The sequence below is a fragment of the Culex quinquefasciatus genome, chromosome 3, assembly GCF_015732765.1.
Source record: "Culex quinquefasciatus strain JHB chromosome 3, VPISU_Cqui_1.0_pri_paternal, whole genome shotgun sequence".
Taxonomy (NCBI): Eukaryota; Metazoa; Arthropoda; class Insecta; order Diptera; family Culicidae; genus Culex; species Culex quinquefasciatus.
The window spans coordinates 43,871,781-43,992,893 of NC_051863.1; the positions used below are offsets into that span (position 1 = coordinate 43,871,781).

The 121,113-nt window shown below is 36.6% G+C and overlaps 2 protein-coding genes across 10 annotated transcripts; both read right to left on the minus strand.

The window, feature by feature from the left end:
* Window positions 1-48,321: 48,321 nt before the first annotated feature.
* LOC6039128 (latrophilin Cirl) lies at window positions 48,322-109,130 on the minus strand. Of its 8 annotated transcripts, none has more exons than XM_038258837.1 (4): window positions 108,418-109,130; window positions 107,782-107,965; window positions 98,483-99,474; window positions 48,322-52,278 (listed from the first exon to the last, which is right to left on the minus strand). In XM_038258837.1, exon 4 carries the CDS (start codon window positions 52,158-52,160, stop codon window positions 48,894-48,896), a length of 3,267 nt encoding a protein of 1,088 aa, XP_038114765.1. In that variant the 5' UTR covers window positions 52,161-52,278; window positions 98,483-99,474; window positions 107,782-107,965; window positions 108,418-109,130; the 3' UTR covers window positions 48,322-48,893. The 8 variants fall into 8 exon arrangements, with proteins under 8 accessions (XP_038114765.1, XP_038114764.1, XP_038114761.1 ...); XM_038258836.1 differs by having other exon boundaries at window positions 107,782-107,972; XM_038258833.1 differs by having other exon boundaries at window positions 107,782-108,094.
* A 2,889-nt stretch (window positions 109,131-112,019) lies between these two features.
* LOC6039130 (conserved oligomeric Golgi complex subunit 3) lies at window positions 112,020-117,289 on the minus strand. 2 transcript variants are annotated; one of them, XM_038258840.1, is made up of 3 exons: window positions 116,973-117,289; window positions 115,953-116,911; window positions 112,020-113,593 (listed from the first exon to the last, which is right to left on the minus strand). In XM_038258840.1, exons 1-3 carry the CDS (start codon window positions 117,153-117,155, stop codon window positions 112,072-112,074), a joined length of 2,664 nt encoding a protein of 887 aa, XP_038114768.1. In that variant the 5' UTR covers window positions 117,156-117,289; the 3' UTR covers window positions 112,020-112,071. The 2 variants fall into 2 exon arrangements, with proteins under 2 accessions (XP_038114768.1, XP_038114767.1); XM_038258839.1 differs by having other exon boundaries at window positions 115,953-116,914; window positions 116,973-117,288.
* Window positions 117,290-121,113: the final 3,824 nt, after the last annotated feature.

The window sequence follows — 121,113 nt, forward strand, 5'->3', positions numbered from 1 at the left end:
AACATGCTTTTTGCTTTGTGAAAACCAATACCTGAATGCAACTTAGCCACTGCCACCGTCCCCCTAGGACCAGCTGAATTATTAAATTTTATGTTCGCACAAAAATTGGTTGGTTATCCAACTATTGGTTAATACATGATGTCCCACTCCCACTCCTCCTGCCTCGATGATTGTGGTTCGCTCCACCTGAGGTCAGCCAGGTGTGTTGTCCGTCCTTTTTGGGGAGGGGGCGGCGGCGGTTTTCCTCTTTCATCCTTTTGTGTCCCGATTTCAGCAAAACCATCAGGCAGTAGAAAGCTTTCCAAGCTTTTTTGGAGAGGGGGTTGGGGGACGGGGTTGAACCAAAAAGGGACAGAATAAGGTACGGAAGTGCCTGGGGGTTGTGTGTGTGTGTGTGTTTGCCCATGTATACTTAATGAGTGACACATTCTAATGTGATCGGTGAGGAGAAGTGACACAAGTCGTGCTGGTTTTCGGGCAAATTTGGGATTGATGATGGGGGTTTTGGGTTTGAGGGATACATAAGGGGTTTTTAGAGAAATTTAGTTTCGAGTTGAGATCCGTGCTTTGACTTTTCCGGGATTTTCAACCCAATTTAGTGAATAAACTTTGATAATTAAGGTTGAAGTGGTGTGATTCTGTGATTTATTTGATGAGGCGCTGGGATCTTGTAATCTACTTTAAAGTTGAAATTGAATCTTTTCTGGACAATTTTCGCACGTATGTTTACGTTAACCGCAGTGCTAAAAAAACATTCAATTTACGCTAAATTTACAAATCTCCGACGAATGATAACATTATTTTAAATATCTTCAAGTTTAAATTATAGATATAAACTCATTGTCGCAACCATAAGCTATTCTAATAGCTACTTCTGGACTTGTTCTAAAACTTTCAGCAAGATTGGTTGAAGCAGACATGATATATGATAATAAATAAGCTTGCTGAAAAAACGTTATAAAATGCAACGTGTTCTGCAGCAAATCCACTGTTGCAGATGTTGAAATATATTTTTCCTGTGGGTGTAGCAATATTGAGATCTGAAAACCTTATAAAAGAAATAAGTAATGAATTTATTTTGTTAAAAATGTTATGGGGTAATCATGCTATTTTGACTGAATGTATTCTCTATGGGTAATTCTCCGCCAACTCACACAGCAGTTGCCCCGACCCCTCTTCGATTTGCGTGAAACTTTGTCCTAAGGGGTAACTTTTGTCCCTGATCACGAATCCGAGGTCCGTTTTTTGATATCTCGTGACGGAGGGCGGTACGACCCCTTCAATTTTGCACATGCGAAAAAGAGGTGTTTTTCAATAATTTGCAGCCTGAAACGGTGATGAGATAGAAATTTGGTGTCAAAGGGACTTTTATGTAAAATTAGACGCCCGATTTGATGGCGTAATCAGAATTCCGAAAAAACGTATTTTTCATCGAAAAAAACACTAAAAAAGTTTTAAAAATTCTCCCATTTTCCGTTACTCGACTGTAAAAATTTTGGAACATGTCATTTTATGGGAAATTTAATGTACTTTTCGAATCTACATTGTCCCAGAAGGGTCATTTTTCATTTAGAACAAAATTTTCATTTTAAAATTTCGTGTTTTTTCTAACTTTGCAGGGTTATTTTTTAGAGTGTAACAATGTTCTACAAAGTTGTAGAGCAGACAATTACAAAAATTTTGATATACATACATAAGGGGTTTGCTTATAAACATAACAAGTTATCACGATTTTACGAAAAAAAGTTTTAAAAAAGTTGGTCGTCATCGATCATGGCCGTTCATGGTCACCCGCGACAGACACGGACGACGAAACAAAGAGAAACGCAAAAGTAACTTTTTCAAAACTTTTTTCGTAAAATCGCGATAACTTGTGATGTTTATAAGCAAACCCCTTATGTCTATATATCAAAATTTTTGTAATTGTCTGCTCTACAACTTTGCAGAACATTGTTACACTCTAAAAATAACCCTGCAAAGTTAGAAAAACACGAAATTTTAAAATGAAAAATTTTGTTCTAAATGAAAAATGACCCTTCTGGGACAATGTAGATTCGAAAAGTACATTAAATTTCCCATAAAATGACATGTTCCAAAATTTTTACAGTCGAGTAACGGAAAATGGGAGAATTTTAAAACTTTTTATTGTTTTTCGATGAAAATACGTTTTTCGGAATTCTGAGTACGTCATCAAATCGGGCGTCTAATTTTACATAAAAGTCCCTTTGATGCCAAATTTCTATCTCATCACCGTTTCAGGCTGCAAATTATTGAAAAACACCTCTTTTTCGCATGTGCAAAATTGGAAGGTCGTACCGCCCTCCGTCACGAGATATCAAAAAACGGACCTCGGATTCGTGATCAGGGACAAAAGTTACCCCTTAGGACAAAGTTTCACGCAAATCGAAGAGGGGTCGGGGCAACTTTTTCCGATTTCGTGTGAGTTGGTAGAGAATTACCCCTATATGAATGTGAGGAAAATACCAACCACATAAAGGTGGATTAAGTAACGATTTTATATACATCACACATTGGAAAAAATTACAAAACACAAATAAATGTAATAAAATTATAATGTTTCATACCAAAACCAAGCAGAACGAAATGACTTTCTCATATAATTTTGAAAATCATTCATGTTGATCGCAAATATGTTACTTTCAAACACTTTGATTGTGGGATGTTTTGAATAACATTCTGATTTATGAAATGATGAACATTTTTTCAATAAAAATTCCAAAATTTAGAAACTTCAAAGCTTCCTCATTGAAAATTACCACGTTTTCAAATTCAAAATAAATACTCTCAAATTCAAAAACTCAAAAATCAAAATTTAATTTAATAAATATGCTCATATTCCAACATTCCTATACAATTAAATTAAAAAATTTCAAAGCTTTAAAATTAAAACTCAGATTTAAAAAAAATCCGAGCTCTTCAATCCTAGAATAACATTACCAAATTTAGAAACTCTCTAATTTTAGATTCAAAAAATTTTTTTTCCAAAATTTCGAAAATTAAAAACCCTTTATTTGTAACTCGAAAAAAATCCAAAATATTCAAATAAAAAAAAAGATACCGTAAACCGGGGTGACATTGATATAATTTCAATTATAATTTAAATCAAAATGTCTTTAGATTACTATTTTTAAGACATGTAGGGTAGGCCACACAAGATGCATGCACTATTTTTGATAAAAAAAAATGTCAATAGTGTTTAAAAATAGTTGCATTGAAAATTCTTATTTTGAATTCTGGGGTGACTTTGATAATCATAGTTATTCTTGTAAAAATCAGATTTAATGTGTCCAAATTTTATTTTTACGTCAATTGTACCATCGCTAAGGTGTCCGATACAGCTTTTAAGATGAAAAAAATCAATGTTTATAAATAGTTAACTAAGTTTATAAGCTTTTCAATGAAATACATATAAATTTTAGGTAAAATTGTTAAAAAGTCAGAATTTTGCCTGAAAATCATTAAAACTAGTTTTGTTTATAAAATAATCGAAGTATATTACACTTTAAACTGAAATCGAAGCAAGAATCAAAAGTTTTCGAATTTTATATGACATTTGTTCTACTGATAATGCCTATAAATTGAGAGATTTTTTTAAATTATGTTTCAAAAACACATAAAACCATTTATTTACAAACTTATTTTACCTTCTCCTAGTGGAAAATTGTCCAAAGAATCCGAAAATGCATTCCATTTTTCGATTCGAAATCATGTTCATTGAGAAATTAATGACACTTTCAGAATATTAGAATAATGCTATTTATCATCATTTTCTTAATTATAGTTAACTCACTTTTGGAACTTTTCAAAATTTTATGAAAACTTCTTCTAAGAGTACTTTGAACACTTCTCTACCACGGTTAGAATTATTCCATACCATTCCGCACGTATTTAATTTGTACTCTTCATTTTGCGGAAAAATCTCAAACCTATCATAGTCACCCCGTTTTATGGTACTGAGTTTTCATATCCTAAAATCTCAAACAATTCTGAAACAAGATTTCAAATTCCCAAAATTATTAAATTACCAAAATCTCAAAATTCAAAAAATCTAAACTCTTAAATTCTAAACTTTCAAATTTAAAAATTTTTTGATGATTCCAAAATTAAAAAAACACAAAATTTGCCAGTTTTACACATATTTGGGACCATCAAAAACCACGAGGACACTTTATGGCCTGAGATTTTCAAAAAATGTCCAAGCTCCATACAAAAAAAAGTTTTTAATATAGACAACTGCCACGAGAGGAAGGTGGGAGTGAGATTTCCAAAAAAGTGTCCACGTAACATTTCATATAAAAGATTTTTCAAATCCCAAAGTCCGAAGAGTCCTAAAACCAAACTTCGCGAAACTTCAACGTTTGATACATTTTTTCATGAACTTGCCACTTCCTAATGTTTCAAATTCAAGTAATGCAAAGCTCCAAAATTTCAACACAAAATAAAAAAAAATCTTAATTTGTCATTATCTCATCTTATTATCAGTAACTTTTTACATGCTTTTTTAAATTTCAAAACCAGAAAAATCCCAATATCAAAAATCGCGAGACTTTAGAATTTAAGGGGTTACATACATGTAAATTGACAAAAATGTCGGAGGTTGGTTTGAGTACAATCTTAAACTTTTTTTAAATCTGTTTTCAGGACTTAAAAATATACATTTTCAACTATTAACAAAATAAATTTGAAGACATTTGGATGTACCATTGCCGTGATATAGCTATTTCAAGTTAGCAGTTTCAAAAAACGGGTACAACGATTTTTCAACACTGCCTTGACCCGGTCCCGTGTGCATGACCAAGGCCGATTTTCAGAAAGTTTATTTTTAAAAGAGATAAAAATATTTTTAATGTTTTTCATATAAAAAATCGAAAGTTTTTGATTTTTGTATTTTTTGAAATGCAAAATTTCAAAATCGGGCTTCGTTATGCACACGGGATATGTCTTTCAAGTTTTTACCCCAAATTTCAGCCAATTTGGTCTATTCCATCTCGAGATATCGTGCCACCCGTAAATCAACTCGGTATTCAGAGAAAAACGTGCGCAAGGTTTGACAGTTCGCTTTGCGCATGGCACAAAATTCAGCTTGAATCGTCTGTAACTTACTTTAATCATAAAATTTCTTCATGAAACTTTCAGGAGTGATTGAAAATCATCATTTAAGTTGATGTAATAAATTCTCTGTATTATGAAATTTTGTGATTTTCTACATGTATGTAACCCCTTAAACAAAATTAAAAAGATACCTCACAGACATCCAAATTCAAAAAATTTAAAGCTGATAAATTTCAACTCATATAAAAAATAGTGAGCTCCCATAATAGAATTTGAGAGCTTTGTATTTTTAAAATTTCACAGAAAAAAAATCATGGTAATATTACATCTGGGAAGGGGTACATCTTTTATGTCAGAAAAAAGGTGTAATTTTACCTCTGGAAATGTGTAATTTTACCACTTTTCTGGTGTAATGTCAATTTTTCAGTCTAAATTGAGGTAAAATTACATCATAAAAGAGGTAATATTCAACCTTCCAAAATTACAGCTTCCAAATTTATATGGGTCATTCCTTCCCAAGTGACCACGCGTCCAACATCGACCTTCACCAATTCTGCTCATATTTGGCATGGGGGTTGTTTTTACCCCAAAAACAAAGAATCCAAAGTTTGGTGACATTTGGTCCACCCCCGCGCCCATGGCACCCCCCTCTTTTTCTGAGATTTTTGAAAAACCTCATTTTTAAAATGCATTTTGCTAAGAGAAAAATTTACAAAACGTGAACTTTTGGGTATGCATATTTGAAGATTTTTTGACGTAGAATCGAATGGCGTACTCAAAATTTACGTACAGTGTTGCCAGATATGAAAATTTTGCGCTTTAAGTTTTAAAATGCTTTTTTAACCCTTTGGACGAGCACTTACGGGAAAACTGACAATTGCATTCGATTGCTGAGAGTTTTTTACATTAAATTCAATCAAAACCTCAGGGTAAAATGAATATTTCTTGAGATATCACATTTTTAAGTTGGAAAGCTCTGTATTGCATAGCAAATGTTTTACTTAATCATCAATTTTCAACAGTACATTGCGTGAGGGCATAGTAGGCCTTGAAATTTGAATTATCTTTTTTTCCATTTCTTAACGGAAGCAAGTGACTGCATAAAATTGAATTTATGTATGTATGTATGTATTGTATGCATGTATGTATTTTTGTATGTATGTATTGTAAGTATGCATTTGAACCCCCGTCTTGGCAGGACTTGGCGTGGTTCACGGATATAAGAAAATGACAAAATGTTTGATTTCGAGCGCTTCAACAGGAATTTTCTAGTTTTATGGCCCCAGAAGCTAGCCTGATAATATGAGTCCAATGTTTAGTGGGTCCAGTTTTGACCTGAAGTTACAATGGAACTTTAATTAATTTACTATGGGGAATTTTCACTTTTAACATCTTCTTCGACAAAGTTTCCCAAAATGCTATCAAATTTTCTTATTGTCAAAATTCTCAAATATTTTTATCCGGGGAACAACTTTGTAGAACATCGAAATGCGCTAGGAATTGATCCCGAAAATATATAGGTTAATTTTTTGAGCATGTTTTTAAATTTTACCAAAAAAAAATCAAAAAATCCTTCTAGTAAAAATTGGACCCACCAACCCTAACCAAATAAGCTCATATTATCAGGCTAGCTTCTGGGGCAATAAAACTAGAAAATTCCTGTTGAAGCGCTCGAAATTAAACATTTTGTCATTTTCTTATATCCGTGAACCACGCCAAGTCCTGCAAAGACGGGGGTTCAAATGCATACATACAATACTTACATACATAAATACATACATGCATACAATACATACATATATAAATTCAATTTTGGGACATTCACTTGCTTCACATTTTGTCATTTTCTTATATCCGTGAACCACGCCAAGTCCTGCAAAGACGGGGGTTCAAATGCATACATACAATACTTACATACATAAATACATACATGCATACAATACATACATATATAAATTCAATTTTGGGACATTCACTTGCTTCCGTTAAGAAATTGAAAAAAAAATATTCAAATTTCAAGGCCTACTATGCTCTTACGCAATGTACTGTTGAAAATTGATGGTTGAGTAAAACATTTGCTGTGCAATACAGAGCTTTCCAACTTAAAATGTGATATCTCAAGAAATATTCATTTTACCCTGAAGTTTTGATTGAATTTAATGTAAAAAACTCTCAGCAATCGAATGCAATTGTCAGTTTTCCCGTAAGTGCTCGTCCAAAGGGTTAAAAAAGCATTTTAAAACTTAAAACGCAAAATTTTCATATCTGGCAACACTGTACGTAAATTTTGAGTACGCCATTCGATTTTACGTCAAAAAATCTTCAAATGTGCATACCCAAAAGTTCACGTTTTGTAAACTTTTCTCTTAGCAAAATGCATTTTAAAAATGAGGTTTTTCAAAAATCTCAGAAAAAGAGGGGGGTGCCATGGGCGTGGGGGTGGACCAAATGTCACCAAACATTGGATTCTTTGTTTTTGGGGCAAAAACAACCCCCATGCCAAATATGAGCAGAATTGGTGAAGGTCGATGTTGGACGCGTGGTCACTTGGGAAGGAATGACCCATATTATTTTTTTCTGTGTTGAGTTGAAATTTATCGGCTTAGAAATTTTCGATTTTGGAAATGCCAAGATCACAGTGTTTCTCTATTTCCAATTCGACGTTCCAAAATTTTTAAGGACTCATGTTTTAAAATCAAAATTGTAAATCACCAAATCTTCATAACCTCCACAATCCAGAGGTTGCCGGTTCGAATCCCGGGGCGGACGCAAAAAATTCTAAGTGTAAATATAGGTATTCGGTGCCCTCTCCCCGTGCCCATACCTTCACACTTAGGAGACCCGGGAGGCGGAGTCTTGTCGCAAAAAGAACGATACACGCCTGTGGATCCGTTGACGAAACCGCAAGGTTTAAGAGGGCCACATTATAAGGTGTTACGTCGATTCCGTTTTTTTTTTTTTCATAACCTCCGGCTCATAAATTTCAAAAAACCAAAATTTCAAAACTCAAATTTCCTTTAAATTCCAACATTTAAATAACAAAAAATAGATTCAATAACTTCCAAATTTTAGCATTCCAAAACCATTCATTAAAAAACAGGTTTCTAAAATTCCTGCAAACTTCTCCTCAAATTCAAAAATACTAAAATTGAAAAAAAAACATGAAAATTCCAATTTCAAAAATTCTTAATTCCTCAATTTTACTCATAGTCGCATTCACATTCGCATGGAGATGGTGATCTTAGCGGGTTGCAGACTAGATTTCGTCATGTGTGATGGTTATCCTGGGCCTGGGAAACCGTAGGCTCTTTTCCGAATTCTATTGTGGATCTTGATAAAACTGATCGTATGACCAAATTTGATCAGATTTAAACAACAGGGCTGCGTGAGTGTCGCGGGGAATTGGTAGTTGTGGTGTGTAGAGGTCTAAGATTCAACCTTTGGCATGATCATTTCAAGATCCAAAACTGAAAACCCCTATATTTCTTTAAATCTAACATTTCAAAAAAAGGATTCTGAGATTCCATAACTACAAAATTCAAACATTTCAAAACCATTCAGCTCATGAATTTCACATTCCAAAACCTTCAATTCCCATATTATAAAATTACTAAACTTACAATTACAAAAATGTCTAAACTCTCAAAATCTTAAAGGTCCAATAAACAAAAGTAACAATTGAGTGTACTCAATGATTACATTTCTGGACTTTTTTTTTGAAAAGGTAAAAAAAACCGTGTTTTTTAAAACCGCTTTGAGTCAGGGGTATTAAAAACACCCAAAAAGCAAAAAAAATAAATTTGGTTTTTTGGACCTTTTAAAAACAAACTCCAGATTTGTTTATTAGTCCAGACATAAACCAAGAAATAAATTTTATGTTTTCACTGAAACAAGTACTAAGTGGCCAATTTGAAAGGTTATCTAGTACTGATTCAACAACATTTTGACCCAGTAGACTATTATTATGGAAATTATGTTGGTTTGTCACAAATTTGCAATGTATCGATAATGATTTCTGTAGAATTTCACTTTCCAGAGCTCAAATGAGTGCAATAATGAATTTTAAGAATTGATTAAAGGCAGATTTCATTTTATTTAAAAAAAGAAAAGAAAAAAATGTAACAACGATCAAAACAACAAGTGTGGATTATCTCTCTTGTTAATATCGAGTCACATTTCGATTACCAACATGACTCAAGTTGTTCCGAATCGATCCATCCGTAAACCAGAAGCCCCTTCAAAACTTCAATTGGCACTGTGACACACTCAATAACCCTGCTCCAGCTCGGCCTGTCACAATATCAATAATGTCAATCGACCGGAAATTAAAAAAAAAAAACAACATGTCCGAAAAAATCCACTTCTCTTAACATTTTATTCTCTCTTTTTCTGGCTTATTGTTGCTGGTCCAACGATAATCCGGCAAGGATTTCGGTACCGCACCGTCGAAAAAGTGCGTTCCACTTGAGTAGGGACGCCGAGGCACAACATAATCCCGGCCTGACCCTAGCAAGCCACTGTCCTGCAGTGCAGCCAGATCTACTTCCGGAAGTTATTGTCACACGCTGCAGCGGGTCTCGAGGACCATTACCGGCGCGCGCGGCTTAACCGGAAATGCTCCCTTTGGCTTCGGCTGTACCAGGAACTTCAGTGTCATCCTCGAGCCCGTAAACCTCCCAAATTGGACCAATTTTGCTGGATTTTTCCTGAACATCGACAATGTCGTGCCACCGTGGCACAAGTACTATTTTTACAATACACAAAAATGTGTACACATCGACGTGCGTCAAGCAAGCACGACATCGGCGTCGTGTGGCCACTTTGCATGCCAGTCAGTGGCGGCATTCCAACAGTTAGCCAGGATCGAAAAACATCATGTCCTTTTGGCACACTGTCTGTTGGGAGGGACACGGACTCGTTTTTGGCACTTTTCGGGGTCTCGTTTGCATTTCCTTAGCCTCAAGGAGCGAAGCCCGGGCTCGTCGAGTCCAAGAACATGGAACACGACAGTTATTCGGGCAGAGGAAATGTTTTCGGACAAAGCCCCCCAGCAGCAGCAGCTCCGAACATGAACAGACCAGGATTCGTCTGTTGTGGCACAGATAAAATTTGTTCCTTGCTTCCGTTTAGGGCTGGAGGAGGAATAGAGGGTTGGGGGGAGTTTGAATGGAAAGATCACCGTTAGTTGACGATAGATTGGAAAAAAATATCTTCAAACAATTTTATTTATCGAAAGTTCTGTTTAGTTTCATAATTATTGATAATTCGTCGCTAACATTTCAATTTAAAAAAAAAAGATAACTCGTTTTGAATTTTGCTCAGAAAACTAACTATTTCGTTAATGGAAATACAATGTCCCATCTCAGAGGGTCCCGGAGTACCAAACCTTCTTAGCATGGTGCTCTAGGGTGTAATATCAAAATCGATTTTCCAGCACAGCAATTTTTCAGTTCCTTTTGGGGTCCGAAACAACTCCCCAAAGTTTGGGACCGATTGGTTTAGTCCTCACTTTGCGCAAAGCGATTCAATTTTCCATATAAATTTGTATGGAGAAAACCATTTTTTTGGATATTGATATTTATCAAATCCACGTTTCATGCTATATCAAAACCGGACTCATATTCGGATGCTCTAAAATGTGCTCTATAACATAGCCGAAGAGAGTATGGTGTTAACTTGATCCTTTAAGAAGATATAGCGTCCTCAAAACTCGTCTAAAACGTGATTTTCGAGCAAAAAACACGTTTTAGACGAGTTTTGAACACGCTGTATCTTTTTTTAAGAGCAAGTTAGCACCATACTCTCTTCGGGAAAGTTGTAGAGCACCTTCTAGAGCATCCGAATATGAATCCGGTTTGAGTACAGCGTGAAACGTGGATTTTATAAATATCAAAATCCAAAAAAATGGTTTTTCCCATACAAATTTATATGGAAAATTGAATCGCTTTGCGCAAAGCGAGGACTAAACCAATCGTTCCCAAACTTTGGGGAGTGGTTAAGGACCCTAAAAGGAACTAAAAAATTGCTGTGCTCGCTAAATTTGGACAACTTTATTTTTTTCCATACAACCATATTACACCCTAATGGTGCTCCCAACGAATACAACCAAAAAACTCGGAGCGTATGGTGGTGTGTCCCCACGCTTCTTCCTCACCTGTCGACTCAGAATTGTGTTGTTGTTCGAACACTCAGTGCTCAAACTCAACCCAATTACGAGTCATCTCTGCGATACGGTTTTACGCAGTAGGCCTGGCCGCTTTAACGCTTGTGATGTTTCAATGCATTCCGATGCAATGGCGCACTACAAATGTTAATAAATGACAAGAAGAGTGCTAAACGTCATCTAACCTAAGGCACTCTCCAGGATCCCTTCGAAAGATTGGCTGCGCTAGGGTCTGATTAGATTAGATTAGATTAGAAAACTAACTGTTTCGTTAAGACTGGAGTGCTAAAATCTGATAGTAGTTCTATATATGTTCTTCATACGAAAGATTACAAAAAGAGTTCAGAAATCACCGTAATTCTTAAAAAACAGTACATGGTCAAAAATAGGAATATTTTCCCTAACTTTATTTGTTTTTCGATAAAAGATTATTGTTCATCTGCTAATGAAATGAGATATTTCAAACTTTCATTTGCTGCTAACCCCGAGTAGGCCGCGGGTAATCGGATCCCCTTCCACTTACATTTACACACAAGATCCTCTGTAATTACTCTTAGCTTTAAGTAAAATGTAATTACAAAAGCCGGCTCGGTCCTAACCAGGTCCCAGTATCGAAAAGGACCTAATAAAAAAAAATTATTAAAAAAACATTCATGTGCAACAAAAAGTTTCCTTGATATTTCTTAAGAACGTGGTCCTTTTCTTTGATATTTTGCAAAATTTGATTGAAGCTTTTTCTATTTTTTTTTAATGTTGAGTTTTTGCCTTCCTCACCTTACTGAGGAAAGGCTATAAAATCACTCGAAAAATGAACTTATTGATTTGACCTCGTAGACCCACCTTCACGTATACATATCGACTCAGAATCATGTTCTGAGCAAATGTCTGTGTGGAAGTGTGTAGGTGGGTGGACAAAAAAAATGTCACTCGATTATCTCAGGACTGGATGAACGGATTTTGACCGCATTAGTCTCATTCGATCCGTCTTGGAGTCCCATAGGTCTATATTGAAAATCAGCAAGTTTAGTTAAGAGCGAGTCCACGAACAGGGCATACCCCTTTGTATGGGACGTCGTTTGGACCTCACCAATCTGCTTGAAATTTTCAGGGGTTGTTTGTACATATAAAACTAGCATCTGGCCAAAATATGAGCACTCTAGGTCAACGGGAAGTGGGGCAAATCGGGACACAAAGTTTGAAGGTTCAAAAACGTCAAAAATCGTAAAAAGGCTGTAACTTGGGCAAAATTCAATTTAATTTAAAAATTCCAAATGCGTCTGAAAGAGCTTAAAAAATGCAACAAAATGCAGGATAGAGCACCCCAATTGGTTAAATCTAAAGGGAGTTATTGACATTTTAGTGAAAAAATAGCATAATTTTCAAACTTAAATAAAAAAGTGTTCCATCCACATATCAACTCGGTTCGACCTGCATCTTGTAGGGGACATCTGGGACTACCATCTGAGACTGAGAACGCTTTGGGTAAGGTTGTTTAACATATTAAATAGACACTTTTACTTTTAGTGAATTTTTTTATTGTAAATTTTTGCTCGGGGGACCCCTTAGATCCCATTTTCTGATGATAATTTTATCATATTCGTGTTCCTGAGACAATTTCACAATAGAAACATGCATAAAAATGTTTATTTTCATCCATTTTAACCCTTTGAAAAATGAAAGTTAAAAAAAATTAGATGCTGCTTTTTTTCTGGTGTCATCTAGTATCCTTGGAAACGAACTTGAATTTCAATAAATGTGAATCGAAGATTTTTTTTTAACTTTAATTTTTTAAAGGGTTAAAATGGATGGAAATAAACATTTTTATGCATGTTTCTATTGTGAAATTGTCTCAGAAACACGAATATGATAAAATTATCATCAGAAAATGGGATCTAAGGGGTCCCCCGAGCAAAAATTTACAACCAAAAAATTCACTAAAAGTAAAAGTGTCTATTTAATATGTTAAACAACCTTACCCAAAGCGTTCTCAGTCTCAGATGGTAGTCCCAGATGTCCCCTATAAGCTGCAGGTCGAACCAAGTTGATATCTGGATGGAACACTTTTTTATTTGAGTTTGAAAATTATGCTATTTTTTCACTAAAATGTCAATAACTCCCTTTAGATTTAACCAATTGGGGTGCTCTATCCTGCATTTTGTTGCATTTTTTAAGTCCTTTCAGATGCATTTTGAATTTTTAAATTGAATTGAATTTTGCCCAAGTTACAGCCTTTTTAAGATTTTTGACGTTTTTGAACCTTCAAACTTTGTGTCCCGATTTGCCCCACTTCCCGTTGACCTAGAGTGCTCATATTTTGGCCAGATGCTAGTTTTATATGTACAAACAACCCCTGAAAATTTCATGCAGATTGGTGAGGTCGATGCGAGATGGGTATGCTTTGCTCGTGGACTCGCTCTTAAGTACTTCAAAAGTTATGCTAAAAAAGCGATTTTGACATATGTCCGGAAGATTGTAAAAAGGGTGGTTTTGTAAGAAAACCTATCATGTTGTACATACAAAGGTATTAAAAAGACCTTTCCAATGAGCCCAAAACATTGAAGATCTGACAACTCTATCAAAAGTTATTAGCGCTTAAGTATTTTTTATGCACTTTTTGGAGGCCGGATCTCAGATATTTCAATAAAAATGATGTCCGGATTCATCATGCGACATGTCGCTAGTTAGATAGTCGAAAGAACTTTCAAATGAGCTTAAATCATCAAGGATCTGACAACCCTATCAAAAGTTATTAGCACTTAAGTGTTATTTATACACTTTTTGGAGGCCGGATTTCAGATATTGTGATAGAAATATTGTCTTAATCTTTGAGGGGGAGCCCACGTTTTTTTCCTTCAAAATGTTTGTGAAGATAGCCTAAGATGTTACAAAAAGACTCACGAAAAATTTCTTTCTGGCAATTTAAATATTTTTACCGGGGCTCGTCCGATTTCCCATAAGATTGTCTTTGACCACTTTTCGAAATAACTAGTTTTTGGATGATTTAAGCTGGATAGTATGAAGTAACCTGGATAGTAAATCCAGGTTAGGCGTCATCCATAAAGTATGTCACGCAAAAATCGGGCAAAATTAACCCCCCCTCCCCCCTATGTCACATTTTGTCACACAAGCTTGAACCCCCCCACAAAAAGTACGTCACATTTTGCCAGACCCCCCCCCCCCCTAGTTTCGATGGGATTTTTTATAGTTTTTATATCTTTAAACTCTCATAATTTTGGTATTTTTGCCAATTTTAATATGAAAAAAATATGAAAAAAAATTGTCTAATTATTCATGTTTATTAGATTTATAAGACCTGGTATAACATTCAAGTATAAACAAATCTTGAAAACTGTTTTTCACAGCTTTGTATCTAATAAGTTCAAACCATTTATAGCAGTTTTCTTATGAACACCCTGCTTTCAAAGCATTTATTTTTATCAAGCAAGAATTTGCAAAATATTGAAGTTCCAGCTGAAAAAAAATGTGACTATATAATAAATAATAATGTGATACCGTCATCAGGGGTGACATTGGGTCTGGGGGTGAGTTTGGGTCATACAAAAATGCAGAAATTTGTATGACCCAATCTCACCCCCCTGACCCAATGTCACCCCTGATGACGATACTTCTAAATAATAGTAAGCAAACAATTTTAGAAACGAGCATTTAATTTGTGTACATTTCGAATTAATATTATGCAATCATAAAAAAAACAACCTAGCGTGACGTCACAGTCTCGCAAACCCCCCCTCCCCCCTTGGTCACATCTTGTCACACCTACGGAAGCCCCCCCCCCCTCCCCCCTAAGAGCGTACGTACTTTATGGATAACGCCTTACTACAATCCACTGAACTACACTGAAAAAAATATTCTGTTTTCAGTTATGAGTAATGCAATCAGATTATATCTGTGAGCCCATACTTCCAACTGAAATGTGGTCAAAGACAATCTTATGGGAAATTGGACGAGCTTTCCGGTAAAAATATTTACGAGACTGAAAAATCAAGTCTGCCCTATAGAAATTGTCCAAAACCATCAAAAAACCATTTTTTCAGCATTTTTATTTTTAAAAACCGCTGTTACTTAGGACAGTGATCAATATGGAGACTTTTATGTAAAATTGTCTGGAGAATCGATTCCCGTATTCAGTTTTTGAAAATTTTGACGTTTAGACCACTTTTCAAAAAAACAGTTTCAGTAAATATTTTTTGTATTTTTTTAGGTGAGTTGCTCCATCCTGCATTTTTCATGAGTCTTTTTGTTACATCTTAGGCTATCTTCACAAACATTATGAAGGAAAAAAATCGTAGGCTCCCCCTCACATTTGACTTTTAAACTTAAAAATCAGAAAATCTCATAAAAATGGCGTGTTTTTTTTTCATTCAGTGCCTTTTTTCGGAAAGCCCGTCAAATTTCCTACAAGTTTGTCTTTGACCACTTTCTGATACGATGCAACGGCTTCGAGATACAGAAATATTTAAATTACGAATTACAAAAATATTTAAAACTCTCACGCCCTTCTCAAATGTCATTATCGAGTGAAACTGGATCTATATACATGTCATGTCTACAAAGTTTCATTGAAATCGGAGAGGGTCGAGAAAAAAAGTACCTAAAAAATTCCTGTTTTGGCTGGAATTGCTCTAATATGAAATTTTGTGATTTTTTACATGTAGTAACCCCTTAAGGAAATACTCGTACAAAGTGCAACTTTGTCATCCCAGCCTCCAGCAGTTACAAAGTTCTCTTTTACAACTTTCAATCTTTTACAACTTTCATCACAAAGTTGCCCGAAAAATCTCGTTACACCAGCGCACACACTTGATGCAACAAACTTAACGTCAACCACAAGTCATTATGCAGCCTTTTAATGCTGGATACACTCTTTTTTGCAGCATGTACCCCATTTGGACGGTACGTCCAACACCAAATTTCCATGTGTAGAATGTGTGTCAATGGTGCCCCCGCAATTTTGCTTGCGGGAAGAAGGGGGGTGGGGGCGGGTAGTAGCAGTTATTATAGTAGAACAGAACTCGACAAGGCTCCGGGCATCCCCAAAAGTGTTCATCCGTGCCATGTTTGGAGCAGCAACAACAAGAGCAAGTTCTAGATTTGACATAGGTCCAAGAAGTGGAAGAAGATGAAAAGGCTATCACAACACCATGGAACACGCAAAACGAGAATGGGGGAGAGGGAGTGGTACAAATTTCCATTATTATTAGTTAAATCATGTGTATGAATGTCATGTTCCAATAAATGCAACTTTGCTTAAGAGGGGCTCAGCTCGGGTTTGCTGCTGCTGCTGCTGCAGGTGTCCGTCCCCTTCACTTGTTGTCGTCCTTGCAAGAGCTAGGAGTTGGCCGGAGGGGTGAACTCTCCTCAGGCTATAGCCTAAGAGCTACCTTTAATACCACCCCCTTCCTTTTTGTCTCTCTCTCTCGCGTGCTACCACGTGGGTGATGTTCTAATATCTCGTGAAAACACGTACCAAGGTTGAGTTGAAGGGAGTTATTATTGGTGTAAGGATGAAGTTTTTTTTTGCGTTCACCCTCTTCTCTAATGTGTTGCCAGCCATGAAACCTTCTCCGGTTTGCACTGTTAAAAATAATGAGAGAAAAATACTCTTAATTTCAATTGAGAGGAATCCCTCTCAAATTCTGAGTATGTAAAAACCAATCTACTTGATGAATGCTCATAACTACACTTGAATGTGTTAATTTTTCGCAAACTTTGCTTAGAATGAACCTGAGAGACAAATCCTCACAATCACAATCGTTAGTTTTACTCACGATTTACGAGCAGTTTCTCTCAGTTCAAGGATGCAAACTTTAATAGCTAAACAATTAACATTTGAACCTTGCAGTTTAACAATATCTTAGAGTGCAAGTACTTTTTTACATTTTTTATTTTATGTTTTTCATTTCAGCAAAATTATGGCTCATTTTTGCTGTGATGCAAGAACTCACTCAACGGGAGAGGGATGCGTTGGTTGTACATTATCGAGAGTCCTTTCTTCCTCCATCGCGGCAGGAGAGGGGGGGTCTGCTGTGGCCACCATCGCATTATGGTGCTTCACGCGACGTGGCCACTTTTGCAGCGGAGGGTGGATTTAACGCGCTGCTGGGTCACGGCGGGAAGGGGGTGCGGTTGAGATTGCTCTTTATTATGAAACGTCGTTCCGAGCGCGTAGGAGCAGCGTTAACAATGGGCACGTGCGTGAACTCAGGTCGGAGGAGTTTTTTTTTAAAGGTGAAAGGTATTTTTTTAACCCTCCTAAACGCAACATCACGGTTCTAGAAAATATAAAAAAAAAAATTTGCCAAACATCCTTTTTTTGTGTTGGATATTGAACCAAGTGGTCATAATAAGTGTGAGAATCAATTTATTCCTTGACTGCTTGTAAAAAAAAAAACATATAACTTCAAGAAAAACTATAATTTTTCTAAATTTATAAGCTGTTTATCAATGCGTAAAAATATCAAAAAATAATCATTAGTATTTTTGTTAAGATCGGGATCGGGATTTTTTCATACATTTCGAATGTTATAAAAAGATTTTTTGAAAACACTCAAAATTTTCACAAAACTACGTATTTTCGAAAAAAAATACTCAAAATTTTAGTTTTTACGATATGGGTATCTAACGATCAGGATTTTTACGTACATTTCGAAAGCAATAACAACATTTTTTGAAAATACTCAACATTTTCACAAAACTACGTGTTTCTGAAAAAATACTCAGAATTTCAGTTTTAACAATATGGGTAACAAACGATTTTTCATGCATGCATTGTGAAATTTTTAGTATTTTCAGAAAAAAAAATTTATTACATTCGAAATGTATGAAAAAATCCTGATCGTTTGATAGCCATATTGTAAAAACTGAAATTTAGAGTATTTTTTCGAAAATTCGTAGTTTAGTGAAAATTTTGAGTATTTTCAAAACAAATTGTTATCAGATTCGAAATTTATGAAAAAAAAATCCTGATCGTTTGGTACCCATATTGTAAAAACTGAAATTTTGAGTATTTTTTTTTTCGAAAAAACGTAGTTTTGTGAAAATTTTGCGTGTTTTGAAAATATGTTGATATTACATTCGAAATGTATTGTAAAAACTGAAATTTTTTTGTTTTTTCGAAAATACGTAGTTTTGTGAAAATTTTGAGTGTTTTTAAAAAAATGTTTTTACATTCGAAATGTATGAAAAAATCAAATCATTTGATATCCATATTGCAATAACAATAATTTTGAGTATTTTTTCGAGAAACATTGCATTTTCAAAATACAGGAAATTACATGATTTACGTTAAAGCCAATGTCTCCCATATAGCCAAAATCCCATAAGCTCTGTGCTTCAGTTAAGCACTGGGCCGTGCTTAACCGAGGCAGCTGTACGAATCAAAACCGGGGCAGTGCCAAACCGAGGCGTGCAAAACCGGGGCATGACTGTACTCAATTTTGATCTTGGCGAGAAGGGGTACCTTATTTTCGAATAATGTAACAACAATTTTTGTTTAAAATCTTACCAAAATTATAATAGTTTGTTGTTGTTGCCCAACAAATAAACAAGATTTATTCTTAGTCTTGAATGCTTCGGCAATTAATTTTTTTTTTTAAAAAAACCTTGAAATGAAAATTTCAGGCGATCTGATAATTTAAATGAGAACCCTAAATTGAATTGAATAAATATCATTATATTTTCTTGTAAATTTGAAAAAAATGTGTCGAAAGGTTAAGAAAATGTGTACTTCCGCTTGAATTTCGGGAATTCACGGCAAATATTTTTTCGGAAAATCCCCGGAATTCCCGGGATGTTTTCCCGGGACGGGAAATTGGACGCTTTAGTTTCTAACTTGTGCTAACTTAACACACCCTGAAAATTGATTTAAGTGCGACAACTGGCCAAAGGGATTTCAGGTCAGAACGCGATTGACATACGTACATGCCCGACTACCGTAAACATTTGTAATTATAACTCTGGACTCCAGCTATCAAATTCAACCAAAATTCGGGGCAATGCACAGAATAGTCAACCAAACAAAACGAGTTTTTTTATTGTTTACATTGTGTGCACTCAGGTTTGTTTATTCAAGATAGCACGAAAGCGTTGACTTGCAGGTGTAACGTCTTACCCCCTAAAATGACCTGTCACTATTTGTAAATGAACAATGTGTGTAACGAAATAAAAAAAAAGTGATTCTAACAATGAGACTTTTGCCATTCCGTCGTGAAACTATTTACTTTTCCTATCCTATTTTAGAACGACGAAACAGCCTACTTTTATCTACCAAAAATAACAGAATCGAATAGCAACACTTTTCAAAATAAATGCTGAAAAGTTCTACTTTTCAGCACTGAAATGGGTGCTGAAAAGTTGAACTTTTCAGCACTTGTTTCGAAAAGTAACTCTTTTCAACATTTTTTTATTTAAACGATTTATTAACAAAATACATGAAAATTTTACTTAAAATTTCACTCAATGGGTGTTTTTCGGAATTGCAAAAAATGTTGTATGGAACTCGTTGCAAAACTTGATTTTTTCAGCACTCTTCGTATTTATCCAACTCGGTGAACCTCGTTGGATAAATGTACGACTCGTGCTTAAAAAATCCTCTTTTTGCAACTTGTTGCATAAACTACTATTTTTTTTTGCGATTGCGATTTTCGGCGATTATCGATTATCAATTCATCAATAATACAAATTTTCAAAAGAGTTTAAAAAATAAAATTCTTGATTTTTTCCTTAATTGTAAAAATGTCCTCCTGTCAGCTGTTTCCACAACTTTAAACACCGCCACCCGCCGTAAAAAGGCCCTTGACGAGGATTCCTCCCAACCAACAGACACAAACCCCCACTTTTACCCCACCAGTAGAACGTAAGAGTAACACGGATGATACCTAGATTTATGTCGCGTCGTCGTCGTCGTGCCAATACGCCCCCTGTCGCGCCGTTTTTATCCCTTTTGGGGTGCTTGAGGTGCCACACCACCGGCCGTTAAAACGCCAAACCGAGGCTGTGTGCTGTGTGTTTTGTTGTTCGACATGTTTTGGGTTTTATCACACGGCCAAAAGCTCTTTATGCTCGCACAACAGACACTGAAGAGGAGCGGGCTGGACCGAGCGACGCAAGATGGCAGTTTTTACGGCTAAACGACTCACACAATAGCAAGGACAAGAGTACGGAATTTTTGCTCCTTCGTCACAATTGAGAGTTTGACAGGGATAGGAATTTGTCAGGGATATTAATTTTGTTCATCGATTTAAAACTCTTCATCTACAAGGCCTCACAAAAACAGGAAAAATTCGAATGAAATTTTTCACAGTTTTTATTTCGTCAAATCCAGTCATACAGTCCAGACTCGATTATCCGAAGGCCCCGGAAAAAAATTCACTTCGAATAATGGAATCCTCGGACAATCGAATCACGAAAAAAAATCGTTGTCATGTTTTTGTTTGTTGAGCATTTTCAGCAAGTTGAGAAATCGAGCTTGGAAGTTTGAAAAAGTATTTGTTGTAAAGTTCAAATATATGATCATTCCACTGAAAATTCATCTAACAGAAATCTCACTGATGCTCCCATTTATACTTTTGTTAAGTTGGTTTTGATTATTGGCTTGATTCATTGCCTTCTTTTTGAAAAAGTGTGCAGGATGGGACAAAAAAAATGTTCGCATACCAGCCCGATCGAAGTATGCTACCTAGGTAACCCGCAAATGTAAACAACTTTTTCCTCCCAAAATGGCAAAAGTTGGATTTTTTAAATATGGATAAAACTAGTTTAAAACTGTATTTGGAGAGAATTATGTAAACTTAATTGTGATGAGAATAGTGTAGGATTGCCTAATTAAGGATACGATGAAAAAAACACAGTTTTGAGCAGACAGAAAAGTGAGTCCAGCACATATTTTTATTCTGAGAGGGACATGTTTGTGAGCATTTCCATATTTGAACATTTTTCGGATGGGACAAACAAACCTGCCGTTAATTTTCAAATCTATGAAACAAAGTGGTTAATATTATTAGCTCAGCTTAAAGTAAATCAATAAACGCAGTTATTTCAATAATTAACTCAAAATTTACCAAAATGCATATGGGACATTTATGCGAACACGGGCAGTGAACTAGTGTAAAATGCATTTTAAAACACTCTTTGCATTCAAATATTGAGACTATGGCTTGTAGTTTCATTTTTATTTTATTTTTTTTGCCAACCTTTTTTTCGAATCATGCTGCTTTTGTAGGAAATAGGATCCTACAGCCCTATATAAGCCCTATATGTACAACGGTAAAAAAAAAACATTATAAAACATTTCTGATCTTTTCTTCCGTTTCAATGCAAAAAAAAAGACAAGACAACATTATTCGATCGACCAACTATGGTCCTGTTGAAACGAGCTGGCAAGTAGGAGCTTTTCTGTCATTTTTTTTAATGATTTTAAAATCCATTCTTAATCTTTTGCGGTCGTACAAAAGGTCATTGTTCTCAGAAAAATAAGCTTGATCTTTGTGAACAATAATATCACAAATCTAAGCTTAATTTTAGGACCCATGATTGTGATGCATGGCGGCATGAAAGTATATCAGAATCTGCATGAAAACTGTCTTCATGCATTTTTTGCGATATAGGGGTATGACATTTTTGCCCGTTACCGACAATTATCGACATTACCGACGGCTTCTTGGTTGTATTTCACAAAAAAAACCTTAACAGAACGAGGATTGAACCACCAACTTCTTGGTTGTTGATCCGACACGCTACCACCGCGCCATGGACGATGGATGAAATGTGAGTGAAAGAGCACCTACATATTCTTCTCTTTGGAGTGTTGCTCGGGGACGGGCCAGGCTTATATGTGTTGGTGAGAACTGCAGATCGCTGACATAGGGACGTGGCGTTACATCGTGCTGCCATCTGGTTTTTTTATGTGCAAGAGTGGAAAAGTGCTGAGTCATCGTCTAAAAAAGGACGGCGTCCTATCTCGCCCAGCAAAATGAAGTCGATAAAGTAGTCGGTTTCGATGAGAAAAAGTGGAAAACGTGGTCTAAAAATAGCGACGCCATCCCCCTATGTTTACACGTGGGCAAAAATGATCTACGGGCTTGCTGCAAAAAATGTTATAAAATGAGAGATTTTCTGCAGCAAATCCACTGTTGCAGATTTGGAGATATATTTTTCCTTTGAGTGTACACATATTTTTGATAAAATACACAGGTTAAATGTGATTTTTATGAAAAATGTTAAGTCTTTTGTAATATGAAAAAAAACTTTATAAAAAAAAGACCCATGAAAAAACATATTTTAAAGCTTAGAATATTTCAACAGTTTTCCTTCATTGACTTTTTTGACCGGACTGTCTCTTTGTTTAAAATGTTTTTCTTATTGTCAATAAGCCCTCATTTTTCAACTTGCGATATCTCGGAAACTATTGGTTCGATTTCCGGTGTTTAAAAAATTTAACTTTTGTGAAATTGTCTGTTCTTTCCTAGAAAAAAAAAATCAAAACATATAATCCAACCAAACTTTTGAAAATGTCATTATGAGTGTTTTAAACCCTTTTAAAAAGTTACTCTTTATTCTAAGATATCAAAATTATTTTTATTAAAAAGTGCAGATTTCACAAAATTGTAAATTTTAACATTTAAATATGAATGAAAAACTTTAGAGATAATTTTTTTTTTAATTTTGATTTTTTTTATTTCGGTATGTTTTAAAGGACAAAAATCCGCAAAATTTTGCGATTAGAGTAAGTCATTTTGTTTTTGCAGTAGAAAAGTACTTTGATAATGTGCAGCGTTTTCGACACATGGCCAATAGGGTGCCCAGAATATGGGACTTTTTCTCAAAACCTCGCTCCACAAGCTGAATATTGTTCCTTGACCTATTCTAGAACTCTGGTCCAAATATGAGCAAAATCGGTCATCATTTACCTATTGATACTCGGAGGTGAAGTTTGTATGGGAAAAATTGAAAAAATGTATGGAAAATCCAAGTTTCATACGGTGCAGCGACCTCAAATTTAAATCATTAAATTTGTCCATTTTTCGAACCTCACCACAGTTCTGACCATGCGCGCTTACGCAAGCATAAATAATTTTACCCGTCGACTCGCGTTGCGCGACAAATAATTAAGCTTATGTACAGGTGTGGATCATGAGTCATCCTCACCTGAAAAGCCCTTTATTAAATTTCGCCAATTGTTAGGCAATCAAAAAAAATGGTTAAGCTTTCAATTATGAATGTGCGATGTTATTCCACAGGGGAAATTGAAGGTGTGGCTTAACCAAATTCATTGGTATGTTTGTTCAATGGAGAATTCGACCTTCTCATTATTGACTTACATTTTTGAGAATATTTGAGGAACATAATTTTGATATTCCAATAACATAATTTAAGGTTTCACGACAATGGTTCGAACCCATGACTTCCGATTTTGAGGTGTACTCACTACACCATACGGAAAGTCATGAAGAATTGCAGAGGTCTGCACAATTTAATTCATGAGGTTCATCGATGCTTCTCATCGGAACGGACAACTTTTAGCAGAACAAAACTTAGTAGAGTTTTCGGGGACTGACTATAAAAACCCAAAATTCTTGAGGAGGGTCAATTAGTTCCAGTCAGTTCCAGCCAGCTCAACTCCAGTCCAGTTCCAGTTCCAGAAGACGCCCCAGACCAGCCGGACCCGCCATCAGCCACCAGTAGCAGAGGCCCCAGTCCAGCCGGACTTAGCGGTGGAGGCCGCAGTCCGTCGGGACTTAGCCGCCGTGAAGAGTCCGCCGGGACTTAGCCGCCGTGGAGTCAACCAGGGACGTAGCAGAGTTCGGGTCTGGCATGGCTCGGCGCAGAGGTCTGGAGGACAAGTCTGGCTTCAACATAGAGAACTGGCTCGACGAAGATCTTAATGCAAAGTGATGTGATCGTGCGCGTAAAAATTAAGAGTGTTACCGCAAAAATGTAATCTTTAAAAAAGTGTAATATACAAATAAGTGAAGTTTACTGATCTGTTTTGACTCTGCAAGTAAATATCACTGTTCGGATACAAAACCAATGTTTCGTAGTAGCTGGCGATTTTGTTAGCAGCAAACTCAAACTGCAAGGAGACCGTTTATTTTAGTGGGAATTCATTTGTTTACATCGGTCTTACTCACAAATTTGGTTTTTTTTCTCCTTTACCACCGAGACACTGCGAGTTAGTTGTAGTGAAAGTTATTCCTGTTAATACATAAATATTAAATATTTTCATCAAACCGCATTGAAATAGTGGAGGACTCACGCGTTCAAGGAAATCTCCTACTGGCTGACAATTTCCCCCTTTGCCTTAGCGCATGGGTTGCGTGGAGCTGCTTCTCCAGGCTTAGTGAAGCTGGATCAAAGTTCAATAAATTCAATTAGTATACATGAAAACTTTTGTTTCCATTTGAACTCACAAATCTAATCTTCGTTTAGATCTTCGCACACGCGTTTTTCCGCGGGTCTGGCCCTAATTGTACATCATTTATCGGTTTGCAGCTAAAAGTTAAGAAGGTGTAACTATGCGGCAGAACAAGATTCGCGAGCTATCGTACTCTCAACTTACAAACTCAAGATGATAATTTTAACTTTAAGCTATACGATTGCGCCCCTGCCAAACCCTAAATTCACCTGCGATCACGATCGATAAGACTTATCAAGCACACCGTTCTACAATAGCTATCTTTTAATCGCCTACTTTCTTTTTATTCCGTTTGTTGTAAGTGTCAGCTCGTCGTCCGCCGCGAAGGGAATTGGCCTCGTCGCTCTTTGTCCGACAGCAGTGTGGCCAGTTGCGTTGACAATCACAAAAATCCTGAAAGCCTAAACCGCTCGGGCCGTTCAACGGTTTCGTGTGCACGGTGCGCTACTTCCATCCGAATATTCCAAAAAGTGAGATTCTTAATAAAAATTGAATGCTCTACAACTTTGTAGAACATACCAAAGCTGTAAAACTCGATCCTGAAAAGTTATTAGCGATTTAAAAAAGTCATTTTTGTATGAAAAACATTTTTCACACCAACTTTAGGCTCGGGTATCAATGGGTTAATCTCAACCAATTTCACTCAAAATTTACACAGATGCTAAAAATAACCCAAAAAAACCGTTTTCCGCTTGTGGAGCAGGTGGTCATTTTTTCTGGGCACCCTAATGGCCACGTAATGTTTGATTTCAACTAAAAATTTGCAGTTTTTCGTTTTTTTTTTTCAATAAGTGCCCATCTCCAAAAAATATATATATATTTAAAAGGTTCGGAAAATTTCCAATCTTATCCAAGGTCATTGAACATTGGACCTCAGGTCACAATTGGATAAATCGGATACTAATTCAAACCATCCGAATATTCCGGTGGCCTGTACTCCGGCCACCGGTCCGTGTAGTGTATTTTTCATTGGATTATTGTTCCTGGTGCAAAAACGAAGCATTTGGTGTATAGCAATCGATGGTTTGTGCGAAATCATGTTGCGGTAATTTTTTGGGCCCTTTTTTCCACTATAGCTCATATTAGAGTGTAACAAAAATGACTTTTTGGCGGGCATTCAAGGGTTTGTTCCGGTGGGCATACTAAGCCCAAATCCAAAATATGAGCTTGATTAGACGTAACAGGAGCTGGCGCTCCGGCCTTCTATTATAAATGGGATTTAACCCGTAAAAAAAGATTTTTTCAAAAATGTTACTTTTTGAGGCATTTTGGCCACTGAAGCGTTTATTTTCAATATCATTGGCGTGTAGGCCAGATCCTTGCGCATCTTTTAGTATATATAACATTGAAATTTGGAGCACTCTGGAGCTCGGTACAGACCTTCAAAGTTTGGCATTTTTTCGAAAAATCGGCCCCGGCAAAATCAAATGGCGTCTAGGGCGTCGCGAGGCGCGACGCATATCTTTTTTGCCGGGACCGATTTTTCGAAAAAATGCCAAACTTTGAAGGTCTGTACCGAGCTCCAGGGTACTCCAAATTTCAATGTTATATATACCAAAAGATGCGCAAGGATCTGGCCTACACGCCAATGATGTTGAAAATAAACGCTTCAGTGGCCAAAATGCCTCAAAAAGTGACATTTTTGAAAAAATCTTTTTTTACGGGTTAAATCCCATTTAAAATTGAAGGCCGGAGCGCCAGCTCCTGTTACGTCCAATCAAGCTCATATTTTGGATTTGGGCTTAGTATGCCCACCGGAACAAACCCTTGAATGCCCGCCAAAAAGTCATTTTTGTTACATCCTAAGCTCATATATGCTACATATATGCTCTGGTTGCTGAGATGCAGAAAATAAAAGAAAAACAAACAGGAAATTAGAAGATGTCAAAGTCTCACCAAATAGCCCCTAATTTTTTAATGTAAATATCTTGCAACTAGTGGTCCAACTAAAAAAAAATAAGCATTGGTAAAAAATTAAACATCTGTGAAATTTCCTAATTTTTCGGAATAAAATATTTTGAAAATTTTAGAATTAAGACTTTATCATGCCTGCTCATCTCTGTCTTCTTAGTCGCTTCAGCGAAAAATCCCCCGGAGTTATGACGGCCAGCGTGGTGGCGAGGACACAGCGGCGAACAAGGACATCGCAGACAAACCCCTAGCGGCAAAAGCCGAGATCTTCTTTTGGCGAGAAAGTCTGAAGACGCAAAGGAGGAGGTGCGGGGGCGAAGCGTACAAAAAAGAGCAATAGCCGGGCGGTACAAAACACCTTTCGGTATGCAACCGGCATAACAGGATTATGTCGGGATGAACCGCCATCTATTGGGAAAAGAGACATCGTGGCCGGCACGAGAGCCGTTTATCGGGCCAACCCCGCCCGCCCTCCTCCGCAGTCGCTTGAAATAGACGTTTATCATGCGAAAATGCGATTAAATTTATGCCAAACGGCAGCCGCCCCTCCCCTCCTTTTCCCAGCCAGTGACCGACCTTTCCGTTTGAGCGAATTCCGATTAATTTGTATTGTGAGCATAATAAAAAAATGTTGGAAGTTGGGGAGGGAGAGATTGGAGAAAGTGGAGGGGGGTCAATGCGACAAAATGGCAGGTGAATGGCCGCTGCCACCTCGTGGGGATTGAAAAGCGTCAAAAATTGGCACGTCAGAGTGGGGGAGGGACCAGACCAGACAAGATTCTATTCCCAGCCACAGTCCTCCACTCAGTTGATGTTCTTTTCTCGGAAGGATTTCCGACGTGTTGTACGAGAGAAATTGGATTTATGAGATTTTCGGATGAAAACTCAATCGAGTGGCTGTGGGCGCGCACTGGAGTCGGATTTCTGTGGTTGGATAATGTCAGAACGGATTTCTGTGAAAAGAAGGTTGAGGAATGTTGAGGCTTTAAGTCAACCGTGAAGAATGGCAAACGAATTCCCTTGAACGATTGACTCGCTTCAACGAATCTTTTGAAATTTTGGAATATTTTCAAATTTATCATTATGTTTTTTCACTTCAAAATAACCTCCTAAACGCTTTGAACAATTAGACTCTGAAAACAAACAAAACATTTCTGGAGATTTTTTTTTTTTTTTGAAAATGTCCAATAAACCAAAATTTCATTTTTTGCTTTTTGGATGTTTTTTAATACCCCTGACTCAAGGCGGTTTCAAAAACACCCAAAAAGCAAAAACTGGAAATTTGGTTTATTGGATCTTTTCAAAAAAATACTCCAGATTTCGCCTGTTGTCAAATTAAAAACCGTAAAATTCAATAGACACCGATAGACACGGAGATATTTTCAGGAAATGTAGTTGAAAGCGTAACTGAAAACAAAGCAACTTGAAAATAGGCTCAAAATTACTTAAAAATGGTTATCACTCCTCAATAAAGGCTCAAAACATTTTGCTGTCTTGGGCAAAGATGTGTATCTTTATGTCATAAACAACTCTTCAGAACATAGTAGGCCGCTAAAATGCTTACATTTTGAGTTATCACAAAAAAGAGCTTTTTTGGACCATTATTGCAAAAATGGCGTATAACTCGAGTAGATTAAGAGCTACAAATTTGGCGCCTTTATGTAGGGCTTTGCCGAAGACACCAAAGCCTTACAACGTCATCCAACAAAGTTAGTTTTAGGTTGACACCCTGGAAGGTCGTCACCCTGTATGTCAATAACTCTAAAAGATAGCCCTTATCAAGTACATTAACTCTTCCGAAGACACCATTTGGCTAGGACGTCAATAAAAGAGTTATCAATTTCACGGTGCTCAAAATACCGTTATTATGAAAAAAAAAATGCAATCCGAGATTTTGGGGTCGATCGATTCCTTACACCATAGGGCACCTCTGTGCAAAAAATAAAAACATTCGCTGATGTAGTTTTCGAGATACAGTCCTTTTAAGATGTTACATCCGATTTTCAATAAGAAAATCAAAACAATCTATACAATTTTAGCATTTCAAAGAATATACATTTTGAGATAATGATGTGTTTTGCTTCATATGACTGTCAAGTATCTCTGGGCAAAGTTTCAGAAGGTTTGCTGATGTAGTTCTCGAGATACAGCCATTTTAAAATGTTATTTCCGACTTTTTCTAAGAAAATCTATAAAATCAATACAATTTCAGCATTTCAAAGAATATGCATTTCAAGATAATGATTGATTTTGCTTTATATGACTGTCAAGTATTTATAGGCCAAGTTTCAGAAGGTTTGCAGATGTTGTTTTTGAGATACAGCCGAATTAAGATGCTATTTCCGACTTTTAACGCCGATTAAATTGATTTTCTTTGAAAAAGTCGGAAATAACATGTTAAAATGGCTGTATCATGAGAACTACATCAGCAAACCTGCTGAAACTTTGTCCAGAGATACTTGACAGTCATATGAAGCAAAATTCATCATTATCTCGAAATAAATATTCTTCATCATCCCGGTACGAGAATCGAACTCACGACCTCTGGATTGGAAACCCAGCACGCCGCTAGTCGAAACCCATCCCCTACCGGTCAGTATTCCCAGTGAGCATATTTACTCTTTTAAGCGATCTGACTTTGCCGAGCCAGACAGGAATCGAACCCATCACCTTCCGCTTACAAGGTGAAATCCGTCGTTAAAGTGCTGAAATTGTATTGATTTTATAGATTTTGTTTGAAAAAATCGAAAAAAAAAAACAATTTAAAATGGCTGTATCTCGAGAACTACGTCAGCAAATCATCTGAAACTTAGCCCAGAGATACTTGACAGTCATATGAAGCAAAAACATCATTATCTCGAATTGCATATTCTTTGAAATGCTAAAATTGTATAGATTGTTTTGATTTTCTTATTGAAAATCAGATGTAACATCTTAAATGGGCTGTATCTCGCTGTGTCAGCGAATGTTTTTATTTTGCCCTATGGTGTAAGGAATCGATAGACCCCAAAATCTCAGATTGCATATTTTTTTATTTTATTTTTTTTATAATAACGGTATTTTGAGTACCGTGTGTACGTAAACAAAGCGAAATAAATAATTTTAAGTGGTGCTGACAAGGAGATTCATAAAAACTCATCAACAAATTGATTTTTTTGGAGATGTACGGGAGTGGTTTTCTTTTGCGTGATTTGCCTCCTCTCGCAAGCGAAAATGATTTTGTTTTTGCGACTATTCCATCCCTGCTTCTTGAAGAATTTGACAATTGGCTGCAAACAGGGTTGTGAAAATATCAAACTGTCAGTTCTCAGCGACTGCCCGAAATCTCTCCCAACTATCACTGCCCTTCTTCCCGTTGTGAAATTTATAGTAAAAAAGCATTGCGCGTTCTTTCATTACGGTTTTCTGAGCAAACAAAAAAAATCTTCGGAAAAGAGAAAGAGTGATGGAAAAAGATTTTTTTTTCATAAAATTATTTTTATTAGGTCCTTTTCGGGATGGAAAAAGATTGCTGTTGCTGGCATTCACGAGATTAAAGAAGAGAACTCATAAGTTATGGTGACGGTCGCTATACCTACTCTCTGATGTTTTGGTGCAGGAACCATGCAATGATAGTTATTTCTATCACTCATTTACAACAATGGCTGCAAATAATTTAAATTACAAAAAAACGTTTTTCTGGGTACTGGGTGCTTTCCATAACCGCCACCTGATGGTACCTCGGCTACTATTAATTAGGGCATCCAAATTTCCCGGGTTTTGAACTTCCCGGGAAACGGGAAAAAATATTTTCTCAGGAATTCCCTAGATTCAAGGAAATTATTAAACAGTCATAAAATCTAAGTTTCTGTTATTTTTTTGTTATATTTTTCAAGTTTGAAATCATAGAATTAGCTCAATGCTATTGATTGGTAATAATCTACACGTCAATCTAAACAACGATAGCAGTTTTTAGATAGCTTGAAAGAATTTTTTGTCCTTTGGTGTGCTTTGGATTTTAAATGCACCAAAATTTCTAAGCCAATATGATTCAAATTAAATTAATCTCTTATAAGTATTTTTTATATGGATTGACTAGAAAAGCTCAAAACGTTCTTTAAAAAAAGTATAAAATACCAAAAAATGACAACAACAAAAAATGATACCAGTCAATGTAAAATTTAAGATATCGTCATCAGGGGTGACATAGGGGAGAGTGGGGAGACTTGATCCCCTTTTTTTGTATCGCACATAACTCTGTCAATTTCTCACAAAACTAGAAACTTTTTGCATGAATTGAAAGCTTAAACATTCATCTATGTTTGGCTAATAAGGGTATTTCATCAGATGAACTCTTCGAATCATGCAAAGCGTTTAAAAAAAACTATTTTAAACCGGCATTTTAAAAATGTTAGGGGTAACTTGATCCCCCTTTCAACATTTTGAAGAAATCTTAAGCAAAATGTTTCTTATTCATCCAAACTTTTAATTTTCTATAAGTTACAGCAATTTCACATAAAACCTGTACGTTTGTGTTCAAAATATAACAAGTTTAGTATGTAAATTATTTAAAAACTTAAAATATTATTTTTTAGACCAAAGTTAGGCATGTTTACAAAAGCTGGAAATTTTTGTTAACAAAATTTTTGAAAAAATGTTCAAACTGCAGTAAGTTATGTACAACCATACTAAAGGAAACTATGTATGAAAACCCAGTCCAATTAATTAATCTTGAGGCTGATTCCAGTGACTTTAAAATGCAGGGATCAAGTCTCCCTAAACGCACTTTTTTAAACAATTGATTGTAAAAATAGTATGAAATTTAACATCAAATGCGTAAGGGTTTTGGAGTTGATAAGTTTATCAAACAATTCATACATAAAAAATATTTTTTTGAATAATTTTTTAGTGTTTTCTATGCTAATCAAAAAAAGAAAAAAAGATCTCTTGGAAATCTTTTGCAGCTTTTAGAAAAATGTGTGTAACTTAATCTAAACATTTTTTAATTTTTTGCTTTGTTTCCTACAATGAATTTTAGTTAATTTCGCACAACTTTCTTGAACAAAACTAATTGTTTTACCCACATGCTGACGACATACAGGCTTGGGATCAAGTGTCCCCGGGGATCAAGTCTCCCCACTCTCCCCTAAGGTCTAGAGGTAAGATTGGGTCTAATCTAATCTAATCTAATCTAATAGGACTGGGAGTAAGATTGGGTCAAACAAAAATGTCGAAATTTGTATGATCCAATTTCACCCTCCAGACTTTAATGCTATGTACAAAAATATTTTACAAATTATCTTTAAGTCACTGTCGCCAACTGGGGAAAATCAGGACTTCAGGTCGAATAAATACAGGAGATTTTAGAGCAAACGATTTAGAAATCGGTGTACTATTTGTTTTTGTTCTGTTCCTGTTTTAAACCAAAATCAATCAAAACATTATGCAAAAACTTGACTAAAACAACTGTCTAAATCAGAGACATTGGTTCTTATTCGCCAAAGATGTTTGATGAAAAATAATTTAAAATGATATTATTTGATATTACGTCTTTTCAAGAACATTTAAAATTTAATAGAAAATATTTAAAGCGCTAGGCGTTTCTAAGATCCTTAGATCTGTAAACTAAAATTTCAACAATATTTCCTTATAAGCGAAATAAATGCTGATAAATGCTGATTTTTTTATCGATTTCTAGGCATTCATCTGTTCATCTATTTACAAAACAGTATCTGAATTTCCAGATCGAAATTTGATAATTTTTTCCAATTTCGGGAATTCCCGGTGTTGAAAAAATCCCGGGAATTTTGTCCAGGGAATTTCCGGGATGTAAAAAATATATACTATTAGTAAAAAAATACAAAAATGAATAAAAAAAATAATATGAAAATTCAAGCCTAATTAACAAAGTTTTGAAGCAAACAGTATCACAAAATGCTTTAAACATTGCTACAGTTATGCTTAAATCCAAAGTTTGCAAAATATCACTGAACCTACGAAAAAAAAAAACGTATTTTTTGTAGCAATCGGTGGTATTTATTTGTTGTTCTGAATAGCTACAACATTTTTCAATGAAATTTTAATTTTAGTTCATCATTTTCTCCCCCTCATTTTTTAGGTGAATGTTGAAAAGGGGGAATGAAATTTGCAATGGCCTGACACAAATATTTAAAAAAAAAAAGATTACCCCAAACATCTGCAATGAAAAAGATGTTTCACAATTCTCGCCAATTGCACGGATTTTGCAGAATTTTTGTAACAGGCACAACATTTTTTCATTGCCAAAATAAAAATGCATGTCTTTTAATCATTTAAAGATTATTTTTTTGTGTCAGTTAGCGTTATTTTAAAACATAAAAAATAAATGTCGGTATCGCAGATCGAAACAAAATTATTTTTATTAATTCATTGATTTTTTTTTTACAGTGGCATAACTGTTATAAAATAAAAAATTAAAAATTAAAACAGTAACTTAAAAAAATATTTTGTGGTATTTTTTGTTTGAAAAATTTGATTTGTAAATAATTTGTTTTTTATTTCTAATATGAATATTTTTTTTAATCTCTCGATGTGAATACTAGTTGGGTAATTCTCTACCAACTCACACGAAATCGGGAAAAGTTGCCCCGACCCCTCTTCGACTTGCGTGAAGCTTTGTCCTAAGGGGTAACTTTTGTCCCTGATCACGAATCAGAGGTCCGTTTTTTGATATCTCGTGACGGAGGGGCGGTACGACCCCTTCCATTTTTGCACATGCGAAAAAAGAGGTGTTTTTCAATAATTTGCAGCCTAAACGATGATGAGATAGAAATTTGGTGTCAAAGGGACTTTTATGTAAAATCAAACGCCCGATTTGATGGCGTACTCAGAATTCCGAAAAAACGTATTTTTCATCGAAAAACACTAAAAAAGTTTCAAAAATTCTCCCATTTTCCGTTACTCGACTGTAAAATTTTTTGAAACATTTCATTTTATGGGAAATTTTATGTACTTTTCGAATCTACATTGACCTAGAAGGGTCATTTTTTCATTTAGAACAAAATTTTTGATTTTCAAATTTCGTGTTTTTTCTAACTTTGCAGGGTTATTTTTAGAGTGTAACAATGTTCTACAAAATTGTAGAGCAGACAATTGCAAAAATATTGGTATATAGACATAAGGAATTTGCTTATAAACATCACGAGTTATCGCGATTTAACGAAAAAAAGTTTTGAAAAAGTTACTTTTTGCGTTTCTCTTTGTTTCGTCGTCCGTGTCTGTCGCGGGTGACCATGAACGGCCATGATCGATGACCACCAACTTTTTCAAAACTTTTTTTTCGGAAAATCGCGATAACTCGTGATGTTTATAAGCAAACCCCTTATATTTGTTAATATTTGTTATATTTGAACATTTTGTTTTCTTTTAACAAGGGGAAAAAACATAAAATTTGCCAAACCAAATGATTTTTTTTTAAACTCGCGAATTTGTCGATATTGGGTTTAAACAACATGAAAATAAATATTTTTTTCTTATTATTTTTGGTTTACTTCTCCTTCCCAATCTCGTTGACAAAATCTTAACTGATTTATATTTAAGTCAGTCCTATCAGACATCTATCAAGTAAGGCCGACAAGCATTTTTTCAAAGGAAGAAAATTAAATAAAAAAACACCCAAAAAAATCTCCCCTCAAATAAACAACCAAATTGTGGCAAAAGCCTTTTAAAAAGTCTGCTCCCCAATCCAAAAGCCACCGAAAAATTATAAATTTAATCACCATCACCACAGCCACGCTGTGGGTGCTGTATCCCGATTCAAAAATAAAATGAAAATAAAATAAAATAAAAAACCTTAAAACCCTGGCATCCCACAAGGGACAATTCGATTACGCTGATCCTGTCGCTGAGCTCAACTTCCCCTCCCGCAGTTCCCCTCCCCGGGACACCAACCCAAAGCTTTACCTTCCGGTAATTCAGCCCAATTTCTTGCCCTACTGAAGCCGAATGAAACTCCTGTGGGGACAGATTTTCCCAAGAAAAATCTCTAACACACTGGCAATTTCAGGGAACAACCTGTATGGGGATAACCTTTGTCGCACTGTATTTCCCCTTAACTTCAGATGGGGGGATTTCCCTCCGGACGTGCTCCGAGGCCAAGCCCGACCGGTCAAGAACCGGCGGCCATAAAAAATCAATCGTTTGGAAAAATTTAATTTTCCTCCAAGGCGAATGTTTCTAATATCTTTTTGTTGCCCAGAAGGTCACTTCTTCGAGGGAGGTGGAAGCAAAAAAAAAACGGAAGAATAATGTGTGCGTCCTGTCCCCCGTCCGAGGGGGGGGGGGACTCCCAAAGGACCTGCTGTCTTCCGCTCAGCTTCTCGGAACGGCCGAGCACGTCGATGTCCCATTTTGGCATTGTTCACTTGGGCAGGCCGGCATGTCCGAGCAATTTGTTAAGGCCGAGGTTAGAGTCCGGTGAGGGTCGTCCCTCTCCCGCCGCCGCCACCTTTGGAAACTCGCAAGTGCCGGCAAAAGTTCTTCGGAAAATGGCACGGTGGGGAAATATCACCGTTTGCAGAAGCTGCGCCGCCGATGGGCTGAGTTAAATTCATTTTGAAATTGATTCACGATTTAATCACGGTAACTTGTAGCTTTTGATTCAAAGCACTAAATTAGAATACTTTTTGACAAATTGGCTAATTAGGGCTAGTTTTCAAAAGGTCCTAAGCGTCATTTTTAACTAAGCAGCTTTTCGATTGATTCAAGTTCGATTTACAAATTATCAACTTCAAAAATGCTTTAAAGTGTTCATCTGCACGTCCTTTACATGCTCTTTACTGTAAAACAATGATATTTATTTAATTTTAGGGAATAAATCAGTTAAGTGTCGGAGGTCGTGAAGGCTATTACGACATATTGTAAACTAACCAGAGATTTGATAAATTGAGTTATGAACGCCATTTTGTGCAGCTCACAATGCCTTTTGACCGAGGGGCAGGACACATGCCCTAATCAACTATAATTACCGACAAGTTGATTAAAATTTTCAGTTGGTTGATTAGTAATTTCGCTAATCAATTAGCGTATCCTATCATTTAACTTTTATCTTGGGACGGCGAGTAGACGTCAGAAAATCAAACCAAAATAAACAAAACTCTCGCGCGTGGCAGTTTGAAAAATAAAATGCAGTCGCAGCGGACTAAGAATTGGCCAACCTGGTTCCGGAACCCACAAAATCAATCGGAGTTACACTCCGAGGAAGAGTCAAAGCGGGAACCGCTTGAAACCGATTCAACGGAACGAAGTTACCGTGACGTACGTTCTGCCCAGCACGACGTTCTGCTCCTCCAGGCTGGTTTTGTACCAAAGAAATCAAACGGAGTGGAGTGGTAGCACTCTTTTCATCTTCTATCGGCGGCAGCAAATGCAGCGATTTGGCCGTTATGTAGATTTTTGTTGGATTCATCGTAAAGCAAGTGCCTCTTCGTGTTATCCTTGATCACTCTCAACCAGCGTCACAACCTGCCTTTTTTAACGGTCGTTGTCTCATCCAGCACCTTCACTGGCCGGTCAACCTCAAAGCAACACAAACCGCCACAATGACCGGATCTTCCCTAACCAGCTGTTCAACGAAGTGCCTTTCTAGAGTAATTTCCGGCTCGCTCTAAAGATCATCCGTCTCCTGGTCGCAGATTCCGGCGATGGCCACCGGGCCATCCTTGTGTCGTATCTTACAGCGAGTGGTAGAACCAAAAATCTTGCCAATGCCTTTGTAGAAGACGCCCGCGATATCGGCAGCTGCGGAAGTTCCCGGACTAGGAGCAAATCATTTCGATACGGACTCAATTTTTTGCGAGGCTGATGAGTTGCAGTGAAGTAAAGGTATGGATGCTGTAAGCACTTTGTCTTGTGTAATGTTATTTTTTTATTTTTTTAGAAACTGTAATATGCTGACCGCATCAACTGGTAGCGATGAAAACCACCGGAACAGGACAAAAAGCCGCCAACCAACAGTGGTAGCGAAGATCCACGCGCCGCTGAACTGAATATCTACACCCTGGACTGCCGAACGTCATTCGAAGAGGTTAACAATGAGCCCTGTGCGATGTACCTCGGTCATCCATATAAAGAACTGACCACGGCCACACTTGCGCTGTACTACGAATAGCGCATTTGGAGGTACAAGGAGCGTTGAGCATCCTGTACCAGCTGCTGTGCGGCGAGGGCGTCGTGCTGCTGAGAGTGAATCCCTTCAAATTTTGTTTTGAGATTTCTTAGTTTATTTGGGTGAAATTTAATTGTTCGACCAGTTTCTTTCTTGGTGTGTAATTTAATGTAACTTGTAACGGTACCCAATAAAATAGCTGATGCGGTGCGGGAGGGGGGAGGGGTGTTTTCTTGTTCGAATAACCCGCTACGTCTCCAACCGACGACACCGATTTTGATGGTGAACAGGAGGTCATAGCAAAAACTTTTTTGGTAGCCACGCATCGGTTTATACCGATGGACTTTTTCAGGAACTTTGAGCCGGACACAGCGATAAAGGGCACGCTGGCTTATCAGCATACGCCAACATACTTTTACCCGGTTCGAGTGAAGCATGGTTCCCTTGAAAACTTTAACATCTAGGTAGATGTAGATGTGCAAAATCAAAAATACAAAACAAAATCGGCTGCTTCTCGATTTTTATGTACCGAAACGAAAAACTACAAGTTTTGTACACACCGGAAACCGTTAAGAGTTAAGATAAATCACAGAAAGTTGCCTAGATGGCTTATTTCTTCCTATTAAATTCCTAGGCCGATCTCGTCCCAAATCAACGACATGGAAGCGACTTGCCATCGAGAACCACGACATCGGGCCGCCCAGAGAGAGGCACACAACAGAACTTTTATTGTGTTCACATTCAACATTAACATTCAATTACATATCATGAAATCTACGTTTTTCATTGTGGCTTATTGACTCGGCAGAGTGTGCCTCGGTCGTGCGCCTTCTCAGTTCCGTTCAACAGCACCTCCTCCTAGCTCCTCTCTATCGAACTCCTCGATAGCCTCGCGGAATCCGTCACCGGACATGGGACACCGATATCTACGCCATCTTAATCGGCGGGCCGAGCGCGAGGCGGATCGTGTCTTTAAGCTGTTGCTTGCATGCCGGCAGCATGTCCAGATCTGACGCGGCCATTGTCCGCGGAGTTGCCACGGAAGCGCTACCAGAAATCACATCCACTACCACCGCGGGTGACCGAGTTGGACAGAAAACGGCCTCACGAACGGGAATGATGGCAAACTCATCCATTGGAGTTTCCAAGCTGGGCCGCAAGAGTGGCCTGAGGGTAGGAGCGAAAAACGCTTTCAACTTTCGCTCTGTCTACAATCGTTCTGTGGAAAGAACACCAAAATAAGTCACTCGTTTCAGGGTCAAGAGTGCAAACTTACGCAGGAATATCCGACAGACTGTTTATCGCTGTATTCGCCGGTAACCTCCGGCCAGGACGAGTGTAGTCCGGCTAAAGAAGCAACAGTATGCGAGAGCAGATGTTGCTGTGATTGAGCCGATGCTTGCTATCTGTACCACATCCGGGGAAAAAGTGTCATTCGATATTCCGATTGCCTCCACATTCAAGCAGCTAGACTGGCCAGAGCTGGCACAGCACAACGTCAAGGATCGGTTCTGCGTATAGCAAGAGTTGCACGGAAACTTTTTCCTTCATCCAGACGCGCTGAAGAGCGTCCAGAATCTGCTTCGCAGTCAGCTGACTCTTCGCCGTTCGTGTCGGGCTGGTTGTCCTCCTTCGGTGCTTAAGGGAGCGGTCGTCATCAGCGCTCAAGCCACAGCTCCAGGGGGAATAACGAAATAATCAGTGCGGTCTAAACATGTCCAAAAATGCGATCCAAAATTTGCTCAAAATAATCTTATCATCGTTGTTTATGCGGAAATTTCATCTGTCAAAATGACTTCTTTCGAGATACCAAGATCACAAGACGCGCGGTGGGAACAGTATGTCAAATAATCGCTAATCAATTAGCTAATCAACTAACAATTACGTTAGTTGATTAGTGATACGATAATTGATTTGGTGTGTCTCACCCCTCGCTTTTGACCTTCACAGATACTCAAAATTCGACTTCGATCCTGAGATATTCAACGAAATCCGAAAAAAAAACTCCGTGCATTTTTGTCACATAACATATGAATGTAGTTTCAATTTTGTCGTGCTATCTTGTCACTTCCTGAAAATTGATTTAAGTGCGACAACTGGCCAAAGGGATTTCAGGTCAAAACGCGTTTGACACGCGTACAAGTTAGACTCAAAACGTGTTTGTTATTGTTTACATTGCGTGCTTTGTTTTTGTCTATTCAAGGTCAAACATAAACATTGCAAATTTCGTTTCAAGTTATTGTCTTGTTCAAAATTTCCTTTAACAGTCAGGGGGCAAAAAATGCATACCAATTAAAATTTATTTTGATGAAACTTGTTCAGTCGGTTGTAAACTATTTAGGATACAATACGTTTAAATTTTTTATGGCAAAGCTTGGTTTCATTTAATAAAAAAAAGAAAGCCAGTTTATTTATTATGTTCAGTATAATAATTTCAAATTCATGTTATTTTATTAGCAAATACTCAATTTACAATTAAAATCAAAATAGTTTATTTGATTGTAATTTGATATTCTTACAATTGATTTGGATAGAGAAGGAACATAACAGTGTTTCATTTCAAGCAAAACAATGTAAATGGGCCAATGTTGAAGTGTAAACAAAGAGTCTATCCTGCTCACGTCAGTTGATGTTTACATTAGAAACGAGCAGGATAAACTCTTTGTTTACACTTCGAGAATGGCCCTATTACATTTTTTTGCAAGATTTATTTTGTAAATTTCACAAAATAAGAGACTTTTCAAAATGTTTTAACTAACCCCGCTTTTCGAATTTAAATGACACCTACAAAAGAAAATACCACAAACAAAAATCCGCAACTTTTGAGCCATAGAGAAACATGGTCAAAAAATCGAAGTTTCATGCATAATTGAAGTTGCAATCGAAAACTACTTTACAGATTTTTTGATAAAGGGCTCCGTTTTCAAGATATAGCCACCGAAAGTTTGATTTTAGCGAAATATTTGCAGTTTTTCAATTTTTAAAAATAGTGACCATAAGTGACCATTTCAAAAAATATTTTTTTTGAGAAGTTCGGAAAATTTGCTATAAAATTGTCAAAGAGACATTGAAGATTATACCTCGGGTTGCTGAGATAGAGCCGCTTTAAGAAAAAGAAACACGAAAATTGATTTTTTTTAAATCTCACCAAAACAACCCATCATTTTCTAATGACCATATCTCAGCAAAAAAAGGTCAGTCAGTTATTTTTTCAAAAAATCATAACTCGGCGGCAGATTTTTTGACCATGTTTCTCTATGGCTCAAAAGTGGCGGATTGTTGTCCCCTAAAACATATCAAAAAATCTCAAAAATAAAAAAATATGTATTTTGGGAAATTGAGTTTTAGTGAAAAAAAAGTTGATAAAAAAATCTGCAATTTTTTTCCGTGTACCTATATTTTTCTCAAAAGTCCTCAACAATACCTACAACTTTGCCGAAGACACCAAGTCTTTTGATTGATCAGAAAATTCACTCAAAAGTTACTGTTGTTTGAATATTTACATACCATTTTTGTATGGACAGCAGTCAAAATTGTATGGAGACTTGGATGATGAACAAAATCACACAAAACAGTTAATTTGGTCATAGGGAAGGCCCCCACAAAGTTTGAGCCAAATCAAAAAATACAAATAAAATCCATTTCCGGTTTTGGTAGAGAATTGCTCAAAGGTTTAAGGGTGTTTAAATTCAATAGGGGCAAAATCATATTTTTTATTTTAATAAAAATGAGGTTTTATGCATTTTTGGTTGAAATTCATGCAACATTTTCATTTGTGGCAAAAAAAATCATGAAATATTTTTCATGAGGAACATCATTGAAAAATGTTTGAAAGGCTCAGAAAATGTCTTTTTTCTTCTTGTTTTTGCGGGCTGCTACAATTGTCTACGAGAAAGGGGGGAGGGGTTGAGATTTCCAAAAAAAAGTTGTTTATATAAAAAAATGAATTATTTTTAATCAACAGAGTAGAAAGTTTACAAATACTCGGCTCTTCGAAATATTTTTAATTTGTACAAAAATTATAGATCGATAGTTATCTATTCTTGAAAATTTCACTTAAAAAAGTGACTATACCTTAAAAACGGCGTACATTATCAAAAAAAAGTTACTTTATTCACCTTTAGGTGGTTGGTGCCTTCTTCACATTCATAAAGTGAATACACTACACAGTCTAGGAAAAAATTAGAAATAACACTTATTTTTATCAAAATATCTGAGATCCGGTCTAAAAAATTGTCAGATCTTCAAACTTTTGAGCTCGTTGGAAAGGTTTTTTGATTACCTATCCAACTATGGGTCATATGTTTTTTTTTTTTTTTACTGTGTGTGTCACATGCTCTCAGGCAAAATTCGAGCTGAAGATTGGGCTATATGATCGGTAACGATCTCTAGATGGGTCAAAAATAAACGAGATTTCCCCTCAATCTCGCTCATCTCCACGTCCTCGGATCGGTCTCTCGTGCTCGTGTGGCATGGCATTTGGGGGATTGGTCTGGGGAATGAGAGGGGGCAACTGCTCGAATAATTTGTCAAATACTGTCTCGCTCAAACAATAGCGCTACGGAAGACGATCGTTCGGCAGGCTGTGTATAGCAGCAAAACAGAAAACCTGAGAACAGATCATACTACAATAGATACGCAAGTGTCGCAGTGGTCCGTGTCTGTTCACAGTAAAAAAAAAAAAATATGGGTCACATGATAGATCCGGACAACTTTTTCATCAAAATATTTGAGATCAGGTCTCAAAAAAGTGTACAAATGACGCTTGGGTGCTCATAACTTTTGATGGGGTTGTCAGATCTTCAATCTTTTGAACGCGTTGGAAAGGTCTTTCAAATACCTTTCTAACAATATATAGCATGAAATGAATTCGGATAAAAACCAACCTTTTTGCAATCTTCCGAAGTTTAGCTAAAATTATTTTTTTAGCCTAACTTTTGAAGTACTTGACTAAACTGCATAACATTAACTAGGGTCTTGTGGGTCCGGTCCAAATCGGATCAGCTAGTCCGGAGATAATCGTGTGCATATTTTTCGGTGCACGCACTTACAGATATACACACGCACAGGCATTTGTTTAGAATTTGATTCTGAGTCGATAGGTATACGTGAAGGTGGGTCTACAAGGTCGAATAAAGAAGCTCATTTTTCGAGTGACTTTATAGCCTTTCCTCATTGAGGTGAGGCAAAAAAGGCAAAAAAGTAAAGCAATTTTTGATTGCTTATTTAGTGTTGCATCTAAAAATGAATTTGCAAATATTTGCAAAAAAAAAATACAAATTTGCTATGCAAAGATTCTGAATTCGACTAAATAATATCAGGATTACTCAAAATGATCACTTTCTAGTTAAAAGAAGGTTTGCAATTAAATATTCCAGCCATTTCTGACTGACGTATGGCGTCGCGGTGTTCATCAAGCTTTCATAGCATGCTAAGGAAAATTTGATGCTTTTTGAGGGAAAACCGTTGATTCCGGAGACATCGCATTGATTGCCGATGCGCCAGGTCTAGGGACAACTAATCCATATGCTCTCTTGGGGAAAAGTGTTCTCCAGATCATTCCCCATAGGCCTGACCATACCAGAAGTTGGCGCGAGATTTTCCCAGACCTGTAGGAGCGTTTGAACAAAAAGTTCCAATTTCCCATAGTAATTCCCATGTAAACTTAAACCCTGATGCGCGCAGCCAGTTTACAACCAAATGAGCTGATATTTGGCATGAAAGTCCCTATGGACATGCCCTACAAGGGAAACCATACTAAAACTTGATCCGAGAACTTTTTGAAAAACGTACCCACCCTAATGACTATGTGTATTTCCAAAAAAAAGTCATAACTTTACACCACATTTTAAACCATCGTCATTAGGGCTGGCACTGGGTCTGAGGGTGAGAATGGGTCATACAAAAATGCTAGAATTTGTATGACTCAATCTCACCCCCATATCCAATGTTACCCCTGATGACGGCACCCTAAACTCACGTTAAAAAGAGCCTTTTAAAAAATATAAAAAAGGAAATAAAAATTAGTTTTTTTTTAATTCAACTTTTCGTATTAGCCGGCAATATTTTGCGGAAACTTATTAGAAAAACTATTGGTGCAAATTTTTATTTTTATCATAGGAAAGACCGGAAAGACGGTCTTAAGTTTCTTGATATCAAAGAATCGTTTAATTTTGTTTCCTACAATTCAACGTCTCTTTCGGTTCTGTGGTCCAAAATGTCTTTACTTTCAAAATGTATGTAAGTGCCTCATTTGATGAAAAATGCCAACTCCACAAGTTTTTTTTTTCGCAATTTCTTGGCAGATATTCAGATTTTAAAGGAGAAAAAACACAGAAAAAAGTTATGGTGATATTCATCAGGAAATGGTGACAGATTTTGTGTCGAAAAAAATGTATAATATTACATCAGAAATTGGTGAATATTCATCAGTTTTTGATAAATATTCATCAGGTTCACATTTGTACACATTTTTTAAGTAATAATACTCAAAAAAAAAGGTCATATTCAACCTACCAAATTTTCAACCTTCCAAAATTCAACGTTTTTTTCATAAAATCTCATCCGAAGATACAGAAGCAATAAAATGAAACTCTGAGCAAATTTCTCCACTGTGCTCTTCGCATTTTTTTTTTTTTTTTTTGAAGCCGGCTCTCCCAGAACCTGACGGGTCGTCCGCTGGTGGAGCGGAAAAATCCTGGGCGCATACACGCGTGTGTGAGCACATACCGTCTGGTCCAGTACACTCACATCATCATTGGAGCAGAACATTTTCCCCCTCGCTAACAATTTGTGAAAAAGTAATTTTTCATCATTTTCTTTGTTGCGTGTCCGAGGCGCACAGAGCTCGCAACTCGCCGGAAACAATCCCCCTCGGATCTGCTAATTCTATTACACACAAGTACTGAACAACGTGCGTTGCGTTGCGCACCATCGAAAGCTCCACCTCCGGAAAAAAATGGCCAGATGGCACGGACATCCTGCCTGCCTACCCTTCAAGGACCTCACATGACAAAGCAGTTAGGCCCTCCATCTTTTGTTGAAAGGTTGATTGAAAGCTTCAAGCCTGCCGAATTGCTGTTAAACTGAATCCTCCTCAAGAGGACGTCCTGTCGACAGCTTGAAGAAACCAACACCACCCCGCGCACCAGAAATCACTGACTCATGTAATTGATTGCCAAATGGAGAAGGAGGGAGGGGTGCTGTCTTGAAGGAGAAGCCTCCACCACCCACACAGCATGGGAACCAATTTTCGATATTGAATCTGAAATTCCAATACGCGTGATTCGTGCGGAATCCCCCTCTGGAGCTGGAGGCCGGCCTACACCACTTGAAGAGTAGAAGTAACACATAAATCTTGACGTCAGTCAGTGTTGATGTAGGTATAGAGAGGATCCCAGCAGCAGCGGCGCCGTGAATTAAGGACCAGCAAGAGGTCCTGTGCTGAGAGCCGTGTAACCCAGTAACATTCATCATTTTGTTAATTTCGATTTATACTCACACAAGGTCGGATGGGCGGTGCATGGTGGCGAACTAAACGATATTCAAAAAGTGGATTGGTTAATCAAAATGTTTCTTTTGTTAACAAACAAACTGATAGCATTTTGTTTGGCAGGTTTGTCAGGGATCAAACATATTTGATAACAGAAAGAGCATAATTCTACGTTTTAGCCGGTGTAAATGGCAACTTTTTTAAGAATCAATCTGCATTTTCATTTATATAATTATGTTGTGTTTAAGTTGTTTAAAAATCACTTCAAAATATTTTATTTTGCGTCTAATTCCTTGCCATCAGTTCTATCTTCAACCGCCCTCTGGTCCTAATTTTGGCAGGTCGCAAATCTCTCACGTACTCTCACACGGGGCTGCAAATTTGTTGCCATCAGTGTTCCCATTCTGTCCTATTTTCTTTATGTTTTCATGCAAAATGTACACATTTCACCTAGCAACCCTGGTGCCCGCTCTCTCACTCTCCAACATTCTTTTGTTTGGCGGCATCTAATTTTGGCATGCTGCGATCACGTTCAAAGTGTCAAATTCATTTTTTAAATTTAGATGCTGCCCTTGCTAATTTGAAGCAATTGTGGAACTATTTGCTGTAGTGAGTAGTGAACAGACATTTTAAAGAAGATTTTGCTGGAAGCTGACTTTAATTTAATTTAATCATCATAAAAAAATCTTTTGACGCTCACCAAGACAAAAAATCCTAAAGGAACCTTAAAAAACATCTTCTTGATTGTTCGGCAAAACATCTACATAGGAAAAAAATAAAAGTACCAAATTCCTAAACTGTAAGTGGTGCTAAGAGGGAAAATCACAAATCACAGCGATTTTCTTTTACGTATTTCACCTCCTCTCACATTCGCGAGTAAAAATGTTTTTTTTTTTGTTGTGGTTATTCCATCCCTGGTGTCAAAAATACCTTAAATGCATAAAACTTGCCCCAAAAATTAAACTTCCTAAACGCAGATGTGATTCAATAAGATATTGTCTGAAGTTATTTTGATGTTGGAATATAAAAGATAGAGATATAGATGAGGAAATTTCACAAAAGTTCTATTTTTCAACAGTTTCCGAGACAAAACAAGTTGAAAATGAGGACTTATAAGATAACACTGTAAAAAAATATTTTTTAGAAAATTAAAACTTTTTTAATTACTTCCCTTGTTTTATGTGTTTCTTGTTTGCATTTATCTTGTTTAGTTTATGTTTATTTTTGGTATTTTTTTTTTGCTTATTTAAACACCTCCTATCATTACATTTTGCCTTTCTAATTTTGCATATGTTTAAAACCACTGTTTGAATTTTTTGCTTGTTTTTCACATTTTCTGCTATAGAATGGCACTATTATTGGGACAATACAAAAATTGCAGCATTATTTTATTTTTAAATCAAGACTAACATTTCAAAAGAGCGTAATATTGAATGTTTGTCCTTTTTGAAATGTAAGTCTTGGTTTAATAATTTTAAATTAAACTATAATAAAATATTGTTTTCGAAAAGATCAGAAACTTCACGAATGTTTCATATTTTAACATTGAAAATCGGACCTTTAGTTGCTTTTCCTGTTTTTAAAACTTTGCATGGCAATATCTCAACAACTAAGAGTCGTATCAACCTGGGTGCTGAAAAAACAGAATGCGTAACGTGATTTCCGAATGATCCCCACTGCTCCTCACTAATACAACTTAACTACAGCTGTCTACTCGTTTTGAAACATTTTGGATCTGATGATACATATTAAAGTTTTCCATGAAAAATTAAGTTCTTCGTGCTTTTTTGTAGACTAAACGATGAGCGGTTCAAAGAGTCCTTCTTTGTTTTTAACGTGATGAAATATTGCGTCAGAAGTGGGGGAATTTCGTGAATCAGAAGAGCAACCGGATGGAAGTTACGAGATTATGTATCTTTGAAGCGCAGTGATAATACAGGAGTAAGATTATTCAATGTTATTTGGCAGGTGCCATTCACAGTTACTGATAATTCGTCTTAAACAATTTGTAAACATAGGTTTTGAGTGAGACATAGCGCTTATGGAAATGTTAGCAACGAATTAAGAAAATCTCGATTTCATCCCTTTTCTTAAGACTGACTCAAAAGCTCGACGCCCTCGACTTTTTTATTCCTGACAAAATAAATTATAGATCGATTACAATACTTGCCAATTCATGGCATCATTTTCAAAACAGTAAATTGGTTCCGCTTTGACAGTTCTAAATTGAGGCCGCTTTGCGGACAACTATTCTACACCCAGGTATCAACAAAGTTCATAAAAGCAAAATATAAAAAAACTCTCAGATTTTCAAAATTGTTTTTTTAAATTGGGCACTAGTTGAAAAAAATAACTGAGACTATTTTCAAAAAAGGTACCCAAAAATGGCTATAACTTGAAAACGGTGCACTTTATGAAAATTTCAATACACACAAAAAAATATTACGGTAATGACAAAAGTAACTTACTTTTGAATTAAAAAGTTGCTAAAATTTGCAGCATTAAAAGTTTTTTTTTATTGTTTTGAAATGAAAACTTTTACTGCTACAGTTTTTGAAAATCTCATTGCTCACTGATTTAAAAGTTTTTACTTTTAATTCGAGTGTAAAATTTGTACGCCTAAGTCGCAAATGTAAACAAACACTTTGGTGGGTCCGGTGGTGCTGGTGAGTCTAGGACGCAAAACAAAGCCGACCGCGGCAGCAGCCAGGACTCGGACGCGGAAACCTTCGTGAGCCAAACAGCAGCAGCGGAACGCCTTCGAAGGATGGTGGTACAGGAGCGGGACAAGGTCGAGTGCTCGAAAAGGACAAGGCCAGCTTCCTGCAGGAACGGCAAGCTGTTCCGGGACCGGAATGGGTAAAGGAAGCTTGGGTGCTTTGTGGGGTTTGTGATTATTTTTGTTTTGTTTTTGTAGGATGGAAGGTAGGAATGTGGATTCGCACCGGTTGTATTCGGTGTTGGTGGTCCGGGATTGGAGGTTGAAGGTCAATTCCCGCGAGGACTGGGGCGATATTATCGAGGAGATGGCGCTGCCGCAGCGTTGCATGAACAACGAGTTTGCGTTGAAGAAGATTAACGTCTGGTCACAAATATTTTTTTTAATAAATGTAAAAAACCAAGCACATTTTTCTGAAATTATCCCTGTAGTGCTAAATGTTGTGTATTCTTGCCATAAAAGGTTTATTTTCCAATTAAATGTAAAATACTTTTACCAATACAACGATTTTGTTCCATAAATGAATGGTAGTATCAAAAACTTTCCAACTTTTAAATTGAAAAGTTTGAACTTTCTACGAATATTCACCAACGTGAACTTTTAATCCAACGAACGATCTTTTTAAATTTAGAGTAATTTTTCTTTGTGTTTACAGTACTTTTTGATTGCAAATTTGATTTTACATCGAAAAATGAAGTTGAAAACCAGTGAAAAAAAATTTACCCAAAAATGACGAACTTCTCGTCACAGTGTCCTGATGCAAACAATGATCGAGCTCGAGCTGTTATAGCACTGCCCTGCGAAGTATGTTGGCTGTCATATCGGGCGGTCAGTAAAAAAAGACAGCTAGAAGTCGCTTGACAAAAAACTTTTGCTAGAACGAGATCGGAAATCTGATGCAAACAAACGTGCAGCTGCCATGTAAACATGCTTTGAATGTGTTAGTAAATTTCTGACAAGAAAGCCTTATACCGAAGGCCCCAAAATAGTTTCAGACGGATTAAAAAACAGAAAATTAAAATAAAAAAAACGATTTTAAAACGAGAGTCGGCCACAATCTGAGGCGAGTTTTTTTTCCTGAGATGAAAGTAGGATTGTGATAATTGCAGTTGCATGATATTTCGGATGGGACAATTGTTTGCGCTGTGATAAAATAATAATGTGAGTGCTCCAATGGACAATTCGAATAAAAGAAAGAAAACGCATAAAACCATCAATTCAAATTTAGCTTTTAAAATAATTTTATTATACAAAAATCAAATTTTTACAGCCTTAAAACAAAATAAAATAAAATTATCATTCTTCTGGAGATGTAAGGATAGCGCGCAGTTACTAGATCTTCAATTTCAACTACCTAGAACATGTGATCTCGTATTAGTAGTTTCTGTGTCTACCACAAAATTTCATATTTTTTTCAATTAAAATAATAAATTCCTATGCACAAGCTTACGACGCTACAGTTTTCTTGTTTAGTTGGTAAAATATAAAATTTCTCGACTCCTAAACACATTTCTTCCATCACACTTTTAGCGGACTCTTTTTCTACGCCTAACAAATGCATTCGCCACCATGCTTCGTACCGGGGTGGACCGGACCACATAACTCACGCCAGAATCCGTATCCCGCCGAGCGCTCACACACACACCGCACACACACACAGAATACGGGGGATGGGGGGGAAAAGCCCCAATTGCAAGATATTTCAACAATTCACCAGCACGGCGCGCGCCCGCGTGATTTAGCAGCCCTTCGTGCAAGACGGAAATTGCGGACGCCGCCACCACTTGAAATTGTATCCTATTTTCACACTCACACTCTCGATTTCTCATTCTGTTTTTGAGCTTTTGAAAACATACACTTCCACCTTCTGAGGGGACGTTCTGTACACACGCAAGTCCCTCTTCGTAACGAACAAAAGGCAAACGAAACGAAAAAAAAACGGAACGAAAACGAAAACGAAAGAGTTGGAGAGAAGTGCCCCTACAGCTTCCGCTTACCGCTGCTTCCGATCGACCCGCCACCGATGCTGCCCCGTCCGCCGGCCGCCAATCCGACAACCAGGCCGCCCCCGTCTCCTCCTCCGCCGTGATGATGCTGGTGCAGATGGTGGTGCAGGTGCGTGTGGTGGTGGTGGTGCAGCAGCGGTATGCTGCTCGCGGACGACGTGGACGTGGCCGCCGTGGTCGTCCCCGTGCCCGTCTCGGCACAGGTCAGGTTGTAGACGGCCATTTCGGCGCCGCCGCTGCTACCGCTGCTGCTGTTGGACGCACTACCCGCGGCCGTGACCGCACCCATTATAGATGTTGATGATGTGGTTTGTAAGGTAGTAACAGTTGCTTGCTGCGGCTGCTGATTTGCTGCACGTAATAGATTGATTTGATTATTATTAGCACGGTAGGAGGTGAGGGCGTTGGTGACATTTACATTGTTGTTGATGCGCTGCTCCTGGGCGGCCAGCCGGTGGTGGGTGGCGGTTTCGTAGCCGCCGAGGGGGCCTCCACCGGGGATGCCACCGCCGCCTCCGGCCAGGTTGTTGAACGTGGTCGTGACCAGGTTGTTGTTGTTGTGGTGGTTGTGGATGCCACCGCGTCCCATTAGGTGGCCACCTTCGGCGGGCATGTACTGTGCGGCCACGTGGTGATGGCCGTGAATGTCCAGGTCCGGGTGGTGCTGGGGCACGAGCCCGTGATGCTGGAGGTGGTTCGGCAGGTGTAGATCTGCGGCCGCATTGTTGTTGGCGGTTTGGTGATTGCGGGCGGCGGCGCCGCCTCCACCGCGGACTTTGGAGAAGACTCCGTTGAAGAGTTTGAGCGCAAACAGGGCAATTACGACGATTACAATGCAGATGGCGATGCTGATGTAGATCAGAATCTTGATGTCGTCGTCGATGATGGAGAGCAGCGAGAGCTGCGTCTCGTCGATGGAGTCCACGAGCAGGGCAAAGTTGGTGAGGTGGTTGCAGGTGCAGACGGTGTGCGTTGCGTTCGAGTACTCGACGTGGCAACCGTCCTCGGACCACGCGTGGTCGATGTAGTTCCAGAACACGCACGTCGGGTTGGAGACATTCTTGGTGCGCAGATGGCGCAGAATCATTCGGATCGGCTGGGAGAGCTGGATGTGACGTCCCTTACCCAGGCTGGCCGAGATGACCTTGCTGTTGAGCAGTCGCTGGCGTGGAACCGTGTCAACCTTGCCCTCGTCTTCCAGCTTGTTGTTGGCGAGATCGCGCGGGTGATGAATGTTCCCCGATTGAGGCCGCAGAATCTGCTCTAGCCGGTCAAACGCCACAAACACGATCCTCACCAAACCACCCTCGCTGTTCTCAATCAGCGCGGCCTTTGGAAGCTCGATCTGGTCTTGACTGACCTGCCACCGCTCCTGGCTCGAGTCGGGAAAGACTTCGTTCTTGACAAAGTTGCGCGTCTCGAGGACGCGAATCGAAAGCAGAATGTTCTTAACCTTCTGGACGACGTGGCGCTCGCGCAAGATCGTGTCCGCGAGCAGAAAAGCATTGTCCTCCAAGCCCGTGAGCAGCGAAGTCGCCACCCTCATCTGATCCTCCACGCTCAAATCGAGCCAGCTCGCGTGCTGCGACTGATCGAGCAGGTTGCTGCCGGTCTTGACGACGCTGTTCAACAGCTCGTACACTAGCGCTTCCCGCTGGCGCTGTTCGGGCAGCGTCTCAATGTCAAAGTGCATCCGCTGCGACACCGTCTGGATGATCTTGGTCGCGACCAGCATGTCTCCGCCGTACAACGCCTTGCTGCTCGTCACCTGCGACAAATCGTTCGCGATCGACAACAACGACGACTCCTGCTGGTTGACGCGCACCTCCAGATTGTTCAGCCACAGACTCCTGCACTGGGTCAGATCGGGCTGGTACGAGTACCACGTTCCACCAGCCTGCTTACCGCTAAGATTACTACTAAAACTAATATCACTTTTGTTGCTATCCTCTAGTAATGATTGTTGCTGCTGCTCGTGCAGCAGGTGCGCCCGCTGCTCCGCCGTCAACGACGCTATCGCTACGCACCGCCACTTGGCGATCCCCGTCGCACCGCCCGGGCACGGCTGCACGTTCGCTTCCCCCACGCGCGTCACATTCCAAAACAAATTGCGCGCCGTCGTCGCACCGCACGCATGACTCACATCCAACACATTGCTTGCGCCATCACTTACGCTATTACCACTATTGCTACCACTATCGATACTATTACCACTAATACTATTACTCCCACCGACGTCATTGTCACTCTTCTTACTGCTAATGCTTCCCCCGTCGCGGTTCACGCCCGATAATACTGCCGTTTGCGTTGGGAAAAAGTCCTCGTCCTCGCCGAAATCCTCGTCATCCTCCGGGTGCACCCCGCTCACCTTCTTCCCGTTCGCCGCATCGCTGATCGTCTTGATGATCGCCAGATCATCGTTCACGCTCTTGTTATCGAAACCTTTGTTCCGAAACGTCTGCTGACCCGCGCCATCCGCCGTCAACGTTTGCTGCTTGTACGGCGCCGTCGGCTTAACCCTCACCGCCGTAGCCGTCCCCTCCGTCACAGCAGCCATCGTCGTCGCAGACGACACCCCGAACCCAGCCAACGGGTCCGAAAAGTTCAGCTTGCTCAACACCGGATTCCGCACCGTGCTCGTACTCCACACGATCGGCTGCGACGTCTTCAGCCACGGCGGACTCGGCCGGTTCGTCGTCGTCGAAGACGACGCCGCCGACACACACTGATAGTGCGCCTCCAGATACTTGTGCGTCCCCGGACACGGATCCCCGAACATGTTCGTCGACGCCAGCACCGAGCAGTTCTGCTTTTGGGCGCACTTCGAGTGCAGCACCCGCAAACTCTTCGGCGACATGCAGTTCACGCTCCAGTCCACGTTCCCGTGGTCGTTGCAGATCGTGATCGAGAACCGCCCATAGTTCGCCCGTATCAAGTTGATCAAATCCCCGCCCTCGCACTCAATCATCAGCGTCTTCCCTTCACAAGCGTACGCCGTCTCGTACTTGGGCGCCAGGGCAACGTTGAGCGCCGGCAGCGTGCTCACCAGCAGCACCAGCAACGCCACCCAACTCCACCCCGTGCCCCGAAACCGCTTCCTCCTTCTGCTAATCCATCTACTAAAACTACGATTGTTGCTACTATTGCTGCTAGTTTCCATCGTGGCGTCGTCGTCGCTCGGTTCACTCGAGTTTGGTAATTCCCGTTCAATCGAGCAAATGCTGCCGCTTCTGTCCAGCATATCATTCACTGTTGGTTCTGGTGCAGCTAATCCAATTGGCGTGTTTAGTCGTCGAATAGTGCAGCTGGTGGTGCGCACTACTGCTGCTGCTGCTGCTGTACCGGTGATTGCGAATTATCTGAAAAAGATTGGAGAAAAAGGGGGAAAGTCGTTAAAATTCGTGATCAATGCAATGTGGTGCGGTACACGGAGGGATTTTGTGAAGGAAAATCTAATTAATTTGTGGTGTATTTGCGTGATGACGCATGATTTAGTTGAATAAGAGGCAGTAGAAAAAAATACATAATTTTTCACAGTTTTTAAATTCGTACACTAAAAACACCTAACAACAAAACTGTTTTGGGAATACCGTGAAGGTTTCCAGGCACAATTTTCCGTATGAGGTAATAGTAATTTTCCCAGATTTGACAGATTTGACAAATCAATATAATATTCTAGAATATCTATTTTGAGAAAGAAAATCTTTAAAAAATAGTCAGAAGCACCATAAAAACAATTCATATTTTTTTATTTCACTGTTGAAAACAAAAAAATTATCAGCGCAATTACAAAAATAACCTTTTTATATATTTTAAAGAACATGGCAAGGACAAACAATATTCCAGACTTTTTTGATTAGGTCCTATAAACATATATAAAACAATAGCTTATATGATCTCTTCAAAAAAACAAACGAGATTTGACAAATATGATTTAAAAATATTTTAAATGTTTCGCCTTCCCCACCATACTGAGGAAAAGCTATAAAATCACACGAAAATTTGTGACGTGTTACAGACTGCTTTTGTTTTTTTATTTTGTTTTTTTTTCAGGTCCACGATTTGAGAACATTCCTTCACTTCGTAAACCTAACATTGACATTCTGCTTTCGTCCGTTAACACACGAAAAAATGAGCGCAACGCAAAGTCACCCTCCCACAGACATTTAACTCTCACCAACTCTCTCTTTCTCTCCTTCGCGCAGAGCTCGTTCGTTTGATTGCATTCAAATGATTGCTTTCATCACGCAGCACCGAAAAAATAAGATAGAGTGTTATCAAACGAACGGGGTCATTTATTAGTTTGACATCCTTTTCACACGGAGTTCACACATACTACCAAACGTTTGTTTTCATAGTGTGCGTGAGCGCCGAGTAAAAAGTGACAGTTCGTCACCTTTTAGTTTGACTTTGACCAACCAACGGGGTACAAACTATAAAAGAGTCAAACAAAAAAGTGACCAACCACCGGGGGTTGAGTATATTCCCGTACCAGCAGAATTCTGTAATTTTGCACAAAAAACGGGAAAAAAGCGTTCCCGTACATTTCTGCAACAGAAGTTACCTTTTTTCAGTTTGTTGGCCTTATAGTGTATTAAACGATGCATCGATTTTAAACCGTTGCAAAAAAATATTTGGATGTTTGGAATGATTACGCCATGCTGTGGAACAGATTCAAATTGATAGAATTTCAATTTATTTTAAATAAACTGTATAACCTTTGAAAAAGTATTTGGTCAAAACTGTTTTTGTTTTGATTTTTTCGTTAATTCTGCAGGAAAACTTTGTAATGGTCAGAATTTGTGTGGAAGAGAGATGCATCGCGAGCGAGGAGATCGAAGCAAGCTGTGCCTGGGGCCGGACGCGTTTTGCCTTCCTCACCTCACTGAGGCAAGGCTATAAAATCACTCAAAAATTGAAATTTTTAAATAAGCCTCCCAGATATACCTTTACGTATACATATCGACTCAGAATCAAATTCTGAGCAAATGTCTGTGCGTGTGGATGGACGTAGAATTTTTTTTCTCACTCACTTTTCTCGGAACTGGCTCGACCGATTTTGTCCGGATCTATGTTTTTGGATTTGCCTTCAGGTTCTTTAAGTCTTTTTTAAATTTCATCCGGCGTGGTGCAGTACTTTAAAAGATATGTTCGAAAACTGTTTTGGTTGATACTAAAAAGGGTCATTATTTACATAATTTGAAAGCTCCGGCGGATAGCTGTCGGAACTTTACGCTCAGTGCACGCACACAAACACTACAGTGCTTTCAAATGGTTCATTAAATTTATCATACCTAGATGGCAGCACTCAGATGTATAGTGTCTTTACTAAGTAAGCGTTAGCCAAAGCTTTCGTAGTGTGTGGTTGCAAGGCTTTTAGGAGGAAGGCAGCAACCACCTACCGGTGGATTAAGTAACGTTTTTTCGTTTGCTGTCATTTTTCACTTTAAAATCGTCTTAACATTTTCTTTAAAATTTGTGAAATCAGTTAAAATTTGAAGAAGCAAAAAAGGCAGGAACAAAAATCGCGAAGTGGTTGTTAATTCAAGCGTTGCTGGAACATCTAGGAAGAAGGTGTGAGTGGTGATCATCGTCCGATTACTTCAAAGTCGTGTATCGGTACCAGATCCGCTCCCGGGAATTCTACTGATGATTCTTCCTGTTGATGATTCAAGAGGAACGTGTCGAGAAGATTGGAATCAAGCTGTTGAAGATTTTGTGTTTTTGGTGAGAGCTTTCCATCATTTTGTTCAAATAACTCTTTCATCTACTCTAACATCCATACAATCCAATTAAGACAACTACGCCAATCTTACTAAGGAGCGGCCGTGAATGACTGGTTATGATGTTCGCTTTGTAAGCGAATGGTCCTGGGTTTGATGCCCATCTGCTCCCAACGAGACAGTTTAATACTTAGAAATACTTGAAATACTGAATGAGAACGAAAAATCAAAGTCGCTCGAGGTGGGGTTCGATCCCCCGTCCTTTGAATTGTTAAGCAAAAATGCTAACCACTAGGCCGTCGCGACTTGGTGAGCTATGACTGAAATTAGGAATACTGTTACTATCAACTATATACGCGCTGGGTCCTTGTCCATTTGACAAGGGTTCGGAAGTTCTAAATAACGTTTGAATCCGATTGATGCAAACGTTCTTCAGGGCGGGACTTGTCGATAAAGCTAAAATACCTCGCGCTCGGCTAGCCAGCGTAGAAATGGGTTACCGAAGCTCGGCAGAGCTAACACCTTCCAAATGCCTATGCGAGTTATTTGCATGTATAGAGTGTAGATCTAAAAACACATGGAAACAACTCAATTTGTAAGAAGTAGCCGCGTGGTCCCGTTTGGATGGTTGCACACACACACACACACACACACACACACACACACACACACACACACACACACACACACACACACACACACACACACACACACACACACACACACACACACACACACACACACACACACACACACACACACACACACACACACACACACACACACACACACACACACACACACACACACACACACACACACACACACACACACACACACACACACACACACACACACACACACACACACACACACACACACACACACACACACACAAGAAAGATGCATCGCGAGCGAAAACGAAACTATTGGCACTACGCCCCCCGGGGCATGGCCTTCCTCTAACGTGGGATTTCTGCTTCAGCGCCTCTGACGAGACAGGAGAAACCGGGACCGACGTTTTACTTCACCATCCGATAGAAGCTCAGTGGATAAGGCGGGAATTGAACCCGCGCGTCTCATAGCATCATCGGGATCGGCAGCCGAAGCCGCTACCCCTGCGCCACGAGACCCACGCGAGCATCTCGCTCAAATTGACAATTTAAACACTGTGTCGTGGTTGTTGGAAATGGTGAAACAAGAAGATTATGACAGTTCAAGGAGCTTAGTTTTGAAGAATTAGTTTCGTGTCGATTCTTGCGGCCTACTTCGATGGCAAAAAGTTTTTCGCGGGTGCTTGTGTGTACGGAAGAAAATCGGCCTTATGGCCTATCTACAATCACTTAGCTTAGAACATCTAAGTAAAGTAGTTACTTAGGAACGTACGCAACTTACGGCCGTCATCCACAATCAACTTAGAAATTTTGCTGGGCTGATATACGTTGATATGCAGTGGTTTGTTTACCTTTGATATGGAAACGTCAACTTACCGTAGATTTTGAAATTTTCCAAACCAAACGTCAGTTTCTAATATGATTACTTTTCCATTGTAGAAACTCAGATTCATTTCCATTGATTCAAATTCCTAAGCTAAGTGAAATTTTCTAAGCTAAGTGATTGTAGATAGGCCATTAGATTCCCCCAACATGAAAGAAGGAGAACTGGTCGATGCTTACCTGTCGAACTCAGTTTGGTTCGACGACACCAATGCTGCGCTTGGTGACACCGGACAACAATGAGCTTCTTTGTTCTGAACTCGGGTGAGCACGTTCTATGTTGTTTTATGAATGAAAGCGAGTAAAACGTAACGTCAAGTTTTTTTATTTCCTTGGCACCTCATCTTGTTTAATCAATTATTTGGAAATAATATTGCATAATAAATGTCAAATCTATGTCTTAGACGAATTTCAAATCAACTATCTTATTGATATGCTGGAGTCAATCCAAATAAATAAATGAGAAATGAGCTGGCTCACAAGTAAAAACATGTTTTAATATAAAAATTCCGTTCCTCGAATGTTGACTTTTTTTTTATTCATCGGGGATTTAATCAAAACTAGTTTACTTAATTATCAAACTCTGAAAAAAATAATAAATTGGGGAGCGGCCGTGGCTGACTGGTTACGTTGTTCGCTTTGTAAGCGAATGGTTCTGGGTTCGATTCCCATCTGCTCCCAACGAGAAAGTTAAGAACACATAAATTTGAAATGGTGAATATGAACGAAAAATCAAAGTCGCTCGAGGCGGGGTTCGATCCTCCGTCATTTGGATTGGTAAGCAAAAATGCTAACCACTAGGCCATGACGACTTGGTGAGTGTGGACTAGAATTGGGAATACTGTTATAGAGAGCGAGTTGTGGCGCTATAACCACGGCAAATAGTGTCCAGGGCATTCGTGGAAATACAATGTCCCATTCCAGATGGTCCCGGAGTACCAAACCTTCTTAGCATGGTGCTCCCAACGAATACAACCAAAAAACTCGGAGCGTATGGTGGTGTGTCCCCACGCTTCTTCCTCCCCTGTCGATTCAAAATTGTGTTGTTGTTCGAACACTCAGTGCTCAAACTCAACCCAATTACGAGTCATCTCTGCGATACGGCTTTACGCAGTAGGCCTGGCCGCTTTAACGCTTGTGATGTCTCAATGCATTTCAATGCAATGGCGCACTACAAATGTTAATAAATGACAAGAAGAGTGCTAGGCGTCATCTAACCTAAGGCACTCTCCAGGATCCCTTCGAAAGATTGGCTGCGCTAGGGTCTGATTAGATTAGATTAGATTAGAAACTCTGAAAAAATAATAAATTGACAACATTAGATGAGTTTATGTCTCTTATTCGCGATGAAATTATCTTCAAAAGTGGCAATCCAATCGGCCTGTGCCAGATTCATCAACAAAACTAAAAATCTACCTACTTTACTGATGAGCGCTCAATGAGCGCGAGCGTATGCGATGAGCATGAGTGAGCACGAGCTACCTGTTAAGTCCTCATGCTCATGAGCACGGCTTCTGGCTCGCTCGCTCATTCGCAACCCTGTCTAAAAATCACTCTTAAACCAATTTGGCGGAGGCAGTATCTTTTGCCAGGAGCAAAATAGCGCCATGCTTTCTTGAAAAAAGTATTAACAAATTTTCTCCAACCTTCAAGATAACTCAAAAGATGAGTTATTACACTCATTTAAAATAAGACCAAATAAGACCATTTGATTGGTTGAGAGCCAACCAATAGTAATACACGATCCTTATATAGGGTTAATTCTCATCTGTAGATGTCGCTATCTCAACCAATCGGGTAATGTTTACATTTTCCTAACCAATCAGGGATAGGGATTTTACGACATAGATGTTAAAATTTGCAGTCGGTTGAAAACCCAGAAGAAAATCTTAAGATGGAAGTAAAAGCGAATCATTATGTCCAATTATCGGTTTTCTATAATTTCCAAACATGAGGGATGACTTCATAATCGAGTCTGGATTAAATTTTCAAATTATTGACTGACTGAAATAGACTGACTTATAGTATGCCGTTGCCAAATAAAGCAACTATCAATATTATTATCATTATTTAAACAAATGTTTATAGACTTAACGCATGCTTTCCGTGTAGAAACCCGAAACTAGACATATCTACGACAAGAAAGTAAAAGGAGGCAAGAGGAGGTCCAAATCAAACATGACACCCCGGCCCGGTGGAGTGTGTGTTCGCTTTTCAAACCGGTGGTGCAAAGCGATAAAAGTGCACTCTACTAAAAAAGCATGTCCCAGGATTAGGGTCGGAGATAGTGCGGCGATTGCGATATTCCATGACGATGGCGATGGTTTCCCGGTATACCGATAAAAGGAAAGTGGAGAAAATGGTTGCCAAGATATTGGATGCGGATTGGAAGTGGAATCGGAATCGGAGTGCACGACGCTTCTTCTCGGAGTTCCATTCGAGGATAATTGATAGGAAAATTGCTGCTCCGATACCAGTTTCCAAGCATTGAGTTCTTAATTGATCTACTAATTGGTCTTTTGTACGGGCTTGGAGCAGAAGGCAAATCTAAAACGGTGCAGGCAAATGAATCATGATACATTGGTTGCGCCACTTAGTCAGATAGGTTTGGGGCTTTATCGGGAACTGAGTGCAATGGATAATATTTGAAATTCAAATTTGAGCTAAAATGGGCAGGTTGATGCCTATTAGAAGCTTGAACAATCGTTGATAATGAAGGTTTGAATTTTCGATCGACCTTAACACTGAGGAACATGTTGCAGATTTAAGATTTTTGCCATTTCATAGAAAATTAGCAATTTGAGCACCTAATTCAGGCTGAAAGTAATACCCAAATTGCCCTGTTCCGAAATCCTTCATTTAGCATTCACACTTCAGAGGGAGCCTCAAGAGAACCCTCGATTTGAATTAATTTCGCAAATTAACCCCCTTGGCAGCACCATCTTTTCTTGCTCGTTCCAGCTGTAAAAATACTCATTTCGCCGTTTTAAGCTTTGGAAAATAATCTCTTAATTCATTCGTCCCCAAGACACCCCGAACCCCCCCGAACTTGGGGCACCCACTTGAGCTCTCCCTCCTTGAAGAGAGACTTGTTGGCTGGTTGGAATATCAACAATCGCCAAATTAGTACCCCAATCCGGTCATTCATCGAGGCCCAGCAACGAATTGACTTGTTCCGGACTCAAAGAAGAGGGAGGAGAGGGGGAAATCTCCTTCCATTCATTCTAAATGCCAATTTGCAAATGTTTAGGAAGCGCGTCGAGTATCATTACTTCGCGAACTACACATATATTCACGCTCCTTGGTGTTGTTCGTACGACCCAAAAGATGTTCCACAAAGAGTAGAACCCCTCCGCACTCCTCGTTGGTCCCACATTTATTGTTATTATTATTATTATAACCAGCGCGGTTAGTCTTTTGTTCGGCCTGCCGAGTTTGGCATCTCAATTCGACCGCTGACACTGACATCGTTAGATGGAATCTAATACACGCACGCACACACTTCTGCTGGAGGCTAAACTGAGGAAGAAAGCCAAAAGAACATCGAAACGGACGCGCTGGGACATCCATACCACCAATGAATCTGGTAGGAAAAAAATCAAAATGATGAAAGCGATCCACCATCAAGTCTCAATACTCCAGAACCATCCAGCGATGAAAATATCGAAAGGGAACGAGTCTCTCTTCTTTTTTCGCAAGGTATCGGAAGAATTGAGATTTGAGATTTTCAGGAGCAGCTGCCACTTTCGAGCACTTTTTGAAAATAGTTCTGTTAAAAAACAAAAACCTCTTTCGATTAGAAAATTAATTAAGGTCGACTATGGGAGTTCTTGCATACCGTGAATCAGTGGTATTGATAAAGTTTCAATATTTTTTTCAATTCTAGATTTTTTTTTTTTTTGACGGGAAATTTAAAAAAACTCTAGAATTATTAATCAACAGATTCAACAATATAAACATGCATATTCGAGATAACAATTGAATTGATTTCACAATAGTTAATATGACAAATTCATAATAAATTCCTGAGTAAATATTTTTTTTTTTTTTTTGAAAAGTCCTGCAAGCTGTTGTGTCTCATATGTTTAAAGGTCTTTTTCAAAGAAACTCTGAAAATGTGTGTTAAATAAAATCTATATAAATTTGAGATTATGTAAATAAGTAGGAAATTATTTTTACAAAATCCCTTTTGATGCATGAATAATGAGTAAGCATTTCGTCGTTGTCGTGCTATCTTGTCGCAAGTGCATTTTGGGCCAAACTAAGTCAAGAACGCCATTTTTTGCAGCTCACAATAGGGACGTGGCGTTACATCGTGCTGCCACCTGGTTTTTTTAAGCGCAAGAGTGTAAAAGTGCTGAGTCATCGTCTAAAAATAGACGGCGTCCTATCTCGCCCAGCAAAATGAAGTCGATAAAGTAGTCGGTTTCGATGAGAAAAAGTGGAAAATGTGGTCTAAAAATAGCGACGCCATCCCCCTATGCCTTGACCTTCGCAGTTCCCCAAACTCTTCATACGAAAGAAGTTTGAATCCTGTCGTGCTATCTGGGCACACCCTGAAAATGGCTGTAAGTGCGACAACTGGCCAAAGGAAATTCAGGACAGAGCGCGTTTAACACACGTGCATGCTCCACTACCGTAAACATTTATAATTATAACTCGGAACTCCGGCAACCAAATTCAACCAAACTTCGGGATAGAGCGTCCAATTTCCCGCCCCGGGAAAAAATTTCCGGGAATTCCCGGGATTCCCGGAAAAAAATATTTCCCGTTTCCCGGGAAATTTGTAAATTTTCCGAGAATTCCCGAAATACAAGCAGAAGTATACATTTTCCTACCTTTTTGGCATCAATGTTTTGAAATTATACAAAAAATAATAATTGGAGAACCTGATTTGATTTTATTTATCTCCCTCTACTGTTCATATTGAAATTTTGAAATTAAATATGTCTTTATTGAACTTTCTTATAATAATTACATTTCATTTACATTCTAAGTGGTATGGCTACATGCTCTTCATCTTTGTTATATTTTTCGTTTTCTTATTAACTGTTCACATTAATTTATTTACTACAAATTGTTTTACATGTTTGCATTGAATCGAATACATTTGGGTAAAAAAGAAAAAAAAAATCACTTTAACAGCTAATCTGTTCATATTGAACTAATCAGCTTGTCTGTAAATTTCATGTCAAGGTTTAATTCAGATAATATTTATTTCTGAAGCATTCACCACTAGGAATATTCTTTGCTTATATGTTGGAAAACAAAACTTACACTTTTATGGAATGAATATAAACTATTTTATTTTTGACAACCATTTTTAATGGTTTTTTTTTAATAATATTATTGAGATTTGTTAGACTTTGTTTAACCTTGAACATGTTGGATGGAAATTGAACTGATATAATTAAATTTTTAAATAAGGTTTGTATGAGTAGAATTTGAAACAGTATTCGAGAAATTACAGATTGAAGTTATAAATTTATGAAGCACGTGAGCTACCAAGGGCGTCAGAGGGTTATATATGAAAAAATATCGTTGAATTTCAACCAATTTTAAATGCTCAAAATTATTTTAATCTGATTAATTTATTAGGCTGAATACTATATTACTAAAACCATATCATAAATGAAAAACTATTAAAAAACAACTTCGTATAATATGAAATATACCCAAAGAATGCATCTAAATTTCAAAAATTCACTCCAAATATTTGAAAACTTTGAGTTTTTAATTCATAAAATAGTGTTTCTAGTTAAAAAGCGCTAGAAATGATTATTTATTTATTCACAAGTTGATTTTTTTGTTTTATTTTTTATTTTTAACTTTAACAAGTTGATTTTTTTGTTTTTTTTTTTTATTTTAACTTTATGGTCACTGAGACAAATTTAAAAGCAATTTTATGGTTGTGGAGCATAGATTTTCACTGTCCAAACACATTGATTTAAAAAATCCTTCTCAATCTCAACAAAAATTCTAATAATATTTTCTTTCATTTGGGAGGATTTAAAAGACGGCATAAAAATGAGAAAGTTTATATAGTTTCTCAAAGTTTGATTTTTTATAAGCAGTCAAGCCATAAATTGATCCTCACACTCATTTTGACCATTAAAGTTGCTGTTCTATACAATTTCGTTGAAAAATATTAATCAGAAACAGGATTAGAATAATTTTCGAAAAATTTCAAATTTCCCGGGAATTCCCGGGATTTCCCGGGAAATTTGTTGAAAATTTCCCGTTTCCCGGGAATTTTGTAACCCCGGGAAATTGGACGCTCTACTTCGGGACAATGCACAGAATAGTTAGCCTAAAAAAACATGCTTGCTATTGTTTACATTGCGTGTTCTCGTTTTTATTTATTCAAGGTCAAGCATTAGAATGCATTTTTTCTCGGAACGTCCCAAAATTAAGTGTGACAAGTTAGCACAACAGCGTCGATTTTCCACATTTCCCAAGATTCCAAAGAACTGAGAATCCCTATAAATTTGGAGAAATGTTAGGAATCTTGAAACTTCTTCTTTAAAAACTAATTTGAGTTTTTTAGTAAGAACTATCAATGAACTAAAAATGTTGTCAGATTTCTTACCTCAGGTTTGTAGAAAATAAATGACACTTTAGAGTTTTAAAATGTCTAAATAATACACGTCTTCATTTTTATTTTATACTTTGAACACTTTAACACTTTTGATTTCATACAATTTAAAAAAAAAATCGTCGGATTTTTTAATTTATTTAAATATGAGCAGTTCACCAGAAAAAGTAGCATACGAAAATTGTAGCGGCCAGTCCTACTGCGTTGCGTTTACCGCAGAGAGGATTCCAAGAACGGAACACATTTCACAGAATCTGTCGGGGAGGAAGGATACATGGACATACCGTACCGAATGCTTCAACGTATTGTTAATTTGGCTGTTTTCCATATGACTTGCACAATGAAATAAAGCAAAAAACTTGAATAAAACACTATTCAAATTTGGCAAGTTTAAGAAAAAAATATATTGACGTTACCTTCAACGAAGATCTAGGGCGGTCAAATAAATTATAAATTTCTACACAAATCTTTTCAAGGGGTTACATACATGTAGAAAATCACAAAATTTCATATTACTGAAAATTTATTAAATCCGCCAAAATCATGGTTTTCAATCACTCCTGAAATGATTCATGATTAAACTGAGTTACAGACGATTTAAGCTCAAAATTTTGCCATGCGCAAAGTGAACGGTCAAATAATTTTATGAAAAAAGAGAAAAAGAAAAGAAAAAGAAAAAAAAGAAGAAAAAGAAAAAGAAAAAAAGAAGAAAAAAAAAGAAAGAAAAAGAAAAAAAGAAGAAAAAAAAGAAGAAAAAAAAAAGAAAAGAAAAAAAGAAAAAAAAAGAAAAAAAAAAGTGAACGGTCAAACTTTCTGAGCGTTTTTTCTAACCGAGTTGATTTACGGGTGCCACAATACCTCGAGATGGGATGAACCGAATTGGCTGAATTTATGGTGAAGACTCTCAAGACATATCCCGTGTGCATGACGAAGCCAGATTCTTAAATTTTGCTTTTTTTTTAAATACAAAAATGAAAAACTGTCGATTTTGTCTATGAAAAACGCATAAATTTTATCTTTTTTTTAATAAACGTTTTGAAAATCGGCCTTCGTCATGCACACGGGATCGGTTTAACAAGTCTTCACCGAAATTTTGAACAAGTTTGGTCAAGGCAGTGTTGAGATATCGTGGCACCCGTTTTTTGAAACTGCTAACTTCAAATAGCTATATCTCGGCAATGATACATCCAAATGTCTTAAAATTTGCGTTGTTAATTTATAAAAAATGATATTTTAATGCCCTGAAAACAGATTTAAAAAAAGTTGAAGTGTGTGCTCAAACCAACCTCCAACTTTTTTGCCGATTTACATGTATGTAACCCCTTAACTGCGTTGACGGCTTCAAACAGAATTTGAGTTTTTCAAAAATGATGCATGCGATTGATGATTGATTTATGCAAATTACACAAATACTGTATTTCAAATGAAAAAAAAAAGATTGAATACATTAACATTTTTTTACAGCAACTGATGACTTTCGATTGAAGTAAAGTCAATAAATGTTGCCATAGCTTCAATGATGAGCAACTAATAGACAAGAATTCTGCTTGTGAAATTGATATCGGATGGAAGGAAACCCATAAACAGAGAGAATCCCATTTTCCACGTTCAGTTTATGTGTTTGCATAATGTTTGCTTTCCAGGGAAAATTTTGATTAATTATAGTGAAATATAATATATCCAATTTCACTATTCAAGAGAGAACCAGCAGTACAGCATTAAATTCTTTGGTAATGATAATTAGGCCATAAATAACGTTGTTCATGAAAGTAATTTAATTATTTTGCTAGCAATTTCAATAATTCCAGGAACAACTTTGAATAGGCTTTTTTCTCAGATTTAAATTATGGTGAAACTGCCAATTACTGTCAACAAAAATTGGTAAAATTACTCTGAAGTTCCCTGTATTTAATGTTTAGCGAATATGTCTTTTTTTCAAGTCCCTAAAGTTGGCAACAATGAAGAAAATTGTCACATTGAGGTTGTGAAAATGGTGTTTCAGAAAATCTAACTTCACAGAAAAAAAAGTTAAATTTTGGAATGTTGAAAATTTGGTAGGTTGAATATCACCTCTTTTTTTGAGTAATATTACATAAAAAATGTGTAAAAATGTGTACCTGACGAATATTCATCAAAAACAGTTCATCATTTTCTGGGGTAAAATTAAACATTTTTTTGCCACAAAATCTGTCACCATTTCCTGATGAATATTACCATCTTTTGTTTTCTGTGTTGGTAACAAATTACAGCAATTTTAAGTTAGAAAAGATGTTTTTTTTTGTGATTTGCCAATGCCTAATTTTAAAGGGAAACGATTTTTTTTATGTTGCCCATTAAACCCAGTCCGATTTTTGGTCATTTATTAGTTTTCATAAAAAAAGTATCTAAAATTTTAACAGAAGTTTAAATTTTGGTGAATATTGGTCTAAGCTTTCCAAAGTTTCCAGTAAGATAGCAATCGCAATCGAAAATTCATCAAAATCAACCAATTGTGGACATTTCCCCTCCCAAAGTGCTGCAAATCCGTTGCCATTTAGCAGTCCAAAAATTACACAACCACAGCTTTCACTGTTACTTCAATGACCAACTAACCCCCCCCTCAAGGCTCATTTCGCAGCCAGCCCCGGCAGAAGCGTCCAATCGTTCGTTATTTTGCGCCGTTGCCATGGCTCTGGGGCTGCTGGCTGCCTTTCGGTGTCAAATGTCGATTGAGTTAAAGAGTAATCAGGATGAATAATTTATACAAGCTGATGGGAGAGACAGAGAGAGAGAGAGGTAAGGCCCTGTCGTTGGGTCGTCTATACAAATCCATACAACCCAGCGACCATGGGCCTGGAGCAACAACAACAGCCAACTACAACAACGGCATTCGCGCGCAAAACAGACAATTAAGCTCGCTATTGAATAAGTGAAAGATTAACTTTTTGGCAGACGTGAGAAAATGGATTTTGTCTGAACTTTTAAAGCTTGAGAAAGAGAGGGGAAGCACGCGGTTCCATTGCAAGTCGGGACTGATTTTTGCAAGATGTATTAAAATGAGCAAAGAAGCTGTTTTATTTGCTTTTGATAAAATAAATTTAATTTTTTTCAATTCAGTTTATTTACCGAAATAACAATTTTACAACGTGTGTGAATAACTGGTGCATAGAGATTTGGTGTTCCTTGCAACTATTTCCTTTTCAATCACCGCTTGGTAACAGAAGGTTCTTCAAATGCAATTAAACAGAAACTAGGGAAAATTTGGCCAAAAACCTAGTGAGATCGAAACATAAATTTGAATTGCGATCTTAATTTTTTAAGTATGCTTTTCAATACAAGAAATGGTTATGCACAAAAAAATCAAAAATTCATAAATTTTTGTATGGCCAGCCAAATACTTCAAAAGGTGCAAAGTCATTTATTTAGAACTTTTTTTTTTAAATAAGGTTCGGTTTTTAAAATTTAATATAATTTTTACTTATAAATTTTACAAAATAAAAATATTATGCGAATGGAAATCAGGTCAATAATTACTTAGATACCTGAATAACGACGTTTTTTTTTTGTTACTCACTTAGCTGTAAGTCCAAAATATAATGTTATCAAATCAAATTTATAAAAAAAATGCCGATCATCCATTGCAAATATTTTGTCCCTCGGCCGACTTTGAAGGGGGGCGACATAAACTTTGAAAAATATTTGCAACGGACTTACCTTATTTCTTAAAAAAAACTCAAATCTAACTATAATTAAATTTTGAGCTGAAGAGGAATTCTTTACGAAATCGTCTAATTAAAAACAAATAAAAACTGCTCATATTTTCAAAAAAGTTTCCTCACAATGGCCATAACTTGAAAATGGTGCACTTTATCAAAATTTCATTTCAGTACTTTTTGATTGCAAATTTGATTATACATCGAAAAATGAAGTTGAAAATTTTTGCGATGTATTATTCGATATATATTCGATTTTTTTAAAATCAGTATCGACTCAAAAATTCATAACCAGGTCAAAGATTTATTGAACAACCTGGAAATTTCTGAAAAGTTGGTATTTGATGTCCCCTAAAACATATCAAAAAATGAAAACAAATTAAAAATAGTGTTTTTTTGCAAATGAAGTTTTAGAGATAAAAAGTTAAATTAAAAATCACCAAAATATTTTTACCGTGTATCATTTTTTTCAGTGTAGTCCTCACCCAAACCTACAACTTTGCCCAAGACACCAAATCGATCAAAAAATTCCATCAAAAGATACAGATTTTTGAATTTTCATGCATCATTTTTGAAGGACAGCTGAACAATTCTCTACCAAAACCGGAAATGGATTTTATTTGTATTTTATGATTTGGCTCAAACTTTGTGAGGGCCTTCCCTATGACCAAAGAAGCTATTTTGTGTAATTAATTCACCCATACAAGTCTCCATACAATTTATGCTGCTGTCCATACAAAAATTGTATGTAAATATTCAAACAGCTGTAACTTTTGAGTGAATTTTCTGATCAATTTGGTGTCTTCGGCAAAGTTGTAGGTATTGTTGTGGACTATTGAGAAAAAAATAGTTACACGGAAAAAAAATTGCAGATTTTTTAATCAACTTTTTTTTCACTTAAACTCAATTTCCCAAAATACGTATTTTTTGATTTTCGAGATTTTTTGATATGTTTTAGGGGACAAAAACCCGCAACTTTTGAGCCATAGACAAGCATGGTCAAAAAATCTGTCGCCGAGGTATGAATTTTTGAAAAAATAATGATTTTTGGAAAAAATCGAAATTTCATGCAAAAACAAATTTGACGTTATTTTTTTATGCAAAATTGAATTTGCAATCGAAAACTACTTAACAGATTTTTTGATAAAGGGCTCCGTTTTCAAGATATAGCCACCGAAAGTTTGATTTTAGCGAAATATTTGCAGTTTTAGATTTTTTAAAATAATGACCATGAGTGGTGACCATTTCTGAAAATATTTTTTTGAAAAGTTCAGAAAATTTGCTGTAAAATTGTTTAAGAGACATTTAAGATTGGACCTCGGGTTGCTGAGATAGATCCGCTTTAAGAAAAAGAAACACGAAAATTGAAGTTTTCTTAATCTCACCAAAACAACTCACCATTTTTTAATTACCATATCTCAGCAAATAATGGTCCGATTTTCAATTTTATTACATGAAAAATTCGTGAAATTTTCCGATCTTTTTGAAAAAAATATTTTGAAAATTTTTAAATCAAGACTAGCATTTTAATTGGGCGTAATATTCAATGTTTGGCGCATTTAAAATGTTAGTCTTGATTTAAAAAAAATCAAAATATTTTTTTCGAAAAGATCGGAAAATTTCACGAATGTTTCATGTATTAACATTGATTAACGGACCATTAGTTGCTGAAATATCGTCATTAGAAAATGGTGGGTTATTTTGGTGAGATTTAGAAAACTTTAATTTTCGCGTTTCTTTTTCTTAAAGTGGCTCTATCTCAGCAACCCGAGGTCCAATCTTCAATGTCAAATTTTCTGAACTTTAAAAAAAAATTTAGAAATGGTCACTTATGATCACTATTTTTAAAAATTAAAAAACTGCAAATATTTCGCTAAAATCAAACTTTTGGTGGCTATATCTTGAAAACGGAGCCCTTTATGAAAAAATCTGTAAAGAACTTTTCGATTGCAAATTCAATTTTGCATTAAAAAATAACTTGTTTTTTCATGAAACTTCGATTTTTTCCAAAAATATTTTGGGAAATTAAATTTTAGAAAAAAAAAGTTGATTAAAAAATCTGCAAAAAAAATTTTCCGTGTACCTATTTTTTTCTCAAAAGTTCTCAACAATACCTACAACTTTGCCGAAGACACCAAATTGATCAGAAAATTCACTCAAATGTTACAGCTGTTTGAATATTTACATACCATTTTTGTATGAACAGCAGCCAAAATTGTATGGAGACTTGTATGGGTGAACCAATGACGCCAAATAGCTTATTTGGTCATAGGGAAGGCCCCCGCAAAGTTTGAGCCAAATAAAAAAAAAATACAAAAAATAAAAATGGTCGAAATCGGCCGATTTTGTAGAGAGTTGCTCAACTGCCAAATTTGTATGGAAAATTATATGGACAAACTAATAATGCAAAATGGCTTCTTTGGGCATACCGAAGGCATCAACAAAGTTTCAGCCAGATTAAAAAATACAACAAAAATCGGATGACCGAAATCTGAGAGGATTGCTCTAAAGCAACATTTACAAAATATTTGAATTTGTTTTACTCGTACTTTCATTTTGTGAAATTTTGTAAATATTTTCAAAATATTAGAGTTTTACTCAAATTTAAACGGAACACGGTAATTTTTAAAGACACTCAAATTTTCTCCAAAATTTTCGGAATAAATTCCTTTACAAACCTTGAACAACGCAACTCAGACTCACAGAAATCCTAAACTTTTTTCGCAATTTGCGCTGGATTCCCGCTTCTCAAGATGGCCATTTTCAAGCGAAAAAATAGTCAGCCAGCGAGAAGAACCCGTGGCGAAAGGGGTACGGACGAGCCGCGGCGTCCGTAAAGTACGTCACGATTGGCGTAATTGTATAAATTAAAAACACAACGGGGCACGTTCCGTCGACGGCGGAACGACCCGTTTAACCCCACACCGATCCGAGTCCGAAGCCATTGGCGAGCAGAAGTGGGGAGGTAGGTGGTTTAATAATTCAAAATCTCGGACGCAACCGTGCTTATAACTTCGTTTAGATGCTAATTTATAACTCCCTAAGTGAAAATCAATAATTCTACTTAAAGATTCACCCGTAACGGCCCAAAAGTTGGTCTTGGGCTGGCCGAAAGTAGGTGGTCTACCGCCCTGGCCACGGGGTTCATTTTTCATAAGATTTATTTCGAGGAGTTTTGAACAGATCCGCCCCCGCACCGGGCACCGTAACCCGGGCTTACAAAAAAAAAACTCCATTTGCCGCGACACCTTGGTTGAGTGGTGCGAGACTTCAGCGAGAGCCAGGAATACGATATTAGTTTGCTGATTGGAACTACCAACGGCGGGGCTTTTCGGACCAATATATCTAGAGAGTTTCAAGTGAAAGTCCATTGAAAAGCATCTTAGGATGGTCCAAATCCAATCCAAAGCGTACCGCCCAAAAATCAGTATTGATGACAATTCCGGAATGCCCCGAAGCCATCCCTTAATTTGGACCAATCTAGTAGCCCGTCGTCGTCGTCGTCGTTATTTGTTATCGCCGTGCCAAACCCATTCCACGGGGCGGGTGACCTCTTCAACTTTGCTTTGCGGAACCCGGTGACAGTTTTTTTGCGAGGACGGGGAAGTAGAGCACGGAGATACCGGATATAAATATTGATTATGCGGCCGATAGTCGTCGAAAGTCGAGCCATTTTCCAAGTGGCACCGCCGGAGGGCATGCATGTGTGTGTGAAATTGAATTCCGACAGCACCACTTGATTTCTAGTTTTGAAGTGAAATGGAAAGAACAAAAAAAAAACGAGCGAGCCGGAATTCCAGTGCAAACACCGAATATTGACAGAAGATATTGGGGTCAATTGCGGTCCGGGAGTCGATTGCCGGTGGCATCGTACCATTTCGATAGCAATTTTATGTTTTGATAGCTCGCGTCACGTTAGTGCACTCTTGGTCAATTTGCGTTTCGGTTTTTGAAAAATGTTGCATAGGGTTTCAACGAATATATCGAGTATTTCATTGTAATAATTTTAAATTCCTCGAACATACCAAAAAAATATCACATTCTAAATATGTGACAGGGGCTAACATTACATGAAAACAAGCACAAAATTTGTATCAAGGTATACTAAACATTTATAAAAGCATATGATAGAATACAAAATTTAACCCAGAAAATCAAGATAAAAGTATCACAAAAGGATTGTATAGGATCACAGCAATAGTACTGATCTTACTTAAATTTAATTTCTTTTTTGTCGATTTACTAAAAAAAAACAACAAAAATTGCAAAAACTATATAAAATCCAAAAGAGTCTCGCTTTGATTAAAACTTGTTCAATTAAGTTTAGAAAACATAAACTCATAAGTTATGTTTTTTTTAATTAATATTAAAAAAAGGCCAGAGCATTTTTACAAAACCTCCGATTTCCTGCAATTTTTGACGAGATCTACGATTTCCTACATTTTTTTACAAAGTCTCCGGTTTCCTGCATTTTTATTTTCTGTATTTTTTATGCTTTAAAAATCGACGATTTTTAGAACCAATTTACCAAATCTATACTCTTAATTTTTGAAATTGTTCAACATGTTTTAGGGGAAAACCCGCAACTTCTTACATACCAATATTTTGCCGCCCATCAATGCTTTTTTTTGTTTTAAAAAAATTTTACAACAAGATTGTTGATTGTTGAGATTGAAATTAAGTGTGCAGGTTTCAAGATAGAGCCACCTAAAGTGTGACTTTAACCCTCTACAACCTAACACCGCCTTTAGACGGGCTTTGATCTAAAAAATCGCCAAAAATCAATTTTACAACCGATTTTTGATCTGCAAAAAGCATTGGAAAGGAGAACTCTTAAAATTTTAGAAAATTTATGGGTTTGAAGTTTTATTTGTTTTATGTGACTTTGCCAATGTTTAAAAAATATCATTTTTTAGGGGTCAACTTTGGCTGTGTTTTTTACTAACATTTCCTATATTTTCAGTAAAAAGAAGTATGCAGTAATTTTTGTAGTGACCCAGACTATGCTTCTACGCATTTTTTTGCAATTTAAATAATGATGGTGCCATTCTATAGCAGAAAATGTGAAAAACATGCAAAAAATTGAAAAAGTGACTATAAAAACGTGAAAAAATTAGATAGGCAAAATGTAATTATATTAGGTGGTAGAATAGGCCAAATACTACCAAAAACAAACATAAACCAAACAAGATAAATGCAAATTAAAATACTAAAAATAAAATAAGAAAAACATAAAACAAGAGAAGTAAAGTTTTTCGTAGAACAAAAGTTGCTCAATATGACCTCCTGAACACGGGAAAAATAAATATCTTCGAAAAAAAAAATTGGGCAGTAGAGGGTTAACTTATAAAAAGTAGTTTTTCGGTCATTTCAGGAAACTTTTTTTTCCAAGTGTTTTCTGAACCTATACATTTGTCTAATAAACATTGAAGATTGGACATCTGCTTACTGAGATAAAGCCGACAGAAGAAAAAGAAACCCAAAAGCCACTCATTTTATAATGTCAATAACCAACTAATCGTACAATCTTTAAATACTCATTTTATAATGTCAATAACCAACTAATCGTACAATCTTTAATATAAATTTTGAAAATGTTGATCTCTTCAAAAAATATGTAGAAAATGTTGGAATCAATAATGACATTTCAGAAAGGGCCAAATATTCAATACTACGTCCTTTTGAATTTTTTCCAAAATTTTCAAGATATTTTGTCCTTTAAAATATAGGTATATAAAAAAATGAAAAATACAGATTTTGGTAAATTATTGTTTTGTTTACAAAAAGATAATTTAAATCATTTTTTTTTTCGTGTCCCCGAAGAGCCAGTTGTGTATAAATACTCATCTTCAGAAGCTGTTAATGGGAGCGTTCTTTTATTACGTAACGCAAAATATTGTTTTTTTATTTGAAAAAAAAAAAGAATCTACGTAATTTAGATCTATAATACAGAATACATGTATCAGTTGATTTTTTCTCATATTTTAAGGATTTTTTTTACATTTTCGTATTTTTTTGTTTGATTTTTTTTAGAACTCAACAAAACTGAAACCCATAAAAGCAAGCTTTTTAATGAAATTTCCATGCCACAAAAAACTGTTCAGATTAATATATGTATTTTTTTTTTGCTGGAGACAACTGTAATTCCACAATTACTTTTTTTAAACAAAGTACAACTTTAATCATTAATTTCAATTATTCCTCCAATTTCAATAAAATTTGGTCTGTCTGATTCTGATGTAAGGCACTCAGATTCGTAACCCAAATGTCATGAGGAGTGTTACAAAAGAGTGATAGAAAAGCTATCAATTGATTATCTCTGCACCAAAAACATCCGAAATTATAGCGGCCGTTACTATAGCTTGTGAGATCTCTTCTTGTGTTTCGTGATTCCCGGCGATGTCATTTTCTCTCTCTATCACTCCTCCCCTTTTCCTCGACTATGCACTCTCACCGCTGAGTCTCTCAATCTCTCCGAAAACTGCAATGAAAGAACGCGAGATGGCGATTAGGAGCCGACCACGCATGACGTCCCGTTGAACTGCGTTTGTGAAATTAGTTTTGTGGCGGCTTTTGTGGTTAAACGCTGTTGCGGTAGGATGATCGTGGAAGCGAGAATAAGAGAGAAAAGGAAAATGTCAATCGCGAGTGTGTAAACTATGTTCGGCAAAGAGAGTTTCAATAAGGAGAGCAGAGCAGTTGTATTTGAGGCATGAATATTCAGGCGGGATAGTTGTAGTTGCTGAGAGCTGATATTTTGATATTTAAACAACCCTGGTCATGAGTTCGAATCATCACTTGGAAGATTTCTAAGTTCAAAAAAGTAATAAAAAAATTTGCGCTATGACTTTTAGTTATTATGGAATAAATTATTTTTTTATATCTTTATAGTTTTGTATTTTAGTCAAACTTGAACTTCCTAATTCAAAATCGACTCATTTCCGTAAATTTTTGATGGAATTTTTTACGAAACCGAGGTCCGTTTTTTGATATCTCGTGACGGAGGGGCGGTACGACCCCTTCCATTTTTGAACATGCGAAAAAAGATGTGTTTTTCAACAATTTGCAACCTGAAACGGTGATGAGATAGAAATTTGGTGTCAAAGGGACTTTTATGTAAAATTAGACGCCCGATTTGATGGCGTACTCAGAATTCCGAATAAACGTATTTTTCATCGAAAAAAACACTAAAAAAGTTTTAAAAATTATCCCATTTTCCGTTACTCGACTGTAAAATTTTTTGGAACATGTCATTTTATGGGAAATTTAATGTACTTTTCGAATCTACATTGTCCCAGAAGGGTCATTTTTTCATTTAGAACAACATTTTTCATTTTAAAATTTCGTGTTTTTTCTAACTTTGCAGGGTTATTTTTTAGAGTGTAACAATGTTCTACAAAGTTGTAGAGCAGACAATTACAAAAATTTTGATATATAGACATAAGGGGTTTGTTTATAAACATCACGAGTTATCGCGATTTTACGAAAAAAAAGTTTTGAAAAAGTTGGTCGTCATCGATCATGGCTGTTCATGGTCACCCGCGACAGACACGGACGACGAAACAAAGAGAAACGCAAAAAGTAACTTTTTCAAAACTTTTTTTCGTAAAATCGCGATAACTCGTGATGTTTATAAGCAAACCCTTATGTCTATATATCAAAATTTTTGTAATTGTCTGCTCTACAACTTTGTAGAACATTGTTACACTCTAAAAATAACCCTGCAAAGTTAGAAAAACACGAAATTTTAAAATGAAAAATTTTGTTCTAAATGAAAAAATGACCCTTCTGGGACAATGTAGATTCGAAAAGTACATTAAATTTCCTATAAAATGACATGTTCCAAAATTTTTTACAGTCGAGTAACGAAAAATGGGAGAATTTTAAAACTTTTTTAGTGTTTTTTCCGATGAAAAATACGTTTTTTCGGAATTCTGAGTACGCCATCAAATCGGGCGTCTAATTTTACATAAAAGTCCCTTTGACACCAAATTTCTATCTCATCACCGTTTCAGGCTGCAAATTATTGAAAAACACCTCTTTTTTCGCATGTTCAAAAATGGAAGGGGTCGTACCGCCCCTCCGTCACGAGATATCAAAAAACGGACCTCGGATTCGTGATCAGGGACAAAAGTTACCCCTTAGGACAAAGTTTCACGCAAATCGAAGAGGGGTCGGGGCAACTGCTGTGTGAGTTGGCGGAGAATTACCCAGAATTAGAAATTAGCACGATATGGGCCGGCTGGGCGGATTTTGGCACGCTACTGTGAAAGGCCCCTCCGGCCCGGGGGACGACCCCCAAATGGCCACATTGGCGTTTTATTGAGATGTCAAGCGAGACGGCGGGGTCGCGCTCCGAGGGACACGATTGGGTTACGTACGGCGCGGCCTGGGAACGAGTTCTGACGGATTGAGTGGTGTAATAAAATTTCATTGATTTTTGCACACGTTTTTTCGTGGGGAGGGCGAGATTAGGGTCGTTTCATCAAGTACTAATTATTGAATAAATCTGGAAATAATGACAGGGTTGGGGCACCGGGATTTGAAGGAGATTTATGAAAAACTGTAAATGATTCTCAAGTAAATGTTGATAAATTTCTTACTATTGATTCTGAAACCAAACGTTGTAAAATTTACCAAAACCTTTTCCGTAACCAGAAGAGTACAAAAAGTGCAACAGAAACCAGCCCAAGAGCCTCAAACAAGAGCCTTTACTCGTTACACGGCACATTTTCTCACCCTCAACGGGCATACACACACACATACACACACATTTGAAGCTGTGGAATTAAGTCTTAAGAGAGAGAGGGCGACAAACAGATAAAAACTAACTTAATCCACCTATGTGGTTGGAGCCTTCCTCACAACAATGGCTGTACACAAGTTTCATCTATTTTTTAGATCCGGCTTCCAAAAAGTACATCGATATCACTTAAGTGGCCATATCTCGAGACAGGGTTGCCAGATCTTCAATGTTTCAGGCTCGTTGGAAAGGTTTTTTTGATAACCAAACCAACGATGGGTCGGATGGTGGATCCGGACATAGTTTACATACATTTAAGTGAGATCCGGCTTCAAAAAAGTACATCAATATCACTTAAGGGACCATATCTCGAGACAGGGTTGCCAGATCTTCAATGTTTTAGACTCGTTGGAAAGGTCTTTTGATAATCTTACCAACAATGGGTCGGATGATGGACCCGGACATAGTTTACATACATTTAAGTGAGATCCGGCTTCAAAAAAGTATATCAATATCACTTAAGTGACCATATCTCGAGACAGGGTTGCCAGATCTTCAATGTTTTAGACTCGTTGGAAAGGTCTTTTGATAATCTTACCAACAATGGGTCGGATGATGGACCCGGACATAGTTTACATACATTTAAGTGAGATCCGGCTTCAAAAAAGTATATCAATATCACTTAAGTGACCATATCTCGAGACAGGGTTGCCAGATCTTCAATGTTTTGGACTCATTGGAAAGGTCTTTTGATAACCTAACCAACAATGGGTCGGATGGTGGATCCGGACATAGTACATACATTTAAGTGAGATCCGGCTTCAAAAAGAACATCAATATCACTTAAGTGGCCATATCTCGAGACAGGGTTGCCAGATCTTCAATGTTTTGCACTCGTTGGAAAGGTCTTTTGATAACCTAACCAACAATGGGTCGGATGGTGGATCCGGACATAGTTTACATACATTTAAGTGAGATCCGGCTTCAAAAAAGTACATCAATATCACTTAAGTGGCCATATCTCGAGACAGGGTTGCCAGATCTTCAATGTTTTAGACTCGTTGGAAAGGTATTTTGATAACCTAACCAACGATGGGTCGGATGATGGACCCGGACATAGTTTACATACATTTAAGTGAGATCCGGCTTCAAAAAAGTACATCAATATCACTTAAGTGGCCATATCTCGAGACAGGGTTGCCAGATCTTCAATGATTTAGACTCGTTGGAAAGGTATTTTGATAACCTAACCAACGATGGGTCGGATGATGGACCCGGACATAGTTTACATACATTTAAGTGAGATCCGGCTTCAAAAAAGTACATCAATATCACTTAAGGGACCATATCTCGAGACAGGGTTGCCAGATCTTCAATGTTTTAGACTCGTTGGAAAGGTCTTTTGATAATCTTACCAACAATGGGTCGGATGATGGACCCGGACATAGTTTACATACATTTAAGTGATATCCGGCTTCAAAAAAGTATATCAATATCACTTAAGTGACCATATCTCGAGACAGGGTTGCCAGATTTTCAATGTTTTGGACTCATTGGAAAGGTATTTTGATAACCTAACCAACAATGGGTCGGATGGTGGATCCGGACATTGTACACATACATTTAAGTGAGATCCGGCTTCAAAAAAGTACATCAATATCACTTAAGTGGCCATATCTCGAGACAGGGTTGCCAGATTTTCAATGTTTTAGACTCGTTGGAAAGGTATTTTGATAACCTAACCAACGATGGGTCGGATGATGGATCCGGTCATAGTTTACATACATTTAAGTGAGATCCGGCTTCAAAAAAGTACATCAATATCACTTAAGTGGCCATATCTCGAGACAGGGTTGCCAGATCTTCAATGTTTTAGACTCGTTGGAAAGGTCTTTTGATAACCTAACTAACAATGGGTCGGATGGTGGATCCGGACATTGTACACATACATTTAAGTGAGATCCGGCTTCAAAAAAGTACATCAATATCACTTAAGTGGCCATATCTCGAGACAGGGTTGCCAGATCTTCAATGTTTTGGACTCGTTGGAAAGGTCTTTTGATAACCTAACCAACGTTGGGTCGGATGATGGACCCGGACATAGTTTACATACATTTAAGTGAGATCCGGCTTCAAAAAAGTACATCAATATCACTTAAGTGGCCATATCTCGAGACAGGGTTGCCAGATCTTCAATGTTTTGGACTCGTTGGAAAGGTCTTTTGATAACCTAACCAACAATGGGTCGGATGATGGACCCGGACATAGTTTACATACAGTTAAGTGAGATCCAAATATATGTGAAAACACATTTTTATACATAACTTTTGAACTACTTATCGAAACTTCAATCTGTATAAAACTCGATCTATGGGACCCTAAACCAAGTCGAATGCAACAAGTTCGAGTCAAATCGGTTCAGCCAGTGCCGAGAAACATGAGCTAGTTTGTTGGTCACATACATACATACACACACACATACACACACACATACACACACACATACACACACACATACACACAGACATTTGTTCAGTTTTCGATTCTGAGTCGATATGTATACATGAAGGTGGGTCTACGACGTTTTTATACGAAGTTCATTTTTAGAGCAGGATTATAGCCTTACCTCAGTGAGGAAGGCAAAAAGCGGACCGAATGAATGAGTAAGCGCACAGTTCCAGAGTGTCAGCCGCAGCAGAAAAGAACACGCAAAGAGAAGGGAGAGGAGGAAGAGGCTCTCAACTCCACACACACACACTCACACACAAATTCCACCTCTTTGCCATCACCAAACCAAGTTCGATCCCAATCTGGACATGAACTATCGATGAAGTTTCCGAACTTGGTTGTGGGATTCTAGTTTTGGGTAATCTAAAGCGATTATTGTGTCTGAGTTGTATGCAAAAAACCGATATATTTGATTAAATGTCCCAAAATCATAGACCGTTTTAAAACTTCTCTTGGGAGCGATTCTCTGCGAAATTGGAACATATTATGAATAAATAAGCAATAAAATTCTCATGTTTTGGTTATATTTCATCACTTCAAAAAATTAAAAATTGTGTATTAGCTATTTCGCTATTTAAAGTAGACAATGTTGTCATTATTTTAAATAGTTCGAGCACAGATGCCAATTTAACTCTCTTATGCCCAAATTTGATTTTCGAAAACTTTGTTTTTGCATAGCCGTAAAAGTCTTCTTTTTAAAATCTAAATCTAAGTCTTAAGATTTTTTTGGATTTGTTTTTTCCTTTTTAGAATATTGTCGGGCATACCCCACAATTTATCTCGCAATCGAATCCTTCGACGACCTATCTTATGAAAAGCATCACAGCAAACCCTCAAAAAAGAAACACTTCCAGGGTTATGTTATATAGAAAAGATTTAGAGCTAAGTTTTAGATCTTCGCTTTCGAAAAAATAAACAATTTAGACTGATTGGTCTAAAGTAACAGTAACAAGTTAAAAAAAAGTTGCAATTTTAAAAGTCTAAAATATTTTCAAAAATACATTGTAGTCATGAATCATTCCCAAGTGCATGATGGGGCAAAAACTGGTTCAAGCGGTATGATTTTTTTTTGGAAAACGTGACTTTTGATCATTATCGAAAAGGTGGTCAAAAATATTTCATAAAAATCTTTCTATAAGCTACATCGAATTTGCAATAAAAAATTACTTTTCAAAACGATTTTTTAATAAAGTACATCGTTTTACAAGATACCAAAAAAAAATAACATTTCCATTTTTTATGACCACACAGCAAAAAATTCGATGGTAAAATCGCATGCAAAACCATGCACATCAAAAAAGACACTTTATATTACACACTGCATGTAGAACTTTTGTAAAAACAAAAAAAAATTGCAACCAACGGGATTCAAACCCAGCATCAGCAGTACGGACTGGCCCGCTCGGCCATCAGACCTATGAAGCATGGAAAGTATAAACACATATGAGCAATTCTCTGAGATTTCGGTCATTCATTTTTTTTGTATTTTTTAATGTGACTGAAACTTTTTTGGTGCCTTCGGTATGCCCAAAGAAGCCATTTTGCATCTTTAGTTTGTCCATATAATGTTCGATACAAATTTGGCGGCTGCCCATACAAAAATGATGTATGAAAATTCAAAAATCTGTATCTTTTGAAGGAATTTTTTGATCGATTTGGTGTCTTGGGCTATTATGGTGATACACTTTGACGGTTTTGAAATTTTTGAAAATGCCAACTTTTGATTGTTTTCAAAAAGCCAAACTATTGGTCGCAAAAATTTTTCAACTTTATTTTTCGATGTAATATCAAATTTGCAATAAAAACGTACTTTAGTGAAATTTTGATAAAATGCACCGTTTTCAAGTTAAAGCCATTTTTAGGTGACCTTTTTTTAAATATAGTCGAAGTTTTTCTTTTTTTTTTTAATTAGTGGACATGTTTGCCCACTTTCAAAAAAAAATATTTTTTGAAAGCTGAGACAATTTTCTATATTTTGCTTTTTTGAACTTTGTTGATGCGACCTTTAGTTGCTGAGATATTGCCATGCAAGTGTTTAAAAACAGGACAATTCTGGAGTTTTTTTTAAAGGACCAATAAACCAAATTTTCCGTTTTTACTTTTTGAGTGTTTTTAATAACCCTGACTCAATGCGGTTTCAAAAACACCCAAAAAGCCAAAACTGGACATTTGGTTTATTGGACCTTTTCAAAAAAAAAAACTCCAGAATTTATGTTTTCTAGGTCTCACCCAAACAAACCACCGTTTTCTAACATCGATATCTCAGCAACTAATGGTCCGATTTACAATGTTAAAATAAGAAAAATACTAGAAATTTTCCAATCTTTATGAAAAAAAATATTTTCAAAATTTTTAAAACCAAGAATAACATTTTAAAGAGGAGCAATTCTCTACGAAATCGTTTTTTTTTCTTCAATTTAAATTTTTGTATTTTTTAATCCGACTGAAACTTTTTTGGTGCCTTCGGTATGCCCAAAGAAGCCATTTTGCATCATTAGTTTGTTCATATAATTTTCCATACAAATTTCGCAGCTGTCCATACAAAAATGATGTATGAAAATTCAAAAATCTGTATCTTTTGAAGGAATTTTTTGATCGATTTGGTGTCTTCGGCAAAGTTGTAGGTATGGATACGGACTACACTGGAAAAAAATGATACACGGTAAAAAAAATTGGTGATTTTTTTATTTAACTATTTATCACTAAAACTTGATTTGCAAAAAAACACTATTTTTAATTTTTTTTATTTTTTTATATGTTTTAGAGGACATAAAATGCCAACTTTTCAGAAATTTCCAGGTTGTGCAAAAAATCATTGACCGAGTTATGAATTTTTTTAATCAATACCGATTTTTTTTTGGTCGCAAAATTTTTTCAACTTCATTTTTCGATGTAAAATCAAATTTGCAATCAAAAAGTACTTTAGTAAAATTTTGATAAAGTGCACCGTTTTCAAGTTAAATCCATATTTAAGTGACTTTTTTGAAAATAGTCGCAGTTTTTCATTATTTTAAATTAGTGCACATGTTTGCACACTTTTGAAAAAAATATTTTTGAAAAGCTGAGAAAATTCTCTATATTTTGCTTCTTCGGACTTTGTTGATACGACCTTTAGTTGCTGAGATATTGCAATGCAAAGGTTTAAAAACAGGAAAATTGATGTTTTCTAAGTCTCACCCAAACTGCCCACCATTTTTTAATGTCGATATCTCAGCAACTAATGGTCCGATTTTCAATGTTAAAATATAAAACATTTGTGAAATTTTCCGATCTTTTCGAAAACATTATTTTCGCAATTTTCAAATCAAGACTAACATTTTAAAAGGGCGTAATATTGAATGTTTGGACCTTTTGAAATGTTGGTCTTGATTTGAAAATTTTGAAAATAATGTTTTCGAAAAGATCGGAAAATTTCACAAATGTTTCATATTTTAACATTGAAAATCGGACCATTAGTTGCTGAGATATCGACATTAAAAAATGGTGGGCTGTTTGGGTGAGGCTTAGAAAACATCAATTTTCATGTTTTTAAACCTTTGCATTGCAATATCTCAGCAACTGAGGGTCGTATCAACAAAGTTAAAAAAAAAACAAATTATAAAGAATTATCTCAGCTTTTAAATTTTTATTTTTTTTTTTCAAAAGTGGGCAAACATGTGCACTAATTTTAAAAAATGAAAAACTTCGACTTTTTTCGAAAAAGTTACCTAAAAATTGCCTTAACTTGAAAACGGTGCACAAATCGAAAAAGACTGGAAATTTCGAAAACAAAAAATATTTTCATAAATTCATTGGCAAATTAGTGACAGAAGCTTTTTCAAAAATTTACAATTATTTGATTTGACATTTCGCAGAGAGGTTGCTCAGCGGCCACGCGTTGGAAGTGGAACCAAGTCGGCAGCGCTGGCACACTCTGGCCGCAGCTAGGCCGCACATTAGTGGACCATAAAAGCCGTGCCCCGCCGATATGGCCATGGCATAGCTCTCCGATGCTGGGAGAGAGAGAGCAAGTCTCAAGTCCCTCAACCCAAGAAGAAACGACAGCACACAACACAACAGCAATGGAACGACGAAACGAAGCAGCTAAGCCAGTTCCCAGTTGAGAGAAGTACGAAGTTGGAGATTGGAGTAAGGCAGAATGGAGAGTTGAAGTAGAGAAGGAAAAAAATGCTAAAAAGATCCATTAGTGTGTCCATTAGTGTGTATGGTGAGTGGAGTGTGTGTGTGTGTGTGTGTGTGCGCCAAAGCCAAAGCTGAGTCAAGTCGAGAGGCATGACGAAGGCTTCAGCAAGGCGGGCGACGGCAAGTTCGACTTGAAACACACTCACAGACATTCTTGCTGGAATTCCATTCCGTTTCGTCGTCGTCGTTCCGTGCAGTTGTCGGGTCGGGGTACCTGTGTGTACAGCGCAGCAGCACTGATTCTCATACACAACACAGGGAGGAGGGGTTGGAAGAGCTGGAGCTACAAATTGTTGTTGGGAGGAAACTTCAAACGGCGCGGAGCTACCAACTTGTTGCGACACACGACGCCGTGACGGAGGTGCTGCCGCCGCCGGTTGACCCGAAACGAAATTGCACGACACTTATGGGTTTCGCACCCCCGTGGGCACCAGCTATAGGGAGATTTGAAGTTGCCGCAGCGCGATTGCCAACGGAGGCAGGTTTGGTGATGGTGCAGGGTGTTTGATGGAACTTCAAGGATTTTGTTGTTGCTGTTGCATTTAGTTTAGTAAATCATAACTTCGCCTTGCTTTGCTATTATTCAAAAGAGTATTAATCTGCAATGTAGACAACAAGAACTTATATGAACAATATTCAACATCAACATCGTAAATCAATTTAACCATTTTCATAACTCACACATATTTTTATCGGAGGATTTCTCTGAACAATTTTGAGCCCGATTGGAAAACTTTTTTTTCGAATCATGCTGTTTTCGTGGGGAATTATAGATATAGAGATGGGCAAACTGGTCGTAGCACCTAAAAGGACCTAATAAAAATAAGTTATGAATAAAAAAAAAGAGATGGGCAAAAACGAGCGAGCCGCGCTCAAAGAGCCGGTTCACTAAAAAGAGCGAACGAACCATTATGGCTCACACAACAGGAGCCGCGGTTCTTTTTGAAAGTCCGGTCTTTTGAAAGAAACGTTCCAAGATGGAGTGATTTTAAAACTTGTGACTATTTTATAGTTTAAAAATCTATTTTTTTTTTTGCAATTCCGCTGTGAAACTGTCAAGTTTTTCTGTCCTTCTGGAGAAACGAAACGGCCTACTTTTCCCTACCAAAAATAATTGAATGGAAAATAAATACCTTTCAATACCAATGCTGAAAAGTTCTTCTTTTCAGCACTGAAATGAGTGCTGAAAAGTTGAACTTTTCAACTCTTGTATCGAAAAGTAACATTTTTCAATATATTTTTTTTTTTGTTTTGAACGGTAAACTTACTAAACACATGAATGTTTGACATAAAATTCCATTGATAAAGGGTTTTTTGCAATTCCGTCGTGAAACTACTTACTTTTCCTGTCATTCTTGAACGAATGAGTGCTGAAAAGTTGAACTTGTCAGCACTTTTTTTGAAAAGTAACACTTTTCAACATTTTTTTTGATTTGAACGATTTATTGACAAAATACATGAAAATTTGACCTAAAATTTCACTCAGTAAGTGTTTTTTGCAAAAAAATGTTGTATGGAACTCGTTGCAAAACTTGATTTTTTCAGCACTCTTCGTATTTATCCAACTCGGTGAACCTCGTTGGATAAATGTACGACTCGTGCTGAAAAAATCCTCTTTTTGCAACTTGTTGCATAAACTACTTTTTCGGAATTGCAAAAAATGTTGTAAGAAACTCGTTGCAAAACTTGATTTTTTTCAGCACTCGTCGTATTTATCCGACTCGGTAAACCTCGTTGGATAAATGTACAACTCGTGCTGAAAAAATCTTCAACTTGTTGCATAAACTACTATTATTGAATTCCCAACAAATTGTAGCATGAAATTTGTTTTTGAAAATTGAAAATGTTATTTCAAATATTTCAATGATTATGAATCAATGCAACATTTGTCCCATGGTGTAGGGGAAATATACCCATTTTAATCACTCTAAGCCGTTCGCCCAATTCTCACCACTTTCAACATTTTCAGATGTATCAATAAGGGAGAGTTGTTGCTCACTTTTATTTGAGTTATTTATTACTTTAAAACAGTCAAAAACACTTTATGAAAGCTGTGATTCATTATCAAAGTGCTGATAGGCCGATAATAGAAAAAGGCTGAAAAAGGATATAGTTCCTCTACTTGTTCAAGTACTTAAGGATAAATATACGGCATGTTTAAGGGGGGCTATTTTCCGACATTTTGATCGCTGAATCGGCATATTTCGTTCGGAGGTGTTTTGCAACTATCTCCACAACATACATTGGAAGACTCTAAAAAGCATTTATGACAATATTTGAACACCACATAAAAGTTTCCGATTCCCTATTTTCAGAAAATAGCCCATGAGAGAAAATTCTCTTGACCGATTAAACTTTGGAATTCATAAGAGTTCGCAGAATATATTCTCAAAATAAAATATTAGGTAGTATTCTCTACCAACTCACACGAAATTCGGAAAAAGGTGATGAGATGGAAATTTGGTGTCAAAGGGACCTTTATGTAAAATGGGACGCCAGATTGATGGCGTACTCAAAATTTCGAAAAAACGTATTTTTCATCGAAAAAAAAACACAGAAAAAGTTTTTAAAACTCTGCCATTTTTCGTTGCATAACTGTAAATTTTTTTGGAGCATGTTATTTTAAGGGAAATTTATTTTACTTCTCGAATCTACATTAACCCTGAAGGGTCACTCGAAAAATGAACTTCTTTATTCGACCTCGTGGACTCACCTTTAAGTATACCTATCGACTCAGAATCAAATTCTGGACAAATGTCTGTGTGTGTGTATGTCTGTAAGTCCGTGCACCGAAAAATATGCACACGATTATCTTCGGACTGGCTGAACCGATTTGGACAGTTTCAGTCTTATTCAATCCGTCTTGCGGTCCCACAAGACCCTAGTTAATATTATAAAGTTTAGAAAAGTACTTCAAAAGTTATGCTAAAAACGATATTAGCTAAACTTCGGAAGATTGTAAAAAGTATGGTTTTTGTAAGGAAACATGTTTTGTTATATATTGTTAGAAAGCTAATTGAAACACCATTCCAACGCGTTCAAACGATTGAAGATCTGACAACCCCATCAAAAGTTATGAGCACTTAAGTATTATTTATACACTTTTTCGAGGCCGGATCTCAAATATGTTGATGATTAAGTTGTCCGGATCATGCGACCTATCGTTAGAAAGGTAATCAAAAGATCTTTCCAACGCGTTCAAAAGATTATAGATCTGACAACCCCATCAAAAGTTATGAGCACTTAAGTGTTATTTAAACACTTTTTCGAGGCCGGATCTCAAATATGTTGATGATTAAGTTGTCCGGATCTATCATGCGACCTATCGTTAGAAAGGTAATCAAAAGATCTTTCCAGCGCGTTCAAAAGATTGAAGATCTGACAACCCTATCAAAAGTTATAAGTGCTTTAATGTTTCAAATTCACTTTTTTTGAGGATCTCAGATATTTTGATAAAAATAGGTGTTATCTATACCTTTTTTTGAGGCTGTGTTGTGTAACCACTTTATGAATACGAGGAAGGCACCAACCACCTAAAGGTGGATTAAGTAACGTTTTTCATTTAGAACAAAAATTTTCATTTCAAAATTTCGTGTTTTTTAGTGTTCTTTTCAATTACAAAAATTACAATTACAAAAATTTTGATATATAGACATAAGGGGTTTGCTTATAAACATCGCAAGCTATCGCGATTTCAAGAAAAAAAAAGTTTTGAAAAAGTTGGTCGTCGTTGATCAAGTCCGTTCATGGTCACCCGCGACAGACACGGACGACGAAACAAAGAGAAACGGAAAAGGAACTTTTTTTTAACTTTTTTTCGTTAAATTGCGTTAACTCGTGATATTTATGAGCATTTTTTTGTAATTGTCTGTTCTACAACTTTGTAGAACATTGTTACACTCTAAAAAATAACCCTGCAAAGTTAGAAAAAAACACGAAATTTTAAAATGAAAAATTTTGTTCTAGATGAAAAAAATACCATTCTGGGTTAATCAAGATTCGAAAAGTACATTAAATTTCCCTTAAAATGACATGTTCCAAAAAAATAACAGTTAAGTAACGGGAAAATGGCAGAGCTAAATAAAGTGTTTTTTTTTTTTCGATGAAAAATAAGTTTTTTGGGAATTTTGAGTACGCCATCAAATCGTGCGTCCAATTTAACATAAAAGTACCTTTGACACCACATTTCTACATCATCACCGTTTAAGGCTTATTGAAAAAACATGTCTTTTTTCGCATGTTCAAAAATAAAAGGGGTCGTACCGCCCCTCCGTCACGAGATATCAAAAAACGGACCTCGGATTCGTGATCAGGGACAAAAGTTACATCTTAGGACAAAGTTTCACACAAATCGAAAAATTAATAACAATTATCTCTAAAATCCTAGATTTTAGTATGGGTGCTTTCCCCATCCAATTATTCGGGCGTAAAGGATCGGGTAGAAATCTTAATCCAATTTTTCACCATAGTCTTTTCAACAAAATTTAGAAAAAAAGCGAGCGGAAATGAGCGGCTCCTTAAAATACGGTTTTGCCTACCTCTATTTTTAACGGTTATGTAACAGTTTTGTGGACAATTTCAAAACAAAAAAAAATTCGAGAGGTTCTGCGAGAGGAGCTGCTAAAATGATAGGATTTGAACTAGGAGCGAGATTTTTTTTTCAGTTAAGTAATCTCAAGATGTCCCCTATACAACCTTTTTAACAGAATTTAGTTTCTTTGATAAGAACCTGGTTAAACCCGTAAAAAAAACTGTTTGACCCAATCCAGACCAGAATGTGGGGGTGACTGACGGTACCCTAATTCTATGTTTTAGCCAAGGTTTTTCACGATTCACTTCAGAAGTCTATAAAACCCTTTCGCAACCCCGTAATTAAACGTAACACGTTTAATATTGATTTTGCCTCCCTCCTCGTCGTAATCCAAAGTTCCCTGCAGCAGTTGTCTCCCAGTGTGCGAATGTGTCGAACCCAACCTGGCGACAGGTAATACCACGAAGAAAGAGATTGCAAAAAAGGTAAATAAGTCGTTGTGGTTGAGCGCCATGCAGACGACCTAACATTTACCACCACCACAATCACGAACTGTCACGACCAAACAAAGGGAAAATCGGGTGGAAATCCGCGAATCGCGACCTGGTCTGCTCAAACGAACGAACCAACAGAACAGAAAAAAAACGCGAGGTGGTTTCGTGCGAAAAATGGGGAAAAGTTTTGCGTATACAAAGTTTTTAATTCGTTTGATTATAAATATAATGGATTTCCCAGGAATTGTTCGAGAGTGCTTCTTTGTCAAAAAGTGGGAAAACGTGAGGGGGAGGGGGAGGGGAGGCCTTTTTGTGTGTATTTCCGCCAACGCGAAGATTGAATGCAGTTTCCTAACTGAGGTCGCGCGCACCACTTTGTTGAATTGGCCGCATAGACTCTTGCAGAGGGAAGAGGAGCTTTTCACTGTCGGGGTGGGAAATATTGCTGTTTGAAGATTTGTTAGGAATTCATAATTGCATATTGAAAAGTTTGCTGGTTCCATTTAGCTTTTCGGGAAAAGTTGTATCGCCTGATAAATGCCACTCGTTCTTGACAATTAGAAATTGTTACGGAGTTCGCAATTTCGTTGGAGGCTAAGAATTTTTAATTTTAATAAATGTTGTTAGACCAATACAAATTTTATTTAAAGTAATTTTTCCTTTAAGTATCTGTATTTTGAAACGGAACGAATTTTTAATTCATCTTAAAAACAAAATGAGCAATTCTCTCAGATTTCGATCATTCGATTTTTTTTTTGTATTTTTTAATCTGGCTGAAACTTTTTTGGTGTCTTTGGTATGCCTAAAGAAGCCATTTTGCATCATTAGTTTGTCCATATAATTTTCCATACATATTTGGCAGCTGTCCATACAAAAATGATGTATGAAAATTCAAAAATCTGTATCTTTTGAAGGAATGTATTGATCGTTTTGGTGTCTTAGCAAAATTGTAGGTATGGATACGGACTACACTGAAAAATATGATACACGGTAAAAAAAATTAAGATTTTTTATTTAACTTTTTGTCACTAAAACTTGATTTGCAAAAAAAAGACACTATTTTTATTTCATTTGAATTTTTGATGTTTTAGGAGATATTAAATGCCAACTTTTCAGCAATTTCCAGAATGTGCAAAAAATCTTTGATCGAGTTATGAATTTTTGAATCAATGCTGATTTTAAAAAAATCGATGCATCGGTCGCAAAAATTTTTCAACCTAATTTTTTTATTTAAAATTAAATTTGCATTCAAAAAGTTCTTCAGTGAAATTTTGATAAAGTGCATCGTTTTCAAGTTAAAGCCATTATAGGTAACTATTTTGACAATAATCGCAGTTTTTGAAAAAAATATTTTTGAAAAGCTGAGAAAATTCTCTATATTTTGCTTTTTGGAACTTTGTTGATACGACCCTTAGTTGCTGAGATATTGCCATGCAAAGATTTAAAAACAGGAAAATTGATGTTTTCTAAGTCTCACCCGAACAATCCACCATTTTCTAACGTCGATATCTCAGCAACTAATGGTACGATTTGCAGTGTTAAAATATGAAACATTTCCGTTCTTTTCGAAAACAATATTTTCAAAAATTTTAAATCAAGACTAACATTTCAAAAGGGCGTTATATTGAATGTCTGGCACTAATGAAATGTTAGTCTTGATTTAAAAATTTTGAAAATATTGTTTTCAAAAAGATCGGAAGATTTCCCGAATGTTTTATATTTTAACATTGTAAATCGGACTATGGTGTAGGTAGGTTGTCAAATTCGTTATATTGCCTTCCTCACTTAGGTAAGGCTATAATCCTGCTCTAAAAATGAACTTTGTATAAAAACGTCGAAGACCCACCCTCATGTATACATATCGACTTAGAATCGAAAACTGAACAAATGTACGTGTGTATGTATGGGGTGTATTCCATTTGGCATAATGGATATTTGGCATAACGGGTTTTCAAGAAGGACGTTTGGCATAATTTTTTTTATTAGTACTTCTCATTTTTACGAATGTAAATGTATTGTTTTTTTTACCTTTTTTATATTACTATAAGAGATTATCATTTGTTTCGAAAAATTAAGTATTTTTTCCCAATAGTAAATTGTTTCCCTTTTGAATAATTCACAATAAAGCATTTTAATAAAGTTTCGATATTGTTATTTAAAATTTAGTTTAAAGAAGGAAATATCTCTTGTTAGCTTTATATTTTTCCTCTTTCAATATAATTAGCAATTAATTTTTTTTAATGAAATTTTCCCTTCTTTTATATAAATTTCAACTTAAAGATGAGAAAACCCTCTTCAAACCTTCGACAATGGAGACAATTTTGCTTTTCTATATATTTGGAATTAAGTTTTTTTTATGCAATTTTCTTCTCTTTTATACATTCCACTTGAAGAAGGGAAATTCTCTATAGATGTTCTCTTTAAGCATTTCTAAAACTTCTGCAATTTTTTTCTCTGTTGGTTTATTTTTTCGCAATAACATTGTTTATGCAAGTTTTTTTTCTTTTATTTTTTCAAAACTAATCTAAAAGACGGGACAATTGTAAAAAAAATGCGAATTAAATTGATTTTTTTAATAGCTGTAGGTGAAAAACATAAAAAAATAATGCGAATGTCAAATATTTGAAAAGTGGCAAAATGTTATTCTTTAAAGAGACTTCGATTGATTTTTATATAAAAGAAGGGAATATTTTATAAACAAACTCAATTTTGAAATATTCAAAAAGCATTTTTTTTAGAAATTTTCCCTTCTTAAAGTTGAAATTTAAATAAAAGAAGGGAAAATTTCATAACAACTCATTTGTCAAATATTTAAAGAAAGAAAAAATGTAGGGGAAGGTGGGGCAAGACGACCATATGGGGCAAGAGGAACAATCGCTTGTACGGCCGTAATTTTTACAATTTTGATTATTTCCAGTATGAGGAATTGTTGCTAGCAATGCAATTAGCTGATTCTACTACCACATAACCGCCAAAACGACGTAAACGCCACGGGGCATAAGATTTAATGAAGTTTTTTCAAAACCTTTGTTTTCTTATAATATTTGGAAAGTACAAAATAAGGCTTAGGGTTCGTTTTAAGGCTCATTTTATCAAAATGCAATTTTTTCTAGATCAGTAGTGTCCCTACCAATGACATGCACCTATTACAAAGTATGATTTAACTTTTGGTTATTTTTATAGAGAGCTTTTAAAAAATGTTGTTAAGGTGGGGCAAGTGTACCATATGGATTTTTAGTATGGAAAAAATTACGAATTGCTGCAACAACATATTTAATTGGGAAATAAATACATGCAAGTACTTAAAAACTGATAAACAATCGTGAAAAAAAATTCTGTACAAAATATAGTGATATTATGAAAATTTACTATTTATCATCTAAGTAATTTTTTTTTTCGTAAAAACGATAAAATTTTTAGTAAAATTTTATTATTTAATCTAAAAATTTAAGAAACGTTTCAAATACATTCTAATCTGATGTATCTAAGTGATAACAGTTCAATTGTTATCAAATTAACATGATTTTTCATGCATTGTTTCTCTTGCCCCAACGGGTTGTTCGTCTTGCCCCACTAGTTGAGTAGAACGTACGGAAAATCAAAAATTTTAAAATCAATTTTTTGCATAAAAAAACAGGATTTTTTAAAAACTTGTTCTAACAAAGTCTTAGTCAAGACCTAAAATAAGATGATTATAATAAAATCCGACAGATTTTTAAACTTTTTAATGGGTTATAATGAGCATTTCCTTGGCTTGTTACACTTGCCCCACTTTCCCCTACATCCAATCGGTTGAATATTAAAGAAGAGAAAATTGCATAAAATCAAAAATTGCAAAATATTGCAAAAAAACAAACTGCATAGCTTTTGAATGATTTTGCCTTCTTTAAGTTTTAAAATAAAAGAAGATAAAATTTCATAACAACTCATTTGTCAAATATTTTATGAAAGAAAAAATGTACATCCAATAGGTTGAATATTAAAGAAGAGCAAATTGCATAAAATCAAAAATTGCAAAATGTTGAAAAAAAACAAACTGCATAGTTTTTGAATGATTTTGTCTTCTTTAAGTTTTAAAATAAAAGAAGAGGAAATTGCTTTAAAAAACTTATTCTTTAAAGAAGAGCAAAATACACATATAGGTTGAATTTAAAAAAGGAGGGAAAGGGAAAATAGTATAAAATCTTTATTGCAAAATATTTAATGACTGAGAAAACTTACATCACTTTGTTAGGTTGAATTTAAAATAAAAGAAGGAAAAATTTAATACAAAAAAAGCAGCAAATTAATTCAAAAGGATAAAAAACTTGTTATTATAAAGAATATATTATATTTAAACACATTTTTTGATAAAATAAATACTTTATAAAAAATAAATAAAAAAAAAGCCTGCAATAATTATGCCAAATGTCCATTATGCCAAACGTCCCTGATGTCTTGGACCAATTATGCCAAACGTCCATTATGCCAAATGGGGTACACCCCACGAAGCTCTTGAATATGTCTGCGGTATATTTGATTTTTCTCAAATTACAAGGAAGAGGAAGAAATTTTCAAGACCGCTTATTTTTTTTCTAAAACATATCATATAAGGCTGGTGCAAATATTTTTCAAAGCTTTTGTCCCTCGGCTCTGGCCGGTGTCGAGGGGGAGGGGGCAAAAAGAAGAAAAAAAATATAAATATTGAAATAACAAGCCGTTGTTTCAGCATTTGCATGGAAAAGTGTTTTAAACTGCATTTTAAACTGGTTCAGTTGTTTTGCAATCATTAATTTTCAAAAAATGAAAGATTTTACGAAAACAAAAAATTTAGAGAACCAAAAACCTCAACATCGAACGTTTTCAAAAATTCAAAAGAATTTTTAAATTAACTCAAACATGCTCAAAGTGATTCTAATCGCAGGGGAATGCATTTTAAGTTAATTTCAGCTGATTTTCCGAAGTTTTTTGAAAAAAAAAAAAAATGTTTCACCCCCTGATTTTTCGGGCCAACTTTGAAGGGGGAGGAGACAAAAACTTTAAATAAAATTTGTACCAGCCTAATATTAAATAATTACAACAGTGTAAATGCAGAAAATAGTTACGAAGAATAAATGTTTGTCAACTTTTTTTTCTCTCTTCAATCCACTACTGCAACATCTTTGCATACCTCTCCATGTCTCTCCATCTCTCAGTATAAACAACTTCAGAGTCCAACAGTGCCTATATCTGCTTCAGCTGGCTGCAGCCAGTATGTGAATGTGAATACCACTTTTAATCGAAACTGCATTTGAATGATCGGTCAGAGATCCTCCATTGATGGTGCTGGGCTGAAGTCGTGCATAGAGTGCCGACTCCAAAACTCCAAACTCCAGCTCAGCTCAACACGACGACGACTTGGCTAAGCCCTGGACTTTGTGTGGTTTTGCGGTCGGTTGTTTGCTTGTTTTCTTTTGCCCCTTTTCTGTGTGTGTTTGTGTTTGTGTGTCCATTTCAAACCGGTCCGCCGGTATTTGTGTGTTGTGTTGTTGTACCTTTGCTGCTCTGTGTGGGTATGTTTGTGTACACAAATACCTCCGGCGGATTACTGCCTTCAGGAGAGGGATGAAGGAAAAAAAAAAAGAGCTCTTGCATCCAACCAACCAAGCTCTAGCAGCAGCCACAAAAGTGTTGCTGAGCCCCAAAGCAGTCCAAAGGTCTCTGCTGCTGCTGCTGTTGTTGTGGCTGGGATGGCTAACTTTAGAGCCACTTTTCTACGATTTAAATTAGATTCTCTCTATCTGATAGAGGGTCGATTTGAAATCGTAAAAAAATGCATTGAGGAAGGCAGTCTGGAAAGTGAAAACCTTGTTTCGGTTTTATGGGCATTTAGAAAGAAATAAAACGCATTTCATAGTTTATCTGTTTACTATTAATGCAAGTGAAATTATAAGTCAAATTCATTAAAACAAAAAAAAATTCTTTGTTGAACTAGCTCACAACTTCAAAAAATTCACTTTTCAATTTCGAATGTGAGAAATTTGGACTTAAGATTTCCAAAAAAGTGTCCACTCACACAGAAAAAGAAGTTTTATTTTAGAAGGATGAAATTTTGGAATATTACCTCTTTTTATGATTAATTTCACTTCAAATATGTGTAAAAATGTGAACCTGCTGAATATTTATCAATTCCCTTTTTTTACGCTAAATCTGTCACCATTTCCTGATGAATATTACCATCATTCTTTAACTGTGGTATTTCCAACTGGTTTTGCATTTGGCATGTTTGAACTCCTTTGAAGACATTTTAAATTTTCATGAAATAACAGTCCCACGAAAAGTTGTTTTTTTTTCGCAAAAAAAAATCCATCAATACATCAATATTTTCAAAACTAATGATTGGAAAGCAACTGGACGCGTGAAAATTGCATTTTGAAACACTTTTTTCATCCAAATGTTGAAACCTGAGCTTGTAATTTCAATTTTTATTTATATATTTTTTAATGCGGGGTGAAGCATCCCAATTGATTAATTCTAAAGCAAGTTATTGACATTTTAGTGAAAAAATAGCACAATTTTCAAACTCAAATATAAAAGTGTTCCATCCAGATATCAACTCGCTTCGACGGGGAAGGGGACATCTGGGACTACCATCTGAGACTGATAAAGGTTTGGGCAAGGCAGTTTAACACATAATATAGACACTTTAACTTTTAGTGATTTTTTTGTTTGTACATTTTTGCTCGGGAGACTCTTTAGATCCCATTTTTTGTTGGTATTTTTATCATATTCGTGTTCCTGAGACAATTTCACAATTGAAACATGCATACAAATGTTTATTTGCTTCAATTTAAACCCTTTAAAAAAATAAAGTTAAAATTTTTTTAAAAGATGCTTTTTTATGGTGCCATCTAGTATCCTTGGAAACGAACTTAATTTTCAATAAATGTGAATCGAAGTTTTTTTTTACTTTAATTTTTCAAAGGGTTAAAATGGATGAAAATGAACATTTTTATGCATGTTTCTATTGTGAAATTGGAAATCTGGTTATCTCTTGGTTAATCTCTTGATATTTTTTTTATTTGTATGTTTATAAACTAAAATATTGAAAAATATATTTTAAGCCTTAGTTTTTTTTTAAATTAACTTTTTCAAACAAATTTTCCGTTTTTTGTAAAAAAAATCCATTTTTAAACTGCGATATCTCTGCACAGTAAAAAAAATCTATGTAAAATCGCATGCAAAAGCATGCACATCACCTTTATGAGCAAAAGCATGTAATATTGTATAAGAAAACGTGTACACAAAATACAAGTACCGAACAAAACCAAATCAGGTGTGCTCACCCTAAAAATAACTTCAATCCGGCGAGAGTCATATTCAGATTACCAAGTCAGCGCCCCAACCACCTCGGCTATTTCACTATGTATATGGGTGGATCTTCACCGATGTAGCTGTAGGTTCCCCATTAGAGCGTCCAATTTCCCAGGGTTACAAAATTCCCGGGAATTCCCAGGAAGTTTTGAAATTTTCGAAAATTATTCTGATCCTGTTTCTGATTAATATTTTGCAAAAAATTGTACACAGTAAAAAATAATGTAAATTGTGAAGCTGTAATTTTGGAAGGTTTAATTGACTTCAATTTAGACTGAAAAAGTGACATTACACTAGAAAAGAAGTAAAATTACACATTTCCAGAGGTAAAATTACACCTTTTTGTACCCCTTCCGAGATGTAATATAATTTAGATTTTTTTCTGTGTATAGAACAGCAACTTTAATGGTCAAAATGAGTGTGAGGATCAATTAATTGCTTGACTGCTTGTAAAAAATATTGCAGATTCGATTAAATATATAAATTTTTTATCCTGTCTTTAAAATTGTACAATACAAAAAAAAATATTAGTAATATTAGTTGCTCAGAAGAATTTTTTTAAATCAATGTGTTTCGACAGTGAGTGAAAATCTATGCTCCACAACAATACAGTTGCTTTTAAATTTGTCTCAGTGACCATAAACCATTGCATTCTTTGGATAAATTTCATACGATACGAAGTTGTTTATTTGAAATTATTTTTCATGGTTCCATTTTCATTTCATTTCATTTTATTAGGTTGCTTTAACAATTAGATTGGTGCAGTTGTTATCCTGAGCTGAGATATGGACTACCTTTCAACATCTGATTTGTTCAAAATGGGGAGAGATTTTACTGGTACTAAGGAGAACGAATTGGACAGAGAAGGAAAAAAATGCAAAAATAACCTTCGAATGGTTCCATGATTTTAGTTATATATATTTATTTTTGGCTTATATATATTTTTTATGGCAAAATTTTTTATTAGAATACAATAATTTGCATAGTGTAAAAGTGGCTGAAAATAAACGATATTTTATTCATATTTAATCCCCTTACGCCCTCGGCAGCTCACGTGCTTCATAAATTTGTAACTTCAAATAGAAATTTCTCGAATACTTTTAAATAAATTTTTTCTCGAACAACGTTTTTGAAAAATTTTCTTAGATCAATTCAATTTTAATCCGATTTGGTCAAGGTTCAAGGTAAACACAATTTTTAAACAAATCTCAATTTTTATCTTGGCCGTAAGAGGTGAATATCTTATTTTCAAATGATATAACAAAAAAAAATCGTTAAAAAGGGTTGTCGAAAATAAAATAATTAATATTCATTCCATAATAGCGTAATTTTTATTGCTCAACATGTGAGCAAACGATATTCCTAGTTGTGAATGCTTCCAAAATTAATATTATCTGAATTAAACCTTGACATGAAATTTACAGGCAGGCTGATTAGTTCAATATGAACAGTAGATTGAAATGAATAAAATCAAATCAGGTTCTCTAATTATTATTATTTTGCCTTTCTTGCAAAAGAAAGGTTTAAGGTTTGCTTTTGGACAAAACGCTTTTCTCAGAAATCTTTTTAAAAAAATCGTACACGGCGAGGATTCGTCCCAGGAAAAAATCCTATTACTAAATTGAAGGTTTTGATGCGCTCTTTCGATTGAATTTTGGCCCGAAACCCGGAACTAAAAGTCTGATTTTTGAGAGCTCTTTTACTGAAATACACGAGCGATGTCTGTATCCGCTCTTAAAAATTTGTGTCTTCCATCACTGGAAAACCGCTCGTAACAGCCGTGGGGTCGGAGACGAACACCCTATTTTTTCCTATTATTTTTTGGTTTTATGCAAAATCATATACTGAACATCAAAATTCGAAGTCCCGGTTCGTTCTCGCTCGAAAGCTCGGCAAGTCGTCAAGTCGAAGCTTCAACGCCAGCGCTTTTACGCTTGCGCGTGAAAGTGTTCTTTCTGGCTTCTCATGATAGATCGACAAAGTGCAATAGCGATACATATTTTATTTAAAGTTAATCATAGACTAACATTGAAGACTGAGTACCCTTTATTTTTTCTAATAATGTCAATCCAATATGTTTTTCTTAATTAAATTTAAATATCTTGCGACAAATAATGTACCTCTGAAATTAAGAAAAAAAATGGCATTCGAGGATTAGCCTTAAAAGATTCGAAGCTTTAGGTAAAATTCTCACTGGGTGGTATCATTATGTTTCTGAAAAATTAATTGCACCTATATATTTCTCGGAGTTTAATCATTTTGTAAGAAAGGCTCTATTTCACCTCTGTGATATTAAATCGGGATTTTTTTGGTGCCAAAAAGGTAGGAAAATGTATACCTTCGCTTGTATTTCGGGAGTTCCCGGGAAATTTACAAATTTCCCGGGAAACGGGAAATATTAAAAAAAAATCTGATTATGACTCTCGCCGAATTGATGTTATTTTTGGGGTGAGCAGACCTGGTTTTTTTCCTTCGGTACATGCTTTTTGTGTACACGTTTTCTCATACAATATTACATGCTGAACATAAAAATTGCACTGGGTTATCTCGGCACTGACTCAAATTATACCATCAGATTCTGACAATCTGATGGTATGAATAATGAGTCAAATTGGTAGAACACTGAAAGGTCCACAATTTTGTTTCTGTTTTGAATAGCATTGTCCTCTTAATGGGAGGAAGGCACCAACCCCCTAAGGGTGGATTGGGTAACGTTTTTCAATTAAAAATTTTGTTCAGTGTGTGTGCGCAAATGAAAGATCATCTTGATTTTTTAGCAGAACGTCTTTTCACTACACTACACATGCAAGTGTAACGTCACACGTCAAAAATGATCTGTTACTTTTTGTAGATCTGCAATGTGTGTAAACAAAGCGAAATACATAATGTGGATTTCACCAAAAAAAATCGTCCACAGATTGATTTTCTAGGAGAAGTTCTTGAGCGATTTTCTTTTGCGTGATTTGCCTCTTCTCACTTTGAAGAAAGCTCGCAAGCGAAAATGATTTGTTTGCGATTAATCCATCCCTCTTTCAGGGTAAAAGGACCAAACCGGACGCTTCTGGATGCAAAAGATTCAGATCTGTCTATATTTTGAACTGTCAAAAGGGGAGAAAATATGGTCCGATTTGCCGGAGTCATGCTCCAAAAACTGGAAATTGTCTCTTTTTTGGGTTAATTTCAGTCAAAAAAATTTTTTTTTTGTCTACAGCATTGCCTTGGCGTTCTCAATTGTGAGATTCCTACTCGAAATCAGGTTTCCGAAGGCTTGATTGTTTGCAATTGCAAATTTCTTTTTACACCTTAGCTTCCATCCAACCCGGGATTCGAACTGACGACCTTTGATTCGTGAGTCTAACTGCCTACCAGCGACTCCCCGAGGCAGGACCCAGGGAGTCGACTCCTACACCTGGACTGAGCTAACGACCCAACCTCTAAGGTTAGACCGGGGCCAACATTTACTTCCCCGTCCGACGGAAGGCGGGATCTCGTCTCGAAAAATGCCACCGGGACCTTCTGGGATTGAACCCAGGCCGACTGGCTGAGAGGCAATTACGCTTACCCCTACACCGCGGGTCCTGGCGTATCTGTGACAAATTTGAGTGACTTTGGTAATGGTTTATGTATGTCGTTTGAGTTATTTGATAAACAAGATTCATACAAAAAATACTTTTTAAATCGTTTAGAACTTTCGAGGTTCAAGTTATGCAGCTTCGGTCCCATATTTTGGACAACCTATACCAGCCACTTTAGGTTTCTTCAAGGCAAGTCTGTCATAAACGTAAACAAGTTAATATTTTTGCAATTTAAGATAAGCCCTTATTTGAAAGGCAGTTTGGCAGATTGAAATCGTTTTCATCCTCTATAGTTCCTATTGTCTATTATCATCCCTAAACCAACCCATTCCTTCCCTTCAACATTACAAATCCCAATCAATACCAACCATTTGCATAATTTCCCTCTAGCTTTTCCCAATTTGAACACACGAAAATCCCAAAACAAAAACAAGAACCTAAAATCACTCTCGTCATTGTGAACGCACCCGAAACCCCAACAACAAAAAACAAGTCGGCAGCCCGCTCGGTCGTCCCCATACGACGACTCCACCGACCAAATGCCTTTTGATTACCCGCGCCAACCAACTCTTGAACGACATCACCACAACTTCAACTCCGCGCGCGCAAAAAATAAAAAAAAAACGCTAAAAGAGAAGGGGGCCTGCGAGTGACCTAAATTCGGGGTGCCCTCAACCGACGTTGAAACGTACCTGCTCCGATCGTTGCTGAATCTCCATCTCGGTGTGCTGCTTGTACTGCCACTACTCCGACGACTTGTGCTGCTGGTGTCGATGGAGGAAGGTTTCGCTCGTCGAGCGACCCGGAGGGGATTACACCGCTCATCAATCACTTCACCAGCACCGGGCTAGAATCTTCCTTCGACCGTGGAAAGGATTACATAATTCCAGGAGGGTCGCGGGAGTACGCACTCACAGGACTCGGTTGGTGGCGTTCACCGCGGCTACGACAACCTTTCACGACAATCTCGTGACGAACGTCACAATAACAACGTTTTTTTTTTCTTTTTTATTTTTTCGCCTGACGTGAGGTTAATTCACTGATTGTATGGACTATAGCTATGCGAGATACCTTCTTCTTCCTTCTCAACTTGTACACATTCTAGGTTTTATTTTGGTTGTTTCATTCACACACGACTCTCTCTCGCACACACGTTCTTCCTCTCACCGAAAGTCGTGAGTGTCACGCACGCTTTCTCCCGTACACCTTTGTTCCAGGTCTCTTGCTCTACGACCTGGCACTGGTTCTTCGCTCGTTCTTCATTTCACACTTCCCAAGCCGCTAAACGACGCTAATAATTTCACTTTTGGGGAGCCGAGCCCGCGTTCCCAGGTCATCCCATTTTCCGCCGGCGGCGGCGGCGGTTCCAACACCCGGTTCACGGCGCGGCGCTTTTCCAAGAAATTTCTTTAGCACCTTTTCGTGTGTTATTAATCCACGCGCACTCAGAGAGAACCTTCCCCAGCAGTATTGGTGACCACGGCGCTCCGCTCCGGTTACATCTGTGTTGGTTCCAGCAGTTGGGGCTGCCAAAGGGCAAAACCGACACACTCCGGGAACTCGCTGACACTTTGGTGGCCAACCTAACGGGAATCTCACTCACTTATTTTTTTGCTTGCCCGCTTGCCGCGGGTTTGCCGATCTTCGGTGGTTTCTTTTGCTGCTGCAGCTGCCGGAGATCTCTCTGGAAGGATTGGAAAGAAGAAAAAAAACGGTTTTGTGTTAGTGATGACTGGACGACGGCTCTGGTGTTGTTGGAGGTCGGTGCAGGTTTCTTGCGCGAGGAAATGAATTCGCAACACTGCGAGTTAATGTTGCGGAGTCTGTAATTGTGGGACGAGCGATTGGGACTTTGAAGAGGGTGGGAGCGGGGGAAGCGGGGGGACGGTTAGTCATCGGTTTGTGGTGACCACTTGGAGTTGATGGCGAAGCATTTAGGATGAGAGTGTTTGAATTAATGTCCCATGTAGATTCAGAATTGTATTGTTGATTGAACATTCATACTCAAACTCAATCCAACTCAACGAATCATCTATGCGGTTAACTTTTCGCAGTTGGTCTGGCCGTTTAGCAAAGAAGGATGTTGAAAATAATCGCTCCGGCATTCTTCAGGATGCTTCCGGAAGGATGGGTGCCCTATGCGTCGGCTTAGATGTCACCCCTGCTGAAGGTATTCGAAATTTGATTAACCGGGCATAAAGCGTGCCCAGAACTTGAAAAACTAATTTATCACAAACCATTTACTCTGCAACCCACAGTTTCTACTCAAATCTAGGGTTCAGAAGGGTTTCCGGGATTCAAACTGACGACCTACGGATTGCGAGTCTAACTGCCGACCAGCGACTCAGAGAGACGACTAATACACCTGGAATGACCTAACGACCTAACTTAACCCTCTACAACCCAACCCCGCCTTTAGACGGGCCTCGATCTAAAAAAAAAAAGCCAAAAATCAATTTTTCAACCAATTTTTGATATTTAAAAAGCATTGGAAAGAAGAACTCTTAAAATTTTATAACATTTTGGGGTTGGATGTTGGTAGAGGTGGACAAAAAAAGAGCGAACCGCTCAAAGAGCCGGTTTACTGTTATGAGCGAACAAGCCGTGGCTCCTAAAAAAAGAACCGCGTTTCTTTTCCAAACTCCGGTCTTTTGAAAGAACCGTTTCAATATGGCATGATTTATGTTATAAATATAATTTATTGAATTTCCAAAAAATGTAGTATTAAAAGTTCAATTTGTGCAGAAATAAACGCAATTTTAAAATTACTAGCAATTTTTCCAATTCCATTTTTTTCGGATTAAAAAAAAGTTCATTAATACATCGATATTTTGAAAACTAATGATTGCAATACAACTGGGGATGTGTAAAAAGCATTTTAAAACTCTTTTTTCATTAAAATGCTTAAACCATGGCCTGTTTGTTTTTTTTTTTGCAACTTTGGCCAAATTCGAGGGACATAAACTTCCAAAAATGTTTGGTACGGCCTAATTTATAAAAGTCCAATGTGAAATAACTTATAAAATAACACGATTCTTGAAAAACCCCTTTTCATCCAAATTTTGAAAAAGAGCGAAAGAGCCGTTCAAAAGAGCAGCTCTTTTTAAAGAGCGAACGAAAATGAGCGGCTCCTAAAAAAGAACGATTTTGCCCACCTCTAGATGTTTGACTTGTTTTATGTGACTTTGCCAATGTTTATAACAATGTCATTTTTTTGGGTCAACTTTGACTGTGTTTTTTACTAACATATCATATATTTTAAGAAAAAGAAATATGCAGTAATTTGTCTAGTGTCCCAGACAATGCCTCTACGCATTGTTATACAATTTCAATGATAATGGTGCCATTCTAGAGCAGAAAATGTGAAAACAAACAAAAAATGGAAAAAGTGACTATAAGGACATGAAAGAAATAGATAGGAGTCATTCCATGTCAACTGAGTACACTTTTGGACTCGACCTTCACCGATTTGGACCAAGCTTGGAGGGAACGTTCATCTATCGATAGTTAACAGAAATCCCAAGTTTGGTGCTGATTGGACCATCCCTCTATTTTTGGCACCGCCCTCTTATTTGACGATTTTCTAAAGAACTTTTTTTTCTTTTAATCATAACTTTGAAACTATTTGAGTAAAAGACAGAGTGCTGCGCAAAATCAAACTTTTTTCAGTTAAATCGCCGTATCTAGCCAATAGTTCATTTTAGTTTGAGGTCTACATTGATTATTATGTAAAATTGTCCGGAGAATACGATGGTGATAAAATAAAACAAATAAAAATATAAGGAATTGGAAAAAACTGAATTTTAATACTTAAAACGTTAAAATATAGTATTAGTGGGCATTTAAGGGTTTAAATTTTATTTTTATAAAATTCCTTGGACAATTTTCTATAATATGCAACCTGTAGAAAGTCTTTTACTCAAATAGTTGCAAAGTTATGATAAAAAGAAAAAAAAGTTTTTTTTTGAAAATCGTCAAATAAGAGGGCGGTGCCAAAAATAGAGGGAAACTTGGGATTTATGTTAACTATCGATAGATGAACGTTCACTCCAAGTTTGGTCCAAATCGGTGAAGGTCTCGTCCAAAAGTGTACTCAGTTGACCTGGATTGACCCATAGTCAAAATGTAATGATAGGAGGTGGTAGAATAGGCCAAATACTACCAAAAACATAGGTAAACTTGACAAGATAAATGCAAATTAAAATACTAAAAATAAATCATGAAAAACATAAAACAAGAGAAGTAAACTTTTTCGTAGAAAAAAGCTGCTCAAAATGACCTCCTGAACACGGGACAAAAAAAAATTCCGGGGTCGACTGGGATTGAACCCAGCCGAGTTGTGGTGAGATGAAACCACGCTCAAAATATTAGATTTTTTTTTATTTTTCTCTTAACCCGGAGTTTATATTGAGCAACTCGCGTCAAACATTGCACTAGGGCACAAAACCACGTTTTTTTATTCCCATTCGAAAGAGAGGCTTGATTGCCGTTATTTTTACTGGTAATGATTTTCACAATAAAAAATATTATTTTTAAAAATCTCACTACAAGTCTTTTGTATGACCCAATCTCAAACCCCAGGCCCAATATATTTTCTTTTAGGAAAAGTAATGGATTTGATTAAAAAAAATTATCAACATAAATTTTTCATAGATTCCGATCTCGTTTTTTTTTCTTTTTTAATGGCCTTTAAACATATGATAGACAATAACTTATAGGTCCTATAAAAAAACACTGGATTTAAGGTATTTTAACCGTTAGTGGACACCCTAGGAGAGCCGCCGAGCATTTTCTACAAGTTTAAAATGTTTTAAGCAATATTTCATAACCCAATGATTGTACAAAACCATGCAATTTGAACTCATTTAAACCATTCTGTTTAGTTTTCACCAATTATTTTCTTTTTTGCTGAAAAAAGTCATTTGAGAATAAAGATTTTTTCGCCTGTTGTGGACCTCGTTTTCTTATTATTTTTGTCCTTACATAACTAAATGCTAAGTATAAATACTACTTAATCCACCATAGAGTGGTTGATGCCTTCTTCACAATAAAATAGTTTTGTTTTTGGTAAAATAAAAATGTTTAACCTACAAATGACAGAGTTAGAAGATTTTCAATCTTATAGTATCTTTTGAAATGCCTTTTAATTGTCCAACAAACGATGAATCGCATTTTATCGAAATTTCGTTGATCCAATCTCCAGAAAGTGTATGAATAACACTTAAGTGCTCATAACATTTTATACGGTTTTCAGATCTTCGATGTTTTAGGCTCATTTATACGGTCTTTTAGTTATCTAATTAACGACTTGTCGCTTGATGAACTCGGACACCGTTTTCATCGATATATCTGAGAGCCGGTCTCCAACAAGTGTATAAATAACACTTAAGTGCTAATAACTTGTAACATGACGGGGTTTCTTACAAAACCAACCTTTTTTACGATATTCCAGACTTTCCTCAACATATTTTTTTAGCATTACTTTTGAAGTACTTTTCTGAATTTCATAATTTTCAACTTATGGGACCTCAAGACGGGTCGAATGAGACCAAAACGATTAAAATCGATTTAGCCAGTGCTGAGATAATTGGGTGAGAATTTTTCGGTGCACACATCCACATCCAAACACACACAGACATTTGTTCAGTTTTTGATTCTGAGTCGAAATATAAACGTTTAAAAGATGGAAAGTTAAGAAAAAAGTTTATTTTATCTTCAAGCCATTTTGCGTACAAAAGGAGAATGTGCAAACTTTGTTAATGATTGGGATATCTTGGATCATCTAAGGACTCCCTGGAGTTATGATCTGTGGGTCTGCGGCTGTTACAAGAACTCCCTGAAATGGTCCAGAACATCCCAACATAACAGCAATACAGTCTGCCATACTCACTGAATCTATGCGGGAATGATCCGCCGAACTCTTGCTTGTTACGGCGGTAGACTCGCCGGTCTTATCTCCAAGGAGTTCTCGGATGACTCAGATCATCCCAATAAGTTGTTACAACATTGCACTGTAGCCTTCCATACTCACTGAAGCAGTCTGGGTAGGATTCGGTTTCAAAAGTTTGAAATTTCGACTTGTATGCCTCTTGCACGAACGGTTCAAATGGATAGAAACAAGAGATTACTGTTTCAATCATGCTAAGACATAGGGTATTTGTCCCTATTTTGGACCTACTAAGCCGAGCGCACTTTTTATTTGATGTTTTCTCAAAGGCTGCTATAGGCATTCTTGCTTTTATTACATGAATAAGTTGGTTTTTTAATGCTAATGCCCTTACTTAATCACATTTTTGACGAAAATACTTTATATTTCTGTACTTCATTTTTTGTCCCTATTTTGGGGATATTGCTTCTAGCATACGACCTTCTTTGTACATATTTTCGGCCTACCTTCTGATTGGTTGAAATCTCGAAGCACGTGGCGAACTTTTTTGACGTACGGTTCAGCCCCAGCTCGTACAGTACAGCCGCACAAATTCGGTCGACAAACATGCTCAATCATAGTGATGTTTTAAGCCACAAATCAACATTAGAACGATTGATTTCACTTGCATTACGTGCATAATTAGCATGGACATGATTTATATCATTCTTTACGAGTTTTAAACATAATTAAACATTTTTTGCGTAGCCAAAAAAACATATTGCCGGTGGTTGGATACTCGGGGGACGGCTCTAATTCGTGTGCTGAGCGATGAAAGCCATGACGCTGAGTGTCAACAAGCGGTAAGCAAAAGTGGTGAAAATTTTCGCCCTAATGGGCAACTAGCGATTTGCCATGAAAAAAGTGAAGAGTGATATTTTTATTGCTTTTTTTCAAATTCAAGTGGAAAAAGTAAATTATTCTTGCCCACTAAAATGAAGATAATGACTGCACGTATCATTATCAAGGGGCAGATTACTGCCAGATTTGGTGAAATGCTCAATTTCGTTGAATTAAGTTTGGTAGACCCAAAATAGGTACTAGGCCCAAAATGGGTACTAGGCCCAAAATAGGGACAAATACCCTATCAGAACTCATAGTTTTTGCTGATACGCGTCGAAGAAGTCAAGATTATCGAAATTCATAATCAAATAGAGATTTTATGAACAATTTTAAGAAATAGCAAAAAATCGATTTTTTGTACATTTTTACGGTTGTGTCACGTTCCCCAGAAAACCATTCCACCGAAAACCATTCCCCAGAAAACCGTTCCCCAGAATGTACCATTTCCCAGAAAACTATTCCCCAGAATGGATCATTTCCCAGAAAACCATTCCCCAGAAAAGTTTCTTTCTCGAAAAATCAAAGTAGTTTCAAATATTAGTTTGTTTGAAATTTCTTAGAAAATATAAAAATTGGACAAGGTTATTTTATCCATGCCAAATTTTTTTCTATTTTTTGACAACAATTCTTGAGAAAATAACAGAAAATGTTAATTCGGCTTATGACTCGTTCTATTATTCTAAGAAATTTTCCCTTCTTTTTCAGTCATGTTAAATTTGTTATGCAAATGGAGAACAATTTGCAGTTTCTTTTTATTTCTTGTTTTCCGTGAATGCTATTTTTATTTTGCAAAGAAGAAAAATGTTTGTTAAAATTAAAATATGATTATGGGTGTCATTGGTATAATTCCATTTGACAAATTGGACCTTTGGCATATTGCTTATTTTGCATGATTATTTTAATTTTCTAAATTTAATTTAAGGTGACAAAATTTAATTTATCATTTTTGGAAGAAGAAAACTCTCTTGACTTAAAATAACTGATTGATTTTTCCTTCTTTTAAGGTCTCCTGACACAAGTTGAATTTCACCTTCTTTAAAGAAGGGAAAACTGTCTTGACTTGTGATATCTGCTAACAGAAGTTGAATTTTCGCTTTTAAGAAGGGAAAACTTTTTAGCCTTGTAATAACTGCTGACACAAGTTAACGTGGTGATTATTGCACTCGAGCGTAATATTTCAATCTTTATTTCTCGCATCACGATCGAGATTTTTCGATCTAAATATTACGATCATAATTTGTTAATGGTAAGTCAAAAAAACCAAAGCTTCAAAAATGTCATAAATTAAAAACATTTTCAAAATTCTCAAAAAAAAAAATCAAAAAGTTTGAAATTCAAAAATCAAAATTAAAGAGAAAAGAAATTTTAAAATTAAAAAAAAATCAAAGATTATGAATTCTTTTTTTTAGTTTTTTTAAAATTTGAAATTATGGAAATTTTGATTTTTTTTTTGAATTTTTGGAAATTTTGGAAACTTTAAAAAATTTTGGAAATTTTGGAAATTTTGGAAATTTTGAAAATTTTGGAAATTTTGGAAATTTTGGAAAATTTGAAAATTTTGGAGATTTTGGAAATTTTGGAAATTTGGAAAATTTTGAAAACATTCAGAAATTTTGAAAATTTAGGTTTTTTTTTTGAAATTTTGGAAATAATTATAATCACCCCGATAAATATTTCTGGGGAACGGTACATTCTGGGGAATGTTTTTCTGGAGAACGGTTCAATCTGGGGAATTGATTTCTGGGGAATGGTATTCGGGGGAATGGTTTTCTGGGGAACGTGACACAATCCATTTTTACCCAAAATGGGTATGTGAATGTATGATATTCCGTATCTTGAGAAGGGATTTTTCGATCGGTTTGATGTCTTCGGCAAAGTTTTAGGTTATGATTGTTTTTATAAAATTTTCTGATAAATTTGAATTTTCTAAATACAACATACCAACTAATTTTCGGAATTGTTTGATATGTTTTAGGGGACTCAAAAAGACAACTTTCGAGCCAGAAAATTTAATGGTTTTAAAAGGTATTTTGTTTTGAAAGCATTTTCAAAATAAAAAAAAATTAAATATTTTTATGATAAAAAAAGTTGAACTGGTTTGCCGTTTGACTGGATCAAAGTGGTCAATTCTTCCCCCGGGGCACCTGGAACCGGTCACAGTAGGTCAGAATTGATTGTTTTACTAATTGAGCACTAATAGTAGGCTACTGTGATGAACCATGACGTGTGAAATGCAGCATGCCAAAACTACTGGACCGTCCTGGTCAATCTTCCACCGGGGTTCCGGAACATGGTTCTTGTGGCCAATTCTGTACTGTCTTAGGGAGCGTTCTTTTATTACGTAATGCAAAAATTGAGATTTTTTGACCCCCTACCCCCCTTATCGCTCCCTTATCTTGGGAGATGTTTATACACTGAAAAATAATACAACATTGCTTTATTCTAGGAATGTTGCCTCTTTTCTTTATTTAGTATTTGGGTTTTGGGAAAAAAGGCAAGATTCCTAGAATTTAGGAATTTGGTATTTTTTTATTTCAGGTGTACGTTGGATCTTGTGAAGAGCGACATTTTTTGTTTGTATTTGGCCATAGGGGAATTTTATAAAACCGTCCGAATAATAAATTCGGTCATACCTCGATTCAGGACTTGGGAAACCAGTTGCGTTCCGAGATGTGGACGTAATCGCTTTATCCGATTTTAGTAATAGTAATAGTAATTTTATTTGGCAACGATATCCTATTAGTTAGACCAACTGGGCATTGGATTGATGGTAGTCTGGGCGCTAAACTGTCGATCATCGCGTGTTGTACATTCTATTAGTGGATTGATCTGTCGTGATGAATCATATCAAGAACCTTACAATAAATATGCACCGAACCCTGATTTGCTTGAAGGGGCATTGAAAGTCCAAACACATTCCGGTAATATGCTATTCGAGGCAATACTTGTAGAGTTGGTCATGCCTTACAAGAAATTCCAGGTTAGCTCACGAATCAATGATTCTGATCGCTACAGGAAGCAAATAAGATGAGAAGCTCAGACTAGTGTCTCGAAGTTTCTATCATTTCGCATCCTTGGTACTAGCGCACAGTGAGGAAATGAGATTGTGAAGTAAATCACAATGTAACACTCTCATTTGAATAAGCTTCAACACTCATTGAAACCAATAAAACCATTGCACCGTGATCAAACAAGTTTGTCACTTTGGTATTGGTTACCCACCTTTTCCAACTGCTCGACTCCTTGTTTCAGCTAAATAAAATCCACTGTCTGTGCTGTGTGCGAGATGTTCTCTGCCCGTTGTTGTTGTTGTTACTGCTGTTGTTGTTCAAGGTGTTCTTCAGAGCGTTGTCTTAAAACGCGCTCGCATCCATTATAAATCGCACTCACGCGTACCACCGAGAGGCTAAGAGCTATTATTTCATTATTCAAGCCGTGCCGTCAAACAGCAGCCATTCAACACAACTATTTACATTCACTTCTTCACAATTTGCCTTTGCCTTTCGCGTGCGCTGGCAACACTTCCGCTAGTGCGCTTGACGGCACCAGGAATAAGGTAAGAAAACGCAACACAAAACTATGCGCTCTCTCCCTTAACGCACACTAACGCACTCGCACTCACTCACTGTGGAGACCTTCCTCTCACCAATACACTCGCGCGCACACACACTCGTGTGAGCATTAGGATCTCACGAGGACCTCTTCTCTCTCCCTCTCCCGGCAGCATAAGCGGCCCAAACACGGCACATAAAAAATTAAGGTGATGTGGTGAGCGACTTTCGCCTCCTCTTCTTCTTCTTCACGGTGGTGGTGGTAATGCTTCACCCCACTCCCTTCCCGCTCGTTCCGTCCCCGCACCTGGTTTTCAATGGACCGACGGCGACGACGACCCGAACCCGACCCGCGACCAAACAAAGAGTCCACCTTTGGGACACACTTTCCGGCCACTCTGACCGACGGCAAGTTCGCGATTCACGCCGAAAGTCCTGCGGACCACCCTTATGCACCACGTTACGATACTGCCGGACACTTTTGGGGTGGATTTTTCACCGTTTTTTTCGAAATGCCCGTCCGCACGAAATTTTTTAAGGTCCGCGACGACAGTACGACCGCGGCTGGTTATGGTTCTGTCTGCACTCTGACTACACGGGGGCCTTTCCTTAACCGAAATGTCTCGTCGCCGTGCGTACGAACTATGGCACTCACTCTCTGAGTGACCGGTGGCGGTGGCAGTGATGCCAGTCGAAGGTAACTGTTTGGGCCGTTTGGGCGTTCATGCGGGGTCGTGAACCAAACATTCCTCAGCGGTGCCCAGCGAGCAGTGGGATGTACGAATTGACCAGGGATCGGTGCTGGAACGGCCGGTCGCGATGGAATCTGTCCGCGGTAAACTGTCTTGAGTCCTTTATCTTAACCTATTCCCAAACTGGGTCAACCGGCCTTGCCATCACGGAGTCAAGTGTCTATTTATAGATCCAAGATCTGATGCTGAAGATGATGATTTGTTGGAAGCGTCTTCATTACATCCTTCACTTGTTGTTTTGCTCTGTTGAAACCGCAACAAAAAAACGCTGACGAGATGACGAGATTTGAAACCTGGTCGTCTGCTTGAACCTTGAACACCAACCATTTCGGCTAAGAATGTCGGAGTTTTTTTTGCCGCTTCAATACGTCTATTGTAAGATTGTTTGTTTTGCTCTGTGAAGAAAAAATCATATGAAATATGTTTTATCGATTTAAAATGTATTTCAAAGTACACTTGACACTCACCTTTAATTATTATTATTTTTAATTATTTAGCAAACGAGTTATATTTTGTTGGTAAATTAAATCTGTAAAAAAAAAGATTATTAATCTCTCAAACAGGTTTATTTATTATTAATATGTTCCGTTTAGTCTGATTCTCAAGCTATAATTCTCTTTTACTATTCTGCCGCTCGAAACTAGTCCGTCCCATATGTAATTTCGTCAATTTTGAGGTAATAATGCAGTTTGGTTCAAAATCATGTAAACTATCAGAAAAACCAATAAAATGTAGTACTTTGTTCTAGAAATCCGGAGAAAATCCACTTTTTCGTGAAATTCTAACACGTAGCGCCTTATGGGCGGGACAACTTTGACACGCGTTTTTCTCGGCTTGCTGTTTTTACATATGGGACGGACACGATTAGAGCGGCAGTATTATCTTTTCATGTTTTTTTTTCTATTCTGATCTAAATTTTTTAATTCACTTGAGATAATTGAACTTCACATTATCGAAACCCTAGATAGTCGTAGGATCAGGCTAAACTGTATTCAAAAACTGTAATTAAAAAATCGAAAATAAAAAAAATCAAAGTTCAAAAATAAGATATTCTCAAATACAGTCCAAACTCGATTGTCCAAAGCCTCGATTATCCGAAGTTTCAATTATCTGAATTTCGATTATCCGAAGGTTTGTATCGGACTTCAAATAATCATATCATAACCAAAACATTTTTATCGTGTTGTTTTATTTTCTTACTTTTTACATCAAATTCGAGTTCTGTGACCCCATTTTACTTAAATTTGAATATTTATTTGCCTTTTAAAATAAAAAAAGATTTTTTTTAATATGTTCACACCATTAAATTGGTCGCCATCTTGGGTTTAAAAAAATCTAAATCATTTTAGAGTAGTTTATGGGTCATGCTCAACCATCAAAAATATGGTAACGAAAAATTTTCATGATTCGATTAACCGAAGATTTGATTATCCGAAGTGAAATTTTTGGAAAACTTCGGATAATCGAGTCTGGACTGTACTTTAACTTTTTATTTCTTTTATTCTTAAATTCTTTAAATTCTTTAATTCATAAATTTAAGCTCAATTTCGAACTAAAAAATTCTCAAGATTAAAAAAGTTGCAAATTAAAAATGAAATAATATTTCAAAATTTCAAAATGCGGTTATTTTTACCATTCATGGAGTCGTACACATTTAGATTTTTTTACCAAATTCTATAAAGTTTACCGAATTTTTTGACAGATGGTTTACCGATCTAAACTTTACCGAATTTTCAACTATTGAAATCGGGTTTAAATCTGAAAAATCACAAATTTTGATAAAAATTAAATTTCCTTTTTTTTATTTCGGAATTTTATATTTATTGTATGTTTTATTTATTAAATTAGGCCATTGCAAATATTTTTTGAAGTTTATGTCCCTCGACTCTGGCCAATTCGAGGGGGGGGGCAAACAATTAAAAAAAAAACAGTCTAAACTGTATTCAAACACCTCTAATTAAAAAAATCGGAAAATTAAATTTACAAAAAAAATCATCCTTCAAAAATAAGACATTCTCGATTATCCGAATTTTTAATTATCTGAAGTTCTATTATCCGAAGGTTTGTATGGGACTTCAAATAATCGAAAAATTCATGATTCGATTATCCGAAATATTTTTTTTCCGAAGCCTTCGGATAATCGAGTCTGGAATATACTTTTACTTTTTAATTCTTTTATTCTTGAATCTTAAATTCTTTAAATTCTTTAATTCATAAATTTAAACTCAATTTCAAACAAAACAATTCTCAAAATTAAAATAGGTGCAAATTAAAAATAAAATAAAATTTCAAAATGTCGTTATTTTTACCATTCATGGAGTACTAGTACACATTCAGTACACATTCAGATTTTTTTTTTCACCGAATTCTCTGAAGTTTACCGAATTTTCGACTGCTGACCGAACTGTTCAGCCGAATTCGGTAAAAAAAATACCAAAATTCGGTAGTGAAGTTCTTTATTGTTCATCTAATTTGTAATTTGTAAAATTTAATTCATTTTGACAGATGGTTTACCGATCTAAACATTACTGAATGTTCAACAAAAAGTTGAAAAAAATATTATTATTTTTTTTATAATTTTACAATTTTATATTTATTTAAAAACCTTTTGTTTATTTAAATGTTCGTTGTTTTCCTGAATTTGCAGTATTTTATTTTATTTTGAGTATGAAAAAAAAAGAATTTTTAATTTTTAATGCTGAAATCTTTGAAATTTTAAAATTTTCGAACATATAAATTTTAATTTTAAGGCTAATTGTTTTTGTATTTGTGATTTCTAAACTTACACCTTTGGTTTTTAGATTTTAGCCTTGAGTTTTTATTTGTTAGTTTTTAGTTTTTAGTTTTTAGTTTTTAGTTTTTAGTTTTTAGTTTTTAGTTTTTAGTTTTTAGTTTTTAGTTTTTAGTTTTTAGTTTTTAGTTTTTAGTTTTTAGTTTTTAGTTTTTAGTTTTTAGTTTTTAGTTTTTAGTTTTTAGTTAAAAACCATCTTATTTTTTAGATGGCAGTTTTTACTTTAAATTTTTTTTCAAATTGTATGATTCCGGTGTTGTGTTTGTCCTGAAATTCGATGAAATCTTCTATTTTCTGAATTCTTCAAACTAAGTTCAAACCTTCCGGGCTTTCGAAGAATTCCACTCACAACAAACCCATTATCACTAACTGTTATACATCATATTTATTGCAAAGTAACATATTATTCATACCTCCCTCACTGTCCCTTTCCCTCTTCCTCCTGCACCACTGCTGGACCATCCACGACACCTCCCTGACTCTCCTCCTCATCCCCAATCTGCACCACCGTGTTGGCCCCACTATCAAAGCTTACCTTCTTCTCAATCGGCGGCTTCGTCGTCCCACCACTTCCCATCGAGGACGTGCTTATCTTACGCTGCGGTGCCGAGGCCACTCCTTCCTGTCCCAAGTTGACACTCGACAGCAGCACCGAGACCTGCTCCGCCGAGGGGCAACTCACGATCGTCAGGTCGTCCCGGCTGTACGAATTTGTGGCGAGCAGCTGCTCCAGCTTGACGAACGATCCGAGCACGTTGTTCCGGATGGGGCGAAACAGGATAAACTCGGTGTCCTTGTTGGCAAGGTAGAGCTGCATCGAGCGTTGAAGGGGGCCTAGTTTGGTTTTGATTGCGCGGATGCTCTCCTGGATGATGGAGCTGATTTGCTGGGGTGCGGCGAAGGCGGCCATTCGGAGGGCCATGCCTTGCTGCGGCGTTGGAGCTGGTGCAGTTGCAGTTTGTTTTAGGTGGTTCTGCGCTGTTTCCATAAAGTTAAGGATGGGTCCAACCAGCTGGCGGGTGGCGTCCTTGATGAACGCTTCGCAGACCATCTTCAGCTGGCGATCGACGTCCTTGCGCGAATCGAGCAACTGCTCCCGGACCTGCGGCGTCCCGTCCAGCAAGAACTCCAACAAAGCGTTGTTCGACCCTAGGGCGAATAGTTGCTTCCGTTTCTGCAACAGTTCAAACGCCGCCGTCTTCACCTTGCTGAAATCCAAACTGGTCTCTTTGACGGTAAAATCCACCCTGAAAGGCGCAATCTGCTCGCGCAGAATCAGCAAATGCTTGATCTCAAACAACTCTCCGTCCACCGAACTCTTGCGCTGCGCAATCTGCCCGGCCGCACTCGAAACACTCTGAATGCAATACGCCAGCGCCTGTTGGGACAAACTCTGGAAGATTGATCGCTCAATACATCGGTACAGCCGCGAAAGACACACCAACGTTCGCCGCACCGTCGGGTACCACATGCCGTGCAAATCCGCCGGTGAATTCCCCGAACCCCCGCGAAACTTAGCCATCCCCTCCCCGCTATTGATCTGCTCGACCTCCTGCGAGGCCAGCGACGCGATCGAACTCCGCGAATCCGCCCGCCTCAAATAGCTGTTCCCATCCTGCTGCAGCGAAGCCGCGATCGACTCCATCATCTCCAGCTTCTCCGGGTACGCCAAATCCCCAGCCGAAGGGCGATAGTTCAAAATGTCCGACTCCAAGTAGTTCTGCGCCCGGAACCCGATCCGCTCCTGCACGTCCTGCAGCAGCTGGTACACGATCTTGGCGAACGCCTCCAGCGATTCCGGGTTGTAATTGACGTGCTCGTCCAGCATCTCGACGCGCAGAATGCTGCAAATCTCCGCCAGCGTCTCCAGGTGGTCGATCCGGATGATGAACGGGCGCAGCGTGTCGTACAGAATCGTGCAGAGGCCCTCCATGTAGGCGCTGTTGAAACAAGAAATCGATCTTCTTAAACTTTCATACTTTAGAATTCAAAAAAAAATCTAAAATTCTAAAATTCTAAAATTCTAAAATTCTAAAATTCTAAAATTCTAAAATTCTAAAATTCTAAAATTCTAAAATTCTAAAATTCTAAAATTCTAAAATTCTAAAATTCTAAAATTCTAAAATTCTAAAATTCTAAAATTCTAAAATTCTAAAATTCTAAAATTCTAAAATTCTAAAATTCTAAAATTCTAAAATTCTAAAATTCTAAAATTCTAAAATTCTAAAATTCTAAAATTCTAAAATTCTAAAATTCTAAAATTCTAAAATTCTAAAATTCTAAAATTCTAAAATTCTAAAATTCTAAAATTATAAAATTCTAAAATTCTAAAATTCTAAAATTCTAAAATTCTAAAATCATAAAATTCTAAAATTGTAAAATTGTAAAATTCTAAAATTCTAAAATTCTAAAATTCTAAAATTCTAAAATTCTAAAATTCTAAAATTCTAAAATTCTAAAATTCTAAAATTCTAAAATTCTAAAATTCTAAAATTCTAAAATTCTAAAATTCTAAAATTCTAAAATTCTAAAATTCTAAAATTCTAAAATTCTAAAATTCTAAAATTCTAAAATTCTAAAATTCTAAAATTCTAAAATTCTAAAATTCTAAAATTCTAAAATTCTAAAATTCTAAAATTCTAAAATTCTAAAATTCTAAAATTCTAAAATTCTAAAATTATAAAATTATAAAATTATAAAATTATAAAATTCTAAAATTCTAAAATTGTAAAATTGTAAAATTGTAAAATTGTAAAATTGTAAAATTCTAAAATTTTAAAATTCTAAAATTCTAAAATTCTAAAATTCTAAAATTCTAAAATTCTAAAATTCTAAAATTCTAAAATTCTAAAATTCTAAAATTCTAAAATTCTAAAATTCTAAAATTCTAAAATTCTAAAATTCTAAAATTCTAAAATTCTAAAATTCTAAAATTCTAAAATTCTAAAATTATAAAATTCTAAAATTCTAAAATTCTAAAATTCTAAAATTCTAAAATTCTAAAATTCTAAAATTCTAAAATTCTAAAATTCTAAAATTCTAAAATTCTAAAATTCTAAAATTCTAAAATTCTAAAATTCTAAAATTCTAAAATTCTAAAATTCTAAAATTCTAAAATTCTAAAATTCTAAAATTCTAAAATTCTAAAATTCTAAAATTCTAAAATTCTAAAATTCTAAAATTCTAAAATCCTAAAATTCTAAAATTCTAAAATTCTAAAATTCTAAAATTCTGAAATTCTAAAATTCTAAAATTCTAAAATTTTAAAATTCTAAAATTCTATTCTAAAATTATAAAATTCTAAAACTCTAGAATTCTAGAATTCGAAAATTCGAAAAATTTTAAATACTAAAATTCTATTTTTTTCATAATTCTAGGATTTTAAAATTCTAAAAATAAATTATTTAAACATTATTTATTTCAAATTCAAAAATTCTAATACACTTAAACGCTAAAATTTAAAAATTGTAGTATTTTAACCCTTTCAAGCCTGAATTCGAAAAAAAATATGTTTAAGGTAATGATAGGAAAATGGTTTTAGGACCATACGGAAATTATAGACTAGTTTAGAAAAAAAATGATTTTGGGTCAATATGACCCATCAGGACTGACAGGTTTAAAATATTAAAATTTGAAAATTCTTATACTTTAAAGTTTTTGAAATCCAAAATGCCTCAATTCTGAAATTCCTAAGTTCTATAATCTCTAAATTCAAATATTTCATAATTCAAAAGTTCGCAAATTCAAATTCCTTAATTTAAAAATTCGTTGCAGTTTTATTTCAACAGCTCAAAAACATCGTTTTTTAATAAAAAAAAAAATATGAATTTATTATAGAAATCTGGAGTTTTTTTTTTTTTTTTTTTGGAAAGGTCTAATAAACCAAATTTCCATTTTTTGCTGGGGGGGGGGGGGTCGGGTCTCGTGGCGCAGGGGTAGCGGCTTCGGCTGCCGATCCCGATGATGCTATGAGACGCGGGTTCGATTCCCGCCTTATCCACTGAGCTTCTATCGGATGGTGAAGTAAAACGTCGGTCCCGGTTTCTCCTGTCTCGTCAGAGGCGCTGGAGCAGAAATCCCACGTTAGAGGAAGGCCATGCCCCGGGGGGCGTAGTGCCAATAGTTTCGTTTTTTTTCCATTTTTTGCTATTTGGGTGTTTTTGAAACCGCCTTGAGTAAGGGGTGTTAAAAAAACACCCAAAAATCAAAATGTAAAAATTTGGTTTATTGGACCTTTTTCAAAAAAAACTCCAGAAATAAATTAAAATAACACCGATTTCAACCTCAAATCTCACTTACGTCAACTGCCCGCTCGGCTGCGCAAAGAACTGGTAGAACAGCCGGTGCTCGTCCTGGCACACGTGCACCATAAACGCGCACGCCGACCGCACCAACGCACAGTGATCGCCCTTGTGCTTCCGACCGAGGTCCCGAATCGCCTGCTCCACAGCCCCACTCATGATCGTGGCCCGCTGGGCAAGAAACTGCTGATGCAACGCCGCCAGCAGCTGCTCGTACTCGACGCTCCGCTCCAGCCGCTCCTCGATGGTGGCCGTAATTCGCTTGACCTTGGGCGCCGACGCCTGGAACTTGCCGTAGAACAGGGCAAACGCCGCCTCCGAACCCTGCTCGAGTGCGTCCTTGGCCAGAATCTGGGCGGTGGCGTTCGCCAGCACGTTGCTCACGTAGTTCTTCATCATTTGGGTGGCCTTCGAGAGGCAGTTGCGGTACTTGATGCCGTACGCGGACGCCTCGCTGAAGGTCGGATTGGCGCGCATGTACTCCAGACAGTCGTCGATCGTGTTCAAGATGTCCACGAAGGTATCGTTCGACACGGAAAAGGTCGGATTCTGCAGTCGCTGGGAGATGCTTTCCGCTTGGGTGAAATACTTGAGTCGCTTCCGGATGTCCTCGCCGATCTCGTTCAGCCGGGTTTGATCCTGCAGCAGGTTCTCACTGGCCTGATGAAGCGACGATGTCTTCTCGGACACGAAGTTGTACTCGTTGGTGAGCTTCTTGAGTGATTCCAACGAAACGTCGATTTCCCCCAGCAGATTGTCGCATTCGGCGGAACGAGCTCGCAACTGCTCGTAATAATCCAGATACACGTCGTCAAAGTGCTCCAGAATCTCCGAGTCGATCGAGTTGTACCACGACAGGAAGTCCTGCGTGGAATCGATGGCTGCATTGCTCGAACTCTTGAAGTCATCCAGCGAAGTCTTGAGCTCGAAGTTGGTTTGCATGACTTCTTCTTGGTTCTTCTAAAAAGAAATAATTCATATCAGAAAAGAAAAAAACCTCAAGTTCAAAGTCACCTACAGCAGATCCTCCGCCACCGGTTCCGGCTCCACCCCCTAGCGATTCCGCCAACTGGTTGATGAACTCATTCTGGGCCGCACTGAGCGGAGCCAGCCCGTTGTCCTTCTGTTCCCACTGCAGTAGCCGAGCCTGGATTCGGCGCTGGTTGGCATTTTCGCTCTTGAGCGTGGCCACGTCGTCCATGGTGTGCCGGTTACGGAATGTTTTAATAACTTAAATTATTTTACTCTTTTGAAGAAAAATCACAAAATTACTGCGGCAGAACTTGGCCACGACGACGAATACTGAAGGAGAATGTTTTTGTTTACATTCTTTTTGGAAATATGCGTCAACTGACAGCGAGCTGCTGGAGAGGGGTTTCCCATAAGGTCGAAAAAATATTGGAATAATTTCAATAGGGTCCTAAAGCTCTATGGAGATTTTTACGTACAATGGTAAAAAAGTGTAAAAAACAAGTAAAAAACATTTTTTGACCATTATTTTTTAATGCAAAACAATGAATTGACAATACAACATTTTTTCGATGGATTAACTATGGTCCCCTTGGAACAAGCTGTCAAGTAGAACCTTTTCCGTCAAGAGGGGCCGCGATGTTAATTTCTTAATTTAATCAAAAATCCATTTTAAATCCTTTCGTACAATGGGCCATTGAACCACACATTGAACTCAGAAAAATAAGCTATCACATAATAATATAATATCACAAATTTAAGCAAAATTTCAGGACCAAATAGGGTCCTAAACGTGGCCCTAAAGCCCTATGTAATTTTTATGTAAAACGGTAAAAATACGATTAAAAACATTTCTGATCACTTTTTTTCTTTTTAATGCAAAAAAAAATGCTAGACACGAGACTAGACAATATTTTTTCAAAAGATCAACTATGATCCCCTTGGAACGAGTCAAGTAGGGCCTTTTCTGTCAAGAAGGGCCACGAAGTAATTTTTTTAATTGATTTGAAAATCAATTCTAAATCGTTTGCAGTCGCACAAAGGGCCATTGTGCTCTGAAAAATGAGCTTAATCGTTGTGAACAATAATAGCTTAAATTTAAGCTTAATTTTAGGACCCAAAAAAACATAATCATAAAATCAAAAATTTAAAAACAATACCTTGAAAAAAATAATTTACAAAAAAAACATAATGGAATTCTAGAATTTTAGAATTTCATAATTTTGGAATTTTAGAATTTTAGATCTTTAGAATTTTAGAATTTTAGAATTTTAGAATTTTAGAATTTTAGAATTTTAGAATTTTAGAATTTTAGAATTTTAGAATTTTAGAATTTTAGAATTTTAGAATTTTAGAATTTTAGAATTTTAGAATTTTAGAATTTTAGAATTTTAGAATTTTAGAATTTTAGAATTTTAGAATTTTAGAATTTTAGAATTTTAGAATTTTAGAATTTTAGAATTTTAGAATTTTAGAATTTTAGAATTTTAGAATTTTAGAATTTTAGAATTTTAGAATTTTAGAATTTTAGAATTTTAGAATTTTAGAATTTTAGAATTTTAGAATTTTAGAATTTTAGAATTTTAGAATTTTAATTTTAGAATTTTAGAATTTTAGAAGTTTAGAATTTTAGAATTTTAGAATTTTAGAATTTTAGAATTTTAGAATTTTAGAATTTTAGAATTTTAGAATTTTAGAATTTTAGAATTTTAGAATTTTAGAATTTTAGAATTTTAGAATTTTAGAATTTTAGAATTTTAGAATTTTAGAATTTTAGAATTTTAGAATTTTAGAATTTTAGAATTTTAGAATTTTAGAATTTTAGAATTTTAGAATTTTAGAATTTTAGAATTTTAAATTTTAGAATTTTAGAATTTTAGAATTTTAGAATTTTAGAATTTTAGAATTTTAGAATTTTAGAATTTTAGAATTTTAGAATTTTAAATTTTAGAATTTTAAATTTTAGAATTTTAGAATTTTAGAATTTTAGAATTTTAGAATTTTAGAATTTTAGAATTTTAGAATTTTAGAATTTTAGAATTTTAGAATTTTAAAATTTTAGAATTTTAGAATTTTAGAATTTTTGAGTGTTTGAATCTTGGAATTTTTGAGTGTTTGAATCTTGGAATTTTTGAGTGTTTGAATCTTGGAATTTTTGAGTTTTTGAATTTTTGAATCTTGGAATTTTAAAATTTTAGAATTTTAGAAAAAAATTACTGATGTTCAATGCATTTTTAAAAATAATCATGGGAATACACTCAAACCCCGATGGTTTGACACCTACTGTTGTCAAACGAACGGGGTCACTTTTTAGTTTGACACCCCTTTTACACGGAATTCACACACACTACCAAACGTTTGTTTTGATAGTGTGTGTGAGCGCCGTGTTAAAAGTGACAGTTCGTCACTTTTTAGCTTGACTTTGACCAACCAACGGGGTACAAACTAAAAAAGTGTCAAACGAAAAAGTTACCAACCACCGGGGGTTGAGTGTATTGAAAAAATAAATCAAGCAAAACATTGTAAAACGGCCGGTCTCATTTTTCAAAACATTGAGAAAATCAAGGATGAAATTTGCAGTTAGTTTTTTAATTCCTATTTCAAGCGGATAAAGGTGTCTGCAAAAATTATTCACTCAATTTGTGTAAAACTAGTATGGTTATGCATCCTTATGTTGAAATTAATGAAAAAACATAATTATCCCGATAAAATTAATGAAAAAAGCACATAGGCCTCGAGCGAAAGTTTTAGCAGTGCGGGATCGGATTAGACCCTTTGCGTGTTAGCGCCTTTGCAAACATCGACAGTTTCATTTTCCATTTTGGCCTCGGGCCAAACACGATAACAGTTTGTTTTTGTTTTCCCTTTGTTGTTTTGGCCGCAGGCCAAACCCAAACAACTTTTGCTTTCGTGTTTGGCCTTTCGTTTTAAAAAATATATATATTTTTTTAAATAGTTTTGAGCGGTTAGTGATCTTTTTTTGACAAAATTTCATGTTATCAAGTGTTCGCTGAGTTTCTCCTCCATTCGCAGAGGTAAGTTCATGGTTTTAATATTGTAATTTTCAACACAGAGTTAATTTCATTTTGGCTTCCAGCAAGTGGCAAACCTTCGCGGATTTTTCGAAGCCGAACCAACCGTTGGAGCTGGCCAGTTACATCTGGTTTTTCGTGCACGGTATCCCTCGAGTGTAAGCTGAGACTGAAGCCGGAACAGCACCAACCAGGGAAATTACTTCGCTGGAGACCGTGGACGGTGGTTTTTGGCCACGAGTAGGTGGGAAAAATGCTTGGCTGTCTTGAGTGAACTGCTTCACTTAGCTTACGGGTGGATTTGACAAAAAAAGCGATTCGTATTTACTGCGACAAGGAATTGCTAATCTGAGATTCAACATTTAGAGAAGATAAAAAGTGATGTTTTAAGGTAGTTATACATACTGGTACTAAGACCATCAATTCTGTACTTTTCACCTAATCGATGTTTGTTATCATTACCAGTCATGAGGAAAGGATATTAAATAAATTATAACATTAATATGATTTGCCGTCGTTTGTTTTAATATGTATAGTAAATGGCTAGAATCATCATGACATACGTCTTGAGGATCCCAGAAATACTGGGAAACTTTTATTTAAAGTAAATCTTTGTTAGTGAAAAAGTAAAATCGTTATTTGGAGATGTCGCGGATGGCGTTGAAACGCGAAGGATTTGTCAGTCAAAGTGGCGGTTGGCGGTAGTTTTCAAAGAATGAGTAACACGTGTTGGATTTCGACTCTGGAACGGCGCTGACTTGTACTGGCCGCCTTTGCTTTCGGTAACAAATTTGTAGCGATTTTCCACCAACACCTTCCTCGATCTCTTCACTTTGGTGTATGACCGCGTCCGAGGACAGCGTGTAACGTTTTGGACCCTGGCGCATCCGCTGCTCCGGCGACGAAGTGTTGGCGCTCGTGTGGCCACTTCCGCATGCCTCATCAGTGCTTGACACCATTGCCGGGTTGTTTCGGAAGTCGTCTTAGGTTGATCCATGAAATAGTCGTTGGCGGAAGTAGGTTCTGTTTAATTTCGTTGCTGCCGAAGCGGGACTGATGGTAAACGTCCGTGCGGCCGAAGGTTTTCCATCGCGAAAGAATAATTTAATTATTGCAGAAGCGCGGACAGGAATGTGTGCTAATCTTGGTGCTGATGGA

Bases quoted from the DNA above. Each gene is read 5' to 3' on its own strand.
- LOC6039128 (XM_038258837.1), bottom strand. From the start codon at position 52,160: ATGCTGGACAGAAGCGGCAGCATTTGCTCGATTGAACGGGAATTACCA.
- LOC6039130 (XM_038258839.1), bottom strand. From the start codon at position 117,155: ATGGACGACGTGGCCACGCTCAAGAGCGAAAATGCCAACCAGCGCCGA. The intron at 116,915-116,972 runs GTAGGTGACTTT...ATTTCTTTTTAG, and splicing joins CCGGTGGCGGAGGATCTGCT to AAGAACCAAGAAGAAGTCAT. The intron at 113,594-115,952 runs GTAAGTGAGATT...TTGTTTCAACAG, and splicing joins CAGCCGAGCGGGCAGTTGAC to CGCCTACATGGAGGGCCTCT.